This window comes from Mus musculus, chromosome 6 (assembly GCF_000001635.26).
Source record: "Mus musculus strain C57BL/6J chromosome 6, GRCm38.p6 C57BL/6J".
Classification (NCBI taxonomy): domain Eukaryota; kingdom Metazoa; phylum Chordata; class Mammalia; order Rodentia; family Muridae; genus Mus; species Mus musculus.
Genome location: NC_000072.6, coordinates 47,530,042 through 47,673,336, shown reverse-complemented (window position 1 = coordinate 47,673,336; position 143,295 = coordinate 47,530,042). Strand labels below are relative to the sequence as shown.

Genomic DNA, 143,295 nt, shown 5'->3' with positions numbered 1-143,295 from the left:
GGTCCAAGTGGAGGGCCTGGCTCCTGGCCCCGGAGACTTGGCTGTGGTCAGGGTGGTCTCGTGGCCCAAGGCCCAGGCCTTCCAGAAAGGGAAGAAAGAAAAGCAGAGCTGTGGGTGTTGGAGGAGCACCAGGTTGGAGCACGGGGTGCTCCCGCTGAGCCTCCGGGCTCGCTTGAGGAGTGGAGAACTGTCAGCGAGGCCTCGAGGTCCGGGAGGGCGGAGCGCGGGTGTAGACGAAGGGCCAGCAGGCGTTCGGAGTTTGCGGTTTTGGTCTTGCTCGCTCGCTCGCCAGCGAGGAAAGGCCAAGGTGGCCGAGCAAGGCGTCTTTCTGCCTTGCGGTGCGGGGTGGTGCGGATGCTTCTTGTGAGCGTTTGCCGAGAGAGTTGTGTGGAAGGTGGGGGCCTGGAGGGCGACACGACTGGAGCAGGAGGAGGAGGAGGAGGAGGAGGAGGAGGAGGAGGAGGAGGAGGAGGAGGAGGAGGAGGAGGAGGAGGAGGAGGAGGAGGAGGAGGAGGAGGAGGAGGACCAGCTAGGAGCCGGTGCTCGTCGCTCGTCGCTCGTCGCTGATCGCTGGTCGCTGGTGGGCGATCAGGCGGCAAGAGTCGTCGGCACGTGGGGGTTCGGGTTCCGGGTTCGGGGTCGGCGGCGAGTGTCGGTTCCCGGCGCGACCGGCAGGTGTCGCCGTGGCACGGGAGTCCGGTGTGAGGCAGCCGGGAGGGAGGGAGGGAGGAAGGGAGGGAGTGAAGAGTGTTGGGCGGGCGTATTAGGGAGCGTAGCTGTTGGTGTTGTGGTTGTGTGTGCGGGCGTGCGGTGGGTGTGAGGTGAGGCTGCGCTGGTGGTGTGTGGGCAGTGTTCAGGTAGGAGTATGGGGGCGTGTCGGGTGTTGTGTCGTCATCGTTGGTACGGTTCAAGTAGGGCGTAGCAGCGCCCATTCGCCGCCGGTAGTGGTGGCGCACGCCGGTAGGATTTGCTGAAGGAGGCAGAGGCAGGAGGATCACGAGTTCGAGGCCAGCCTGGGCTACACATTTTTTTCACCCTCCGCTCCTCACCCTTTCCTCAACACACTTCTTACACACTCACCCCTGCGCTCCTCCTCTTCTTTGCACTCTTCAAAACACCCGAGGCCCAACACCCGACCCGGCACCACCACAACTCCACACGCCCACAACACACTTGCGTGCCTCACACCCTTGCCTCACGCGCTATCAACAGCCTCTGCCCACACCACCGGGACCTTCATGCTCTTCATGCCCTTCATGCCCTTCATGCCCCTTCACTCCCTTCTCCTTCTCCTTCTCCTTCTCCTTCTCCTCCTCCTCCTCCTCCTCCTCCTCCTCCTCCACCTCCTCCTCCTTCTCCTCTTCTCCTTCTCCTTCGCCTCACCTTGCCTCTCTTTGCTCCACCAACGAACACACGGAACACACACACACACACACACACACACACACACACACACACACACACACACACACATGCACACACACAGAGCACAGTGTGCCTTCTCCTCGCAAAACATGCTCGCACTGGAATCCTTGGACAGCTCCCTTGCGCCTACTCTGGGCAAAAGGTCCACCAGGGAGGGCAGCGTCCCGACCACACCAATGCTCTCTTTGGCTCTGCCTGTCGCCCCCCTTGCCACAACACAACCACTCCTTTCGCCTCGCCTTTGCCGTTGGCCTTGGCCTTTGCTTCATTCGGGCTTCCATTTGTTCCATTCCAACACACACCTCGCCTCCTCACCTTTGTCTTTTAGCAAACTCTTTTCAGACCCTTGCCCCAGTTCTCTCCACCATATTTTTTGTTCTTACAGGAAGGAACGAAGGAACGAAGGAAGGAAGGAAGGAAGGAAGGAAGGAAGGAAGGAAGGAAGCTAACACTATCATTTGCAGGCCTACTACCAGGCAAAGGTCTTTTATCCTTACCTTGGCTGCCTTGCCTTGAACCATTGTCACATCAGCTACAGGTAGTTGGTAGAATGGCCAAGCCTGTTTACAAAAAAGCAAGACTAATAGGAGGAACAACACTATGAACTAACCAGTACCACCCCCACCCCCCAGAGCTGTGTTGCATATGTAACAGAGGATGGCCTAGTCAGCCATCAATGAGAGGAGAGGCCCTCGGTCTTGCAAAGATCATATGCCCCAGTACAGGGGAATGCCTGGGCCAGGAAGCAGGAGTGGGTGGGTTGGGGAGCAGGGCGGGGGCAGGGTATAGGGGACTTTTGGGATAGCATTTGAAATGTAAATGAAGTGAATATCTAGTAATAATAATAAAAAAGCAAGACTGGCAAAAGAGAGCCTGAGTCCTATTGAAGCATATTCCTCTATTGCCTCGCTGGGATCCTTACTCGGCGACCCCCGGTGCTTGTAGAGACTCTCCCAACCCACCATGCCCCACCCTCGCACCCCTCGACCCCAATCTCAACCCATCCAATACTCCACCACTCCACCGGAGACCCCCAGAACTCCCACCTCGGTGGGCCCAGTCAACTCTGTCCTTACAGTCTGCCAAGGCCAGCATGGACCCCACAGCCTTAACTGAGGAAGGCTGAGTGAGGAATTGGCAGGGTTGGGGGTGGGGTGGGCCTACTCGCCACTTTTCTCTAAGGGAATAAAGTTTCAGTTATTGGGGAAGGGGAGGCACTCCCTTTGACCGAGAGAGGGTTGCTGAATCCTGCAAAATGCAAAGAGTAAAGGGGAGAGGGGGAAAGCACACACAAACACACACAGACACCACACACACACACACACACACACACACACACACACACACACACACACTGAGTGTAGAAAGCAGGAAACTCAAACAGCTTCACACATACACATAAGTTCAGACATTCACACAGACAGACAGACAGACAGACAGACAGACAGACAGACAGACAGACATATCAGATGGATGGAGCAAGCTCCAATAAGCAGGCTCCAACCGTTTTACCCACACCCACATCTCCATATCCACATCTCCACATGTGCACATTTGGTGGATGGAAACGTGCTGGCGCCAAGAACATTGTTTGCTTGTTTGTTTGTTTGTTTGTTTGTTTTTTCTCTCAGCCTTTTTATACCACCCAAGACAGCACTCTCTGTGTGTAAGAAGATTACCTGGTAGCCACAGGTCACATATTCTCTAAAAGCCATCACCCCAGAAACATATTCTTCCAAAACCAGATTAAAATCATCCCACAAAAGGAAACTACACCAGGAGCCTTGATGACATAATTTTGTTTTGACATTCACGCCTAAGAAACTTTTCCCATCCTTCTTTCTCTCCACTAGATGGACTTAACTCTTGTCTTAACTGATGAACAAAGTTTAAGGCAATGGAGCCTAGGTTAGCAAGTGTTTTTTCTGTGCTTGACTGGTGACACTTTGTATTTAGCGGGAGACCGATCATCATCTGTTGTGCACCTTTCGTTTCGTTTCGTTTTGTTTCGTTTTGAAGTCGTGTTGTTCAGGTAATCTGGGCAATCGCCTACCCTCTATTCTGACACTCGTAATAGAGCGATTTGCTGTTTATTCCTAGCCGTGTGTCTCTTCGAGGTGCACACCGAGCACTTATGGCCACAGGCTTAGATCACAAGATCCAGGAAGTCAGGCCCAACGTTGAACGGATGCTCTCTGTGAGCATGAACTTGTCCCAGGCCTAATTTTCTTGCTCCTACGAGTACATTTTTTGAAGGCACGGAAGCTCATGTGCTCCTTCTCTCAACGATGCAGCTCTCTTGCTGTTCTATGAGGAAGGGGAACATTCTAGTCTTGATCCCGAAGTAGACTTTCTGTCGACTACCCTCAGTCTCCCCAAACCCCCGCCCCCCATGATTTAAATCCAACTCATTTCCCGAAAGGACTTAGACCAAACAGGAATTACAACTGATCATGAATTCATCTCAACAGCATTATCTCAAGAGGATTCCTCCTCAGGTCGATCCGCAAGCCTCTGGCCCATCAGAGCAGGGGTGGGGTGGGGTGGGGTGGGGTGGGGTGGGGTGGGGTGGGGGCATCACCCAGGAGGGCAATCACAGGAGGTTGCAGGCAGTGAGTGTCTTGCCTTGCCCAATCCCAGCACGCCAGGGCCATGAGGGATCTAGCAAAGAGAGGCAGGAGAAGGCAGACCCCTCAGGAGTAAGAAGCCATGCTGGGCCAAAGGTCCTGGGGCCCCCGTTTCTCCAGGGTACACCCAGCAGAGCGGAGCACAAGGCTGGGCCGGTGGACCGCTGGGGCGATTCCAGGAGGCTCACTTGCCCACTGCAGTTCTTCCTGCGAGGCTAACACGGGCAGTCCCAGTCCGCGTGGGCGTGGGATCCCGAGTGTGGGGAACTGTGTGGGTCCAAGTGGAGGGCCTGGCTCCTGGCCCCGGAGACTTGGCTGTGGTCAGGGTGGTCTCGTGGCCCAAGGCCCAGGCCTTCCAGAAAGGGAAGAAAGAAAAGCAGAGCTGTGGGTGTTGGAGGAGCACCAGGTTGGAGCACGGGGTGCTCCCGCTGAGCCTCCGGGCTCGCTTGAGGAGTGGAGAACTGTCAGCGAGGCCTCGAGGTCCGGGAGGGCGGAGCGCGGGTGTAGACGAAGGGCCAGCAGGCGTTCGGAGTTTGCGGTTTTGGTCTTGCTCGCTCGCTCGCCAGCGAGGAATGGCCAAGGTGGCCGAGCAAGGCGTCTTTCTGCCTTGCGGTGCGGGGTGGTGCGGGTGCTTCTTGTGAGCGTTTGCCGAGAGAGTTGTGTGGAAGGTGGGGGCCTGGAGGGCGACACGACTGGAGCAGGAGGAGGAGGAGGAAGAGGAGGAGGAGGAGGAGGAGGAGGAGGAGGAGGTGGTGGTGGAGGAGGAGGAGGAGGAGGAGGACCAGCTAGGAGCCGGTGCTCGTCGCTCGTCGCTCGTCGCTGATCGCTGGTCGCTGGTGGGCGATCAGGCGGCAAGAGTCGTCGGCACGTGGGGGTTCGGGTTCCGGGTTCGGGGTCGGCGGCGAGTGTCGGTTCCCGGCGCGACCGGCAGGTGTCGCCGTGGAACGGGAGTCCGGTGTGAGGCAGCCGGGAGGGAGGGAGGGAGGAAGGGAGGGAGTGAAGAGTGTTGGGCGGGCGTATTAGGGAGCGTAGCTGTTGGTGTTGTGGTTGTGTGTGCGGGCGTGCGGTGGGTGTGAGGTGAGGCTGCGCTGGTGGTGTGTGGGCAGTGTTCAGGTAGGAGTATGGGGGCGTGTCGGGTGTTGTGTCGTCATCGTTGGTACGGTTCAAGTAGGGCGTAGCAGCGCCCATTCGCCGCCGGTAGTGGTGGCGCACGCCGGTAGGATTTGCTGAAGGAGGCAGAGGCAGGAGGATCACGAGTTCGAGGCCAGCCTGGGCTACACATTTTTTTCACCCTCCGCTCCTCACCCTTTCCTCAACACACTTCTTACACACTCACCCCTGCGCTCCTCCTCTTCTTTGCACTCTTCAAAACACCCGAGGCCCAACACCCGACCCGGCACCACCACAACTCCACACGCCCACAACACACTTGCGTGCCTCACACCCTTGCCTCACGCGCTATCAACAGCCTCTGCCCACACCACCGGGACCTTCATGCTCTTCATGCCCTTCATGCCCTTCATGCCCCTTCACTCCCTTCTCCTTCTCCTTCTCCTTCTCCTTCTCCTCCTCCTCCTCCTCCTCCTCCTCCTCCTCCTCCTCCTCCTCCTCCTCCTCCTCCTCTTCTCCTTCTCCTTCGCCTCACCTTGCCTCTCTTTGCTCCACCAACGAACACACGGAACACACACACACACACACACACACACACACACACACACATGCACACACACAGAGCACAGTGTGCCTTCTCCTCGCAAAACATGCTCGCACTGGAATCCTTGGACAGCTCCCTTGCGCCTACTCTGGGCAAAAGGTCCACCAGGGAGGGCAGCGTCCCGACCACACCAATGCTCTCTTTGGCTCTGCCTGTCGCCCCCCTTGCCACAACACAACCACTCCTTTCGCCTCGCCTTTGCCGTTGGCCTTGGCCTTTGCTTCATTCGGGCTTCCATTTGTTCCATTCCAACACACACCTCGCCTCCTCACCTTTGTCTTTTAGCAAACTCTTTTCAGACCCTTGCCCCAGTTCTTCTCCACCATATTTTTTGTTCTTACAGGAAGGAACGAAGGAACGAAGGAACGAAGGAAGGAAGGAAGGAAGGAAGGAAGGAAGGAAGGAAGGAAGGAAGGAAGCTAACACTATCATTTGCAGGCCTACTACCAGGCAAAGGTCTTTTATCCTTACCTTGGCTGCCTTGCCTTGAACCATTGTCACATCAGCTACAGGTAGTTGGTAGAATGGCCAAGCCTGTTTACAAAAAAGCAAGACTAATAGGAGGAACAACACTATGAACTAACCAGTACCACCCCCACCCCCCAGAGCTGTGTTGCATATGTAACAGAGGATGGCCTAGTCAGCCATCAATGAGAGGAGAGGCCCTCGGTCTTGCAAAGATCATATGCCCCAGTACAGGGGAATGCCTGGGCCAGGAAGCAGGAGTGGGTGGGTTGGGGAGCAGGGCGGGGGCAGGGTATAGGGGACTTTTGGGATAGCATTTGAAATGTAAATGAAGTGAATATCTAGTAATAATAATAAAAAAGCAAGACTGGCAAAAGAGAGCCTGAGTCCTATTGAAGCATATTCCTCTATTGCCTCGCTGGGATCCTTACTCGGCGACCCCCGGTGCTTGCAGAGACTCTCCCAACCCACCATGCCCCACCCTCGCACCCCTCGACCCCAATCTCAACCCATCCAATACTCCACCACTCCACCGGAGACCCCCAGAACTCCCACCTCGGTGGGCCCAGTCAACTCTGTCCTTACAGTCTGCCAAGGCCAGCATGGACCCCACAGCCTTAACTGAGGAAGGCTGAGTGAGGAATTGGCAGGGTTGGGGGTGGTGTGGGCCTACTCGCCACTTTTCTCTAAGGGAATAAAGTTTCAGTTATTGGGGAAGGGGAGGCACTCCCTTTGACCGAGAGAGGGTTGCTGAATCCTGCAAAATGCAAAGAGTAAAGGGGAGAGGGGGAAAGCACACACAAACACACACAGACACCACACACACACACACACACACACACACACACACACACACACACACACACACTGAGTGTAGAAAGCGGGAAACTCAAACAGCTTCACACATACACATAAGTTCAGACATTCACACAGACAGACAGACAGACAGACAGACAGACAGACAGACAGACATATCAGATGGATGGAGCAAGCTCCAATAAGCAGGCTCCAACCGTTTTACCCACACCCACATCTCCATATCCACATCTCCACATGTGCACATTTGGTGGATGGAAACGTGCTGGCGCCAAGAACATTGTTTGCTTGTTTGTTTGTTTGTTTGTTTGTTTTTTCTCTCAGCCTTTTTATACCACCCAAGACAGCACTCTCTGTGTGTAAGAAGATTACCTGGTAGCCACAGGTCACATATTCTCTAAAAGCCATCACCCCAGAAACATATTCTTCCAAAACCAGATTAAAATCATCCCACAAAAGGAAACTACACCAGGAGCCTTGATGACATAATTTTGTTTTGACATTCACGCCTAAGAAACTTTTCCCATCCTTCTTTCTCTCCACTAGATGGACTTAACTCTTGTCTTAACTGATGAACAAAGTTTAAGGCAATGGAGCCTAGGTTAGCAAGTGTTTTTTCTGTGCTTGACTGGTGACACTTTGTATTTAGCGGGAGACCGATCATCATCTGTTGTGCACCTTTCGTTTCGTTTCGTTTCGTTTCGTTTTGTTTTGTTTCGTTTTGAAGTCTTGTTGTTCAGGTAATCTGGGCAATCGCCTACCCTCTATTCTGACACTCGTAATAGAGCGATTTGCTGTTTATTCCTAGCCGTGTGTCTCTTCGAGGTGCACACCGAGCACTTATGGCCACAGGCTTAGATCACAAGATCCAGGAAGTCAGGCCCAACGTTGAACGGATGCTCTCTGTGAGCATGAACTTGTCCCAGGCCTAATTTTCTTGCTCCTACGAGTACATGCTTGGAAGGCACGGAAGCTCATGTGCTCCTTCTCTCAACGATGCAGCTCTCTTGCTGTTCTATGAGGAAGGGGAACATTCTAGTCTTGATCCCGAAGTAGACTTTCTGTCGACTACCCTCAGTCTCCCCAAACCCCCGCCCCCCATGATTTAAATCCAACTCATTTCCCGAAAGGACTTAGACCAAACAGGAATTACAACTGATCATGAATTCATCTCAACAGCATTATCTCAAGAGGATTCCTCCTCAGGTCGATCCGCAAGCCTCTGGCCCATCAGAGCAGGGGTGGGGTGGGGTGGGGTGGGGTGGGGTGGGGTGGGGTGGGGGCATCACCCAGGAGGGCAATCACAGGAGGTTGCAGGCAGTGAGTGTCTTGCCTTGCCCAATCCCAGCACGCCAGGGCCATGAGGGATCTAGCAAAGAGAGGCAGGAGAAGGCAGACCCCTCAGGAGTAAGAAGCCATGCTGGGCCAAAGGTCCTGGGGCCCCCGCTTCTCCAGGGTACACCCAGCAGAGCGGAGCACAAGGCTGGGCCGGTGGACCGCTGGGGCGATTCCAGGAGGCTCACTTGCCCACTGCAGTTCTTCCTGCGAGGCTAACACGGGCAGTCCCAGTCCGCGTGGGCGTGGGATCCCGAGTGTGGGGAACTGTGTGGGTCCAAGTGGAGGGCCTGGCTCCTGGCCCCGGAGACTTGGCTGTGGTCAGGGTGGTCTCGTGGCCCAAGGCCCAGGCCTTCCAGAAAGGGAAGAAAGAAAAGCAGAGCTGTGGGTGTTGGAGGAGCACCAGGTTGGAGCACGGGGTGCTCCCGCTGAGCCTCCGGGCTCGCTTGAGGAGTGGAGAACTGTCAGCGAGGCCTCGAGGTCCGGGAGGGCGGAGCGCGGGTGTAGACGAAGGGCCAGCAGGCGTTCGGAGTTTGCGGTTTTGGTCTTGCTCGCTCGCTCGCCAGCGAGGAAAGGCCAAGGTGGCCGAGCAAGGCGTCTTTCTGCCTTGCGGTGCGGGGTGGTGCGGGTGCTTCTTGTGAGCGTTTGCCGAGAGAGTTGTGTGGAAGGTGGGGGCCTGGAGGGCGACACGACTGGAGCAGGAGGAGGAGGAGGAAGAGGAGGAGGAGGAGGAGGAGGAGGAGGAGGAGGAGGAGGAGGAGGAGGAGGAGGAGGAGGAGGAGGAGGACCAGCTAGGAGCCGGTGCTCGTCGCTCGTCGCTCGTCGCTGATCGCTGGTCGCTGGTGGGCGATCAGGCGGCAAGAGTCGTCGGCACGTGGGGGTTCGGGTTCCGGGTTCGGGGTCGGCGGCGAGTGTCGGTTCCCGGCGCGACCGGCAGGTGTCGCCGTGGCACGGGAGTCCGGTGTGAGGCAGCCGGGAGGGAGGGAGGGAGGAAGGGAGGGAGTGAAGAGTGTTGGGCGGGCGTATTAGGGAGCGTAGCTGTTGGTGTTGTGGTTGTGTGTGCGGGCGTGCGGTGGGTGTGAGGTGAGGCTGCGCTGGTGGTGTGTGGGCAGTGTTCAGGTAGGAGTATGGGGGCGTGTCGGGTGTTGTGTCGTCATCGTTGGTACGGTTCAAGTAGGGCGTAGCAGCGCCCATTCGCCGCCGGTAGTGGTGGCGCACGCCGGTAGGATTTGCTGAAGGAGGCAGAGGCAGGAGGATCACGAGTTCGAGGCCAGCCTGGGCTACACATTTTTTTCACCCTCCGCTCCTCACCCTTTCCTCAACACACTTCTTACACACTCACCCCTGCGCTCCTCCTCTTCTTTGCACTCTTCAAAACACCCGAGGCCCAACACCCGACCCGGCACCACCACAACTCCACACGCCCACAACACACTTGCGTGCCTCACACCCTTGCCTCACGCGCTATCAACAGCCTCTGCCCACACCACCGGGACCTTCATGCTCTTCATGCCCTTCATGCCCTTCATGCCCCTTCACTCCCTTCTCCTTCTCCTTCTCCTCCTCCTCCTCCTCCTCCTCCTCCTCCTCCTCCTCCTCCTCCTCCTCCTCCTCCTCCTCCTCCTCCTCCTCCTTCTCCTCTTCTCCTTCTCCTTCGCCTCACCTTGCCTCTCTTTGCTCCACCAACGAACACACGGAACACACACACACACACACACACACACACACACACACACACACACATGCACACACACAGAGCACAGTGTGCCTTCTCCTCGCAAAACATGCTCGCACTGGAATCCTTGGACAGCTCCCTTGCGCCTACTCTGGGCAAAAGGTCCACCAGGGAGGGCAGCGTCCCGACCACACCAATGCTCTCTTTGGCTCTGCCTGTCGCCCCCCTTGCCACAACACAACCACTCCTTTCGCCTCGCCTTTGCCGTTGGCCTTGGCCTTTGCTTCATTCGGGCTTCCATTTGTTCCATTCCAACACACACCTCGCCTCCTCACCTTTGTCTTTTAGCAAACTCTTTTCAGACCCTTGCCCCAGTTCTCTCCACCATATTTTTTGTTCTTACAGGAAGGAACGAAGGAACGAAGGAAGGAAGGAAGGAAGGAAGGAAGGAAGGAAGGAAGGAAGGAAGGAAGCTAACACTATCATTTGCAGGCCTACTACCAGGCAAAGGTCTTTTATCCTTACCTTGGCTGCCTTGCCTTGAACCATTGTCACATCAGCTACAGGTAGTTGGTAGAATGGCCAAGCCTGTTTACAAAAAAGCAAGACTAATAGGAGGAACAACACTATGAACTAACCAGTACCACCCCCACCCCCCAGAGCTGTGTTGCATATGTAACAGAGGATGGCCTAGTCAGCCATCAATGAGAGGAGAGGCCCTCGGTCTTGCAAAGATCATATGCCCCAGTACAGGGGAATGCCTGGGCCAGGAAGCAGGAGTGGGTGGGTTGGGGAGCAGGGCGGGGGCAGGGTATAGGGGACTTTTGGGATAGCATTTGAAATGTAAATGAAGTGAATATCTAGTAATAATAATAAAAAAGCAAGACTGGCAAAAGAGAGCCTGAGTCCTATTGAAGCATATTCCTCTATTGCCTCGCTGGGATCCTTACTCGGCGACCCCCGGTGCTTGCAGAGACTCTCCCAACCCACCATGCCCCACCCTCGCACCCCTCGACCCCAATCTCAACCCATCCAATACTCCACCACTCCACCGGAGACCCCCAGAACTCCCACCTCGGTGGGCCCAGTCAACTCTGTCCTTACAGTCTGCCAAGGCCAGCATGGACCCCACAGCCTTAACTGAGGAAGGCTGAGTGAGGAATTGGCAGGGTTGGGGGTGGGGTGGGCCTACTCGCCACTTTTCTCTAAGGGAATAAAGTTTCAGTTATTGGGGAAGGGGAGGCACTCCCTTTGACCGAGAGAGGGTTGCTGAATCCTGCAAAATGCAAAGAGTAAAGGGGAGAGGGGGAAAGCACACACAAACACACACAGACACCACACACACACACACACACACACACACACACACACACACACACACACACACACACACACTGAGTGTAGAAAGCGGGAAACTCAAACAGCTTCACACATACACATAAGTTCAGACATTCACACAGACAGACAGACAGACAGACAGACAGACAGACAGACAGACAGACAGACATATCAGATGGATGGAGCAAGCTCCAATAAGCAGGCTCCAACCGTTTTACCCACACCCACATCTCCATATCCACATCTCCACATGTGCACATTTGGTGGATGGAAACGTGCTGGCGCCAAGAACATTGTTTGCTTGTTTGTTTGTTTGTTTGTTTGTTTTTTCTCTCAGCCTTTTTATACCACCCAAGACAGCACTCTCTGTGTGTAAGAAGATTACCTGGTAGCCACAGGTCACATATTCTCTAAAAGCCATCACCCCAGAAACATATTCTTCCAAAACCAGATTAAAATCATCCCACAAAAGGAAACTACACCAGGAGCCTTGATGACATAATTTTGTTTTGACATTCACGCCTAAGAAACTTTTCCCATCCTTCTTTCTCTCCACTAGATGGACTTAACTCTTGTCTTAACTGATGAACAAAGTTTAAGGCAATGGAGCCTAGGTTAGCAAGTGTTTTTTCTGTGCTTGACTGGTGACACTTTGTATTTAGCGGGAGACCGATCATCATCTGTTGTGCACCTTTCGTTTCGTTTCGTTTCGTTTCGTTTTGTTTTGTTTCGTTTTGAAGTCTTGTTGTTCAGGTAATCTGGGCAATCGCCTACCCTCTATTCTGACACTCGTAATAGAGCGATTTGCTGTTTATTCCTAGCCGTGTGTCTCTTCGAGGTGCACACCGAGCACTTATGGCCACAGGCTTAGATCACAAGATCCAGGAAGTCAGGCCCAACGTTGAACGGATGCTCTCTGTGAGCATGAACTTGTCCCAGGCCTAATTTTCTTGCTCCTACGAGTACATGCTTGGAAGGCACGGAAGCTCATGTGCTCCTTCTCTCAACGATGCAGCTCTCTTGCTGTTCTATGAGGAAGGGGAACATTCTAGTCTTGATCCCGAAGTAGACTTTCTGTCGACTACCCTCAGTCTCCCCAAACCCCCGCCCCCCATGATTTAAATCCAACTCATTTCCCGAAAGGACTTAGACCAAACAGGAATTACAACTGATCATGAATTCATCTCAACAGCATTATCTCAAGAGGATTCCTCCTCAGGTCGATCCGCAAGCCTCTGGCCCATCAGAGCAGGGGTGGGGTGGGGTGGGGTGGGGTGGGGTGGGGTGGGGTGGGGGCATCACCCAGGAGGGCAATCACAGGAGGTTGCAGGCAGTGAGTGTCTTGCCTTGCCCAATCCCAGCACGCCAGGGCCATGAGGGATCTAGCAAAGAGAGGCAGGAGAAGGCAGACCCCTCAGGAGTAAGAAGCCATGCTGGGCCAAAGGTCCTGGGGCCCCCGCTTCTCCAGGGTACACCCAGCAGAGCGGAGCACAAGGCTGGGCCGGTGGACCGCTGGGGCGATTCCAGGAGGCTCACTTGCCCACTGCAGTTCTTCCTGCGAGGCTAACACGGGCAGTCCCAGTCCGCGTGGGCGTGGGATCCCGAGTGTGGGGAACTGTGTGGGTCCAAGTGGAGGGCCTGGCTCCTGGCCCCGGAGACTTGGCTGTGGTCAGGGTGGTCTCGTGGCCCAAGGCCCAGGCCTTCCAGAAAGGGAAGAAAGAAAAGCAGAGCTGTGGGTGTTGGAGGAGCACCAGGTTGGAGCACGGGGTGCTCCCGCTGAGCCTCCGGGCTCGCTTGAGGAGTGGAGAACTGTCAGCGAGGCCTCGAGGTCCGGGAGGGCGGAGCGCGGGTGTAGACGAAGGGCCAGCAGGCGTTCGGAGTTTGCGGTTTTGGTCTTGCTCGCTCGCTCGCCAGCGAGGAAAGGCCAAGGTGGCCGAGCAAGGCGTCTTTCTGCCTTGCGGTGCGGGGTGGTGCGGGTGCTTCTTGTGAGCGTTTGCCGAGAGAGTTGTGTGGAAGGTGGGGGCCTGGAGGGCGACACGACTGGAGCAGGAGGAGGAGGAGGAAGAGGAGGAGGAGGAGGAGGAGGAGGAGGAGGAGGAGGAGGAGGAGGAGGACCAGCTAGGAGCCGGTGCTCGTCGCTCGTCGCTCGTCGCTGATCGCTGGTCGCTGGTGGGCGATCAGGCGGCAAGAGTCGTCGGCACGTGGGGGTTCGGGTTCCGGGTTCGGGGTCGGCGGCGAGTGTCGGTTCCCGGCGCGACCGGCAGGTGTCGCCGTGGCACGGGAGTCCGGTGTGAGGCAGCCGGGAGGGAGGGAGGGAGGAAGGGAGGGAGTGAAGAGTGTTGGGCGGGCGTATTAGGGAGCGTAGCTGTTGGTGTTGTGGTTGTGTGTGCGGGCGTGCGGTGGGTGTGAGGTGAGGCTGCGCTGGTGGTGTGTGGGCAGTGTTCAGGTAGGAGTATGGGGGCGTGTCGGGTGTTGTGTCGTCATCGTTGGTACGGTTCAAGTAGGGCGTAGCAGCGCCCATTCGCCGCCGGTAGTGGTGGCGCACGCCGGTAGGATTTGCTGAAGGAGGCAGAGGCAGGAGGATCACGAGTTCGAGGCCAGCCTGGGCTACACATTTTTTTCACCCTCCGCTCCTCACCCTTTCCTCAACACACTTCTTACACACTCACCCCTGCGCTCCTCCTCTTCTTTGCACTCTTCAAAACACCCGAGGCCCAACACCCGACCCGGCACCACCACAACTCCACACGCCCACAACACACTTGCGTGCCTCACGCGCTATCAACAGCCTCTGCCCACACCACCGGGACCTTCATGCTCTTCATGCCCTTCATGCCCTTCATGCCCCTTCACTCCCTTCTCCTTCTCCTTCTCCTTCTCCTTCTCCTCCTCCTCCTCCTCCTCCTCCTCCTCCTCCTCCTCCTCCTCCTCCTCCTCTTCTCCTTCTCCTTCGCCTCACCTTGCCTCTCTTTGCTCCACCAACGAACACACGGAACACACACACACACACACACACACACACACACACACACATGCACACACACAGAGCACAGTGTGCCTTCTCCTCGCAAAACATGCTCGCACTGGAATCCTTGGACAGCTCCCTTGCGCCTACTCTGGGCAAAAGGTCCACCAGGGAGGGCAGCGTCCCGACCACACCAATGCTCTCTTTGGCTCTGCCTGTCGCCCCCCTTGCCACAACACAACCACTCCTTTCGCCTCGCCTTTGCCGTTGGCCTTGGCCTTTGCTTCATTCGGGCTTCCATTTGTTCCATTCCAACACACACCTCGCCTCCTCACCTTTGTCTTTTAGCAAACTCTTTTCAGACCCTTGCCCCAGTTCTTCTCCACCATATTTTTTGTTCTTACAGGAAGGAACGAAGGAACGAAGGAACGAAGGAAGGAAGGAAGGAAGGAAGGAAGGAAGGAAGGAAGGAAGGAAGGAAGCTAACACTATCATTTGCAGGCCTACTACCAGGCAAAGGTCTTTTATCCTTACCTTGGCTGCCTTGCCTTGAACCATTGTCACATCAGCTACAGGTAGTTGGTAGAATGGCCAAGCCTGTTTACAAAAAAGCAAGACTAATAGGAGGAACAACACTATGAACTAACCAGTACCACCCCCACCCCCCAGAGCTGTGTTGCATATGTAACAGAGGATGGCCTAGTCAGCCATCAATGAGAGGAGAGGCCCTCGGTCTTGCAAAGATCATATGCCCCAGTACAGGGGAATGCCTGGGCCAGGAAGCAGGAGTGGGTGGGTTGGGGAGCAGGGCGGGGGCAGGGTATAGGGGACTTTTGGGATAGCATTTGAAATGTAAATGAAGTGAATATCTAGTAATAATAATAAAAAAGCAAGACTGGCAAAAGAGAGCCTGAGTCCTATTGAAGCATATTCCTCTATTGCCTCGCTGGGATCCTTACTCGGCGACCCCCGGTGCTTGCAGAGACTCTCCCAACCCACCATGCCCCACCCTCGCACCCCTCGACCCCAATCTCAACCCATCCAATACTCCACCACTCCACCGGAGACCCCCAGAACTCCCACCTCGGTGGGCCCAGTCAACTCTGTCCTTACAGTCTGCCAAGGCCAGCATGGACCCCACAGCCTTAACTGAGGAAGGCTGAGTGAGGAATTGGCAGGGTTGGGGGTGGTGTGGGCCTACTCGCCACTTTTCTCTAAGGGAATAAAGTTTCAGTTATTGGGGAAGGGGAGGCACTCCCTTTGACCGAGAGAGGGTTGCTGAATCCTGCAAAATGCAAAGAGTAAAGGGGAGAGGGGGAAAGCACACACAAACACACACAGACACCACACACACACACACACACACACACACACACACACACACACACACACACACACACACTGAGTGTAGAAAGCGGGAAACTCAAACAGCTTCACACATACACATAAGTTCAGACATTCACACAGACAGACAGACAGACAGACAGACAGACAGACAGACAGACAGACATATCAGATGGATGGAGCAAGCTCCAATAAGCAGGCTCCAACCGTTTTACCCACACCCACATCTCCATATCCACATCTCCACATGTGCACATTTGGTGGATGGAAACGTGCTGGCGCCAAGAACATTGTTTGCTTGTTTGTTTGTTTGTTTGTTTGTTTTTTCTCTCAGCCTTTTTATACCACCCAAGACAGCACTCTCTGTGTGTAAGAAGATTACCTGGTAGCCACAGGTCACATATTCTCTAAAAGCCATCACCCCAGAAACATATTCTTCCAAAACCAGATTAAAATCATCCCACAAAAGGAAACTACACCAGGAGCCTTGATGACATAATTTTGTTTTGACATTCACGCCTAAGAAACTTTTCCCATCCTTCTTTCTCTCCACTAGATGGACTTAACTCTTGTCTTAACTGATGAACAAAGTTTAAGGCAATGGAGCCTAGGTTAGCAAGTGTTTTTTCTGTGCTTGACTGGTGACACTTTGTATTTAGCGGGAGACCGATCATCATCTGTTGTGCACCTTTCGTTTCGTTTCGTTTCGTTTCGTTTTGTTTTGTTTCGTTTTGAAGTCTTGTTGTTCAGGTAATCTGGGCAATCGCCTACCCTCTATTCTGACACTCGTAATAGAGCGATTTGCTGTTTATTCCTAGCCGTGTGTCTCTTCGAGGTGCACACCGAGCACTTATGGCCACAGGCTTAGATCACAAGATCCAGGAAGTCAGGCCCAACGTTGAACGGATGCTCTCTGTGAGCATGAACTTGTCCCAGGCCTAATTTTCTTGCTCCTACGAGTACATGCTTGGAAGGCACGGAAGCTCATGTGCTCCTTCTCTCAACGATGCAGCTCTCTTGCTGTTCTATGAGGAAGGGGAACATTCTAGTCTTGATCCCGAAGTAGACTTTCTGTCGACTACCCTCAGTCTCCCCAAACCCCCGCCCCCCATGATTTAAATCCAACTCATTTCCCGAAAGGACTTAGACCAAACAGGAATTACAACTGATCATGAATTCATCTCAACAGCATTATCTCAAGAGGATTCCTCCTCAGGTCGATCCGCAAGCCTCTGGCCCATCAGAGCAGGGGTGGGGTGGGGTGGGGTGGGGTGGGGTGGGGTGGGGTGGGGGCATCACCCAGGAGGGCAATCACAGGAGGTTGCAGGCAGTGAGTGTCTTGCCTTGCCCAATCCCAGCACGCCAGGGCCATGAGGGATCTAGCAAAGAGAGGCAGGAGAAGGCAGACCCCTCAGGAGTAAGAAGCCATGCTGGGCCAAAGGTCCTGGGGCCCCCGCTTCTCCAGGGTACACCCAGCAGAGCGGAGCACAAGCTTGGGCCGGTGGACCGCTGGGGCGATTCCAGGAGGCTCACTTGCCCACTGCAGTTCTTCCTGCGAGGCTAACACGGGCAGTCCCAGTCCGCGTGGGCGTGGGGTCCCGAGTGTGGGGAACTGTGTGGGTCCAAGTGGAGGGCCTGGCTCCTGGCCCCGGAGACTTGGCTGTGGTCAGGGTGGTCTCGTGGCCCAAGGCCCAGGCCTTCCAGAAAGGGAAGAAAGAAAAGCAGAGCTGTGGGTGTTGGAGGAGCACCAGGTTGGAGCACGGGGTGCTCCCGCTGAGCCTCCGGGCTCGCTTGAGGAGTGGAGAACTGTCAGCGAGGCCTCGAGGTCCGGGAGGGCGGAGCGCGGGTGTAGACGAAGGGCCAGCAGGCGTTCGGAGTTTGCGGTTTTGGTCTTGCTCGCTCGCTCGCCAGCGAGGAAAGGCCAAGGTGGCCGAGCAAGGCGTCTTTCTGCCTTGCGGTGCGGGGTGGTGCGGGTGCTTCTTGTGAGCGTTTGCCGAGAGAGTTGTGTGGAAGGTGGGGGCCTGGAGGGCGACACGACTGGAGCAGGAGGAGGAGGAGGAAGAGGAGGAGGAGGAGGAGGAGGAGGAGGAGGAGGAGGAGGAGGAGGAGGAGGAGGAGGAGGAGGACCAGCTAGGAGCCGGTGCTCGTCGCTCGTCGCTCGTCGCTGATCGCTGGTCGCTGGTGGGCGATCAGGCGGCAAGAGTCGTCGGCACGTGGGGGTTCGGGTTCCGGGTTCGGGGTCGGCGGCGAGTGTCGGTTCCCGGCGCGACCGGCAGGTGTCGCCGTGGAACGGGAGTCCGGTGTGAGGCAGCCGGGAGGGAGGGAGGGAGGAAGGGAGGGAGTGAAGAGTGTTGGGCGGGCGTATTAGGGAGCGTAGCTGTTGGTGTTGTGGTTGTGTGTGCGGGCGTGCGGTGGGTGTGAGGTGAGGCTGCGCTGGTGGTGTGTGGGCAGTGTTCAGGTAGGAGTATGGGGGCGTGTCGGGTGTTGTGTCGTCATCGTTGGTACGGTTCAAGTAGGGCGTAGCAGCGCCCATTCGCCGCCGGTAGTGGTGGCGCACGCCGGTAGGATTTGCTGAAGGAGGCAGAGGCAGGAGGATCACGAGTTCGAGGCCAGCCTGGGCTACACATTTTTTTCACCCTCCGCTCCTCACCCTTTCCTCAACACACTTCTTACACACTCACCCCTGCGCTCCTCCTCTTCTTTGCACTCTTCAAAACACCCGAGGCCCAACACCCGACCCGGCACCACCACAACTCCACACGCCCACAACACACTTGCGTGCCTCACACCCTTGCCTCACGCGCTATCAACAGCCTCTGCCCACACCACCGGGACCTTCATGCTCTTCATGCCCTTCATGCCCTTCATGCCCCTTCACTCCCTTCTCCTTCTCCTTCTCCTCCTCCTCCTCCTCCACCTCCTCCTCCTTCTCCTCTTCTCCTTCTCCTTCGCCTCACCTTGCCTCTCTTTGCTCCACCAACGAACACACGGAACACACACACACACACACACACACACACACACACACATGCACACACACAGAGCACAGTGTGCCTTCTCCTCGCAAAACATGCTCGCACTGGAATCCTTGGACAGCTCCCTTGCGCCTACTCTGGGCAAAAGGTCCACCAGGGAGGGCAGCGTCCCGACCACACCAATGCTCTCTTTGGCTCTGCCTGTCGCCCCCCTTGCCACAACACAACCACTCCTTTCGCCTCGCCTTTGCCGTTGGCCTTGGCCTTTGCTTCATTCGGGCTTCCATTTGTTCCATTCCAACACACACCTCGCCTCCTCACCTTTGTCTTTTAGCAAACTCTTTTCAGACCCTTGCCCCAGTTCTCTCCACCATATTTTTTGTTCTTACAGGAAGGAACGAAGGAACGAAGGAAGGAAGGAAGGAAGGAAGGAAGGAAGGAAGGAAGGAAGCTAACACTATCATTTGCAGGCCTACTACCAGGCAAAGGTCTTTTATCCTTACCTTGGCTGCCTTGCCTTGAACCATTGTCACATCAGCTACAGGTAGTTGGTAGAATGGCCAAGCCTGTTTACAAAAAAGCAAGACTAATAGGAGGAACAACACTATGAACTAACCAGTACCACCCCCACCCCCCAGAGCTGTGTTGCATATGTAACAGAGGATGGCCTAGTCAGCCATCAATGAGAGGAGAGGCCCTCGGTCTTGCAAAGATCATATGCCCCAGTACAGGGGAATGCCTGGGCCAGGAAGCAGGAGTGGGTGGGTTGGGGAGCAGGGCGGGGGCAGGGTATAGGGGACTTTTGGGATAGCATTTGAAATGTAAATGAAGTGAATATCTAGTAATAATAATAAAAAAGCAAGACTGGCAAAAGAGAGCCTGAGTCCTATTGAAGCATATTCCTCTATTGCCTCGCTGGGATCCTTACTCGGCGACCCCCGGTGCTTGCAGAGACTCTCCCAACCCACCATGCCCCACCCTCGCACCCCTCGACCCCAATCTCAACCCATCCAATACTCCACCACTCCACCGGAGACCCCCAGAACTCCCACCTCGGTGGGCCCAGTCAACTCTGTCCTTACAGTCTGCCAAGGCCAGCATGGACCCCACAGCCTTAACTGAGGAAGGCTGAGTGAGGAATTGGCAGGGTTGGGGGTGGTGTGGGCCTACTCGCCACTTTTCTCTAAGGGAATAAAGTTTCAGTTATTGGGGAAGGGGAGGCACTCCCTTTGACCGAGAGAGGGTTGCTGAATCCTGCAAAATGCAAAGAGTAAAGGGGAGAGGGGGAAAGCACACACAAACACACACAGACACCACACACACACACACACACACACACACACACACACTGAGTGTAGAAAGCGGGAAACTCAAACAGCTTCACACATACACATAAGTTCAGACATTCACACAGACAGACAGACAGACAGACAGACAGACAGACAGACATATCAGATGGATGGAGCAAGCTCCAATAAGCAGGCTCCAACCGTTTTACCCACACCCACATCTCCATATCCACATCTCCACATGTGCACATTTGGTGGATGGAAACGTGCTGGCGCCAAGAACATTGTTTGCTTGTTTGTTTGTTTGTTTGTTTGTTTGTTTTTTCTCTCAGCCTTTTTATACCACCCAAGACAGCACTCTCTGTGTGTAAGAAGATTACCTGGTAGCCACAGGTCACATATTCTCTAAAAGCCATCACCCCAGAAACATATTCTTCCAAAACCAGATTAAAATCATCCCACAAAAGGAAACTACACCAGGAGCCTTGATGACATAATTTTGTTTTGACATTCACGCCTAAGAAACTTTTCCCATCCTTCTTTCTCTCCACTAGATGGACTTAACTCTTGTCTTAACTGATGAACAAAGTTTAAGGCAATGGAGCCTAGGTTAGCAAGTGTTTTTTCTGTGCTTGACTGGTGACACTTTGTATTTAGCGGGAGACCGATCATCATCTGTTGTGCACCTTTCGTTTCGTTTCGTTTTGTTTCGTTTTGAAGTCGTGTTGTTCAGGTAATCTGGGCAATCGCCTACCCTCTATTCTGACACTCGTAATAGAGCGATTTGCTGTTTATTCCTAGCCGTGTGTCTCTTCGAGGTGCACACCGAGCACTTATGGCCACAGGCTTAGATCACAAGATCCAGGAAGTCAGGCCCAACGTTGAACGGATGCTCTCTGTGAGCATGAACTTGTCCCAGGCCTAATTTTCTTGCTCCTACGAGTACATTTTTTGAAGGCACGGAAGCTCATGTGCTCCTTCTCTCAACGATGCAGCTCTCTTGCTGTTCTATGAGGAAGGGGAACATTCTAGTCTTGATCCCGAAGTAGACTTTCTGTCGACTACCCTCAGTCTCCCCAAACCCCCGCCCCCCATGATTTAAATCCAACTCATTTCCCGAAAGGACTTAGACCAAACAGGAATTACAACTGATCATGAATTCATCTCAACAGCATTATCTCAAGAGGATTCCTCCTCAGGTCGATCCGCAAGCCTCTGGCCCATCAGAGCAGGGGTGGGGTGGGGTGGGGTGGGGTGGGGTGGGGTGGGGTGGGGGCATCACCCAGGAGGGCAATCACAGGAGGTTGCAGGCAGTGAGTGTCTTGCCTTGCCCAATCCCAGCACGCCAGGGCCATGAGGGATCTAGCAAAGAGAGGCAGGAGAAGGCAGACCCCTCAGGAGTAAGAAGCCATGCTGGGCCAAAGGTCCTGGGGCCCCCGCTTCTCCAGGGTACACCCAGCAGAGCAGAGCACAAGCTTGGGCCGGTGGACCGCTGGGGCGATTCCAGGAGGCTCACTTGCCCACTGCAGTTCTTCCTGCGAGGCTAACACGGGCAGTCCCAGTCCGCGTGGGCGTGGGGTCCCGAGTGTGGGGAACTGTGTGGGTCCAAGTGGAGGGCCTGGCTCCTGGCCCCGGAGACTTGGCTGTGGTCAGGGTGGTCTCGTGGCCCAAGGCCCAGGCCTTCCAGAAAGGGAAGAAAGAAAAGCAGAGCTGTGGGTGTTGGAGGAGCACCAGGTTGGAGCACGGGGTGCTCCCGCTGAGCCTCCGGCTCGCTTTAGGAGTGGAGAACTGTCAGCGAGGCCTGGAGGTCCGGGAGGGCGGAGGAGGGCCGGTGTAGACGAAGGGCCATCGAGCGAGCGTTGGGAGTTTGCGGTTTTGCTGTTGCTGTCGTGGGTCAGTCGCCCGCGTGGAAGGGCCAGGGTCGCTTGCTGCTTTTTCTGAGCGTTCCCGGAGAGAGTTATGTGCGAAGTGGGGTCTGGACGGCGACAGGACAAGAAGAGCAAGAGGAGCATCAAGCAAGCAGCAAGAGGAGTAGAGACGGTCGCTCGAGGCTGGAGGCTGGATGCACAGCGAGCGGGCTTCAGGAGTCCTGGGCGCGGTTGTAGCCCCCAGTGGGTGGTCCGGGGCGCGGAGTGTCAGTTCCCATGCCGACCACTAGGGGTCGGGCGCGCTCCGGAGTCTCGGGCGAGGGAGGCAGTTTGTTTGCAGGGGTGTGGGCGTCCTCGGGAGTGGTGTTGTTGTTGTTGCTGCTGCTGCTGCTGTTGCTGCTGCTGCTGTTGCTGCTGCTGTTGTTGTTGTTGTTGTTGTTGTTGTTGTTGTTGTTTGTGCTAAGGAGGAGGCGTTGTGAGAGTGTGCGCGTTTGTGTGTGGGCTTGCGATGTGAGTGTGGTTGGTGTGAGCGCATGATAGGCGCTGGGCGCTGGGCATTGGTAGTGTGTGAGGCTTGGAGGCTGTCCCGTCGCGTGTCGTCATGGAGTGTGCGTTTGGAGTATGTGTGTGTCGCGGGGCTCGCTCGCCGGTTGTGGTGGCGCACGCCGGTAGGATTTGCTGAAGGAGGCAGAGGCAGGAGGATCACGAGTTCGAGGCCAGCCTGGGCTACACATTTTTTTTCTCCTCGGCTCCTCTCTCTTTAGGCCCGCTTCACACAAACACACACACACAACCATGCCCGCACTGCTCTCTTTTCACCCTCACTCCTCTTCACACCCTTATGCACACACCATCACCTCTTCCTTCACTCCACAACTCACAACCTACTCTCAACACCCTCACACACACACAGCACAGCAGCCCCCTCAACACTTTCTCTCTACCCTATCATCGACTTGCCTAGCCTCCAGACGCCTTGCAACCCATCTCCTGCCCTACCCTACCCTACCCTACCCTACCCCAACCAATCCCCACACCATCCTCCATTTACAACTTGGCCTCACCTAGTAGCACACAGACCTTAGCCTCACTTTTTACCTTCCTCCTTCTTTATTGCTTTTGACAAAAAAGAAAAATCAACACTCACACACACACACACACACACACACACACACACACACACACAATCGACCTTCACTTTTCAGTTGCACGATCACTACCAGGCAGGTCCCGGAAGCCTGCCTTCTCTGCCTTACCTCAAACGCTTGACACACCAACTACACCATATTGCTAGAATGGGCCATCCTCTTCACAAAAGAACATGAGCACCCAAAGTTAGCCCCAGTCTGCAGAGGCACACAGGGATTGACCTAGTTTGGAAAACCTATAGCTTTTCCTAAGCTTTCCTTACTCAGCTCAACACTCAAGAATTTCTGCTTGCTGCCTTGCTTGTTGGCTTGTCTGCTTGTTCCCCCGCTTGTTCCCGTGCTTGCTCCCCTGGTTGCTTCCTTTCTTCTTTCCTTCCTTCCTTCCTTCCTTCCTCCCTTCCTTCCTTCCTTCCTTTCTTCCTTCATTCCACGTTTGCTTGCTTGCTTGCTTGCTTGCTTGCTTAGTTTCCTTCAAGACCCAAAGGTCTTGACCTGTCTTCTCTGGTTGCATTTTCAGTTCAGCCTGTCACCAAGAAAAAGTCACTCGTTGCCAGTGCGGACATGCTCTGATAAGGAGGAGGAAGCCAGTTGTGTGTATGTCTGCTCTTCTGCAGTAGCCTTGCCTAGAGGTGATTCCCTTGGTGGGTGTTCCTATGTGGGCTCCATGGCCTGGGGGATTCAGAGCAGTGGGCAGCTTGGCGTAGGATCTGTAGGGGTGGGCATTACCCAGCCATTCATGACACACCCCCTGGCAGAGGTCCTTTCCTGCATTTGCCCCCATGAGTTTGTGTCCTGTGGGTCCAGGCATATGCCAGCCCAAAGGGACACATGTTTCAATTTCTAAGACCCAGTGAAGTTTCTTTGGGATTCCGGGTGGGGTGGAGGAAGCCTGTTCCAGCTGCTGCTTTCTCTGCTGTCCCTGCTGCTGCTGCTGCTGCTGCTGCTGCTGCTGCTGCTGCTGCTGCTGATGGTGATGGTGATGGTGATGCTATGCTGATGCTGATGGTGATGGATGTGGGGTGTGGTGGGGATGGGTGAATAGATGAGTGGGTGGACAAATGATGTGTTGATAGAAGGAACAAAGGAGGAGGAGGAGGAGCAGAAAGAGGACGAGGAGGACGAGGAGGAGGAGGAAAAGGAGAAGGAGGAAGAGGAGGAAGATGAGGCCTGTGGAGAAGAGAGACCAGGGTCCTAAGGCCAGTCTGTAGAGGGCCCGAGGTCTTTGGGCTTCCAGGTGAGCACTTGGGAATCCTGGAACCTTAAGCACCTACACAGGGTTGTCTCTTCCTGGGCAGGGATGCGTGCCTGTCCTCTGCCCAGAAGGCTCCAGATGGATGTAGTTCCTAGCCCGGTGGGTGGCCTGTGCAATCTGAAGGGCCTCCCACACTTGAATCACACACACACACACACACACACACACACACACACACACACACACATTGACTCTCATGTTCATCTCAGGCTCTCCCTCCCAAGACCTTTATCTTGAGCACTGTTTCTCGGGCTCAAGAACCCGTCCTTCTACATGGAGATGTCACATGGACTGGCCAAATGGAACAGAACCTAGGTGACTTCTGTGCCATGTTATTTAGGTATAGGGCCGAGACATACCTGACTCCTTGGGACTTGTATGTCCATCTCAATCGTTCTCCCTAGTCCAGTGGTTCTCAACAACCTTCCTAATGCTGTGACCTTTCCATCGAGCCCCTGGTGTTGTGGTGACCACAGACCCTAAAACTATTTAGTGTCTATTTCTTTAGTGTAAGTTTGCCACTGTTCGATCGGTCATGCACATCTATATCCTGGTTTTCCATTGGCCTTTGGTGGCCCCAGTGAAAGGGTCCTTCCACCCACAGGAGGGGTCTGGACCCACAGGTGGAGGACTGCTGTCCTAGTCAATTGAGCATTGTTTCTCGGCCAAAGGAACCCATCTCTATCAAAGAGGTCGCATGTTCTTTGTAAAGAGCTTCTATGGAAACATATCTTAAGCATTGTGATATACCCGGGACTGGGTGAATGGTCAGCAGGAGGCATTTCCCCAAAGTTTTGCTGTGCTTAAATATGCCTAAAATAAATTGTCCAGCGTCAGGACCAAGAAGATTGGAACCAACCCCAGCTCCTGAGTCCTGTTGAAGCAGATTCCTCTACTGCCTCGCTGAGATCCTTACTTGGCGGCCCCTGGTGCTTGCAGAGACACCCCCCACCAAAACCACCATGCCCCACCCTCACACCCCTCAACCCCAATCTCAACCCTTCCACCACTCCAAAACTCCACCCGAGATCCCCAGGACTCCTTCCTCTCTGGACCCAGTCAACTCTGCCTTTCCAGAATGTCCAAGGCCAGCTTGGACCCCACAGGCTTAACTGAGGAAGGCTGAGTGTGGAATTGGCTGGGGACGGGAGTGGGAGTGGGGGTGCCACCTCGTCTACACTTTTCTCGGAGAAAATAAAGTTTTATTTATGAAAAGGGGACACGCCCTGTGACCGCTGGAGGGTAGATGAACCATGGACATGGGCAAATGTAAAAGGGAAAAGGGGAATCAGACACACTCCCGGGAGCACTGACACACGGGCCCATACAGACACAAACACACACACACACACACACACACACACACACACACACACACACAGAGAGAGAGAGAGAGAGAGAGAGAGAGAGAGAGAGAGAAAGAGAGAGAGAGAGAGGGAGAGAGAGAGAGAGAGAGAGAGAGAGAGAGTTTATCAGGCAAGAAAATCCAACAGTTTCATAAATAAACATAAATACATTCACACAGACAGACAGACAGTAACACCCTAAAAGACATGTGGGATTGATGGGGCAAGCTCCCATTAAGCAGGGTCCCACTGTTTTACCCATATCCACATTTCCACATGTGCACATTTGGTGGACGGAGCACAGTCCAAGAGCTGGCTCCAAGGACATTAATTTTTTTCTCTCAGCCTTTTTAAACCACCTAGGACAGCGCCCTCTCTGTGTAAGAAAACGTTTGCCTTGTAGCCACAGATCACATATTCTCTAAAAGCCATCACCACAGAAACATAATCTTCAAAAACCATTAAAGATTAAAATCATTACACCGAAGGAAATCACACCGGGATCACTGATTGCATAGTTTTATTTTGACATTCACACCTAACCAAACCTTTCCCATCGTTCTTTCTCTCCACCCCTTGGATTTAACTGCAACTCGAACATTATCTTGTCACTAATGAACAGAGCTTAAGCCAGTGGAGCCAACTAAGTTAGCAGTTTTGGGGTTTTTGTTTTGGTTTGGTTTGGTTTGGTTTGGTTTTTGTTGTTTGTTTTTTGTTTTCTAGGCTTAGCTGATGGCAATTTGTATTCAGCAGGAGACAGATCATCAGCTGCCGTGCGTCTCTTCTTTTGTGGAAGTCTCGTTGTCCGGGTCATCTGGCTAATCACCTATCCTCTATTCCGACACTCCTGGTGGAAAGATTTACTCCTTATTCCTAGCCGTGTCTCCTGGCGGTGCACACTGAGCCCTATGGCCACAGGCTTAGATGACAAGATCCAGGAAGTCAGGCCCAGCCTTGAAAGGATGCTCTCTTTGAGCATGAACTTGTCCCAGGCCTAATTTTGCTGCTACTATGATTATGTGCTTATAAGGCATGGAAGCTCACTCACTATCCTCCTTCTCTCAACAATGTAGCTCTTGCCGTTTACTGAGGAAAGGCTACATTCTATTCTCCATCCTGACTTTAGACTTTCTGTACCAAATGACAAATGAGAGAAAGTGAGAGAGACAGAGTGAGAGAGAGAGACAGAGAGAGAGGGGGAGGCAGAGAGAGAGAGAGAGGTTATGTGAAAGCTGCAGGAAGGAAAATTCTTACACACAAAGCTTAAATTTTTATACAGAAGTTTTAAAGTAGACAAAATAAAGTCATAATCATTTCACTAATGTTCTAGTATTATACAGAAATGAAATACAGCAAACTTAAGATTAAAAGTGTGGAGTGGTATGCTAGCCAAGCCTGAAAACCTAAGTTTGTTTTTTAGAGCCCACATGATTGAAGGAGAAAATTGACTCCTTCAGGTTATCCTCTGAACTCCACATTCACTTCATGGCATATGTGTATGGACACACCCAAACAAATAATATAAATAGCAAAGAATGAGGTAATGGATGCCAGAAACTGGCAGAGGTTGTAAAACTAGTTAATGTTCAATAAGAGGCATACATATTAAGTCTGTATTGACTCTAGTTAACAATCCATTTTTGCAGTTACAGGGAAAAAGAAAACACGTTTGAAAGTGATGACTGCTTTTCTCTGGTGCAATGACTCCACAATGTACTCATGGGTTGAAATTCCAAATTGTATCCCATCCTCTAACTTGTCTTGTTTTGCAAAAAATAATTTTAATAAACACAGTTTTATATTGTATCCTGTTGTTCTCTTTCCCTTTAGGTAGTGTATTTGAGGATGAAGGTGATGCTGATCTCGTGTTGTCTAGAATGGTGTGGAAGGAACTCCCAGACTTAAGAGCTCTTTTCTCTGCAGCCTCCCAGGACTTAAGCCCCATGCACCGAAGTACCTGACTACCAACATGAATTATGTGTTTAGTTGATAGCGTGGATATTTAGGAGAGAAATCATTCATTAGCTGTTTCAAAAGCACTTCACAGACTGGCAAGATGGATCAGCAGGGAAAGGCATCGTTTGGTCTGCAAGCCTCGCAAGCTGAGTTTAATCCCTAGAGCTCACAGAACTGCAGAAGAGAACCAACTTCTCACAGTTGTCCATCTGCATGCTGTGGCCCTCCTCCATAATAATAAATTTAAAAATACAATAAATGAATGAATAAATAAATAAATAAATAAATAAAAGCAATCTGTGGACTAGTGACATAGTACAGTGGCCTAGTGTGTAAAAATGCTCCGAAAGCCTGACATCTTAGATTTGATCTTGGAAAGAAGAGAACTAACTCCTGAAAGTTGTCCTCTGATTTCTACATGTGGGCCCTGAAAACACACACACACACTTTAAAAGTACAAATAGAAATAAGCAGCCCCTGTAAGGCTAATGAAATTAGTACAATTGTGTATCCATCACTGAAAATGTTATATTCTACCTGAGTACATATACAAATTAGAAAACAAAGTGTGACATGTTAACTCTACTAACAAAAGGGAAAACAGGTCTTTTTGTTTGCTTGTTTGTTTGTTTGTTTGTTTGTTTCCAGAACAGAGATGCCAACGGAAGAGAATCTAGCCCCATGGAACTCTATTTAAACTAGAACTTCTCTTTTAGTTAGGGCCAAAGAGGTACACTCAGCAAGACACCATCATAGACAAAGGAAGAGAATCAAAGGGGGAGATCACCAGAAGAGGTGCTCTCTGATGTGAATGGTACTTCTTTTGATGTCTCTAATAGCACCAGAATCAATACCTGGCATAAAGACCTCTTCCCAGAAACCAGACCTCAAATCTAGGAGGAGCTTTGGTAACATTGCCGTTGAGCACACGGTCAAACTGCTATGTGTTACTAGGGTTTTCTTTTCCTTTTCTTTTCCTTTTTTTTTTCTTTTTAATCAGGCATAAAGACAAAACTGTTCATTTGTTTCTTTAAATTTGCCCTTATTTAGATTTGGCCAAATTTAATTGTTCTGATCATTTTCCCGATCCTTATGGAAATTGCACGAGCATTGCAAGAGTTTCATGTTTTGTATGTTTTCTAAATTTGCCAATTTGACATATTATTTGAATAAAGGTGAAATTGTATCACAATGGATAGTAAGGAAGTTTTTGCTGTTGTCTTACACTTATCATATGAGACACTAGATGGACAGAATGAACAGACACAGAAGCAAGACAGCTGCGTTGGAAAGGGCAGTCTCTAAAACTTTACTGCCTTCTTGAGTCCCTGTCACCATGTCCTGGCTATATGTGCCTTGGTCAAGTCTTTATCTCAGTTTTCTCATCTATAAAATAGAGATAAAGGGCTGTAGATATGGCTGAGTCAATAATGTACTTGTTGCACAAGCATCAGGACCTGAGTTTGATTTCCAGAACACTCCCATCTATATATACATACACAAACAGGCAAGCTGGTCATAGTGGTACATGCCTTTTATACCAGCACTTGGGAGGCAGAAGCAAGAAGAGCTCTGAGTTTGAGGCCATCCTGGGCTACACAGTGAGATCCTGTCTCAAAAAGGGAATGGGAGGTAAGATTTGAAGGCTGAAGAGATATTTTAGCAGTTACGCACCTATATCATAGCTCACAGCCATCTGTAACTCCAATTTCAGGGAATCTGGTCTCCTCAGACTCTAGGCACAAATATGGTACCCATATGCAGACAAAATATTCATACACATTAAAAATATCTTTAAATTAAAATAAAAAACCCAAGAGTGGTGGGGAGGGATGCACATGTATGAACATGCATAAACACATGTAGCTAACAAGTGGCCCTGGTTTAGATGGTGAATCCACCAGGATTTGCCACTGGAGGATTTATATTTTATATGGCTTACAAGATTAGGATGCTAGTTGTTGCACCCAGCTACTGAGTAACCTGTTGATTCTGAATGAAGTCTTTGTGGTGTTTTCCTTTGCTCAGCAGCTCAACTGGGTTCCAGAGAGAAAGATAGGGCAGCACAGTGTGGGTTTACAAGAAGTGCACCCCAGAAGGCCATGAGAATTTGGAAGCATGGGGCTGGCATGACAACAACCCACCATGGGAACTTAGCAAGTTGGGTAGAGAGATTTCAGAGCTCCGGGTCAGAGAGTCTCCACGAGATGAGAACAGGCCAGTGCTATGATGACAGTAGCGTGGGTTGCTGTTTTTCATTTCCCGCTACAATACACAAATATACAAGAATCAGATAAAATAGTGAGATAACAGCAATGATATAAATATCATCAGTAGGAAATGACAGATGCTTGTTAAATGTTAAATAAACAGCACAATCTATTAATTGAATAACAAGTATATTGAATAGCCAATATGTTATACCTGTCAAAACATTTACCTTGGATGAATTATTCTTATGACCTAGCCATTAATGGGCCATGTATATTAATAAACAAGTGAAATGTTCACAGAATACTCTTTTTGGTCTTTTGGTTTGTGTTGGTGGTGGTGGTTAGCTGGTTGGTTTGGTGTTTTGTTTTGCTAGTGTAGTGTTTTGCCTGTTTGAAGATAGTCTTGCTTCTCAGACTCCACAGTCCATTGGAGCACAGACCCCTAAGGCTGATGAGGAAAGGTTGGCAAGAACATTATTGTCAAAAAAAAGGTGATTAAGGGCCATTAAGGCGCGCGCGCTCGCGTGTGTGTGTGTGTGTGTGTGTGTGATTTTTATGCTGAAGATACTTCTCAGAACAGAAGTGTTCCAGGTATACTTAAGCAAGGGCTCCATTTCTTGGTAAAAGTTTGGGTTGAGTCCAACACTCGAAACTGCTTCCAGTATCTGGAGATACGGAGTCTGGACAGGGTTAGTTGGGTTTATGATGAGGGAAGGGGGACAAGGTCTTCCCCAAGGCTACACTGAATCTGTCATCTTGAAGCTCAAGTGGGAAACACTCTGCTGTCAAGTTCATTCACATGGCTTTGGCAGACTCACGGTCTCACTGGCTGGACACAGAGTTCCTGGTTTCTCTGTAGTACTGCTTACAATATGTGTCTTTCTCCAGAGCAAGAGGGTAGGGAAAGAAAATAAAGGGGGAGAGAGGAAAGGAGGAAGAAAGGGAGGAGAATGGGGAGGGAGAGGAGGAGGAGGAGAGATCAAGAGAGAACACGCTGTCCTTTTCTTTTGTCTTATTCTGTTCCTTAGAAATGAGTCAATGTGAGTTCAAGCCACACTCAGAAAGAAGGAATTACAAAAGGGCATGAATAATGAATACTAAGAGGCAGAATTGAGACATAATTCTTTAAAATGACAAGCGTGATGACATTTGTTTTAGCAAGATCTCTCTTGGTGTCTCTTGTGTATACACATGTATGTATGTATGTATGTATGTATGTATGTATGTATGTTGGTTTTTAAACATCTAGTCATTTTTTAAAAATACTACATCTTTTTCTATGATACAGATTTTTTTGTGTGGAGGGTTTTTAAACATTGAAATGTGATCTTAATCATTGCCACTCTTTGGCTTGAGTTATGGGTTGAGGTCACTTATGCAAACCTTAGTTCTAGTCCACTTCCTTCACAATTGAGTTAATCTCTGATAGGCATTTGTCAAAGTTTTAAATTCAGTGTCTAACTTAAGGATTAATAGCTCTGCAAGGTTGAGTGAACAGGTTCTGTTTTTTAGTTAGGTCTCTGCAGCTCCAAATGCTTCCCAGGATTAAGAAAGGTCCTTATCAGCTGGGCAGTGGTGGCCCACCTCTTTAATTCCAGCACTTGAGAGGTGGAGGCAGGTGAATGTCTGAGTGAGTTCCAGGATAGCCAGGGCTACACAGAGAAACCCTGTCTCAAGAAAAAAAAAAAAAAGAAAGAAAGAAAGAAAAGAAAAAAGAGTCTGTACACACCTTTGAGCCTAGGGGTAGGTATTATCTCTGAGTGTGAGGCTAACCGAGTCTACAAAGTGAATTCAGGACAGCATGAGTTACAGAGAGAAATTCTGCCATGAAAACCCTTCCCCCCCAATCTTCTTTAAACTTTGCAGATATTGGGGGGAGGGCTTAAGGAGTTTCCTTCCAAGATTGCAAAAGCAAATTGATAATAAAGGATATATATATTTCAACCACGGTGTCAAGCGCATTTGTTAATGAGGAAAGCAAAGCTAGTTAATTGGATCTGAGTAGAACCAAACAGATGCAGGTGTTGACAACACCCAACTGAAGACTAGATGAGAAGCCAGCAAACATTGCTGTAAAGCATAATGAGACAGCAAACTCCTTTCCTATCTGGTTGCAAAAACCAATACTGATTGTCAGTTATAGGCCTGTGTGGTTCACCTGTGAAATAAACAGATAAAATGCACATGTCTAAACCTGGGCTGGTTTGAAAAATCTATATGCCCAAAACTCAGGAAGTGAAGGCAGGGACATCAGAAGTTCAAGTCCGTACATTGGCTATGTAGTAAGTTTGAAGCCAGTTTAGACTATTGGAGACTCTGTCCTCACACAAACAACTATCACAACAAAAACACTATCTTCCCATTCACAAGCACCTATACAAATACTGAAATTTAACAACATACTTTTATATGTGTGTTAGTGTCTTTCCTACATGAATATATGTTATCACTTGCATGCCTGATGTCCATGAAGGCCAGGAGTGGGTGTTCCAGGATCTCCTGGAACTGTGAGCCCTGACATTGGTGCTGGAAACTGAACCCATGTCCTCTACAAGAGTAGCCAGTACCCTTAACCTCTGAGCTATCACTAAGTCCTGTAACTCATTAACTTTTAAAATTTTATATTTATTACCTATTTAAGTGTGAAAGTTAACTGCTGAAGACACTTGCCAATAAGCCCGATGACCTGAGCTCTAGCCACATGTGGAAACAGAGAACCAACCCTTGCAAGTCTCCTCTGTGTATACTTCAGCAATGGCATGTGTACACTCACAGATACACACAAGCACACTGTCTTAGTTAGGGTTTTACTGCTGTGAACAGACACCATGACCAAGGCAAGTCTTATAAAACACAACATTTAATTGGGGCTGGCTTAAATTGGGGCTGGCTTACAGGTTCAGAGGTTCAGTCCATTATCATCAAGGTGGGAGCATGGCAGTATCCAGGCAGGCATGGCATAGGAGGAGCTGAGAGTTCTATACCTTCATCCAAAGGCTGCTAGTGGAAGACTGACTTCCAGGCAACTAGGATGAGGATCTTATACCCACACCCACAGTGACACACCCATTCCAACCAGGTCACACCTATTCCAATAAGGCCACACCTTCAGATGGTGCCACTCCCTGGTCCAAGGATATACAAACCATCACATTCCACTCCCTGGTCCCCATAGACTTGTTCAAAAACATGAGTCTGTGGGGGCCATACTTAAACATAGCATAATGCAAAATGCATTTAGTCCAACTTTGAAAGTCCTCATAGTCTATAGCAGTCGCAACAATGTTAAAAGTCCAAAGTTCAAGGTCTCTTCTGAGATTAATTCAACTTAATTAACTGTAATCCCCAAAGCAAGACAGGAAACCAGCTGGGCAAACTCCAAACTTTGCATCTCCATGGCTAATGTCAAAGCGGTCTTAAGATCTCCACTCCTTTTTCATCTTTGTTGACTGCAGCAAACTGCTTTCTCCTGGTCTGGTTCCACTCCCTGTTAGCAGCTTTCCTCAGCATGTATCCCATGGCTCTGGCATCTTTAACATCTTTGAGTCTCCAAGGCAATTTCAATGTTACAGCTTATTTCAGAGTCTGGGATTCCATTTGATCTTTTGGACTCCTCCTAAGGGCTGGCATCACTTCTCCATCTCTGTCCTCTGTAGCACTCTATGCTCAGGTTGATCCACTCCACTAAGGCTGCTGTTCTTGGTGATCATCCCATGGTACTGACATCTCCAATACACTGGGGTGTTCCACTCTAACTAGGTTTTACCAATAGCCTCTCATAGGCTCTCTTCAGGGTGCCAAGTCTCAAATCCTTTGCATGACCCCTTCAGTCCTGGGCCATCAACTACAGCTGAGGCTACACCTTCTCCAATGGCCTTCCCTGGCCTCTCACAGTGCTAAGCCTCAACTTCTCTCCATGATTCCTTCATTCCTTCACAAGCAGTAGCACCTGAGTGACTCTTACACATTACCAAGTCCAGCTGTAGCATGAGGTACAACCTTGGCTATCTCTGGAAAACAGCTTCTTTGTGCTCCCAGAAAACACTTCCCAGAAGATATCACCTCAGTGATGCTGGTCTCTTATTAATCATTGCTAATGTCTTAGCTCCAGCTAACCATCATCAACTGTCCCAGTAGTTCCTTCCATTCTTAACTCTAGAGCCAGAGCCACATGCCTGAAGCTGCCAAGTTCTGCTACTTGCAGGAATTAGAACATGACCTGCTTGTACTATTACATTGTCACTGGCTTTCTGTTTTTCAAATCCTTCACTGCCTAAGCTTGGCTATCCTGCATCTTGCTCTGTAGATTGGCCTTGAACTCAGAGATCAGCATACCTGTCTCCTGGGATTAAAGGTGTGTACCACCAAGCCTGGATTTAATTTAGCTGGGTAGGATCTTGCCCCAAGGTCCCACTCCCTTAATCTGTTATTTCCTAGAACACAGGACTTTGCTCCATTTCACTTTCTGGTATGCCTTTAATACTGGAACCATATATTTTATATTTTGCCTTTCTAAGCTTGTTATGCTTGTTCAAACTTCTCTTTGTGAGACTTAACCAGAGAACAAAGTCTCTGCTGGGCTTTTTTGAAACTTCCTTTGTCAATGCAATTAATGCAATTAATCCAAGTCTCTTCACCTTAGCCTCAGGCAGACTTTTCAGACAAGGGTAAAAAGTAGCCACATTCTTCACCAAAATACCACAAAAACAGTCTTTATGCCACATACTGAAATTCTTCTCCTTTGAAATCTCTTGGGCCAGGTCAACACAGTTCAAATCACTCCCAGCAAAAAAGTCTTCCATATTCCTACTAGGTTGACCCATTAAGCCCCATTTAAAGCATTCCACTGAGTTCCAAATCCAAAGTCCAAAAATCCACATTCTTTCAAATGAAAGCATGGCCAGGCCTATCACAGCAATACCCCACTTCTGGTACCAATTTCTGTCTTAGTTAGGGTTTTACTGCTGTGAACAGACACCATGACCAAGGCAAGTCTTATAAAACACAACATTTAATTGGGGCTGGCTTACAGGTTCAGAGGTTCAGTCCATTATCATCAAGGTGGGAGCATGGCAGTATCCAGGCAGGCATGGCATAGGAGGAGCTGAGAGTTCTATACCTTCATCCAAAGGCTGCTAGTGGAAGACTGACTTCCAGGCAACTAGGATGAGGATCTTATACCCACACCCACAGTGACACACCCATTCCAACCAGGTCACACCTATTCCAACAAGGCCACACCTTCAGATGGTGCCACTCCCTGGTCCAAGGATAAACAAACCATCACACACACTAAATAAATAAATGTAATATTTAAAATCTGAGGGCCATGGAGGTAGCTCAGTGTTGCAGCTGGGTGTGCAGAAGGCAAAGGCAAGAAGATCTCTTGGAGTTGGAAGCTTAGCTTGGTCTATATAATGAGTTCCAGGATAGCCAGAGCTACATTATGAGACCTTGTGTCAAAACAAAACAACAACAGAATAACTGCTGGGCATGGTGGCACATACCTACAATCCCAGCACTTGGAAGGCAGAGGCAAGAGGAGCTCTAAGATTGAGTTTCAGGACAGTCAGGACTGATAGAAAAGCTCTGTCTCAAAAACAAAACAAAACAAACCACCAAAGAGACAAGCAAAAAGAATACATGTTGCTTTTGCCAAAGACTAGAGTTCAGTTCCACTTTAGCCAGTCCACAGCTGCCTCTAAGTCCAGCTGGGAAGGATCAGATGCCCTCTTCTGAACTCTATAAACACCCCCTTCCATCTCACGCCCCTGCTCCCCATCACCACCACCATACTAAGAAAAGAATAGTGCATTCTTAAGTGGTCACTGGACTTGAAATCCTGAAGAGTTATGTAAACACTGTCAATAATTTCATGTATTATCTTCGAGATTTTTCCCATCCATACACAATTATACAAGTAGAAATATTTTAAAAAGGGAATAAGTGGTAAATTCTTATATAGGGAGTTTAAGATCAGCCTAGGCTGTTTAAGGCGAGTCTGTCTCAAAAATCCATACTGGATTAAATTGTATCAGGACAGTGCATCAGGCACATAAGTTCATGCTATCAATATCTGGGAAAGATGGTTTCTTCTATAAGGGCTTCCCCCTCCCTCCACAATTGCTTACAATGGAAACTTACTGCTGTTTACTCTTTAGTAAGTTCAAAGCTAACTAAGACATTTCTTAGTGTTTTAATTTAATGATTCTTCTTTGCATATTTTTTCTTTTCAGACACTTTGAAGGTTAATACATGTGTGTAACTAGAAAGTTAATCTTACCAGAATACTTAAAACAAGTAATCTCTTTTTTTAAAAAAAAAGTTTTCTACTGATATAATGGACTAAATGTAATCTTAAATTTCCCCACGTTAGTCAAGCATGGGTATGGGGGGAAACAGTGTTAAACAATTTAACAATAACCCACAACCCCAGACCAACTAAACAGTAATGCCAGTCTTTGACTATTTATAATTCCTATCTAGGATCTTTTCTAATTAAGGAGATATTTTTAGGGCCTATGCCATAACCATTAAAAATAAAACACATAAAATCAACATGCCAAACGTGATGAAAGTGAAACAAAGTTTCATAAGCAATGACTTGGAGAATTAGGTTAACCACCAAGCTTTTTTTGCATTTCAGTTTTTTACAAATGCATTGTGGGTAGAGCCTAACTAAATATGAAAGTAAACCCGGAGGGCTGAGGGCAGCTACGAGGTCTGCAAGAGATCTGCTGGGAACTCTCGCCCTGCCTCAATAGGTAAGGCAAAATAAGGAAACTGAGTCAAGAGCCTGCTCTGACAGAAACGTAGGGTGGGAGGCAGTACCTCTGAAAACTGGAAGTGTCCTGGGGTCCCAAGGCTTGTGAGTCAGGGAGCCTGGCCTGTTGGGGTGGGGCCTGGCATGTGCCCTGCAAGGGTAGTTCTAGGGTGGAAATAAAGAGTCACATCAGCAGGTGTCACCAGCTAGGATCTGAGCCTTCTGTGAGGCTCTGTGCGTGTAAAATCCCCTTTATGGGTGATTTTTCCTTTTAGCTCCCTCCCCATATTACTCATGGTTTCTTACCCACTGTGGAACTGAGACAGTGACATTTTAAAACAATTAAATATGTATTATGAGAATAAGGACAAAGAGAGAGATTACCTACACTTCGGTGTTATGCACATTAAAAACTGCCAGAATAACACGAAGTTATATCCTGTAAAAAAGGGTGTTTCCCTTGAAGATGTGGGTTGGACCTGGGTGTTTTTGTCAGGCATGAATTAAGCCCGAAACAAAAATATGAAACAGAGTTCACACATAAACCTTTCTCAGGACGTTTTTTTGTCTTGGTTGTTGTTTATCTATTTATTTTAGAATTGTGGAATTGGGAAAGTGGCTCTGAGATGGGACATTTGAAGACATATACAAGTTCCTAGTCTAAACACACACACACATCTTATTGAGAAATTTTGGTAAAGTTTTTCCACTGAGTCAAAATAAAGCAGTTCACTGAAAATATTTCTTAGGTTTTTCCTAGTAAGTAAATGTTCTCCCTGTGATTTCAAAGACAGCGAATTAGTGGGGGAAGGGGGGGGGGAGGCCCAGGTGGCTTCCTAAACCTCTACTGTAATGAACGGGGAGAGTGGAAATGGGTCATTAGGGTTGCACTGGGAATTTCAGAAACGTGAGAGAAACCCTAAATATAAGTTAACATTTAAAATTTGTCCTAGATAAAATGATAGTACCAGGGCTACAGAGATGGCTCAGCCATTGCAGTTGCTTGCTGCTCTTTCAGAGGACCAGAGTTCAGTTCCCATCAAGCAACTTGCAATGACTTGCAACATCAGCTCCCAAGGATCTGACACCCTCTTCTGGACCTCACTTGCAAATATCCACAGACACATACACATAACTGCAAATAAGAAAAGGCGGATCTCTGAGTTCGAGGCCAGCCTGGTCTACAGAGTGAGCTCCAGGACAGCCAAGGCTACACAGAGAAACCCTGTCTTGAAAAAACCAAAAATAAATAAATAAATAAATAAATAAATAAATAAATAAATAAACAAACAAACAAACAAATAAATAAATAAATAAATAAAATTAAAGTACTGGCTCTGCAGAGAACCCAGATTCTATTTCAAGCACCCATGTGGCAGCTCACGATTGTCCATAACTCCAGTTATACGAGATCCAACGCCTTCTTCTGGTCACCTCAGGTACTGCATACTTGTAGAACCCAAACATTCATACCAGCATCCATACACATAAAATAATAAAACTTTTACAAATTAAATAATGGTACCAAAAGCTTAGAGGTTTCTGAAGACTAAGTTAGCTGACACAATGATTTTAGAAGCATATAATTTAGCAAACATATTAGAAATGTTGTCAAATGCTATGTCTTATTTTCTTTTTAAAAATATTTATTTCTTTATGTGTGGATGTGTGGATGTGCATGGTTTTAGGTGTAGAGACCATAAGAGGATATCAGATCCCTCAGATCTGGAGTTAAAGGCATTTTGCGGGACATCTGGCTTATTGTGTGTCTGAGATCCAGGCTCTGGTCCTGATAGCTAGCTGTCACCACTGGGTCATCTCATCAGCTCACAGATGCTAGATGCTAGTTAGAGCCAATAAAAACTTTATAGCTCTGGGGATTTTGTCATCTAACTAAAATGAGAATTTAATACTAGTCATAGTAGTTTGTCTAATAATTTACATGTTTTTCATATTATATCTATAAATTCTAGGCCAGCCAAGTCTACATAGTGAGACGATGAAAAACCTAATGGCAACAACAACCATACCATGCCATACCACACCACACCACAGATTCAATATTATATGGCCTTGAAATCTCCACCATAGAAAATTTACTTTTTAAAAAAAGATTTTTCTTAAGGTGTATAGGTGTTTTAGCTACCTGTATTTACATGCATCACACAAGTCTGGTGATCACAGAGGCCAGAGGTGGCTTTTATCCCATGAAACTGAAGTCGCAGATGGGTGTGAGCTGCCATGTGGGTGTTGGGAATCGAATCTGGGTACTCTGAAGGAACAGTCAGTGCTCTTAACCACTGAGCCATTTCTCTGATTCCCTCCTACATTACTTTTTCAATCTAGTCTCAGACAAGTTCTTAGGAAAACAGCAGAAGGCATCCAAATTCTTTGTCACAATATTACAGGAATGACCTCTAACCCAGTTCTAATAATGTTCTCCTCTAAAATCACGTGAACTGGACCTCCATACCCTGCATTGTTCTCAGTACTACTGTCTTTTAAACTCCTACTAGGATGGCCCTTTAAACTCGGATTAATGATCTGTTAAACTGCCTTTTCTAGCTGGGCGTGGTGGCGCATGCCTTTAATCCCAGCACTCGGGCGGCAGAGGCAGGCCAATTTCTGAGTTCGAGGCCAGCCTGGTCTACAAAGTGAGTTACAGGACAGCCACGGCTACACAGAGAAACCCTGTCTTGCAAAACCAAAAAACAAAAACAAACAAAAATACCTGCCCTTTCTAGTCCAAACTTCCAAAGTCGTCTACCACATTCCTTTAAAAAGAAATGGTCAGGTTCTCTACACTAACACCCTACTCCTGGTACCACTGTTACTACTGTGATAAGAACACTTTACTAATGCAAGTTACAGAATAATTTAGATTTGTTTGTCCATAGTGATAATAGTTAATCACAATGGGAAAGCATGGCAGCAAGCAGCAGACATAGTTGCTGGAGCAGGAAGCCAAGAACCTATAAGCAAACCAACAAATAATAATAATTATGAGATGCACAACAACATACATAACAGAAAATAAATAAGGTAAACCCAATTTTTAAAAAATAGTCTTTATTTTATGTATTATGACCATTTGGCCTATATGTAGGTCTGTGTACATGTGTGTCTGGTGCTTTTGGTGGCCAGAAGAGGGTGCTAATCCCCTGAACTGAAGTTACAGATGACTGTGAACTGCCATGTGGATACTGGGAGTTGAACCCTGGTCCTCTGTAAGAACAGCCAGTGCTCTTAACTGCAGGGCCATTGTCTTAGTTAGGGTTTCTATTCCTGGACAAAACATCATGACCAAGAAGCAAGTTGGGGAGGAAAGGGTCTATTCAGCTTACATTTCCAAATTGCTGTTCATCACTAAAGGAAGTCAGGACTGGAACTCAAGCAGGTCAGGAAGCAGGAGCTGATGCAGAGGCCATGGAGGGATGTTCTTTACTGGCTTGCTTCCCCTGGCTTGCTCAGCCTGCTCTCTTATAGAACCCAAGACTACCAGCTCAGAGATGGTCTCACCCACAAGGGGACCTCCCCCCTTGATCACTAATTGAGAAAATGCCCCACAGCTGGATCTCATGGAGGCATTTCCCCAACTGAAGCTCCTTTCTCTGTGATAACCCCAGCCTGTGTCAAGTTGACACAAAACCAGCCAGTACAGCCATCTTTTCAGTTCCTAACTTCTGCCAATTTTTGTAATAAAGGACATAATCATGGATCGTGAGACTAAAAGGTTTTCCAACTTCCTCTTCAAAGGCAACTTTCTGGATTCCTTCTCATCCTGTATAAATATATAACAAGAAGCTGTAGGAGGCAGGCTGGGATTGGGGACCTGGTATAGCTGGTAAAGAAATAATTCTGAAGACTGGAGGAAGGGGTTGGGACCTTTGTATCACTTACAATCCTGGGACTTAGTGACCTACGAGAGTTTATTACATTACATATTCTAGCAGTGGCTTGCAGAGACTCTCTGAAGTGATTATAGATGACTCTGTAAGAACCTACTTTTAGAGTAACACAACACAATTTGCTTTCTAGCCCAAAGCCCTGAAAATAATTAGGCTGGAGTTCAGACAAATGCCTTAAAAGACAATTGTGTCTGGTTTATCCAAACTTCTTGAAAAAAAATAATTTTGTTCTCATCCAAAGAGAGCTTGCCTTTTAGATTCCTCCTGGTTTATTGAATAGTAAATGACCTTGAAGTGGAAATTTAAGGGTTCTTTGGAAAGTTGGTTGGATGGTATTTTGCTGGGGCAAACACATGGAGGAACATTTAGCTGAAGTGGACACAGGAGAGAGGATGTTCTGCTAAAGCAAACCTGTGAAAGGACACGTGATGAAGGAGTCTTTGCTAACAACACGCATGCATTGGTTTACCTTACATTGTGTAGTTGAGCTGCATTTCTTGGGATTCCATAGAGAGATATACATCAAAAAACTTCTGGTAATGTGCTGCAGTTTCTTGCTGCTTCCATGGACTTGGACTGATTGGGTGCATGTGTTGAGGCAAAACATGTGGAGGACACATGATGTTTGGAAGGTATAAATAGGACTCAACAGACAGTGACGGAGACAGAGCTTGACTTGATGGTACAACTAGCTGTGCAATGCTTGTGGGTCTCGAGTCTTTGCTGATCTTCTCTTCCCTGAGAGAGGCACAGCTGAGAACTTCTCCTGGCATTCCTCCTGGTTCCTCCTGCTGAATCATGCCAAGGCTGAGGCCTGGCTATCTCTGCTAGGTCGTGCCTCTGCTGCTGATTCCTGTTTGTTATCCTGACTCCACTGAACTGGACTGGTGGTGCATCCATGAAGTGTTTGTGAGTGGATTGAGCTGCCACTACTAACCTGTGAACTGAACTGCCGATTTCCAGACAACACAGACAGGAGTTACTAAAAAACAAACAAACAAACAAACAAAAACCCCCAAAACAAAAAAACAAACAAACAAAAAAAACCCTAACTTTCTAAACAGGTCCACTTCCCTGTATATTTTCCTTTCCCACTACCCCTGGTGAGTGGTAGGCTAAAGGGGAAGTTAAAGTGTTTAAGAACCATCCTTAAAAATAAGGCTTAAAAAAAATGAAAGTTACATGACCTTGTCAGCATTAAAAGTAAACATGGTACTCCGGGCGTGGTGGTGCACGCCTTTAATCTCAGAACTTGGGAGGCAGAGGCAGGCGGATTTCTGAGTTTGAGGCCAGCCTGGTCTACAAAGTGAGTTCTAGGACAGCCAGGGCTATACAGAGAAACCCTGTCTCAAACAAAACAAAACAAAAACAAAAACAAAAAAAAGTAAACGTGGCAAAAATTCAGTGCATCCTTCCAAAGTCAAGTACAACAAAATTAGGAGAATACATTCTGTAATGCTGGAGTGAGCAATGTGAGCCTGCTGTTTGGAATCGTAGTTTGGTCTGCTTTGTAGCTTTAACATATGCTGGGCTGTCTGGCTTGTCTGGGTCCTTCTCTGCTTTGGCCTCTTTTATCCCTACCCAGCTGGCCGGGCACCTTTCCTAGGATCTGAGAAGGACTTTCTCACCCAAGTATGTGTCAAGGGTCAGTTCTGTCCTTACATGGAAGGTAGAGCTTATTTAAAGAAGAGGAGAGGGGATGGAGAAGCAGAACTGGGCATGGTGGCATATGACCTTTAATCCCAGCATTTAGGAGGCAGACAGGTGGATCTCTGTGAGTTTAAAAGCAACCTAGTCTATTCCACGCCATCCAGGGCTGAGAGAGAGACAGAGAGACAGAAACAGAGAAACAGAGACACACACACACAGAGGGACTGACAAACACATACACACACAGAAAGAGAGTCAGAGAGACAGAGACAGAGACAGAGTGAAGTAGATATAGCCACACAAGTCTCACTTGGAGTCTGAGACAGGAAAGATGTGATCCACAGTCTAGCTTGGGTTCACAGAGAAAACTATATCCAAAAAATGAAAAGAAAGTACAAAGAGGAAGGTGGATACCGTCCATAATCTCATTTTTCAGAGCCATGGTGTGTGTGTGTGTGTGTGTGTGTGTGTGTGTGTGTGTGTGTGTGTGTGTTTCTTTCTTGCTATGGAATGTGATCCCAAAGATAGGAGGAGAAAGATGATTGACCCAAATCATCATGGCTGAATTAATTAAAGCAAGATTTTTCATTCATGTTCACAGGTTGCCTCTCCCTAAGAGAAGGCAGCATTGGATGTGAAGAGGACAAGGCTTTTATAGTGAATGACGGGAGTAATACATTATTCATTCACAATTTACTGAGTACCTACTATCCTCATGGAGCTTAGGGATTAGTTAGGGGACACAAACTAAAAAGTCAAATAATGAATGTTCATTGACTGTTAGGTAGCTATGTTTTTTAAGGAAAACTCAAGTGTGTGTGTGTGTGTGTGTGTGTGTGTGTGTGTGTGTGTGTGTGTGTGTGTGTTGTGCTATGGGTTGAACCCCAGACTTTGTGCCCTCTAGTCTAGAGTTCTCCCACAGAATTGCAGCCTTAAGAGGAAATCTTTTACATTTAATTTAATTTTTTTTTCTGGGCAATCACACACATGGATTTAGAGGAAAGTTTAAATAAGAAAATGGCTAGGGCTGGTGAGATGGCTCAGTGGGTAAGAGCACCTGACTGCTCTTCTGAAGGTCCAGAGTTCAAATCCCAGCAACCACATGGTGGCTCACAACCATCCGTAACAAGATCTGCCTCCCTCTTCTGGTGTGTCTGAAGACAGCTACAATGTACTTACATATAATAATAAATAAATCTTTAAAAAAAAAAAAAAAGAAAATGGCTAGTTGTAATTGCACATGCCTTAGGCAGATGGATCTCTGTAGGTATAATTGAGGTGCAGCTTGAAATAAATCTTGGTTTCTCTTTGTAGTTATTGGATAATTAGCTCATTAAGGAATAACTTGTACCATTTATTTATTATATATACAAAATATTAATTTTAATTCCTGTTACATCTTTGTGAACTCAAGGCCAGCCTGGTCTACATAAAGAGTTCCAGGACAGCCAAGACTACATAGAGAGATCCTTCTTTTAAAAAAAAAAAAGCAACAAAAGTAATAGTAGGGCTGGTGAGATGGCTCAGCAGATAAGAGCACTGGCTGCTCTTTCAGAGGTCCTGAGTTCAAATCCCAGCAACCACATGGTGGCTCACAACCACCCTTAATGAGATCTGATGCCCTCTTCTGGTGTATCTGAAGACAGCTACAGTGTACTTATGTATAATAATAAATAAATCTTTTTTAAAAAAGTAATAGTAAATAGATAAATAAATACAGGTGGTGGTAGTACACACCTTTAATCCCAGCACTCAGGAAACAGAAGCAGGCAGATGTCTGAGTTCGAGGCCAGCCTGGTCTACAGAATGAATTCCAGGATAGCCAAGGTTACACAGAGAAATCCTGTCTTGAACAACAACAAAAGTCTCATAAACAAACAAACAAATAAGAAAATGAAGAGGGCACAGGAATGAGCTGCATGGTCACTTTGTTGGTGGGATCATGCCTGTGTCCCAGGAGGAAGCCAGCAGGCACTAGCCTGCATACCAAGGTGCTGCTGTTGCTGCTGCTCTTGCTTTGCAGAGACTGAGGAGGATCAAAGTGGGAAGTGGAAAACACTGCCTCTGTGGATAGAAAAGAGTGTTAGTTTCCTGACTGCTGTAACAAATTAGCCCATAGTTGGTGGGTTAAGAGAGCACAAGTTTATCCTTTCACAGTTCTGAGGCTGTCGGTCTGAAATGAAGGTGTAGACATGGTTGTTTCTTCCTGAAGACAAATTTATTCCAGGCCTCTCTCCTGGCATCTGGTAGCAACCAACACATTTTTGTGGCCTTTTTCTTGCAGGTTAATCACTCAGGTTCTGCCTTCCTTCTCCAGCTGCCTTTCCTTTCTTTTAAGGATGCTTAATAGACTGAAAGATGATTCCAATGCAAGTGACTTCATCTCAGGAGCCTTCCTTAAGTCTGAAAAGAACCTTTCCCCAAACAAGGTTTTCCTCTCGGGGTCAACATTCATCCCACTTGAGGAGCTTGGAATGAGGATCTGATGTGTGGAGATAGGTGGTGTGCAGCCAACTGTCTGAAACTGAGTTCTCCATGGTTTCACAGGCAGGTGCCATTGCCGCCTTATTCTCTACAAGCTCACGAGATGGGTTCTGAAGCAAACTTACAAAAAACCGGGCATTATAACCTTGCACCAACATCTGAGATATTTCCTCATTAGAGAGAGCTACAGGGAATGATCTACCTTGATAAATAATCTATCATTGCTGTTGCTGTTTTTTCTAAAATAGGCTTTATTTGTGGGAATGAATGGCTAGATGGATGGTGAGTAATTTAAATCTAATTGGTGCTCAGTGCTGAAATTCAGAAGAGGTCTCACTTTTAACTTCTGGAGCTGGATATGGAGGCACTTGCCTGTCTGTAATCAGCTCTTGACTGTAGGCCTCCCTGACTGGCCTAGAACTCACATGTAGACCGTCTGGCCTCTAAGCCCTGTTTCCTGTCTTTCCTTTTAAAAATGTGTTTATATATTTGCCTGCTTGATTAGATGTGTAGCACATGAGTGCCAGTGCCCTTTGAAGCTAGAAGGAGGAGATAAATCTGCAGTTACAAGCAGGAGTGGGTTACCTGATATGGGTCCTAGAAAACAAACTCTGGTCCTCTGCAAGAGCAGTTAAGGGTTCCCAAGCAGGGAGTCATCTTTCCAGGCCCACGTGAGTGTATGCTTTGTTTGTTTGGACGTTCCCTCTGCATGTATGCACAAGGATGGGATCAGAATGTAGTAAAACAATGAGAGGCAGGTTAAGAGTATGTCTTTGGAGAGTGGGAGGCACTGGCAACAGGGTAAAGGGGAGAGGGCTTCCATCTTTTCTGATGCATATTCTGCTATTTGCTTGAATCTTTTAAACAGAAATGCATTTACAACTTTACAAAAGCCAAAGAAAGATGGAGGAAGCAAAAACATCTATGCAGGAGCAACTGACACCATCAGATCAAGCTGAAGACCCTTGGGCCATCTAGAAAACTATCAGTTTTGATAATCTTTTAAGGAGCCTGGTCAGTAGACATAATTTTTGGTTATCTTAGATGAAATTTGTTTTTGTCTCATCTGCCACTAGAAAAGGAAAATAACCGCTGCTTTCCTAAGTTGGCTGATGGGCAGTGCTGAGGCCACGCCAGGGCAAGCTGGCTGACTCTCACAGGCCGTGTTCTGCAGGGTGTGAGCCACGGTGTTTTCAGTTTGTTGCTGTTCTCAGAGTGCCTATGAACTTCTCGCTAGGGCAAACTACTCAATGATAGTTGATTATCATCCTGTTCTTCGCTTGTTTTTATACTAAGACTGAAGAGACACAATGTAGACCCAGAGTTTATGTGCACATGCATGGTTGGTGTGCATTTAAGAGGCTGTCATCTCTCTTCCTTAAAGACAGCAACAATATTGGGATCAGAGCCAATGTGATTCCTATTGGATTAAAATGACTTCATGCGAACTAACTCCATCTGCAAAGGCCCTAGTGCATCATAACTGCAGGGCTGGGCTTCAGGCTTTCAGTTGTTTTCAGCGGCACATCCATCCCACAGTAACATAACAGGTTATCTCTATTGGCCAGAAAACCAGACTTAGCAATGCTTGATTTCTTGTCTCTCTTCCATTTAAGAAAGTATGTAGGGCTGGTGAGATGGCTCAGTGGGTAAGAGCATCTGACTGATCTTCCGAAGGTCCAAAGTTCAAATCCCAGCAACCACATGGTGGCTCACAACCATCCACAACAAGATCTGACTCCCTCTTCTGGAGTGTCTGAAGACAGCTACAGTGTACTTACATATATTAATAAAATAAATCTTAAAAAAAAAAGTATGTATAGAGCTTGGTAAGTAACACTATTTGGTACACCAAGATAGTTAAGAAGGAAAGGTCTGAAGGTCTGATGGAAGGCTCTAGTAGTCTACTGGGGACACATGCTGTACTTACGTGAGATGACATCCCATTTTTCAGATAAGGTTAAACTCAGCAGATTTTTCCATCCCACAGAATTGCTGAAGCTGTGGCTAACTTCCATTTGAAATTCTATAGGATAGAGACCTCACAAACAGGGTAAATTTAAGGAACAAAGCCATATGGCTACACATTGGTAGGTTTTCTCAATTTTATACTGTGAAAATATGTATTCCTAGTTATTCTTTGCTTTACAAATAGATTCTTTTGAATTATTCTTGTTTTCTTGCTTAAATATCAGAAGCCCTTGCCTGGCATTTTGTATTTCACCTTAAGTATCTAAGGATGATAGCTGTAGGATAGAATATACAGTCAGATGCCTTTTTTTTTTTTAATCTACGCATGTGCACCCAAATCTCTGAAAGCCTGGACTTCTAAGCGGTGGTGAGCACTGGGACAGGATGAGAGTATAGAGTGGTTTTGTTTTGTTTTGCTTTGATTTGTTTTGTTTTATCACTTGTACTGTTACATACTCTGCATTCTTTGATTTTTTACAATAAGCATAGATAGCTTTTGTAATAAAAAGTATATGAATATTTGGAACTGAAGTTGATGACTTGGACAAGAAAAATAGTATTTCAAAGAGCACAAGAGCACTCTAGTGACAGAGTTACCCATCACAGATGACTCCAGCTTGTATGTGTGAAGGTGTGTGCTGCAGCACTGTTTGAGGGGAAAAAGATCTGCTACCCCTACTCACTAGCAAGATAGGTGGTTTCTGGGGGAGGTGTTTGCAAAGATGGGGAAAATCTTGTAGAAGATGTGTGATGGAGTTGGGCATGGTGAGGCATGCTCCTAGTTCACCATGGTCTACATAGCAAGTCCTGGCCAGCCAGAACTACATAATGAGACCCTGTCTCAACAACAGCAGCAGCAACAACAACAGCCACCAAAGATTTGAGATAGCCATCCGGCTGAAGACTGCTTTTTTGTTTGTTTGTTTGTTTGTTTGTTTGTTTTGAGACAGGGTTTCTCTGTGTAGCCTTGGCTGTCCTGGAACTCACTCTGTAGAACAGGCTGGCCTTGAACTCAGAGATCCGCCTGCCTCTGCCTCCCAAGTGCTGGGATTAAAGTCGTGTGCCACCACGCCCGGCGCTGAAGACTGCTTTTTAACTTTTGTGCCATGGGTCTGGTTAATGATGTTTTAGGTCTGAGAGCACAACTCAGTGGTAGATGTATACTCTGTGTGCATGAAGCCCCGGTTCAATCCCTAAGACCACGCAAAAAAAACAAGTTAGAAAGTTCCATTTTGGTCCACAAATAATGACTGCTGGGCAAGCTGAGAGCAGGGTCTACTGAGGTATGACTTATTCCTGGAAGTGGTCCTCTCTCACTTGAGTCTTTAGTGTACCCTTCTCTGAATAAGCAGGTCTTTTGAGACCATTCATAGTTAAAGGCAAATTTTTCTTTTCATTATGGACTTACACTTTAATAGAAATGAATTACTGGAAAAATGAAATGAAACAAAAAACAAAACCTCAAACTAAAAGAGTCTGGAGATAGTGGTATATGCCCAGTATTTGAGAGGCAGAGGCAGGAAGATTTCTGTAAGTTCAATGCCAGATAAGGCTATGTATTCAAGACCCTGCCTCAAAACTCTATGCCCCCAACAAAAACCTGGCCAAACAAAGCACTTTAGAGGTGAGGCAGAAGGATCATACATAGTAGTTTGAAACTGGGAAAAAAAGAGATATGCTTTTGGTTGTCCTTGCTGGAGAGAAGGATGCTACTAGATTCTAGTGCTTAGTCAGTGGTTCTCAACCTTCCTAATACTACAACCCTTTAATACAGTTCCTCATATTGTGATGACCCCACGACCATAAAATTATTTTTAAAGCCAAGGCCATGTCAGGACTATGATCTCTCTGAAGCCTCTAGGGAGTATCTTTCAGATACTGATCACTTCAAGTGTTCCTTGCCTGTGGTAGCTTATTTTAATCTGTCTTCACATGATCTCTCTCTCTCTCTCTCTCTCTCTCTCTCTCTCTCTCTCTCTCTGTGTGTGTGTGTGTGTGTGTGTGTGTGTGTTGTATGCACGCACTCGTGCATGTGTGCATGTTCAAATCTCCTCTTTATATGAGGACACCAATCAACTGGATTAGTGTCCAACCTATGATCATCAGCTTAGCCTGATTATGTCCTTTTAAAGACACTGTCTGCCTAAAGTCTCATTCACATATCCTGGAGGTTAGAACTTCACTATCCTATCTATAGAATATATTCCATCCACAAAACAAGGTAATAATGATTGGTTGCTGCTTTTGTTTGCTAAATGTTGTTTAGTTTGGGGGATTAGTTTTGTTTTGTTTTGTTTTTTGAAACAGTGTCTAACTATGTAATCTTGTATAGTCAGTTATTCACTATGTTGCTTAGAATGACCACAAACTTTCAAGAATGCTCTTGTCTCTGCCTCATGAATGCTGGGATAAGTGTAGGACACCAACCATACCCTGCTGTGAATAACTCTCTCTTCATTTTGGAAAAAGAAAAGTTCTATACAGCAATAAAAACTTAGAATTGACATTCCTTCAGTGAATATCTGGTTATGCCAGAAATGTAAGCTAAATGTATACAAAAGGATGCCAATCTGTGATTTTAAAAGTGAGAATATAGGTACTTAAAACTTGCTGCTGGGCAAGAGAAATGGCTCAGCAGATAAAGATACTTAACATCCAAGCTGATGACCTGAGTTCAGCCCTTTCTGTTTTCTACCTATATGGTAGAAAGAAAACTTGCACCCACAAGTTGTCCTCTGACATCTACATGAGCACTACCGATTGCACATGCACACTTACACTTGCAGGCACACCCACACCACCACCACCATCCACCACCACCACCATCAATATCCATGCCAAATAAATTTAAAAGTAAAATGAGATGTACTGCTTAGAAGTGTGGCTTGGTTTTAATATGAAGATCTTTTTCTTTTGTTGTTTTGCTCATTAATCTCTCACTCTCTCTCTCTCTTTTTAAAACAAATTGTTGATTCTAAACCTATTTTCTATGAATAGCAGTAGCTGAGCTATCTATGTATGTGATCTCTAGCAAACCAGACTTTCTGGGTAGAATCTTTACACATTTAACGTTTTCAGACTCCTATAGTATATTTGGGGTAGAAATTATTCATATGTCCATACACATGGGTGGTTAAGGGGTCTGCCTTGTCATAAACCAGTCTGGTTACTGGTTTGTCTATAAAATGATGCAATGCATTTAGAATATTTTTTCCTAAGGGTTCTTTCAGAGAATTAAACTGTGATTCATATGGTGTAATTTATATTTTTCCCACTCCGAATTAAAGAAAATGCTACATTTGATTAAGCTTAAAGCATTTCTGAGCCCCACAGATGTTGACTGCAAAATCATGTCACAATATTTACTTCATTTTGATGCTATGGATTATGAAGCCAGTGAATAGGAAGTTCCATTCAACCATCAAAGCTAAATTATATCTTTAGTACTTTCAGTTATATAACTTTAAAAATCCTGTTTTGACTAACACTTCTTTCTTTCTTTCTTTCTTTCTTTCTTTCTTTCTTTCTTTCTTTCTTTCTTTCTTTCTTTCTTTCAGACAGGGTTTCTCTGTATAGCCCTGGCTGTCCTGGAACTCACTCTGTAGACCAGGCTGGCCTCGAACTCAGAAATCTGCCTGCCTCTGTCTCCCGAGTGCTGGGATTAAAGGTGTGCGCCACTACGCCAGGCTTACATTTTTTTTAAATTCCCAAAATATCTAGTTGGGCAAGTCTGAGTCACAAAGCTCATTTGCAAAGAATCCAACGAGAGAGAGAGAGAGAGAGAGAGAGAGAGAGAGAGAGAGAAAGAGAGAGAGAGAGAATGAGTTTCCCCCAAAAGTAGATCCTGAACCCAAGGCCTTAAACATACTAGGCAAATAGGCAAATAAACTAAACTTCCATGGAGCGACATCCACCACTACCACCACCCTTTCTTTTTTTATTATTATTATTTTTTTATTAGGTATTTATTTCATTTACATTTCCAATGCTATCCCAAAAGTCCCCCATACCCTCCCCCCAACTCCCCCACCCACCCACTCTCACTTCTTGGCCCTGGCATTCCCCTGTACTGAGGCATATAAAGTTTGCGCGACCAATGGGCCTCTCTTTCCACTAATGGCTGACTAGGCCATCTTCTGATACATATGCAGCTAGAGACACGAGTTCCGGGGGGTACTGGTTAGTTCATATTTTTGTTCCACCTATAGGATTGCAGATCCCTTTAGCTCCTTGGCTACTTTCTCTAGCTCCTCCATTGGGGGCCCTGTGATCCATCCAATAGCTGACTGTGAGCATCCACTTCTGTGTTTGCTAGGCCCCGGCATAGTCTCACAAGAGACAGCCATATCTGGGTTCTTTCAGCAAAATCTTGCTAGTGTATGCAATCACCCTTTCTTTTATTTTGAGATAAGATCTCACTTTAGTCAGTCAGGCTGGCCTTGAATTTGTCATTCTCCTGCTTTAGCCTTCCCAGGTAGCTGGGATTACAGGCATGTGCTCCTAGCTTGTAGAAGAATTTAACAAGGGAAAGAAGTAAGACTACTATGGGGGTGAGAGGAGTGCTGGGAAGGCAAGTATTGATCATACATAATTTTCTTTGAAAATTAGAAGAAATTTCAAATGTTGTTATGGATAAGTGTTAGGGTTGTTTGACTGAAACTGGATCTGTCTGCTGGAATCTTCATCCAAATATGTGTAGTATGAATCTTTAATGATGGTAGGAACATTTATGTGAACGAATTACTTCTAGAAATGAAAAGATACAAGCTAGGTAGGGGCACAAAGCACTCACTGGTTATAAAGGTATTTTATAGTGTATTGTGAGGAAACTTAACACTCATGGTTAAAACCATACAGTCTGATACAGTAGTAACTAGATAATATGAATGAAGGCAAAGAAGACATAGCTGAGAATGTGTGTGCTACCAGATCAGGGCCTAATGACAACACTGTGGCTCTGAATGCTGAGTACCCAGCATGGAGTGTCTGGATATGGAGCTCACAGGAAACTGAAGACCTCATCTTTGTTACTAAGCAGAAGTAGCAAGTTGCAAGTTCATTTTCTGTTCTTACATCCTCAATAAAAGCTCTTTTTTTTTTTAATAGCACTTGGTCCCATCTGTGGAAATTTTTTGCTTATAGTTTATCTGGCTATCTCTGGCTGTGAGTCTGTAGGAGAGAAGGTTTTGTTCTCTTCATTTACCTGGGGGTCTGTCAATGCCTCAGGTGCAGAAGGTGACAAGTGACCAATGGCCAGCTTCTCTCCTGTTCTTCAGCTGGCAGCAGTAAAGATGGTGGAGTGATAGCATACAGGAAGGGGCGGGGGAATCATGCTGACTTCGAATAGAGTTCTCCCCTCAGGCAGCTACCAGCAGCCAAGCAGTATATCTTTCATACACCCCTTTCCCCATCCAGACCTCCCTCTAGCCTCTGTATTGCCTGGTGATGCTCTTTGGTCCTTAGCCCCTGGGCAGCTGGCTTCCTGGCACCTGCCACTTACTCAGAATGCAAGTACAAAAGGCCTCTCATGGTTTGCCTCAGAATTTCAGAATCACTCAGGATCTCCTCAGGGAGATTAAGGTCATGACTCATACATACCAGTGATGAAAGAAAGGGAACTAATCTCAAGAAAGTTTTGTGAAGTGATGGAACCCTTCTTCAGTACTGGTGTGTACACATGCCATCTGCACGCACTTGCTTCCCCCATCGGAGAGGTCTGCCCAGCTCCCCCAGTCCCTCTCCTACTCCCTTAGATTGTCATCTCTGGTTTCTGTGGAGAAGCATGGCACCTCCCCTCCCAGCTCCAGGAATCAAAATCCTCAGGAAGAGAGCAATTCTGTTAATTGTTAATCACTGAGATGTCTCTCAACCTGTTTCTGTTATTTATTTGTTTGTTTGTTTGTTTGTTTGAGACAGGGTTACTCTAGCTCTGTAGACCAGGCTGGTCTTAAACTCCTGAAGATCTGACTACATCTGCCTCCCAAGTGCTGGGATTAGTGGCATGGACCACCACCTCCTAGCTTTTTTTCTTTGTTTCTTTCTTTGTTTCTTTCTTTGTTTTTTTGTTTCTTTCTTTGTTTCTTTCTTTCTTGCTTGCTTGCTTTCTTTCTTTCTTTCTTTCTTTCTTTCTTTCTTTCTTTCTTTCTTTCTTTCCTTCCTTCCTTCCTTCCTTCCTTCCTTCCTTCCTTCCTTCTTTCTTTCTTTCTTTCTTTCTTTCTTTCTTTCTTTCTGTTTTTCAAGAAAGGGTTTTTCTGTGTAGCTCTGGCTGTCCTGGAACTCACTCTGTAGACCAGGCTGGCCTCAAACTCAGAAATGCACCTGCCTCTGCCTCCCAGGTGCTGGGAATAAAGGCATGAGCCACCACTGCTCGGCTTTTTTTTTAATTATTTTATTTTATTTTATTTTATTTTATTTTATTTTATTTTATTTTATTTTATTGGTTTTTCGAGACAGGGTTTCTCTGTGTAGCCCTGGCTGTCCTGGAACTCACTCTGTAGACCAGACTGGCCTCGAACTCAGAAATCTGCCTGCCTCTGTCTCCCAAGTGCTGAGATTAAAGGCATGTGCCACCATTACCCGGAGCTTTTTTTTTTTTTAATTCTTTTATTTTTATTTATTTATTATTATTTATTTTTGAGATAGTTTCCTGGGTTTTTGTTTGCTGTTGTTTTTGAGACAGTTTTTTTCTACTCAGCCCCAGAAAGCCTTGAAGCCCCTCCTCCCTTAGACCTCTGAAAACTGAGATGACCAGTCTGTACCACTGCCCAGCCTGCCTGATATGTTTGGTTAGTTTTGTTGTTTTCATTGTTGTTGTTGGTGGTGGTAGTGGTGGTGGGTGAGTTTTGCTAGGGTTTTTGTTATTTTGAAGCAGAGTCTAGCTACATGGCAAGTCTTGTCTAATCTGGAGCTTTCTATAGAGACCAGAGTGGCCCCCAAACTCACAGAGCTACACCTGCCTTTGTGTAGAGATTAAAAGTTTGTACCCCCATACCTGTCCTTATTTAGTGACATCTTGAAGCTCCTTTTCCCTCTGCTTCTGCTGTATTGTTTATACAGAAGCCTGGAAAAGCAAAACATTTAGAAATCGGTTTGTAGTTTTCCTGGTAACTTAATTGAGTCAGAGTTCAAGTTAGTCTATGACGGTCCGAAAATATTCCCTTCTGCCTGGGATAAACACAAACGCTGAGATACAACATTAAAAACAGTGGTTCTCAACCTTCCTAATGCTGACATCCTTTAATACAGTTTCTCATGTTGTGGTCACCCTGACCATACAATTATTTTTGTTGTGGCCAGGTGTGGTGACTCACGCCTTTAATCCCTGCCCTGGGGAGCAGAGGCCAGCAGATCTTTGTGAGTTTGAGGCCAGTATGGTCCACAAAGTTCAGGATAGCCAGAGCTGTTACACAGAAAAACCCTGTCTTGGGAAAAATTAACTTTGTTGCTACTTCATAACTGTAATTTTGCTATTGTTATGAACTGTAATGTAAATATCTATGTTTTGTGATGATCTTAAACGACCCCTGCTAAAGGGTTGTTTCACCCCCAAAGGAGTCAGGTTGAGAACAGCTTATTTAGAAACTGTCAGGGCAGGGCTTTTCCACCTTGGTACTAATGACTTTTGAGGCAAAAGTTCTTTGAGGTGAAAACCTTTTCTGGACATTGTACAATGTTTAGCATTTCTTTGCCTAAGCCAGTGGATCTCAATCGGTAGCTCATGGCCTCCTTGGAGTAGAACAGACCCTTTCACAGGGGTCACATGTCAAATACTCTGCCTGTCAGATATGTACATTATGACTCACAAGTAGCAAAGTTACTTGTAGTCACCAAAACTGTGAGAGAATACACTCTTGTTTCAATCCACACAGTTTGTGGTACTGTTTTTGCTGTTGTTAGTTTATTTGGTTTTGGTTAGTTTTTTATTTGGTTAGTTTCTTTGCCTTTTTTTTTTTTTTTTTTTTTGACAAGATCTCAAAATTATGTAGTCCTGAATGACCTGGAATATGCTTGTGTAGACCAGGCTGGTTTTGAACTTGTAGCAATCCTGCTGCCTCTGCCTCCTGAGTGCTGAGGTTATAGGCATTCACTACCATTGACCAGACTGTGGTTCTTTGTTACAGCAAAATTAACCCACTGCTCATGTTCCTGTGGTTGACTGGGCTTTGCTGAGTTATTTTCAGTTCAAATACCTAACACAATGGTTTAGTCTAAAGTCTGGACTGGATGCTGAAGACTTGCATCATGGCTGCCATTCAATGCTGTAGCGGGCTGGGATATTATCTGGGGGTGTAGACTGGTATGGCCTCTCCAAGTAGCTTGCATTTTTTTAGGCTTAAACATGCTGGAAGGTTCTGGATTTGATGGCACATACCTTTAATTTCAATACTTGAGAGCCAAAGGCAGGTGGATCTCTATGTGTTCAAGGCCAGCCTGGTCTACATAGCAACTTCTAGGACAGCCAGGGCTGTACTGTGAGATGCATGTCTCAAAAGAAAAATGGAAGAATGACTATTGACTATTATAAAGAGGCAGGAAGGAGAGCTTGCAGTGCCAGAAGGTCTTAGGCAGGAACTGGAATTACATTGTTAGCTCTGTTCTGTTCTATTCAGTCAAACAGAGTATGGGCTCTGGGAAGGACTTGGTATAGATGTAGGTTGGGATCATGTATGCAATATACAATCTAGCACAATGATTCCCTATGAATCTACTAGAAGCAGCATGGTTCAACCCAAATATTACTGACTTAGGGACACGGGGACATTCTTCCCTCTGATAACAGATTAAACTGAGGAAAATATTATTCTTTAATTAGTGATATGTTGGGAGCCAGGAAAGTTACTGAAGTCCACAAAATTTTTAATTTTTAAACACATTTATGTATATATAATTATCGGGACCTAGAGAGACAGCTCAGCAATTAAGGACCTTTGTTACTCTTCTAGTGAGCCTGGGTTCAATTCCCAGCACCCCATTGTGGCTCACAGTCTATAACTTAAGTCTCAGGGAATCCAATGTCCTCTTTTGGCCTCTATAGGCACCAGATGTTCATGTAGTACACATGTATATGTACATACAGGTAAAACACCCTTATATACAAAATAAAATCTAAAAATAATTATTTTTTTAAAATTGTATGTGTACTCAAGAGTCCCTGCATGTGCATGTGTATATCAGATTCATGCTGGTGCCCAAGGAAGATTCAAGAGGGTTTCAGATTCCTATAACTGGAGTTGCAGGCAGTTGTGAACCACTGTGTGGGTTCTTGAGTCAGAGGTTCTTCCAGGCAAGCATCTGCATGTTCTTTAATCTACTTAGTGATGGCACACCATGTCTGTGATTTAGTGCTCATTCTCACATTTTCTTTAATTTTAACCTTTTTGTCAATCTATAAATTCTGCCATTCCAAGATGAGGGGCTGTACTCAAAAGATCTAAAGAGGATACCACATGAGAGACACAATGAAGGCCTTTGTATAGAGAGTGTCAAGACTTCCAAAAATAAACATTTAAGGGGACATCATCCAGAAAGCTGCACAGTCCATCTTCCACAATTGCCCTTGTGGTTGTTTCCTAGTGCATTGTATTATATGGGATTAGCACAAGCAAAAGTTATAGATAGCCTTGTATATATGCTTGATATAACTTTGGGAGTAAGACTCTTAAGAGACTTACAGTCCAACCCCCATCAGCACCAGCAGTATCACCACTGCCACCACTATGACAAAATCACCATAGAGCTTCACTAGGAAGGTTACCAATCCCTGGGCATTATAAGAAGTGCAGCAGTTGAAATAAATGGTTTCAAACCAAGAGGAGAGGAAACATCTCCTTGAGTCTCCTGAGCTATAACTATCCACCGGTGAACACCTGCCTTATGATCTAGAAATTTTGGGGCCAGTGATATGCCTCAGTGACTAAAGGCATTTGTTATGCAAGGTGGTCTGAGTTGGACTACTAAAACATGCATAAAGGTAGAACCAACTGTGTAAACTATATGCTTACCATGGCCTATCTCCCACATCATACAGATATACAGATACAGATACAGATATACAGATACAGACACAGACACGGACAGACACACACAGTAAAATAAAATTTAACTTAAAAATTAGAAACTTTGGGGACTTCAGCAGCATTCCTTGTTCCCAACATATCACTAATTAAAGAAGAATATTTTCCTCAGTGCTGAGATCAAAGGCATGTACCACTACCACCTGGCAGCAAGTTCTTTTCTTAAAAATAAATAAAAGTTAAGTCAGTTTGGCAAAATGAATTTTATAGTATGAGTAATAGTGTTCTTTCAGTCGTGTCAATGTTCAACTCCTGATTTTGGTAGTTGTATTGCAGAAGTGTGAGGAAAAAATTTGAGAGAGTTTCATTTATCCCAATTTGGCTTTAAAGTTGCTATGTAGCACAGGTTGGTCTTGAACTCCTAATCCTCCTGCCTCTATCTTTTGAGTGTGGAGTTACAGGATCATGCCCATCTGAAAATAGTCTTTTTAAAAGGAAAACCATACTGAGTTATTTAAGGGGCAAGAGGTTTATAAAATTTAGCAAATATTTATTTTCAAATGTTTCTGGAGAAAATGTGTGTATACATGTAGTGTGTAGTTTTAAAAAGCCCATGCTAAACAACATGCTACATATACATCTATCTGTCTGTCTGTCTGTCTGTCTATCATCAGTCTATCTATTTGTCTATCCATCTATGCTGTTTATTGTAAATAGATAAAGAAACCAAGAATAATGAAGTCAGCTAGTTTCATAAAATACTGGGGAGCCCAAACAAACCAGAAGGTTTAATACATTGTATATAATACTTGGAGGAGGAGGGGTGGTGGGGTAGTGGAGTATCTGAATGAGTATGTATATATGTATATATATATATATGTGTGTGTGTGTGTGTGTGTGTGTGTGTGTGTGTGTGTGTGTATGAGTAGGGAACAATAAAAACTCAATTGCACTAATTCCAAAGAAATTTTTGATTATGCATCTGAATTCAGTAGCTGTATCAACTTCTTAGATATTGTGAGAAGCAATCTCTTTGCTAGTTACAAAGACATTTAATTAACTAAATCAGAAGAGAAAGTGAAAATATTCTGGTTTTTTTTGTAATAGCGATTGTAAAATATATGTAAATCTCAGCTCAGAAGAAATTAATTTGACTAACATAGCTGTAAAATCAAAACTAATAGTGTTGTGCCTATGTTGTGCCAGGAAGCATTCATGATCCCCAAAAGATCACCAAGGAGCCTCTTCTGATGTAATCACATTAGGGTCTCCTTATTACAAACTTGAGTTTGGGCTTACTCACCACAGACAGACAGGATTGTTTAGTGAAGCAGCCCCAAACTCTCACTGGGACATGGTTTTATAGAAAATGGAAGTAAGTGAGGGGTGTGTGTGTGGGGTCCCGCCTGGCAAGCATTTAACTGAATGTCTTTTGTAAGCTGACAGGTGAGTACTCTGAAGCAAGACCATATAAAATCACAAATGATTTGAAAGTACATCTGAAACAGACTAATCTTTGATTAACTGTGGCTAGGAAGTAGCTAGGAAGTAACTGTGGCCAAGGACAAGTTGTGGGGTTCTTCCTGGTATGTGGGTGCAGCTTGGGTTCTGCTGCAGATTAAGTTCTCAGGATTTTTTTTTTCTTTTTAAGATGGAGGCCAGTTCCAAGATGGAGTAGATTTGGTCTCTCAGTAGTAATATAATCCTCTTAAGGATCTGCATTGTTCTAATGCTCTTATGTTTGTGGGGACATAGGACATGATATTATCATTAGACACTTGGTGGTGGGGGTGGTAAGTCAGATGAAGGAAAGATATTGGCTGCCTTATGATTGTCTTATTTAGAGATTATCCATGAGGAAAGATAGCCATGCCAACTACATGGCTTGGATTGCTGATCTGGGAACCTGACCCCCAGAGCAACTTCCTCAGATGAATTTTACAAGGATTGAGACACAGATATAGACAGAGCATGTGGTCCTGATTGTATCAGAGAACTGGAGGCTTATGGATGATCCTCTGTCTCAAAGGACACAGAGAGCACCCTTAATTAGTTAACATCTTATTCAAGTCTGATGCACTGAGTGGACCTCATCAAGAAAACAGGGCAGGTTATGTAACAAATATTTATTAAATGTCTTCCATGCACAGGGTATAGTGTAGAATCATGGAACTACAATAGAGAATAAAATAAATAGGATCTATGGCATCAGGCCACTTATAGGAGTTTCCATGAATCAGTTTTTCCATCTTTGAGGGGAACTTCCTTTCCTTCTATATTAAATGTGAGATTAGAAGAACTGATAGATATGAAATAAGTAGTCAACAACTGGCACATATTAAGTATTCCTTAGTTGTTGATTTTCTGCCTCTCCGGCAGAGGCTTCTTCAGCCACCTTTGCTTACTTTAAATCTTGCCCACTCTTTTCTGTCAGATTAGTTGCACAGACCCTCAACTTTTGGCCTTTTGCTGTTGTAACAGAGGCCTTAAGAACATTTGAACTTACCCTTGTGGTACACTTTACACTGGTACTAAAGTTGCTCAGTACAGGACAAATGTTATTTGGTTAAGAAATTCACTATGTAGCTCTGGCTATACTGGAACTCACTACATAGACCAGGTTGGGATTGAGCTCAAAGAGATCCATCTGCCTTTGCTTCCCAAGTGCTGAGGCTAAAGGCTAAAGCCACCATGTACATATGAAATGATGTAAATGATCCCTGCAACAGGGATTTCAATTTGAAGATTTTTACCATGATTGTACTTTAAACAATGTTCAGGTTTATTAATTTTACATGCATTTGAGTCTTTGAAATGGTTAGCTCACTTGCATGGGGAAAATTTCATCAAACAAACTACACATTTAATATTAGAGCAAAAGAACTTCTAGATTACTAGACTGTCAGGGTTTAGTCTAAATTTGTGTAAAAATAAAAGACTCAAAGAAAGCGTACATTGAGTAAAAAGAAAATTAGAAAAATAAGGCGATAGATGCAAATTCACTATACCTTTTACAGTGTTCAAGAGGGGAAATTTCCAGTTTTCACTGGTATCCAGGCCTTTATTCATCCTGTGAAGCTCTGGAAAGGTTGGAGATACATTAGATCAGGAGTAGCTTAGGAAGCTGAACTTGAGTTGGAGGCATGATCAGGTGCCAAAAGAGTGCAATCACAGGCAGCCAATAAGCACAGGCTTAGCTGACTGGGTCAAACGGAGGAAATTGGATCTTAAGGCCTTTTTCTGAAACCTTAGCCTGACTCTCCATCCACAGAATCTAGGCTCTGCTCACCCTATCCCCTCTGATGCCATCCATTCAGATGTTTGCTGTGCAAAGGCTTTCCCTGAAATCATCTTTAGGGGATGGCCACTGCCTAACAGAAGGCTGCTTGAGGCTCTTCTGTTTTTGAGTTAATTCTTCCATCTGCCCTAGGCTGCAACTCTATGGGAGATGTTTCATAATTGCTTCAGAATGATTTGGTCTTCATGAAATCAGAACCAATATAAAGAGCAGAATCCTGCTGAAACCAAAGAAAGGAGACTGTCACATTAGAGAAGAATGTGATGATTTGAACCACACACATAGTTTTTTTAATTTGGTTATTTTATTTGTTTACATTTCAAATGATATCACCCTTCCTAGTTTCCCCTCCACAAACTCCCTATCACCTCCCCCCCCCTGCATCTATGAGGGTGCTCCCCCACCCGCCCACCCTGCCTCAGCACCCTAGCATTCCCCTACCCTGGGTAATTGAGCCTCCCCAGGACTGAGGGGTTATGCTCGATAAGGCAATCCTCTGCTACATATCCAGCTGGAGCCATAGGTGCCCCCATGTGTACTCTTTGGTTCAGTTTAGTTCCTGAGAGCTTTGGAGGGGCGTCTGGTTGGTTGATATTGTTGTTGCTCTTATGGGGTTGCAAACCCCTTCAGCTCCTTCAGGCCTTGCCCTAACTTCTCCATTGAGGTCCCCGTACTCATTCCAATGTTTGGCTGCATGGATCCGCGTCTGTATTGGTCAGGCGCCATGCCCATCCACTGCATATGGTCTCTACAGATTCTGTCTCCCCTTTGTTGGGTATTTGAGCTAATTTCCTCCCTGTTGGGTTTTGGGAACCTCTTGGGTCCCTGGCATTTGGGACTTTCTAGTGGCTACCACAGTTCCCCTCTCATTGCTACACACCTCCTTTCAAAATCCTGACCCTCAGCACTTCTCCCCCATCTTCCTCTTAACCATCCCCCCTTTTCCCTCCTCTTCCTCTCCCCCTCCCAGATCCCTCTCTCCTTCTCAAGATTATTTTCTTCCCCCTTCTGAATAGGATGGAACACCACACTTTGGTGTGGTCTTCTTTCTTCTAGGGTTTCATATGGTCTGTGAATTGTATCGTGGATATTCCAAGATTATTTTTGGCTAATATCCACTTATCAAGGAGTACATACCATGTGTGTTCTTTTGTGCCTGGGTTACCTCACTCAGGATATTTTCTTTTCTTTTTTTTTTATGGAAAAATAAAGAAATTTTACTGTGCTTAATTTGTGGTGTATTTTGGAAACAAAATTTACATTGGATGTACAGCATTGAGAAATGTGACATTTCTTTCTTTTTTAATTATTATTTTTATTAGGTATTTTCTTCATTTACATTTCCAATGCTATCCCAAAAGTCCTTCATACCCTCCCCCCAATTCCCCTACCCACCTACTCCCTCTTCTTGGCCCTGGCATTCCCCTGTACTGAGGCATATAAAGTTTGCAAGACCAATGGGCCTCTCTTTCCACTGGTGGACTCCAGAAAATCAAATAACCCCATTAAAAAATGGGGCTCAGAACTGAACAAAGAATTCTCACTTGAGGAATACCGAATGGCTGAGAAGCACCTGATAAAATGTTCAGCATCCTTAATCATCAGGGAAATGCAAATCAAAACAACCCTGAGATTCCACCTCACACCAGTCAGAATGGCTAAGATCAAAAATTCAGGTGACAGCAGATGCTGGCGAGGATGTGGAGAAAGAGGAACACTCCTCCATTGTTGGTGGGATTGCAAGCTTGTACAACCACTCTGGAAATCAGTCTGGCCGTTCCTCAGAAAATTGGACATAGTACTACAGGAGGATCCCACAATACCTCTCCTGGGCATATATCCAGAAGATGTTCCAACCGGTAAGAAGGACACATGCTCCACTATGTTCATAGCAGCCTTATTTATAATAGCCAGAAGCTGGAAAGAACCCAGATGCCCCTCAACAGAGGAATGGATACAGAAAATGTGGTACATTTACACAATGGAGTACTACTCAGCTATTAAAAAGAATGAATTTATGAAATTCCTAGGCAAATGGATGGACCTGGAGGGCATTATCCTGAGTGAGATAACCCAATCACAAAAGAACTCACAGATATGTACTCACTGATAAGTGGATATTAGCCCTGAAACTTAGAATACCCAAGATATAAGATACAATTTGCAAAACACATGAAACTCAGGATATTTTCAAGTTCTATCCATTTGCTTGTGAATTTCATGAAGTCATTGTTTTTAATAGCTGAGTAGTACTCCATTGTGTAAATGTATCACATTTTCTCTATCCATTCCTCTGTTGAGGGACATCTGGGTTGTTTCCAGCTTCTGGCTATTATAAATAAGGCTACCATGAACATAGTGGAGCATGGGTATATGCCCAGGAGTGGTATAGCTGGGTCTTCAGGTAGTACTATTTCCAATTTCCTGAGGAGCCACCAGAATGATTTCTAGAGTGGTTGTACAAGCTTGCAATCCCACCAGCAATGAGGGATTGTCCCTTTTTCTCCACATTCTTGCCAGCATCTGCTGTCACCTGAGTTTTTGATCTTAGCCAGTTTGACTGGTGTGAGGTGGAATCTCAGGGTTGTTTTGATTTGCATTTCCCTGATGACTAAGGATGTTGAACATTTCTTTAGGTGCTTCTCAGTCATTTGAGTTTCTTCAGTTGAGAATTTTCTGTTTAGCTCTGTGCCCTGTTTTTTTAAGTAGGGTTATTTGGTTCTCTGGAGTCTAACTTCTTGAGTTCTTTGTATACTTTGGATATTAGCCCTCTATCAGATGTAGGGTTGGTAACAATCTTTTCCCAATCTGTGGGTTGCCGTTTTGCCATATTGACAGTGTCCTTTGCCTTACAGAAGCTTTTCAATTTTATGAGGTCACATTTGTCAATTGCTGATCTTAGAGCATAAGCCATTGGTGTTCTGTTCAGGAACTTTTCCCCTGTGCAAATGGTTTTGAGGTTCTTTCCACTTTCTCTTCTATTAGATTCAGTATATCTGGTTTTATCTGGAGGTCCTTGATTCACTTGGACTTGAGCTTTGTACAAGGAGATAAGAATGGATCAATTTGCATTCCTCTACATGCAGTCCACCAGTTGATCCTGCACCATTTGTTGAAAATGCTGTTTTTTTTTTTCCACTAGATGTTTTTGGCTCTTTTGTCAAAGTTCAAGTGACCAAAGTGTGTGGGTTCATTTCTGTGTCTTCAGTTCTATTCTATTGATCTACCTGCCTGTCCCTATACCATGCAGTTTTTATCACGATTGCTCTGAAGTATTGCTTGAGGTCAGGGATAGTGATTCCTCCAGAAGATCTTTTATTGTTGAGAATGTTATCTTGTTTGGAATTTTTTTTGTTTTGTTTTGTTTTGTTTTTTGTTATTCCAGATACATTTCAGAATTGCTCTTTCTCTATGAAGAAACGAGTTGGAATTTTGATGGGGATTGCACTGAATCTGTAGATTGCTTTTGGTAAGATGACCATTATTAAGATGTTTATCCTTCTGATCCATGAGCATGGGAGATCTCTCCATCTTCTGATGTCTTTTTCAATTTCTTTCTTTAGAGACTTGAAGTTCTTGTCATACAGATCTTTCACTTGCTTGGTCAGAGTCACACATATCAAATAAATAAATCTAAAAAAATTAAAAGTTAAAAACCCTATAAAGCAAATTAACCCCTGTCTTAGTTAGGGTTTTACTGCTGTGAACAGACACCATGGCCAAGGCAAGTCTTATAAAAAACAACATTTAATTGGGGTTGGCTTACAGGTTCAGAGGTTCAGTCCATTATCTTTAAGGTGGGAAAATGGCAGTATCCAGGCAGGCATGGCGCAGGCAGAACTGAGAGTTCTACGTCTTCATTCAAAGGCTGCTAGTGGAAGACTGACTTCCAGGCAACTAGGGTGAGGATCTTATGCCTACACCCACATTGACACACCCATTCCAACCAGGTCACACCTATTCCAACAAGGCCACACCTCCAGATGGTGCCACTCCCTGGTCCAAGGATATACAAACCATCATACTCCCACCCCCAAAGCCCCAGCTAACTAAAAAAGGAATTTGGTTTTTAATTTTTTAAAATTTTCACATAAAAAAATAGGAAAACACTAAAAATCTCTATTTTTCACGTGATCTCATTTTAGATCCTGTTAAGGTTTGTCAGTTGTAGGTAGATAGAAGTAATCAGCAGATACACCATTATCACTAAAACCGGAAAGGCACAATAGAGCCCCAAAGCCATATGGAGCACCAGGTTGAAGGTCTGAGTTGATTTTCAACAGGCCGTTGGATATGGGTAGTTTTCAAGATCTTTGAGCTTGAAATACTGTTTGGAAATTGGTGGTGGGATAGGGCATTGTGATGGCAACTCTTTGTTGTCAACTTGGGAGGACTTAGAATCAATGGGGAGACATACTTTCTATTGTATCTCTGAGAAAGTTCCAGACTCTTGCTGCCATGGTACTCTTAAATCCTGAACCAAAATAAGGTCTATCTGATTCTATCTGGTATTTTGTCACAAGAGAAAAGTAACAAATAAAGAAGGCATTTGCTTCTTATTCAGCTGCTCAAAGTTCAGGCTGCTCCTCAAAATGATAAAAATCATTTTTTCTGTTTCCCTATTATGTAGACCAAGTATTTAAAGTAGTTAAGGGAATGTGCATAGATATTTGTCTTCCTTAGACTGACTCTTAAAGATTATCATTTTTTAAGTTAGCATACAAGGTAACAGTTTTCATTATGTTGTTTTGGATGCTCTTCTTTTTTTTTTTTTTTTCCTTTTTTCCACGACAGGATTTCTCTGTGTAGTTCTGGCTGTCCTGGAACTCACTCTGTAGACCAGGCTGGCCTCGAACTCAGAAATTTACCTGCCTCTGCCTCCCAAGTGCTGGGATTAAAGGCGTGCACCACCACACCCGGCTTTTGGATGCTCTTCTGAGCCATTATGAGTGCTGGGAATTGAACCTAGTTCCTCTAGAAAAGCTGCCAATACTAGCTAGGGGTTGGTCTGGTGCTGCTATGCATTCAAATGCTAAATACTGACCCTGAAGATCTGTTGCCCCAGATAAGCAGATTCGCACGTACATCAAATGATGTTATGTAAACTTTGCTCATCTTATTTGACTGATTAATGTGGCTGACAGACCATTATTAGGGAGAATAGAGGTAGGAGGGATTTTGGCTACTGGGCTGGGGGTTGTAGGTAGGGACCATGGAGAGAGAGGAGAAAGGAGAAGGATAAAGGAGACAGAGAGAACAAGAGGTCCCCATTAAATGTGGTGAACCAACAGCATGTGGTTAAGTGAAATGCTGCCTCCCCACCCCTCCCAGGAAAGATAGCTGGAGTAGAAATAACCAAACAGGACTATATGGCAGGATTCAAAATGCAAATACTTGAGTGCAGCTAAGGAATCAACAATCTAGTGAATAGAAAAATAGAGTAGCGATAATTCGCCTAGTACTTGTGCTAAAGCTGATTAAATAAATTGTTATGATTAAATAAATTGCGTCAATTACTGGGGTGGGGGTGGGGCTGGCCAGGTTATATTAAGAACTATAGAGTTAATAACTTTTAAAGCATCACAAAAAAGACGTGTCTTTCATTTGTTCAAAGAGCAAAGAATCTTCATTACCTGATCTGTGCACCTTGCACAGTCCATACATGTTAATGCAGAACTGTTTTTCTGTGAGAACTTTTATGTTCAAAGAAAATCAACAACAACAACAAAAAAAAAAGAACCCTGACAAGAACCACCTTCAAAGATGCTAAAACACTGAGGCATAGTTTTCTAACACTCTGCCTGATCTTACCTCAGACTACCTCTATGCTGTTTCCTCAAAAGAATTGCTCCCAGGGCAACTTCAAAATAGCTAACTCAAGTTGTCCAGCATCACAGACTGTTCCAGTCAGGACTTTATTCAACCTTGAATTTTTACAGCTCTTGGGGACTGGACAACAAATATTACAACTAGCTTTCTTAACTATTTTTCCAATCTTCTTGCCCCCCCCCCCAAAAAAAAACCCTATGGCCTCCAAATCAATAGGAAACAATTTTAAGAGAAAGGCACCTTATTCCCAAAGGCAAGGTAGATGGTTTTTTGTTGTCAGATGGATTATGAATGTTTGTTGTATCCTCTAAGGTGTCTATTTGCAAGTTGTTAAATGGTCTTGATCATAAAGAATACAAAACATAGGAATTTAGACTTAGGATTTCTCTTTTTCCATCTTTCTTAGGGAAAGGGGTTGAGAAGAAAAAGGGGGGTATAAGAATATACCCAGTAATAATAATAATAATAATACAAAAGAGGTAGGCTATTAAATCTACTTATTTAAAAAAGATTGATTTATTTATGTATATGAGTACACCATTGCTTTCTCCAGACACACCAGAAGAGGGCATCAAATCTCATTAAGATGGTTGTGAGCCACCATGTGGTTGCTGGAAATTGACCTCAGGACCTCTGGTAGAGAAGTCTGTGCTCTTAACCGCTGAGCCATCTCTCCAGCCCCAATCTACTCTTAAACCAAAGAACATTTTATAGCTAATAATGTTACATTGATATAGATCATTGTATATTGATACATATTAAGGTTATATTTTGTTACATTGATATATATCTTTTTAACAATGATGCAAATATTAAGATTATTTTTGTTACAATATACTATGTATATGTTTCAACTCTAATTTGAGGTTTGTACTCAGATGATTCTTAATAATGTAATGTGATGTTCTAGTCCTTTAAAAAGCTGCTATTATAAATTGTTCAGGATAAACAAGAAATTCAATAGACAGCTGGATGTGGTAGTGCACACCTTTAATCTCAGCACTTGGGAGGCAGAGGCGGGCGGATTTCTGAGTTCGAGGCCAGCCTGGTCTACAAAGAGTTCCAGGACAGCCAGGGCTACACAGAGAAACCCTGTCTTGAAAAAACAAACAAACAAACAAAAGAAATGCAATAGTCAGAGTGTCAAACTCATAGTCACGCTAGGTATTAGTCTAGCTACTTATACTATATGCTTCTTAGGTTAAACAGATAGTAAATAGCTAAAAATAAAGTTTGTCTACTCAGCTATAGATAGATGGTCTTCAAAAACCCCAGAGACTTAAAAAAAATATAGCATTTAAAGACGTTTTATCAATTTAAGCCTTTTTTGGGTAATGAAACAGGTCTACTCCCGGCAGCACCTCCATTCCTACTTCAAAGAAGATGAGCATCAAAAACCCTCTATATAGAATTGTTTCAAATGTTGCAAGCTGCCACTGGGCAAAATCTGCTCTTGCTTCAGCTACAGACAGAATGCTGTCCAAGAAGGAGAAACATCAACACAGGGAAGTCAGCTGCCAAGCTTTGCAAGGAGAAGGTGGGATTATAATTTCTGATCCATAAAAAGTCTGTCATATATTCTGGGCTAGAAGGCTGAAGATGGATGCGCCAACGTTTTAGAAAATTTTAGGGGACTGTCCAGGCAGCCAGCCCCTTTGTCATTTCTATAGCATTGGAAGCTGCTTGCCTATGCTTCCTGCATATCAAGTAATATTATTCCTTCTCACATCTCTGATGGAGTTGAAGACTAGATAGTTATAGTTTCAAAATTAAGCTAAAGTTTAGAACTTAACACATTTTTAGGTATAAATATGCTTTCAGGTTAGTAACACAAGCTATGATAAAAATGAATTAGGTATGAAACTCTGAACTCACCAAGATATGATAATACAATATTTTATTTACAGTTGCCAAATATTGATGAACTGGACTTTGTGATTATAAATCTTACCTAATAGTTTCATAATTATTCTTACTGTATGTTGTTTATTATTGCAAGAGAAAGACCCTTTTTATTTAGACAAAAATGGGGAAGTACTAGGGGTTGGTCTGGTGCTGCTATATATTCAAATGCTAAACACTGGCTCTCAAGACCTGATTGCCTCAGATGAGCAGATTCTCAAGTACATCAAATGATGCTATATAATCTTTGCTTGTTTTATTTTCTGACTGGTTAAATAAATGTGCTGACAGGCAATTATTGGGGTGAATAGATGTAGGGGGGTTTTAGTCACTGGGCTGGTAGGGACTACAAGGAGAGAAGGGAGGAGAGAGAAAGGACCTTGAGAGTATAGGAGGATCCTATTAGAATTGATGGACTAGGAGAATGTGGCTGGTGAAGTAACCTGCCCAATCTAGGCTTATAGTTTACAAGGAAAATACTAGGATTTTGTGTCTTTTTATACTGGCTAGTTAGAATAATTCACTTACAAATGCTCTTAACCACTGAGCAATCTCTCCTATCCCATTGTGTTGTTTTTCTTTTTTTCTTTTTAAATATTTTTATTACGTATTTTCCTCAATTACATTTCCAATGCTATCCCAAAAGTCCCCCATACCCTCTCCCCCATTCCCCTACCCACCCATTCCCACTTTTTGGCCCTGGCGTTCCCCTGTACTGGGGCATATAAAGTTTGCGTGTCCAATGGGCCTCTCTTTCCAGTGATGGCCGACTAGGCCATCTTTTGATACATATGCGGCTAGAGTCAAGAGCTCCGGGGTACTGGTTAGTTCATAATGTTGTTGCACCTACAGGGTTGCAGATCTCTTTAGCTCCTTGGATACTTTCTCTAGCTCCTCCATTGGGGACCCTGTGATCCATCCAATAGCTGACTGTGAGCATCCATTTATGTGTTTGCTAGGCCCTGGCCTAGTCTCAAGAGACAGCTATATCAGGGTCCTTTCAGCAAATGCTTGCTAGTGTATGCCATGGTATCTGTGTTGTTTTTCATACACCAGTTACATTGTTCTCTTTTTGAGACAGGGTCTCACCAGGTCTCTGGTTGGCTCAGAACTATTCAGACCACAATGCTGGTCTTGAATTCAGAGATGCACCTAAGATTAAAGGTGTACACCACCACACCTGGTTTCTTGCACTTTTGGTATAGAAGCCTGATCTTGCTCAGGAAGACAGTGTTCCTAGTCTAATTCTGACAACTTTTTTCTTTCACTGAATAAATTCCCCAGTCACCCTTTTAGCTAGCACTGTCTGTTCATGTGTGTTGCATTTCTTCTCAGTGAGATGTAGGGAAGCTTTTGAGGAACTTTCTTAACACCCAACAAAAAGCAGACTAATTCATCTTCCTCCTCTTTGTTTTGTCTTGAATTCATATATATGTCTTTAAACCACAACATCTTACAACCATGAGGTGACATGCATGGGAATAAGTCAATATACAAAATGAAAAGAGAATCAAAAATCAGCAGACATATCATATACTAAAATGGGAAAGGCAAAACAGGACCTAGAGTTTTATACACTGTGTTTAGTTTGGAAGTCTTCTAGTCCTCAGTGGTTTAAGCTGGCAACAAATCCCTATGTGGGCAACTCTTGAGTTTTCTGTTAAGTATTTCATCAGTGTAAGAGGAGCAATGAGTCAAATCAAATGCATAGATGTGTTTCAAGACTTTGCTTGTATTATAGTCACTGTGGTGCTTTGAATGAGAATGGCCCCTATAGGTTCATATGTTTGAATACTTGGTCCCAGTTGGTGGAACTATTTGGGAAGAATTATGAGGTGTGCTCTTTGAAGGAGGTTTGTTGTTGGGGTGGCTCTGAGGTTTCAAAAGTCTTTGCCATTCCCATTGTCTTTGTCTCCTACTTGTGGATCAAGATTTAAGTTATTAGTTCTTCCTGCCACTGAAACTTTAAGCCCAAATTAAACTTTTTCTTGAATAAGCTGCCTTGGTCATGGTGTCTTATTACAGCAATAGGAAAATAACTAAGACAGTCACCAACAAGCTATTGGCCATCCCAAGTTATATGGCTAAGTGGGACATCCCATAGTGTGAGGAAATTATATTGTGAGGCGAGATTTTTTTTCTTCCCCGAGACAGGGTTTCTCTGTGTAGGCTGTCCTGGAATTCACACTGTAGACCAGGCTAGCCTTGAACTCAGAAATCTGCCTGCCTCTGCCTCCCAAGTGCTGGGATTGTGGGACGAGATTTTTAAGATCACACTGCTAAGCTGACAGGAGGGAGGGAGAGGGGAGACAATGGCAGTGATGCAAAGGACAAGTCCTTGGTAACAGAGGTGCAGCCTGATATTGCTTACTGTTCTCATTACCTGACCAAGCTAAAGATGAAAGGAACCATCTTAGGTAGAAAGGGTGCTGATTTTCTCCTGCCCTGAAAAAGTGCACTGAGCACATTTCTTAGAATACCTTGGCAATGGTTTTTTAAAAAGACCATTGCTAAGCTGGGTAGTGGTGGCACATGCCTTTAATCTTAGCACTCAGGAGGAAGAGGAAGTCAGATCTCTGTGAGTTCAAGGCTTGGTTGGTCTACAGAGTGAGTTCTAGTACCACCAGGGCCATACAGAGAAAGCCTGTCTTAAAATACCAAAACAAACAAACAAACAACCCAAATAAACCATTGTTGTGTTCACTTTTTAAGAGGGGCCTCGTAGTCTCTTGCAAATGGAGGCTAGAGGTAATACTAATGTCTCCTTCCTTTTTTTTGGACAGGGATGCACTGAATTTTAAATTTTATCCATTTGACTTGACTAGATAGCCAATAAGTTTGTGGGATGTCTAACTAGCTCCTCCCATCCCAGTACTGAGGTACAGGTATCTGTACCACAATGCCTAGTATTTTATGTTGGTTCTGGGGAATCCAAACTCAGGTTTTCATGCTTGTGCTGGAGGAATTTTACCTGCAGAGCCATGTCCTCAGCATGGAGTCTATTATTTCTACGGATTAAAGACAATTTGTCATTGTTCTTACCTTTCAGTGTGCAGAAACTGTATATTTTAATAGTAGTAAAATGATTTTGGGACTAGAAACATAGTCAAGTACTGAAGGAGAGATAAAATTCTGAATTAAAATAGAGTACATAAACTTTTTGTGTTCATGTGTGTCTTAAGTTCTAGTGCTATCAGGAAACACTATGATCAAGGCAGCTTTTATAAAAGAAAGCATTAAATTGGGGGCTTGCTTAGTGTCAGAGGGTTAGTCCATGACTTTCATGGTGAGAAGCATGTGTTCCAGCACTTGGCTGGAACAGTAGCTGACACCTTTACATCCTGAACTTCAGGCAGAAGGCAGAGAGACGAGAGACTGGGCTTGGTGTAGGTATTTAAAACTTCAAAGACCACCCCCAGTGACACATTTCCTCCAACAAGGTACTCTAGCAAGGCCATACCTACTCCAATATGAGCACACCTCCTAATCCTTCTCAAAACACTTCCAGTAACTGGGGACTAAACATTCAACTATATAACCCTATGGAGGGCATTTTTTTTTTGAGACAGGTTTCTCTGTGTAGCCTTGGCTGTCCTGAAGCCAGGCTGGCCTTGAACTCAGAAATTCACCTGCCTCTGCCTCCCAAGTGCTGGGATTAAAGGCCACCACACCGGCCTTTGGGCATTCTTATTCAAACCACTATGTATATGAGTGTGTGGGTGAAAGCACATACCACATAGAGGACAACTTGCAGTAATGTGGTTTCCAAGAATCAAACTGAGGCAGTAATTTGGCAGCAGGTGCCTTTACCCACTGAGCAATCTTGCTGATCCTGCATTCTATATTATTTAGAATTCTAATAAGAAACTAAATTCCCATCCTCCATTTCATACTTTTTGACAGTTTCATTAAGTTGCCCAGGTTGGCTTTAAAACTCACTCATATAGTCCATACCATCTTGAGCTTTCTATCCTCCTGCCCCAGCCTCCTGAGTATCTCACTAGACCAGTTTCATTTTATTTTTATAACTCATAGGGCATAAACACTGACCAACTAGACTGGGTACAATCACTCAGAATGGTCAGAATGGATGGTGGTCAAAAGTAACTTACGTAGCTGCATTAACCTTGGATGATCCCGTGATACCAGCATTGGTTTTTAGCTCCATCACCTGAGCTTTGGCTCGAACTTCTGTTAGGTGTCTTTTTTTTTTTTTTTTCGTTTTTTTCCGAGACAGGGTTTCTCTCTGTGTATAGCCCTGGCTGTCCTGGAACTCACTCTGTAGACCAGGCTGTCCTGGAACTCAGAAATCTGCCTGCCTCTGCCTCCCAAGTGCTGGGATTAAAGGTATGTGCCACCACAGCCTGGTGACTGTCTTCTTAATAAAATGTTCGGTTAGGTAACAAATGTTTGACTTAGTTGGAGAACCTTAAGCCTCGAGAGAAAAAGAAGTTATTGTTTGATTAGCCTAATAGGTAGAGAAGTTTCACATTGTAAAAGAAAGTAAATTAGATTTAGAAGGAGCAATCAGATATCCCAGTTTGACAAGCAGTGGGGAGGAGGTAGCTTGTGCTGTTTGCTTCACAGTACAGTTCATATGAAGTCCCTAGGAATAGCAAGTTGCCCACACCATGTTCTATATGTCCTAACATATCTGTTTGCTTCTTGGAATTTCCATGTTTTTTTTTTTTTTTTTTTTACATCTTGCATTTTCAGATTAGTAGTTCTCTCAAAATGAAGCTAAGTAACAAGAACGTGGGAAAGTGGGTTTGTTCTGGGGGTAGGGGTGGGGTCTTTGAGAGTGACAGGGTAATTCCACCAGAAGAGAGGTGGCTTTGGTGATTTTCCTGTACTCTATGTTTTAGGATGAATATCTTTTACAAACTAAAGAGTAGTATTTTAAAATTTTAAAATGAGGATTCAGCATCATCTTCAGCTACACAATTTGAAGTCAATCTTGGCTGCAAGACCCATGTTTATGGTTTCTACTGCTGTGCTGAAAAACTGTGACCAAAAGTAACTTGGGACAGAAAGGGTTTATTTCATTTTCTTCTATATAACATTTCATCATTGAAAACTAGGGCAGGAGCTGATACAGAGACCATTAAGGAGTGCTGCTTACTGGCTTGACCCTCCTAGCTTGCTCAGTCTGCTTTCTTACAGCACCCATCTGCCGGCCTTCTAATAATGATCACTAATTAAGAAAAGACCCTACAGGTTTGCTTACAGCTTGATATTATTAGAGAAGCATTTTCTCAATTGAAGTTCCTTCTTCAGAGATGACTCTAATTGTGTGAACAAAATCCAGCCAGAGCAACAATCTCAAAGAAACTAACAACAAAAGACTGATAAGCTGGTGAGATAAATCAGCAGCTAGAAGTACTTACATGCAAACCTGATGACCAGAGTTCAATCTTTGGAACCCCCTCCCCCAAACACCAACAAATGAAAAAAAATAGCATTTAAAATATTAAAATATTACAGTCTGTAACAATTTTTCCCCCCCAGATCAAGACAGGGTTTCTCTATGCAGCCCTGGGTGTCCTGGAACTCAATCTGTAGATCAGGATGTCCTGGAACTCAGAGAGATCCACCTTGTCTCTGTTTCCCAAGTGCTGGGACTAAAAATATGTGCCACCACCGCCCCACAAATACAGCTTCATTTTAACGAGGCTAGGGTAAGCCAGAAGGCACAAAGCAGAACCAGAGGCTTTCTCTCATTGTCCCTTCCCTTTCTTTCTCCATAAGGGACATTGTTTTTCATGCATACACTTTACTTTTCTTATTCTAAAGTGGGACTCCTTGCTTCCCAAATGCTAAAGACTGACTGACCTTAGGATGTTATACATGCTAGGCAAATGCTTTAACAGTGTTATGCTCCCAGTTCCTTCACATAGTTTCATAACTTACCTTTTCCAGTTCACAGCACATCTTGGAAACCTTCACCAGTACAGATAAGTTTACTTAAGGTTTAATTAAAAAACTTAAAAAATTTAACCCCATTCAGTTGGTATCATCCATTTTAATAATGGCATTAACACTTAGCAACAGCATAAAATATATGAATGTTTACTATTTCATTAATGACAACCTGAATGATGAACCATTTTGTACGTACTATAAACAATCAGTTGCAAATTAATGACTATCCTCATATTTATATGCATGTATAAGAACTTTTGTGAAAGGTTTCTAGAAATGGAGGCTCTTAGCTAGAGTATAAACATAATGCTGGCAAATGCTGTTTTCCTAAAACACTTCGTTACTTTAAATTTCATACATGGTTGAGTCCTGTTTCTTTAGAAACTGTGGGAATTTTTTTTTATAATTAAAAAAAATTAAAACAAGAATGTTAACTAGGGACAAAATGAATAAATCTTATTGAAAAATTTCTGCTAGCTCACTAATACACCAGTTCTTTTGACTGTGAAGACAGAGTCTTAGGTAACCAGGCTGGCCTTAAATTTGCTAAACTTAAACTCTGGATTTTCTTTCCTCCATCCTCCAAGTGTAGGGATTATGGATGTGTTACTATAACCTAGATTAATTGTTTTATATTTGTTTGGTATGCATGTGTGTAGGTGTATGTTACAGGGCACATGTAGCCAGAGGGGAATTAGCAAGAATTTGTTTCAACCTTCTATCATGTGGGTTCTGGGGAACTCATGATTTCAAGCTTGCCTGCATGTACTTTTGTCTCATGAACTTTCTTGCTGGCCCTAATTTATGTCTTTTAAAGACAGGGTCTCACTATGTAGTCTTGGCTGGACTAGATCTCTGGAATTATGTGGAACAGACTGGCCTCCACCTCACAGGAATCCATTGTTTCTGTCTCCTGTGTGCTGACATTAATGATGTATACCACCACATTCAGCCAATCTATACCTTCAATAAATAGTTTAGTTCTTTTTTGTTTGTGAGACAGGGTGTTTTTCCTGGAAATCCCTATGTGGACTAGGCTGGCCTTGACCTGAAAGGCACAGAGATCTGCCTGCCTCTGGTTCCTAAGTGCTGGGGTTAAAGACACCCACCATGCCTGGGCTCTTGTGGATGAATTTTACTCAGGTTGTTAGGTCAGCAGCCAGGATCTAGCCAGCCTGATAATTCTTTTAAGATCATCCCAGGCTAATCTTTGTATGAGAATTTTCCAAAGTACAACTTCCAGTGTAACATTCAAATTTCAGTAAGTAGCTGAAAGGGAGCCATTGTTGGATGATAGTGCAAGCATGAGAAAAGATCAAAAGACTTTAAAGCAGGAAATGGTGGTGTCAGTACGTTGGATGCTGAGGTGTAGACATATCAAGTTCAAGAGCTGCCTGGTAGATAGATGTAATGTACCAAGTTAATGTTTTAACATTCTTTTTAGAAATCTCTACATAAAAATATTCTCTCTGTAGGCAATTTTCATAGCAAATTTGTTATTGGTGTCAAAATTCTTGGCTGGTAACACTTTACCAGATTTGGTGGTTGGGGCTCTTTTCCTTCCTCATGCCCCTTTACTTTTTCCTATCGATTTTGCATTGCATCCACCTAGAACACAAAACATTCTTTAATTTCTCCCACCTCCCTGCTGACATCACCTGCTGTCTGTTATTAAGGAGGCAGGAGGACTGGATGGGTCCAAGAATTGAAGGCTTGTCAGGATAATCTAGTAAAAATCTCATTGACAAATAATAGGGTTGGGGATCAAGAGCCATCTTTTCAATGAGTTCTTTTTCTGGCCAAGCTGTTTCTTGGCTTCTATATTTTATTTTTTCCATCTGAAGGCATTAAGAAACAAATCCCACTCTTGGGTTGAAAGGAAGTTCTGTTCTACTAAAAGCCTTAACTTTGCATTTTACCTTCTTCCAACCTCCAGCAAACATTGGGGGCATTAACAGGTGTCAGTGGAGAAGTAGCTTCAGAGCTCAAATCTCCTGTTTTTGGTTTTAACCCTTAAATTTGATTGTGAATCTTAGTCTCTTAAAAAGCCAGGATGACTTCCACCAGTGTCTTAAAAAATCTTGGTGACTCGCATCCTTTCATCTATTTTACATGGTTTTCTAATTCATCTAGGTCCCCTTAGAAGCTAGTATTCATACACATACATGGCTGGTGTTCTGTACATACATTAAAAAAGCAAAACACCATCCTCTCACTGAAGTGATTGCAAAAGTTTGTAGGACATGCCTGTATAGTATTTTCTTTAGAAATCTTCAGATGTTTTTTCTTTCCAGCAAAGCCTAAATATTTTTTTTTCTCATTTTCCTGGCCTTCATAAACACTGTTGCAAAATATCAAATCCTCTCTACATAATCAACTTATTTGCAAAGTCAGGTTATTCCATTTTTTTCTGCCCATCACTATACCCTAACTATCTTTTGTAGTTGGTTAATGTCATCACAGAATTAAGGCAATGCTGATTCACTGGTACTCATTCAGCTTTACTATTCCAACCTAGACTTTATATTTAAAAAAGTACATACTTAATGTAGAAGCACTTAGTTCTGCTCACTCTTTTAAATAAGAATTCTCAGCTCCAATTATGTTTTCTATGTAGATTGTACATGTCTATTTGGAGTACTTTTGTTGCCCCATCCATTCTAGGTCTTGTGCTTTTTCTGAAGCTGGCTAAAATGTTCTTTTCTTAAACCAGTTTTGTTTAAATATTTAACATTTCTTGCTTCTAAACACCTAACAATTTTCATTACAACTCTTGGATTTCTTTAGAAGCTCCATATATATACTAATGTAAATTCCTTGATTTTTCTATAAAAATGTTATCAATACTTAATATTAAAGGACATTTAAAATAGTAACACAAAGTTCAAGATAAGCAGTTACCTCAAGTCTAAATTGTTTACTGAAAAAAAAGAAAAAAAAAAAAGCACGTATAAGTTGTTGATGTAGTTGGATAGCTTTTTTACCAGGACAAGTTAGTATATTGTTGACTGCTAGTTTGTCACATTATAGAGCACTCTTGAGTAACTCATATTTTTCTTTTATATATATTTTTATTTGAACATGAGTGTATTTTTCTCTGGCTATTCTTGGTTGTCAAGTTGACTACATAGGGTATTAACTAAAACCCAAGAATTAACTAAAAACTAAGGGTACACCCACGATGGCTTTTTTCTTAACTAAATCATTTGACTTTTAATCCAGATCTTTTAAGGTGGGAAGCTGCACCTGCTTGTCCTCACTCTACTTGGCAAGCCCATTCCTTTATTGGCATTTGTGCCAATGTATAATGTATACCGAATTTCAGGTGTATAATGAAGTTCAGCTGAAGGCATCCCAGCTTATGAACTGAACTAGTGGATTCTTGAATTTTCCGCTTACATACACACACACTAGTTTATTAGAGTGGCTTACAGGCTGTAGGTCCAGCTAGTCCAACAATTACTGTTTACCAACGGAAAACCCAAGAATCCGCTAGTTCTTGAGTCTACAAGCCTGGGTGTCTTTGGCTGAAGGAAGCCAGAAGATGTGTGCTCTAATGCCAGTGAAGGATTATGTATATATTCCTTCTTTCTATATATTCTGAAAATCTATATACATATTCATTCTCAGTTCTCTATCCATTCTATCAGTGAAGGAATGAATACATTCATTTATTCATTCATTCATTCAACCTGTTCCTCTAGAGAACCACGACCAATACAGATACATAACTTCCAGAGTGTTACAAATTCTCAGTCTGAACTCTTCACTATTGAACCTGTTTTCACAGGTCTGTGGGATTTTGCCATTCAGATGCATCTTATTAAAAGTAAATTTGAAATACCATTATTCACCTCATTGCCAGATAACTGAACAGGGAGTGGGGGTTGGGCTGCGTACTGTATAAGCAGCTCATTTCTATTCCTCGGGGAGAAAGGTTGACTCCCAAGATGCCATTGACAAATGTTGCAAACTCCTTACACTTTGCTGAGAAAACATGGGGTGAGCTATTTGCTCTCAAAAGTTGTTAATAAACAACTTGAAACCTTGATAAGTGCTAAGAACCATAAACGCAGCTTGGAAGGCCTTTCAGAGAAATCTGGTCGCCTTTTCTTCCGTCGTCAGGGGATTAGGCACCAGTTTTGCTAGCCAAAGCCTCCAAGGTGCCGAAAGGAACCGCACTAACTTTATCTGCCTACTGGTGCTCTCCGTGAGGAGCGAGGGCCGCCCCGCATTGAATCCCCTGTGGGGCCGGTCACACGCCTTCCTTTCAGTGGCGCCAACAAAAGTGTTGGACCCCGGGCCCAGTATGGCACGCCGGAGAAGAGGGCGGTTAAGACCGTTACCAACCCGAGTTTTGAACTATTTCAAACTTGGCTCAGGCGCCCGCCCGTCTCCTCCCCTCCCCCTCCCGAGAACCACTCAGCGCCCATTCCCGCCAAGAGCTGGCCCGCCCCCCGGCCGGTTCCCGCCATCCCGACCTCCCCGCCTCCTGCCCATAGCGGGCTTCGGGTCCCGCCAAGTGCCCGGCCTCCGCCTGCCTGTCCATGGCTTTCCTGAGAGGTACCGCACGTTGGCAAAAGAACAAAGACAGCGACTGTGGTGCTTCCACCCAGCAAGCCGCGTTCCTCAGAGCGAGCCCTGTCACTCGCGCACGCGCTGGTGAGCCTCGCGCTCCCAGGGCTGGAGCTCGCTCCGAAGGCTCCCAGCCCGTTCGGCCCTCTGATTGGACGGGCGCCCTCTCGCATCCTCCAATCGGAGAGGCGCTTGATAGTGCTGGGGGGGCCAAATAAAAGCGATGGCGATTGGGTTGCTGCGTTTGGCGCTCGGTCCGGTCGCGTCCGACACCCAGTGGGACATCGAAGGCAGTGGAGTCCCGGCGGCGGCGGTGGCGGTGGCGGCGGGTTGGGGGCGACGCGCGGGAGAGGCGCGGGCTGGCGCGCGGGACGAAGGTAGTCCGCGCCGTCGGCCGCCGGTGGTCGGCAGTCAGGGATCTGGAACGCGCCCCGGGGCGGCGGCGGCGGCGGCGGCGATCGCGGGACCTCCGCGCGGGTGCCTGGCCAGTCTTCGGCATCGCCCAAGCGGGTCTCACTCGAGCGCCGCTTTTGTAGGCGCGGAGGGAGGGCTAGGGGACAGCTTTCTGAGCGGTCGTGAGGTGTGTGGCGGTCCCCGCGGTCCCACGAGTGAACTGTGGATTCCGGCAGACGCGGGCGGGCGGGGGCCGGGAGTGGGGGCTTCTGTCCCGGAGCCTGGTCCCGCCTGGCCGGGGCTGGGGGCGTTCCTGTGGCCGATCGGGGCCGGCAGCGCTGAGCCTCAAGTCTTCTTTGTGTGGCTGGGAGGCGGGAGCGCCCGGGTAGGACGGGACTTACACACAAGTTGGTGGGACCGAGTCGAGAGTCTGCACTCAGACAAAGGACAGACTGTGTCTCGGAAGGGGAGGGGAGGACGCGACACTCGGGGCTCCCGCCGCGCGGGTGGGGGCGTGGGGAGGCGCGACGCGAGCGCGAGTGGGCAGGGCTCGTCCTTGCCTGGCCCTGCTGGGGGCGACCGGCTAACGCCGGGCCTTGCTAAGGCGGGACTGCGTGCACAATGTGGGAACTCCCTTAGCCCTGCGGCTGACATTTCCCCGAGAGCCGGGAGTCTCCCACTGCCTCGGGCTGCTAGTGTCCTCGACTGGCTTTGTGCTAAGTTCGATGGAAGAGTCCAGCTGTGTTTCCTTCTCTCACTTCATTATACAGCCCCCCTTGCACGCACCAGATCGTATGCTTCAGGGCTACTTTTTGAAAATGGGAGAAATTGAGAAAGCACGGGCTTTCGGAAAACTTGGTGAATGTCTTGTGAGTTCTACTTTCTAAAGGACCAAAACCTGAAAGAAAAACAAAATCTGTTTTGGCCAACTTGTGTGCTTTTGAGAATGGTGACAGGTGCTAACGAAATCAACTGTCATTTACTCAGTGATTATTCCCCAAATCTCCAGGGGTAGGTTGTTAAAGACTAGATGATCGAAATAAAATACCCACGAGAAATGTGGGTTTACGCTGTAGAATTGACAGTTTCTTTTTAGTGGGTCACGTTTCCCGTGAACAATAGCTTTGGTGAGTCAGAAAAGGCATTTGTTGCCTAAGAAATTCGAGTGTATTCTTGTCACAATTCAAAGAAACTTACTTTGCTTATTAACAGGATCTGTAGAATCTAAATTCATCTGAAGTAAAAATTTGTCTTTGATATTTAAAATACCGTACAACAACGCTACAACGCCTTTTCAGTTTCAGGAAAGTCGTTATCAGTTTAATTCTATGGGTTTTTAATGGCACATAAAACATTTGAAAAATACTAATGCTGTCACAGTTGAATGTAGTTTATATTTTTGGCGATTTAAAAATGTATTTTCAATTACTTTTTATTAATGAATATTAGCAGTGAATTCATATTCAGGAATAAAAGTCAATTTTACTTAGAAGAATGTGGAAATATTTAGGTTATATTTAATTTCCTGTTCTTGTATTCTCAAGTTGGAAACGGATTGGATTCTGGTCTTAAACGAAAAGAATCCTGCCTTTTCTCTTTGGAGAGGTGTACTAGAGAATGAAAATTGCATTAGGAAAACTTAGGAAAATTGCATCCTATATTCTAATTTTGATGGGTTTTGAATATATTTCTTAAAAAAAAAAACAAAAAAAAACCAAAAGAACAGACTCTTGTTGCACTGTTTCATCTAATGAAGACCTAAAGTACATCTGCTAATTTACGGTTTCATATGAATGGAGACAAAGAAATGCAGTGTCAAATTTCTGTTGTTTCTGATTTGCAGGAGCATCGTAGAATAGACATTCCAGGTGCAGCTCTAAATGTTGAGATTGTAGCATAAGGTTTATGTTTACATTAAAATCCTATTGATAATCTCATTCATTATGAGGTGAGCTAGTTGTATAGAATTTTGGTAGAAAATTAGTTTAGAATTTAACAATTCAGTTTTGCCTGAATATGTGATTTTTTCCTGTAGTTGACATTTGCTGTTTTGTACTTGCCACATATATTTCCTTAACTCTCTGAAGAATTGGTTGAAAATATTGCCTTATGTTTCGGTAGAAATGAGAAATGTTTAAGAAGTCTAAATAGGGATAGAAAAAGCCACTTGTTGACATGTGTAGCTAGAAGTGTTCTTTTTGGTACTGATATTCTTTTGCATGGATACATGTGATTATTTTTGTGTTGGCTATGTAAAGGTTTTAGTCAGATTTTCCAAATCACACCAAAATTCATTTGCTTTAGGTTGTCCTTTATCCTTTGAAGTCATATGCTCAAGAAGTTTAGATTTATTTTATTACTAGCCTTTAAATAATAATGAAGAAAGTTGATTTGCCTTAAAAAAACGAACAAAGGAAAATTTCTCTGCTGATAAAATGATTTATGGGCTATAGAAATGGTTTATAGATTAGCTTTGAAGTCTTTATGTCAGTGTAGATGGTGAATTTTTCAGTACATTCCATAGTAGTTATAGGTTGGTAGAATCTTTACGGTGGAACATGGGTAGAAAGGAACAATTCATTAAATTCAGAGAAAGGTCCATCAGAGTATGTGCTTTATTTTAGAGATGTTGTCCCAGAAGTCTCAGACACTCACAGAGTTTTGTTCATACTTATATTATTGCATGTATCAAATTGTTCACTTGTTTATGCTTCACACTGTCTAAGTGTTGTGGGACAAAGTTTCTGTCCTATTTTTGATTGGTTGCCTAACACTTAGGTTGGTAGTTTCCAGAGAATAGTTAATAACCAAGTGATTTAAGGAAATTGGAAAGATACAGTGAAATAAATTGACAGAGAAATTTGGAAAACAGTGAGATATAAATAAAACTGCTTACTATGAAACCCAAGTTTGATTCCTGGAACCTGGTACAGGGGAAGAGAGAACCGACTCCCCAAAAAAGCTATCTTATGTGTTCATGCATGGGTTCACATATTCTTCCTCAATAATAAAGAAAATTGGCAAAGCAGACAGGCTAGGTCTTCCTCCCTCACTTGCTATGTAACTCAGATTAGTCTTGAATTTACTATGTAGCCCAGACAGGCCTTAAATTTGAGGCAGTCCTATCCTACCTCACTTGGCTTTTGAGTGCTAGGATAGGCCACTATACCTGCCTGCCTTCTTTCCTTCCTTCCTTCCTTCCTTCCTTCCTTCCTTCCTTCCTTCCTTCCTTCCTTTCTTTCTTTCTTTCTTTCTTTCTTTCTTTCTTTCTTTCTTTTCAATTTTTTATTAGATATTTTCTTCATTTACATTTCAAATGCTAGCCCAAACTTACTTTCTTTTTTTGAGACTAGGTCTTTATTTGTAGCTGTGGCTGACCTGGATTTGAGGTCCTCCTGTTTAGTCTTTTGAGTGCTAGTTTTATAAATGTGTACCACCAGGTTCTGCTTTTCTTTTTTTCTTTTTTGAAGTAGATCTTGCTGTGTTGTTCATAACTGTCTCAAACTATTAGTTTTTCATGATATTCCTATCTTAGCCTCCTGAGTAGCTAAGATGATAGGCATGTGCCACTATATTTGGCTTGAAGGTGGCAAGACTTTTAACTGAAGGATACCTTGTTGTAATTTCAGGTAGGTTTTGAAGCTAAAATTGAAGGAAGCAATGACTAATTATAAGTCACTTATTGGGTTGTTCTTCATCATTCTTCTATGGTCCTGTACACTGCTGTGCAGTTCTGTAACCTGATCTTCATTCTTTTTTTTGTTTTTTTTTTGTTGTTGTTGTTGTTGTTTTTTTCTGAGACAGGGTTTCTCTGTATAGCCCTGGCTGTCCTGGAACTCACTTTGTAGACTAGGCTGGTCTTAAACTCAGAAATCTGCCTGTTTGGGATTAAAGGCGTGCGCCACCATGCAGGGCTCTTCATTCTTTCTTAATGTCAAAAGTAGAGACAAATCTAATAGTATCTCAAAAGTTATAGAAGTTAGACCTGATACATTTTTTTCTATTACAATTTTTTTTTTTTTTTAAAATTAGGCTGTCAAGATAGCTCAGTGGGCAAAAAAAAGTACTTGCCACCAAGTCTGATGACCTAAGTTTGATTCACCCTGAACCTTCAAGGTAGAGAGAACTGTTTGACTCTAGTAAGTTGTCCTTTGATTTCTAGACCACCTCCCCCAGCTACTCCCCCACCTACTCCTTCACCCCACCCCCACATAGTAAAAACTTAAAAAAATATTTATTTGCTTGCATGTGTGAGTACATGTGCATGCGTGTGTACAGGAAGCCAGAATTGGGTTTCCAATCCCTTTGAGCTGGAATTACTGTGATTTCCAAGATACCTGGCTGCTATCTGGGCATTGATCAGAATACAGGTTCTCATGATTGAATACCAAGCACTCATAACTGATGAGCCATCTCTTCAGCCCATGAAGCTGATAGAGTTCTAAAATGGTCACATAGTTATATACCTTGTGAATATACCTCTGTGACACAAAAGTATAGCAGAAATGAAGTGAGATAAGGAATTTCTGCACAGTGAACTCAGGCACTGTATAATGAAGTACTATAAGATTATTGCTTAAATGACATTGTTGCTATCTCAGTTTGTATAAGTACACTCCAGGTGTAATGTAATCCTGTCATTAAGCAGTTTCTGACTGTGATATTAAAGCATCTACTGTTTGACATATATTTTTTAAAAATGTGATATATTACTTCACTTTTTACTTCATTTATCAGCAGATGAAAACAAAATGCAGTGAAAGCATATGTATAGTAAGATATTGTGATATAAAAGGAGTGAAATTCTGATACATGCTATACAACTTGCATGGACTTGGAGGACCTTGTGCTAAGTGACATAAGCCAGAAACAACTTTGTATTTATTTTTAAGATGCATTTATTTTTATTTTATATGTTTGGGTCTTTGCTTGTATGTATGTCTATGTACAATGTTTCTGTCTGGAACTGGTGGAAGCCAGAAGACCTTCCTCAGATCCCTTGGAACTGGAGTTTACAGCTGTGCTGTTTTTGTGAGCTGCCATGAAGGTACTGAGAATGCAGCTCAGATCCTCTGGAAGAGCAGCAAGCTCTCTTAATTGCTAAGCCATATTTCCAGCTCATATCTTTTATTATTTTTTTTTCTTAATTTTTAAGCATAGAAATATAATCACATTTTTCCTTCCCTCTCCCTAGTTTCTCCCATTTACTCCTCCATGTTTCCGGTCACTTCCTTTGTTATTGTTGTGTATGTATTTACCGAAATATATAAATACAGCCCATTCGGTCCATTTAGTGTTACTTGTATGTACATGATTTCAGGGCTGATCACTTGTTAGTGGATACCCAGTTAGGGTACTCGTCCCTTGGGAAGACTTTTTCTCCCACTCTCAGCAATCTATAATTGCCTGTAGTTCTTTGTTTAGGGGTGGGCCCCATAAGGTTTTCTTCTTCAATGTTAGTATGTTTATTGGTATTGCACTTCTTTGGGTCTTGTTTAGGCAGCTGTATTGTTGAGTTCATCATGGGTGAAGAAGCTTCCTTGTCACTTCTAGGAGACAGAATTTCATAGCAGATTTCTTCATTTTCTGGCTCTTAAATTTTTTTTCTGCCCCCTCTTCTGATATATTCCCTGAACCTTAGGCACAGAAGTTGTATTGTAGATGTATCGATTGGGGCTGAGCACCACATGATCTCTTACTTGTTCTCTGCATTTTGACCTGGTGTGGCCTTCTAAAATGTTCTCCATCTGTTACAAAGAATAATTTCCTTAATGACTGTGAAAGCTACACTTATCCCGCTTGGCCCTGTTGCAATATGTTATAGGACCTAGGTGGGCTGCAAGGTTGAATGCATGTCTGGATGCATTTTATTTATTTTTTTGAGATAGATTTCATACTATAAACCTTGCCGGCTCAAAATTTGCTATATCAAGCAGGCTGGTCTCATAATGTTTCTGCCTCCTTTTATTGCTTATTGAGCTTGATTAGAGTTGATCACATGGGCATGGATGTGGGATTTACTGAGCATGGAAAACTTAACCAGTATCTACGCAACTGAAGAAAACTGACTTCTTTCTCTAGCAACCATTAGTTGCCAATTGCTCCTCAGCTAGTGATGGAATCTCATGACTTCTGTGTTTTTCTTTTCTCTTTTCTTTCTTTCTTTCTTTCTTTCTTTCTTTCTTTCTTTCTTTCTTTCTTTCTTTCTTTCTTTCTTTCTTTCTTTCTTTTTCTTTCTTTTTTTGAAACAGGGTATCTTTGTATGGCCCTGGCTATCCTATAGCTAACTCTTTGACCAGGCTGACCTTGAACACAGAGTTCTATCTGCCTGTTTCTGCTTCTGCTTTCAGAGTGCTGGGGTTAGAGACATGTACTACCATGTCTGGCCTGTTTTCATTTTTTTGAAACAGGGCCTCATGTAGCTCAGGCTAGCTAGCTAGCCTTGAACTCCTGGTTCTTTTGCCTCTTCTCCCAAGTGCTGAGATTATTAGAGTTATATCCCAACATGCCCAGCTACTTTTTTTTATTTTTTAATGTGGAAAAAAAAATGACAAGGGCTGGAGAGAGGAGCTGGTAGAGAAAGGAGAATTTGGGCATTTGGATGTTGGGTTTTGGTTTTAAAGTTCTGATTTCTTCCCACTTCTTGTTTGTTTAGGGTAACATAGGGAATCCAATCTGATACTTTCGGTTTGCTACCACAGTGCCCACAGTGCTACACCCCCAGCCTACAGGTTGTTTTATTTAGGGTCTACAAATTAAGAATATTAATATATTTTTTAAGAGAGTAGTAAAAGACTGCTACTTCTTCAAGAAAAAAAATTATGTATCCTCTGCCAGCCATAAAAGACTTACCATGTAGCTTTTTTCAGGAAAACTTGTTGCTCTTGCCAGCACTTGCTGCCTTTGTAAAGAGGAATGGACAGTATTCCAGCTTATAAATGTGGCTCATTAATCTTGCCCTCTGTTTCTCTGATGGTCTCCAGATGAAGTGATCATCCTTGTATCTCCTTTGTTTTTAATTTTTTAAAAAAACCCTCTCTCCCTCTTCCCTCTTCCCTTCTCCCCCTTTCTGCCTCTCTCCCTCTCTCCCTGTGTGTGTGTTTCATGGTGTGTATGTGGAGGTCAAAGAACAACATATAGAGTCAGTACTTTCCATCCACCTTTCTGTGGGTTTTGGTGATTGGACTCAGGCTGCCAGGCATGTGCAGCAGGAGCCTTGCTGGCTGAGCCATCTTGGCACCCTGCTTCCCAGGTGTATTTTGATCATTTGCAGGATAGCTTTCTATAAGGAGAGTTTCCTTTTCAAAGTGATGCATATTCCCAAGCCTTTAGTATTGATACATTGCTTCCTAGAAAAGCATTCAGTTTTCAGTTAACAGTTCCACTTTGGGGGCTGGTGAGATGGCTCAGTGGGTAAGAGCACCCGACTGCTCTTCCGAAGGTCCAGAGTTCAAATCCCAGCAACCACATGGTGGCTCACAACCATCTTTATCAAGATCTGACTCCCTCTTCTGGAGTGTCTGAAGACAGCTACAGTGTACTTACATATAATAAATAAATAAATCTTTAAAAAAAAAAAAAAAAAAAAAAAAAAAAAACAGTTCCACTTTACCGATCTGTGGTTTATGTACAATGTGCGGGTTTGAAAGGTACAGCTTGAGAAGTTTGGCAAATGTATACACCTGCAGTAACCACCTCATTCACAATGTAATACTGCCATCATCTATCTCATCATCATCCCTCAACTACTGATCAGATTTCTCCTGCTCAGGAATTTACATGGACAGAAGAGAAAAGAAGTGTTCTTTTGTGACTGGCTTCTTTCATCCAACATGTTTTTGATGTATATCTATGTTGTAACTTACACTAGTTATTTCAAAGTAGCATTCTGTTATATGAATATTCTATGGTTTTTTTCCCCTTTATTTGTGTCAATGGATAAATGGAACTGTTTTTAGTTTTTGGTTATTAAAGCAGTTACTGTTTGTCTACGTAGATCTTTTATACCTACATTTTAGTTTTTCTTGAATAGCTGCCTCCAAGTTGAATTGCTCTGTCATGTGATAAATATTCATTTCACTTTATAAGAGATTGTCAAGCTTTCTCAAGAGTGGTTGTGCCATTTATGTTGACAGTTTCAGTTCCAGTGGAAGCTGCACAGGAGCTATAGTCTTCCCAATCTACACTGACGTTGGTATTGGTAGTCTTTATCTTAGGGCTGAGTTAGAGAGATGCCTCAGCAGTTAAGAACACTCGCTGCTCTTCTAGAGGACCTGTGTTCAATTCCCAGCACCTATATCCAGCTAAGAACTAAGCTGTAAGTCCAGTCCCAGCAGAGCCAACGCCCTCGTTCGTCTCTGCAGGCATTTCACACACATAGCACATATAAATACATGCAGTTTTTCTAAGGTAACGTCTTACTCTAAAGTATTGTCTGGCCTAGAAATACTATGTAGCCCAGGTGACCTTAAATTTCATCCTTTTTAAGTATTTGATTTTGGTATACTATTTTCACTCTATAAAATACCAGTCTGTTCTTTTGCAACACCTAATTTTGTTCCACAAGACTTTTTAGTTTTTTTTTTTTTTTTAAGATGTATTGCCTTTCCCTCTTGTGTAATGGAGCTACTACATCAGTAGGTGGTTATACTATTGTTGAGCTTAATTTTGCCATGACTACAATTTACGAAATTTGTAAAGCTCGATTTGGTGTAATGTACAAAATAACCATTGTTTATCTCCATCAGTCAGTCAGTCACGCAGTCACCCAGTCTGTCTTATTACTTGTTTACAGGAAATATAGCTTCTATGAGATACCTAAGGAATAAAAAGATTGCCATGAGATAATGATAGCTCTCTTTCTGGAATATCTAACCATTTTAACATGTCAAGAGTCTGTTTAGCCTGTGGTCCAAAACCTCTTTCCCTATTCCAATTGAATTAGAAGGCTCTTCAGTTTAGAGACATTGCTCAGTTGTTTTTCTCAATTCCAGTTCCTTCACTTTACCCTCTTCAAAAAAGTTTATCTTTTTGCTAGAGCTTGGAAAGAGGCTTTGTATATGGGAGGACAGGTTCGTATTGACCTGAAATCATTTTATTTTATTTTCATTTTTAAAATTATTTAATCTATGACCAACAGTTTTAAACAATTGAGACACATGGTACTTTACTGAAAATATCTAGTCCCCTTGGCCCATGATGCATCCACAGCTGGCTAGAAGTCTCTCAATCTAGGCCTGTGCTTTCTTGTGGGTCACTGGCCTCTGTTTAAAACTCAGAGCAATGATGACTAGGTGATACACATCCAGGATGTCCAAAGGCTCCTGAACTCCCATATTCTCCAGAATAACTATCCCCCACCATTGCACTGGTGAGACTAGGGACAATAAGAAGTTAATCCGCCTTTATTGAGGGCCTGCCTATACTGGGTTTGTTGGGCTAGCCATGTTCATCTGCCCTGGCAGAGGCTCAATCATCGCCTGCTGCCAGGCATACTGTCAACCAGTTTGGCCTGCTCAGTGGAGGGTATGGTGGTGTCTTCTGGCTTTTGCTGCTGGCTGGCAAAGTTGTTAGGGCCCAGGAATCAGCCTTACTTCTTGGCATAGTCTGTCATCTTTTTGGGTGTGTTGAAGAAGAGGATCTAGGTAGCCTCAGCAAAAAGGATCAAATCAGTAAATAGTGCCCTTCCTCCTGAAGCTATTTTCTATCACAAAGTGAGTTGTGCTAACTTATTTTATTGGTTATTACAAGAATTTCCTTGAAGAACTTGACTGTTGATTAAAGCCAGAAAGTTTTAGAAATCCTACTGATTGAAAAAAAATGGGGAGCATGGGTAAGGAAACAAACTGATGATGCTGTAAATTTACCTAGTGACCAAGTAGAAACCAAACATTCATACATACATAGAAACCAAACTGTATCAAGTTATCCTCAGCGGTCACTGTATATGTTAGGTGGACTCAAACAGACTGATTTTCCTGCCTCTCTGCCTTCAGAGTGCTGGAATAATAGACATGTTTTTTGTCGTCGTTATTTTTGTTTTTGTTTTTTGGATAGGGTTTCTCTCTCTGTGTAACAGCCCTGGAACTAACTTTGTAGATCAGACTGGTCTAGAACTCATAGAGATCCACCTGCCTCTGCCTCCTGAGTGCTGGGATTAAAGACATGTCCCACCACATCCTGCTATGTTTACCATTTAAAAAAAAAAGATTGGTTTTAATTAAGTATATGTACATGTCTGTGTGGGGAATATATACATGCTTGATTGTGTCTGCAGGGACCAGAAACATCACATTCCCCAGGAGTTTGTATTCCAGGCAGTTATGAGCCACCTGATATGTTGGTAACTGAACTTGGGTCCTTTGCAGGAGCAGTAATTACTCTTAACAGTTGAGCCATCTGTCCAGCCTATGTATTTACTATTTTAAAGTGTATTGTTCAGTAATGTTAAGTGTATTCTCATTGATGAATATAATAGATCACTAGAACTTTTATCTGTTGTCCACAAGCTTTGGGAAGTACTTTTTTTTTTTTTTAAAGATTTATTTATTATATGTAAGTACACTGTAGCTGTCTTCAGACACTCCAGAAGAGGGAGTCAGATCATGTTACAGATGGTTGTGAGCCACCATGTGGTTGCTGGGATTTAAACTTCGGACCTTCGGAAGAGCAGTCGGGTGCTCTTACCCACTGAGCCATTTCACCAGCCCCCTGGGAAGTACTTTTTTACTTTTTATTTCTGTGATGGTTTTGACTTTTGATGTGAAAAGAATTGTGTTTTGGGCTGAATTTTAAATCATTATAACTAGGTTCAAACACATTTATTAATCAAAGTTAAGAACCATTAAATCAACACTTTTTCCCCAGCACATACATTTTTTTCTCTTTTTCTTCTCTCTCTCTCTCTCTCTCTCTCTCTCTCTCCCGCTCTCGCTCTCTTTCTTTCTTTTTCTTTTTCTTTTTTGAGATAGTTCTAGCTATGTAAGACCAGGGTGGCCTGAAACTCAGAGATCTCTCTGCCTCTGCCTCCTGAGTGCTGAGATTAAAGGTATGCACCACCATGCTTGGAATACAGATAAGTTTCATTCTTTCTGTTGTACATAAAACAAACAAACACTGTGCTCCATTGTGTGGATTATAATGCATTAGCGATTAGCTCTGAGTTGCCAATAATTCATCAGTGTCCCTCATTAAGGAAAGAAATAAAAGCACTTCCTCTTGGAGTTGTTTAACCAAGAGGGTAGTTATTCTACTTCATACTTCCTGTGTCTTCCGGGCATCCTCTATTTCTCGAGTCTGAATCTGTACCTGCCTGAAGGGCTATCTTGTGGACTCTGTCCCAGTGTTTGTCTCTTGCATGACTGTGTGTGGTTTTCTTTCCTCTGTGTGTTTTTTTCTTCTTCTGTGTGGTTGTGTGAGCTGTGTGTGTCTGTTGTATCATTTGCATATGTCCTTAACAAAGAGCTCTGCTCTGTATTTATTGAAATGTACCGGAAGCATCACATGAGGGAGGAAGGAATGGGAAATTTTTAAGAAATCTTTGACAGAGTTTTACAGGGGATTAAGTCACTGACTCCAACAGATCCCGACTCATCTAGATAACAAACACCATTGTTTATCACCAAGTTGCTTGCAACCTTTTTGTAGATTTTAGGAAGCTGTTTTTAACTTTGGTATTTGCTGCTCTCAGGAAGTGATAGACATGCATTACTCTGGGTCAGGGGCATGGAAGAAGAGTACATAACTATTCCAGCTGTACCTTAGCTTAGGTTGTAAAAGCTGATTACATGGGAAATCCAAGACAAGTAAGGTTGGTTGTTACATTGTTCTCTTAAAGGCAGGTAAACAATTTGTGTACACAGTAGGTTAGCAGTCTTAAGTCTTGAGTGACTTCAAGATGTATTATTAACTCTGGGTGTGAGTAAAAGTTTGCCTCTTAGATAGAAGAGCAATTTTCAGAATGTTGCATTGCTACACTCCATGATTTGACAAACATTTGGAAAGTATTTTCTGTATCCTGCTGGCTGTGGAAGTTTGTTTTCTGCAAGAAGTTGTTGAGATACTTGAAGAAGTGATAGTTGGTGAATGAAAGATCAGGTGAATATGGTGGATCATATAAAACTTTGTAGCCCAATTTGTTGAACTTTTGAAGTATTGGTTGTGCGATGTGCAGTCAGGTGCTACTGCGAAGAAAAAAATGGCCCCTTTCTGTTGGCCATGCTGGCTGCAAGTGTTGTATTTTTTGATGCATATCATTGATTTGTTGAGCCCACATCTCGGTTGTAAGGATTTTTTTCCAGGATTCAGAAAGCTGTAATGGACCATAACCTCTTGGCTTTGGGCATTACTTTGGAGCTTTTTTGTTCAACCATGAAGCTGGTCATCATGGTTGTTGTACATAGTCCCATTTGCATTTCACAGTCAGGTGGAGAAATGGAACAGTGTTGTATAGACTAAGAGAGGAGAGTAGTTCAAAATAATGGTCTTTGGACTTTTCATCAGCACATTAATGAATGTTTCCAACTTGTCTCAGATGCAGGATGACTTGGATGCTCCAGGTCTACATTGAGTCCCTATGGCAGCTTCTCAGGTAGTTGTAAGAGGTGCTTAGATAATTGTTCTCATTTGGCTTTCCCAGCATCCCATGGCCAGTTATTTCATTCCTTCCAGATTCCATCTCCTTTGCAAAACTTGTTGAACCTCCACTTCCTGGTTCACTCTTAAGCAGTTACTAGGTTAAATGTGTGTTGAGGTTTCCAGCTGTCTTTGTTACTTTATGACCCATTTTGAACTTGAATAAGAAAATCTCTTGAATATGCATTTTGCCTAACATCGTTTCATGTAGTACAGAATAAATCCAAAACAGCAAGGAGTAGTAAGTCATAGGAAAAGACTTAAAGCAAGAAATACACATTAAATTGATGCATAACAGAACCACATTTATTTAACAATGTGTTCCAGGAATAAGGGACAAATTTCAACAATGTAAAAACTGAAATTACCTTTGTATCAACCTAATACTTGTGATACTTTGTATGACTAGAGATAGACTGTATCTGTTCTGTGATTGACTTGTTTTGCTTAGTATAATGTCCTTGAGGTTCATCTGTTGCCTCCATGTTCTCTTAAAGGCAGGTAAGCAGTTTGGGTACATAATAGGTCTTAAATGGTCTCCCCCCACCACCCTCCCAAAACCTTCACCCCTACTTCCCACAGTGTGCTGAACTCTCACTTAAAGCATTAATCAAGAAAATGCCTCACAGATTTGCCTACAGCAATCTGATGGAGGCAATAGTTTAATTAAGGTTCATTCATTGTCAGGTCATTAGCAAACACTGTTACCCCCTGAGCCATCTTGCTGGTACTTGAACTAGTGTTTTAAACAATTCAAAATTAGTAGTGTAGTTCAATAGTAATGTACTTAGTGTACATGAAGCCTCTTGCTTTAATCTTTAGCACCATTAAAAAAGAAAATAGTTGATATAGCTATGTCTTATGGTTCATACCTGTAATCCAGCATTTTTGAGGCTGTGGCAAGACTGTGGCAAGGCTGTGGCAAGTTTGAGGTTTACCTGGGCTACATAGTGAGATCCTATCTCAAGAAACAAAACCTTAAATGAGTACACAAATTTAAAAGAATAAATTGGCTAGTTTGAGCTTAGTGGTATTCAGTACTTGGGTAATTTATCAGCTAAAGAAGTAAAAATTGCATTATAGATATTCTAGAAAAGAAAATTTCAAATTATTTATTGGGTGCCTGTACTGGCTGGCTTTGTGTGTCATTTTGACATAGGCTAGCATTATCACAGAGAAAGGAGCTTCAGTTGGGGAAGTGTCTCCATGAGTTCCAGCTGTGGGGCATTTTCTCAATTAGTGATTAAGTGGGGAGGGCCCCTAGTGAGTGGTACCATCTCTGAGCTGGTAGTAAGAAAGCAAGATGAGCAAGCCAGGAAAGAAGCCAGTGAGTAACATCCCTCCATGGCCTCTGCATCAGCTCCTGCTTCAGTTCCAGTCCTGACTTCCTTTGGTGATGAACAGCAGTGTGGAAGTGTAAGCTGAATAAACCCTTTCCACCCTGACTAAGACAGTGCCCTACCCAGCTTTATCCATTAGGACAAATTGAAGGATGAAATGCTTTAGAAAGAGACATTCTATATGGTAACACAATAACCTTTAAGTTCAGAGAACTTAAAGTGTCTTGTCTTTTCTACCACCTATGATTCTTAGAAAAGCTAATCTAAACTAGTATGGTGTGTGTTGGAGGCTGGGGGTGGGGTGGGCCAGAGTTTCTATGTCTTTTTTTTGCTCATATGATGGAGTAGTTACTGAAACTGATTTTATTTGCTTGATGGTAGGGCCCAAGTGTTCTGACTAAGACAGCTCAACCAGGATCCCAAGTCCCTGAGATTCATACTCGGTTGGTTTCTTAGGAGTTTGCATACTTCTTTCTTTGGTTTTTCCCTTCTCTTCCCCCTTTCCTTCCTCCTTCCTTCCCCCTTTCCCTTTTTCACTTTTCCTTTTCTTTCTGGATTCTGCGTAGAGATAGTCCAGGATGGCCTCTTTTTCTTACCTTCCTAAAAGGAAGAGCTAAACTTTACAAATGATGTGTTAATGAGATACAGGTTTTGCGTTCTCTCTCTCTCTCTGTCCCTCTCTCTCCCTCTCCCTCCCTCTCTCTCTCAGTTTAAATTACTAATAAGCTTTCATTGCTTTTAAGTCCATTATTTACACAGAGGCAGGCTCTGGGATTTTAAAAATGTAAAACCTGTTCTTGATAGTGAAGAATTTACAGTGGGGGTGGAGTACAGTGAAAATTGTGATTTTTAAGTTTTACTATGACAGTAGTGGGATTTGGGAATTGTGAAGGAGTCAGGTGTTCACCTTCTGGTAGACAGGAAGCTGAGAGAACAGTTGAGCTCCTGAAAAGAAAGCATTACATTGAAAGGCATGTCTCTAGTGACTTCCTCCAGCCTATCCCACCTAAGTTTCTGGGATCTAAGTGACCACTTTTCTCTCTGGTCTCCAGTGTGGTCTAAAGCTAGTATCATCTCCTTTAGAGACTGCTCTGTAGTGCCATCTAACCCGGACACACCGTTACTCTTTCAATTCTCCTATCTCCTCTCCTGTTTCTATCTGGCTGCCAGCTTCGTCTTTTCAGAATATAAATCACCTCACCTTCCCTTTGACTCAACACTCTGGTTTCCTATTGCTCCTGAGATAATGAAAATTCATAACATTTAGTATAGCTAGACAGAAATGTCCTTGTAATCTCTTGAAGAGACAATATGACCCTAATACTTGTATAAGAAAAGAACACTGATTTAGACTTAAGGTGCAGGCTCTAGTTTGTGTTGTATGTCTGGTGAACGATAGCCAGTTCCCATATTTATTTGCTTATAATTGGCTCATGGAGTCTGCAACTAAAGGCAGAAGGCATTTGCTTTGTATTTGCTGCATTTCTCTTTCCTCTTGCTACAAAACCCCACATGTGACAAAAAGTGGCACAAGAAGTAAAGACCCCATCACAGTATTTGAAGTGAGAAATGTGATTAGGTGTGCCTTTGTGTGTGTGTGTGTGTGTGTGTGTGTGTGTGTGTGTGTATAGAGTGGTTTATCCTTTGTTTTGTTTTTCAAAGCAGGGTTTCTCTGTGTAGTCTTGGCTGTCTTGGAACTTAATCTGTAGACCAGGCTGGCCTTAAACTCTTGGATCAGTCTGTTCCTGTCTCCAAGTGCTAGAATCAAAGGTGTGTTCCACAACTGCCGGTCCCTGATTTATCCTTACTATCCTACTGTACACTTTCTACTCTTAATGTGTAAACGGAACCTTTTCACTTGTACCTTTTACAACTAGAGGGGTCCCTTGCTATTTAGAGGGAGTGGTTGGAGTAGCCCCTTGGATACCAAAAATCCATGGATTCCTTATATAAAATGGCAAGGTAATTGACATAACCTGTGAACATCTTTATGCTCCAACTATCTGTATTATACTTAGATTAATTAATACAATGGAGATGCTATGTAAATAGTTGCTGCACTGTTTGTTGTATAATACTGTTTAGGAAAAATGACAATAAACTTGTACATATTCACCGTAGAGGTGCCTGTTATAGTCCTGTTACGGTGTGAGAAGGAGGTGTGGGGTAGACAGTGCTCCAAGTGTTGGGAATTGGCTGGGGATATGTGGAATGGCTGGGACTACAGCAGTGTGTGCTTACCCTTCATTTATTGTATTGAGTGAGCATAGTACTAGGACTGAAACAAACTCAGGTTTTGCTGTTGGTTTTTTTCTAGTTTTAGTTTTTTCCCACTTAATATTTTTGTTAAGAGGTTTGAACCCATACATGTGAAGTCTGTGGACATGGGGATAAGGTGTATTATCATTCAGTTGTACATTGCTTCTATAACAGTGTTTTAAAAAATGTATTCTATGTATTTTATTTGATTTTGTATATATGGGTGTTTTGCCTACATATTATGTCTGCACCACTTGGGCGCCTGATGCCTATGGAGGCCAGATGGTGGTGTCCAATCCCCTAGAGTTAAAAGAGTTTAATCCCCTTGAGTTAAAGGAGGATTTGAACTGCCATGTGGGTGCTGGAAGTTGGCCCTGGGTCATCTGGAAGAGCAGCCAATGCTCTTAATCACCGAGCCATCTCTCCAGCCCCTATTATAGCTTTTTAATAATTAAAAACTTAAAAGTTTTTACTTCAAATAACTTTTAAATAATCAAAAACTTAGTTTTTACTCTAAAAATGTGAGCCCTTATTGCAGTAAAAACTAGCTTGTGGTATAGTATACATAATTCCCATAATGAGATCACATATATGTAAACCTTCTACTATTTAAGATTTACAGATAAAAGTATGTGTTTATAAATAAAAATATGTTTTAAAAGCTGGGCACAGTGGCACTTGGGAGGCAGAGGCAGGTGGATCTTTGAGTTTGAGGCCAGCCTGTTATGGAGTGAGTTCCAGGACAGCCAGGGCTACACTGAGAAACTCTGTCTTGAAAAACAAAAAAACCAACCAAACAAAAATTAAATAAAATCACTCAGTGACACATTTCCAGGATTTAACTATACAGAGTACATGGGCTTTTCTCTACAAATATCAACAGTAAAAATGTTTTGTTGATATCAGTTTGCTTGGGATTAAAAGATCATATTCAAGCTGGTTAGATAAGTGATTATAATATGAAATCATTGCTTTTAGAATAATCATGGGCCAGACTGGGAAGAAATCTGAGAAGGGACCGGTTTGTTGGCGGAAGCGTGTAAAATCAGAGTACATGAGACTGAGACAGCTCAAGAGGTTCAGAAGAGCTGATGAAGTAAAGGTAATTTCATAAAAATGCATATATAATTGAAACGAATTCCTTCTACCCCCAAGTTAAATAGATTTACTTCGAAATGGTACATTTTCAGTCAAGGTCATGTTTACAGTAAAGTCGACTGAGACCTGAAAGCGATGGTTCTTGATTTGTCTTAGTTAAAATTACATCATGACTGTTTGGTGCTGTGCTGGGTGCCTCTAATGCCAGCACTTGGGGAGGTAGAAGCAGAAGGACCCGAAGTTCAAGACTGGACTGATGAGAGGCTCATCAGGTAAAAGCACTTGCTGTTAAATCTGATGACCTGATTTTGATCCGTGGGACCTTCATGGTGGAAGGAGAGAACCAGGCCCCACAAGTCCTCTGACAGATAGCTATAGAAGCGCTGTAGTATGTAATGCACAGGCACATGAATCAACAATGTAATAAAAAATAAGCTCAAGATCATCCTGGGATACATGGATTCTTTCTCAAAAAATGAAAAAAAATCATGCTCATTAATGGTAACATTTAAATTAAGGATTACTCAGCCTGCTGGGAAATCAGTCTTTTCAGTATACCTTTGCAGTGCTTGTATAAACTCAGGACTGAAACACAAAGGCATTTGTTTTATGGCTTTGTGTTTCTAAAGTCATTGTGATTTCTGAAATACAAAGTTAAACAAAGAGAGGATGGAAATAATTTCTTGTTTCCCTTTATTTACAAGCAAGTAGGAGTAATGTTTTTGTATTTATTATTAGAGTGTGGAGAATTGTAGTATCTTGTGTGAATCTGTGTACATTTGAGGACATGGTCATGGTACTTCTGGTGAGTCACTAGATTTTAACCGGCTTTAAAGATGCTACATATTGTAACAATGAACAATTTCTCCTTTGTTTTTAAAAGACTATGTTTAGTTCCAATCGTCAGAAAATTTTGGAAAGAACTGAAACCTTAAACCAAGAGTGGAAGCAGCGGAGGATACAGCCTGTGCACATCATGACTTCTGTGAGCTCATTGCGCGGGACTAGGGAGGTTGGTTAACACAGTGTTGCAACAATTCTCAACACATTTGCTTTCTACTTATTGTAATGTTTATTGCTTATTGAGAAGAATTCACAGACTTCAGGATGTCTCTCTTTCATTGCTACTTGTTTCAGTGTGTATCAGTGGCAGCCTTACCACACTACAATAATTCCTTTAACAGCTTGGTGTGTTTCAGGGTATATTTTGGCTATTTAGGCATACTAGACTTAAAACAAACTTTGAGATCAAATCTCTAAAATGCTCAGATTAGTATTATTTAGAGCCAGGCTTTCTAATTCACAGTTGCTTTCCTCCCTGTCTCCTAAATAAAAATTAGCCATGTTTAAGAAATATTTCTTTTTATATTTATGATCTAAGAAAGTTTTTTATTATCCATTTTGTTTAAAGACTGAGAATTTTAAAAAATTCAGTGTTCCAAGATTGGTGTTTTCTACAGTTACATTTTCTGTGTGAGGGAGATCTTAGTCACCATCAGATAATTTATTTTCAAAGAAAGGTGAAAAATAAAATAAAATCCTCTAGTAAGGGAAGGGAGAAATGTAATTATCATCTCAAACAAAAGTCTTATGGTAGAGTTTATTATTAAGTATCGCATCAAAACATACTGCCAGCAAGATGGTAGAGAATGGCAGAGATCTAAATAGAAGAGAGCTACTTATTAGGATTCTGGTTTGAACATTTCTGTTTAGGTGCCTTTTTTTATATAGAAAGATATGATAAAGGGTGTTGAGTGTAAATTCAAGGAAAAGCAAGTGATTTGGAATTAAGATTATACTATCATAGATTATTCATGAATGCATAAACATGGAGATAACCTTTTTATTCTAAAGTAATTATTTCAACGAGCATTTTAATATATAACAGTATTATAATAAACAAGCCATAATTTGCTGTCACCTGAGGCTTGTGGAGGTTGTGTGACACACAGGCTTCAAAGGCTTCTGTGATGATTCAGTGGCATTTTCACAGATAATACTATATACATGGTGACTTTGGTGATGTTCATGGTGATATGGTCTTGGTAAGAATACATGATTTGGAAAAGTTCCTAGTTCTTTATAGTTTTTAGGTGACAAGTCTTTAAAGTCTGACTTATAATTTTACAAATATTTGTAATTTCAAATTCATGGTTATAATAGTGAAACCCCCGATCTTTTAAAAATCCTTATTTTATGTATATGAGTATTTGTCTACATGTATGTGAATGGACTATGTGCATGCCTTGTATCTAAAGAGATGAGAAGAAGATATTAGATTTCCCATAACTGGAGTTATGCATAGTTATAAGCTACCTTGTAGGTGCTAGGAGCTGAACTCGGTCCTCTATTAGAGCAGCAAGTACTTTTAAAGTTTAGTCTGCTGTCTTTTTAAACATTTTGAGTATTTCATTCAGGAGTACTGTCTTTACATGGTTTCCATTCCTCCTCCCCATTCCCTCTTAAATTCAGGAGTTCTTTAATTATTCCCCCATCCACACACACACACACCCTGCTGAGTCCATTTAAGTTGCTTGTAGATGTATACGTTTTGAATATTTTATCTTAGTAATTTTGATAAAGACTAAAGAGTTCAGATTTTGTCCTTGTGGAGCTTTTTAAGCATACTTCCTTGTTATTGAGGTTCAGAAATAATCTTAGCAATCTTGGCCACAGAATTTTAATTCAGAATATATTTCCTTCTTTTTAAAAGGTTTTTATTTTCAATTCTCTGTGTGTGTGTGTGTGTGTGTGTGTGTGTGTGTGTGACTGTGCATGTAAGTACAGTGCCTGGGGAGGCAACAAGAGGTCATCAGATAGATCCCTTGAAGTTGAAGTTACAGGCTGTTATGAGCCACCTGACATGGATCCTGGGAGCTGAGTTTAGGTCTTCTGTAAGAACCATAAAGGCTTTTAATATGCTTGAGCCATCTCTTTAATTCCTTTCTCTGTTTAAAAAAATATTTCTGACTTGAAGACAGTGATATATTATGCATTCATTTTCTTTGGTCTTCAGTTAATCTTTTAAAGAATTACCCAACATCAATATGTCATTAAGCAACACTAAAGAATACATACCGTATTGCTATCATGTGGCTGTTTATCAGAATATAGTTTCCAAGTGACTTGCTTTGTCTTAACAACTAGAAAAACTTGAGAACCTTCATTTTTTTTTAGCCGTTTTTTTCTAGGTTTAGTGAAGAAATTGGTATTACCCTTGATGTTCTTAGTGTATTTCTTGTACATCTGTCAATCCCCCCCCCCCACACACACACACACTAAAAACTATAAGGTGTTTTTTCTTTCCTTCAGTAATTTGTTGTTGCTTGTTTTGAGATAGGATCTCACCATGTAGCTCTAGCTGGCCTGGAACTCACTATTGTTGACCAGACTGGCTTCAGAGATCCATCTGCTTCTGAGGTTTGAGTGCTGGAATTAAAAGTGCATGGTACCATGCTTGCCCTGAATTATTTTTATGTTAAAAAAAATTTTTTTTTAATACCGTGAATGCCTTGCTCAGGTAATGCCTAAATGACATGATAACAACATGCCAGGTATACTTCTTGTATAATAAGATGTATTTGTAAGCATCTGTGTCTTATGAAAAGAGAATTTTGGTAAGTATTGAAGTGTAGAGTTGTTTGCAATAGAAATAGCATTAGATGTATATAATGATTTTTATATTCATGAAGAGTTTTTAAACTTTTAATATGTGTAGGCTTGCTCTTCCTAGTAATATTTGAGGTGATTAAAATTATTTGCTTATTGATATTTACAAGTGATTAAAAAAATAAAGTTCTATTAAAATAATAGAATATAACCATTTTTGCTAAAGAAAAACCTAGGTCTATTTTACATGTAAATAAGTACGTGATTGCATGGCTTATTGCCTTGTAATGCACATTACTTAGGTGAGTGTCAAGAGAAAGTTCTGGTTACAATTTGTAAAGAAAAAAAATCCTAGTGTAGCTAAGGTGTCAGTATACTCTATTCCCCAAACATTGTCATTTAGCAACATTTCAGTCCTCTGAAACATCCGTAAGTTCAATATAGTAGCAGATTTCTTGTAATTTTTGAGAACTCAAAGTTTTAAAACTAGTGTGGTAGTGTATGCCCTTAGTCCCAACAGTCCCTACAGCTCAGCCACGTGACTGAGGCAGTCCCTGCCCCTGCTGCTTCACTGCTCTGGTCTCATACTTTCTCTATGTTTCCAGTGAAGCTTGAACCACTGGGCAAGGAAAGACCATTTGAGAGAAGCTTTCATTGGGCTTAATGTTGCAATAACAGGGAAGAAGGCGCAGGAGAGTATCTTCTAGCCCACTCACTGAGCTTTAATAGCCTGCTGGCATAGCTGAAGAAAGGCTGTTTGGATCAGTCTCATGCATTTATTTTGGACCAATCAGCCTTGCCTCTTAACTATGACTGGTGTTAATGGAGGTTTGTATAGGGTACCAGTAGTATCTAGCCTTGTATTTAGTCACAGTCAGAGTAGTCCCTTTGGCTAGATGACTTGGGAAAGTGATCCCTGTCTGGCCTAGGTGAAGCTGGTTGCAGTGTCATCTGGACTTCATCCAGGCTTGTGATGGCAAAAAGTTTGATACTATCTCAAAACAGCCCTGGCTGCCTTCAGAAGCGAGGGCTGTCAGCTATGATCATGCTGCAGTCATTTTAAGATGTCCAAGGTGTGACGTAGACACCTGGTGCTAGCATTAAGGGGTAAATCATTATAGTCAAGGCAGCCAAGAATTGTCCAACAGCTGAGAATTAGGAAGTCAAATTTTCTTATTTCTAGCTGTCTGCTTCTTACAGGAAATAAACAACTTAATGTCATTTTTTGAAAGAATGCACCTTAGATTTTTTTTACATTTTATTTATGTATTTATTTATTCATTTATTTTTGTGTGTGTATGTGGGCGTTAGCTCTTTCCACCATGCATACTAAGGCATGGTAGCAGGTTTGATTTTTACCCTCAGAACAATCCTACAGGCCCACTAATAGTGATTTTAAACATATGTGTAATCAGTGCTTACCAACTGCTGACTGTCCCAGGGGAAACGGGCCCTCTCATCTGTCTCCCTCCCACTAGCTCTTTATGGAAATGCCTTTTTACACAGGATATTGTTAGAGTGATAGATACAAGTTGTGTTGCAGTTTGCCTTAACTCAGTGAGCTTGAGTGTTTTGTCTGCATGTGTGTTTGCATATGTGTGCCTCGTACCTGAGAAATCAAGAAGAGGATGGAATTGGAGTTACAGAGACTTGTAAGATACCATGTGGGTGATGAAAGCTGAAACAAGGTCTTCTGCAAGAACAGTCAGTGATCTTAACCATCTAGAGATCACTTTAGGCTCCATTATAAACTTCCTAATTTCCTTCCTTCCTTCCTTCCTTCCTTCCTTCCTTCCTTCCTTCCTTCCTTCCTTCCTTCCTCCCTCCCTCCCTCCCTCCCTCCCTCCCTCCCTCCCTCCCTCCCTCCCGTGTGTGTGTGTGTGTGTGTGTGTGTGTGTGTGTGTGTGTGTGTGTGTGTATGCATACTATTGGGTGTTTTAAAATTTTTATTTTATGTTTATGGGTATTTTGCTTGCATATATGTCTGTTCATCACTTGTGTGCCTGGTGTCCATGGAGGTCAGAAGAGGGTGTTGGATACCCTGGTCTGGAGTTTGGATAGTTGTAGACCACCATGCAGGTTCTGGGAATTAAACCTGGAATTAATCCTTAAAGAGTAGCCAGTGCTCTTAACCACTGAGCCATCTTTCCACCTTCTTTTTGTTTTGAACTTATTTTGGCATTTGGCCCAAGTTAGATTGGGGTTTAGTTTTTTTTATTCTTCACATTTTCATGTTATCTCTGATATATTTGGTTATACTTTAAATTTTTTATTTTTATGTTCCTCAAGGGCTTAGAAAGTCTTCTGGATTATAAAATACACATCTTTTAGTTTTCTGTTTTTGGTTTTGTAGTCTATGAACTAGTTAACCCATAGGAATTTTCATGGCATAAACTGTGTGGAGGTAGGGTGAACTTTTTTTGTTTAGCTGTCTAGTTGCTTCAATACTATGTTGACTAGTCAGTCAACAGTAAAGAGCACTTAACTATCTGTTGGCAAAATTAGCAGAAGCTGCTGACACTACAGGATCTCCTGTGCCAGAATCTAAATGTAGCTCACTCTATGGTTATGACAGCCTTGTCTGTGTTTAGTCTCTGTTGCTCTGTTTCATTCAGTTTTTGAAATAGATTTGCTGCCGTAACTTGCAGATAGTGTGAACTCACATAATATTGTGTTCGTCATTTAGTCTTTCCTTTTAGTTGTAGTAACGGTTTAGTTTTCTTTCCATGACACTATTATTGATGTAGATACGTAAGACTGCACATACATATGCCTTGGTGTCCCATTGTCTATCCTCTGCCCCCTTCCTGCTTTCTTCTCTTCTGAGTGTTTTAATTTAACACTCTCCACTCCCACCCCCCACTCCCCACCTCCCACCCCCATGATTTAGATTTATGTTTTGAGATAGGGTTTCATAGTCTGGGCTCACCTTGAACCCTTGAAGTCCTTATTCCCCTGTCTATCAAGTGATAGGACTATAGGCACCTGCCATCACACCTAGCTTTTTGAGTATTTTGTAGTTTATGTCTTAGTACTGGCTTTGTGATCTCCAGTGTTTTAACAAAACTGGTTTTTAGCAGAATAGCATGTAATTTTGGGTATATTTTACCCTTATGGCCTAGTCAGATTGTCTTGGGTTTTATCATAGGATTAGGATCATTGTTTATGATCCCCATCATTTAGGGTCAAGCTTCTGAAGAGGATGCAAAGAAGAGTGTTAAGGAGCCTAATTATATTGGTTAGGGTTCTCTAGAGGAACAGAACTTGAAGAATGAATCAGTCTGTTTGTCTATGTAAAGGTACAGAGTGATTATAATGACTTACAGGCTATGGTCCAGCTAGTACAGCAATGACTATCCACCAACAGAAGGCCCAAGAATCTAGTAGTTGTTCAGTCCAGGAGGCTGTCTTATCTGGTCTTTAGTATATGCTGGAGTGCTAAAGAAGTAGGCTCTCATGCCAGTGAAAGAATGGACTTGCCAGTGAGAGCAAGAATAATCAAGCAGAGAACAAGCTTCCTTCTTCCATGTATAGGAAGCCAGCAGACGGTATGGCCTAGATCAAAGATGAATCTTTCTACCCCAAAGATCCAGATTAGAAGCAGGTCTCCCACTTCAGATAATTTACTTATGAAAAAAAATTTCTCATGGGTAGGCCTAGCCATTTGGGTTTTAGTTAATTTCAAGTGTAGTCAACTTGACAGCCTAGACTAATAATCATAAGTCCATCTCTTATCAACCTGGCACACAATCATATCTTTTGATATCATGCTTAATTTCCAAATGAAAACAATAACCAGGTCATATTTACACTTAACATGATATAACTATCTTCTATACAAACACATTATAAACTTAGAATAGGTGGCAATGTTCCTTGAGGGACATTCTTTTAGGATCTCACACTTAAAAATAATGTCCACTGGTAGTCTCTTAATTGATGCTACATTTCATGATAAATTGAGGAAAGAAAACACAAATATCTTTATAGTCTAAACAAAAATATATCAGAAACACTTACGTAAATTATAATTATTATTATTTTTTAAAATTTATTTATTTATATGTAAGTACACTGTAGCTATCTTCAGACACTCCAGAAGAGGAGTCAGATCTCATTATGGATGGTTGTGAGCCACCATGTGGTTGCTGGGATTTGAACTCCAGACCTTCGGAAGAGCAGTCGGGTGCTCTTACCCACTGAGCCATCTCACCAGCCCGTAAATTATAATTCTTATCTCTGTAACTGGTTATGTGGCCTTAGCTGACATTTATTTATTCATTTGTTTATATTTTTAATTGATCCTTTGTAAATTTCAAGTCATGTACCCCAACCCCACCCATCTTCCTATCCCTTTATACCTGTCCTCCATCTTTGTAACGTCCTCACCAAAAGGAAAAAAATAGGGAAACTGTAGTGTATCAAAGTGTGTCCCACAGTACACCCTTTTGCCTACCCATCTTTACTTGCAAATGTTCATTGCAATGAGTCATTGGTCTGGTTCAAGGTGTCTGGCTTCTGCTATATTGTGAATACTGGATTCTTACTAGGACCTCTCTCAGATATCCTGGTTTTGTCCTGTGTCATGGAGATCCTGGAGCTTTGGATCTATAGGATCAGGCTTTTATTTTTTAAATATAAAAATTTATAGCCCAACTGACCAAAGGTAGAGGAGGAAAATGGCTAATAGGACAAGGGGGACATGGACCTGTTTGGAACAGTTTCTTGGGACTATTCCAATCTTCGTTGTCTACAGACAAGTTCACTAGAGAAACATCAAATGCACATCAACCAGTGGCTCAGTCCAGAAGAAACCACCAGGCTCTGCCAATTGGCATGAGTCTGCCGAAGCTACAAGAAGCAGCCAGAACACCACCAGAAGTTCTTTGGTGCACTTGTCTCTATGAAGCACAACAAGCGAAGATCATGGAAGAAAGCAAGGCGCACCAAGGCAATAGCATCATCAGCAAAGACCAGTGTCTGGGAAGCCCAGTGAAGACCAGCAAGGAGAACCAATGCCAGAGTGTCGTCCACTGTCTGTTGGGTTATATTTATACTCTTTCTAAAACATGTGTCCTCTCAAGTGCCCACTCCAGCAAAACATCACATGCCCTTTTACCAGATAGCTTCCAGAAAAATACCACGTGTCTGCTTCAGCAAAACATCCTCTCACATGTCTGCTTCAGCAAAACATCCTCATAAGACAGCTTTTAGAAAAACATCACTGGACACACTTGAGTCTCCAACAAAGGCAGAAATTACCACTTCACCAGTCCCTTCATTCTCTCTGGCAGTTCAGAGATGGCGTAGATGTTGGGCTTGGTTAACACAAAGCCCTGGATCTGGGCATATAGTTGGTGGCTGAACTGGTCAGGCTGCCACTTAGCTGGTATTTATAATTACCTTTCTCTGTTACCCATTCTGTGTTTCCTCCATATTCAGCAAGCACCTTAGTGGGTTTTTCCATGGACCTTAACCACAGTCAGTGTTAACACCAAGAGAGTGTAGTAGCTCCAAGAGATGCCCTGAAGGATCTCTCCTGCTCTCCAGACATACTCTTCCTTACCTCTGTCATGGAGAAGCAATCCAATTTCTTTTTTTTAGTCTGAATCAGTGACCCCTCCTGACACTGTTACTCCTTTCTTAACCTGTTGGTTTAAGGGCATCAGAAGCTCAAAGAGGCCTAGGGGACGTCTGAGCTTCCAGATCAATGGGATGTTTGTTGTGGCTCTTGGCAAGAATGTTCCCCTCTCTGAAACCAGAATTCCTAGACCAGCAGAATTTAAGGTCATGGGAACAAGAAGCAAACATTTTCCTAGTGGGTCACTAGGCATGATAGTGAGTGGAACTATTCCCTTTTCCACTCCTTGGTTTCTAGACACAGGGATCCTTGCTCTGGGAGAAGATGTACCATATGTTGGATGCTGATTCAAAGCATATAGCATCTTCTAGAGAACACCTGCCCCAGCCTTCCAAGGGTGCTGACAACTAATTAGTGTTGTAACTGTGTTTTCATAAGACCATTCCATCTTTCTTTTGAGCCAACTGCTTCAGGATAGTAGGGAACATGGTAAGACTAGTGGATTCTATGATCTTAGGCTCACTGTTATACTTCGCAGGTATGACATGAGTCCCTTGGCCAGATTCAATACTGTATGAAATACCAAGATGGTGGCTATGGCATTCTGTAAGTCCACAGATGATAGTTTTGGAAGAAGCATTACACACAGGAAAGCCAAATTCACAACCAGTATAAGTATCTATTCCACTAGGGACAAAGTGTTATTATTTCTATGGAAGATGTGGTTCAATGTAGTCAGTCTGCTACCAGGTTGTTAACTGGTATCTCAGGGAACAGTGCCATATCTGGGCCTCAGTATTGGTTGCAGATCTGGCACTTAGCAGCAGCTATAGCCAGTTCACGATTGGTGAATGGCAGTCTGTGTTTTCAAGCTCACGTATCATCCCCATCTCTGCCACCATGGCCTCTTTGTTTATGTGCCCATTGGGTAGTGACAGAGATGGCTAGGAAAAGAGGCTTTATCCACTTGATTATTGAGCTCCTCCAGCTGAAGTCAACTTTTGATGAGTATTTACATGGGACACCAAGTATCTTCACATTCTTCACCCATTTGGAGAAATCTCTCTACATACTTAGTCCCCAGATGTTTTTCTTAAAATCTTTTAATCATGGTTTTTCCAAGTCCCTGACTGTTCAATCAATTCAATGTCTACAAACATGAATCAGTGAATAATCACACATTCTCCTATTCAAAACGCCATGTGTACTGCCTGAAGTTCTGCCCTTAGTGAAGATTTCCTTTCACTGGTGACTTTCAGGGTTGTTCCAGAAAGAAGTTGTCATGCTGCAACTGTCCACTTCTGGTTGGTGCTTGCATAATATGCAGAACATCAGTAAAGCAGGCCCTAGTCTTTTCTTCTCTTAGTTAGTCATATGAGGTTATATATACACATGTATGTTTGGGAGCAGGTAGCATTGTAACAGGAATAGAAACCTTAGGCATTTGAACAACTTCTTGGGTAACTTGTTTGTGCTTTCAGGACCTGCTCAGGCCTGATCATATGTATACTGTTTCTATTGGATAATGGATTGCTACTGTGCATGTTCTATTTCATGGTATGGTCAGTAAGATAATACCTAGCTCGTGATGGGCAGCTTGGGTTGTCTTGTAACTTGGTGTCACATTGTCAAATGTTCGGTTTCCACCAAAGTCCAAGCAGTCCGAGAGCTGTCTCTCAAAGGGAGGATACTTGTCTCTCAGATGATGGTAGACCCTTGCTCCAAAGTGTCTTCTGTGATTCACCTATAGAGGCCCCAATTTTCCAAACAGCATCCCTATTTGCCACTGACACCTCAAAGTATCATCAGCTCTGCTACATCATATGGTCCAAATGGTAGTGTAGTCTGCACACAACAGCCTGGACCTGTTAAAGAGCCTTTTCCTGTTCCAGGCCCCACTCAAAGCTAGCAGTTTTCTGAGTCACTTGGTATATAGGCTGGACTAACACACCCAAGTGTCTCCAGAATCCATATAGGCTCACTAAACATTGTGCTTCTTTCTTGGTGGTGGAAGGGGCCAGATACAATAACTTATTCTTTATCTTAGAAAGAATATCTCTTTATGTCCCATAAGAGTGGGCGTCTAAGTATTTTACTGAGGTAGAAGGCCTTTGAATTTTGGCTGAATTTATTTCCCATTCTTTGATTCACATGTGTTACCAACAAGTTGAAAGTGGTTGCTACTTCCTGCTCATTTGGTCCAGTCAGCATAATGTTGCCAATTTAGTGAACCATATGATACTCTGCAAAAGAGACAGATGATCAAGATCCCTTAGAAGTAAGTTATGACTCAGGGTTGGAGAGGTGATAGATTCCCTCAAGGAAAACTGTAAAGGTATACTGCTGGTCTTGCCAACTGAAAGCCTATTGCTTCTGCTGGGGCTTAGGAACAGACAGGTACTGAAAAAGTTAATTGTTGGATCAATAGCTGTATGCCGTATACCAGGAAATGTGTTAATCTGCTCAGATAAGGACATTGGTACAGCAGCACAATCAGAGTTACTACCAGTGTAGTTTTAGATAGTCAACTGTCATTCTTCATGTCTGTCTGTCTTCTGCACTGGCCAGATAGGGGAGTTGGAGGGAATTGTGGTGGGAACCACTACTTCTGTTTCTTTTCAAGTCCTTGATGGTGGTACTAATTTCTGCAGTCTTCCAGGGATACTGTTTTTGATTAGCTGTTCTCTCTGGCAGAGGCAACTCTAATAAAAGACTTCCATTTACCCTTTCTAACCACAATAGCCCTCACTACATAGGTCAGGGAACCAGTGGGCATCCTGCCAGCTTCTAAGAATATCTATTTCAATTATATATCTGGGACTGGGGAAATAACCAAAGGATGAGTTCAGGGGATGTACTGTACCTACTGTGAGTTGGACTTCAGCCAAAACTCCATTAACCACCTGACCTTCATAGGGCCCTACTTAATTGGAAGGCTACAATGCTTCTTGGGGTCTCTTGGAACCAGTGACAATTCATAACCAGTATCCAGTAGATCCTGGGAAGTCTGATTGTTTCCTTTCCTCCAGTGTACAGTTAACCCTGTCAAAGGCTGTAGGGCCCTCTGGGAAAGGACTTGAGAACGGTTAACAGTGAAACTTTTGGGTATTTTATCAAGGTCTTTCTTCAGGGGAACCTGGCAGTCCCCTCATTCAAGGCGTTTTGGTTTGGCAAACTGGCTCAAGTCTAGAAATTGGCTTATGGGCTGATTTCTTTTCCCATGATCCAATTATAGGCTTTCTTAGTTTGAGAATTTTTCTGCTTATATGGATCAAACAAAAATGCAATAGGTTTCCTAGAATGTTTCATGCCTGGAATAATATGATTAGACAGTACCAAAGGTCCATATGAGTCATACCACCGTAAAAATCAGATTTTCTGTGTTACCTATTAAAGGTTAGGTCATTATGGACATAGTTTTATCTGTGCTGCCCAAACCATAACTACAGTCACATTGTCTTTGTTGATTCAGTGCTGCTACTTAGCCCCATGCGACCTCAGGGTCCAATTAGACCCACTGAATTAAGTTCATTCAACTGAACAGCAGTGCTTCAGACCCTAGGTCTGACACAAGGAAAAGGGCTACAACAACAAAGCTCTTCAAATGGGCTGGTACCCCTCACCATTTTTGGTCTTACAGGACTGGTGAAGGTCATGTCTTCTGGGACTTCCCAGGAGGATTAGGTCTTACACAGCATACTCTTGAGAATCTGAGGGTTCAATGTTCTCAGCTTCAATAGGGTCCTCCTACATATCTGCATATCAAGTATAGGATCCTATTCTTTACCAGTAATGCCCTTAATTTTAACACCCTCTGAGGCTGGGACCTGAATTTTATTTGTAATTTATTCAGTCTTATTTATAATGGGGGCTTTGGTTTGATTTTCTGTAACTTGAGCTCTATGGCTGCTAGAGAGAAGATCTCTTCCAGGGCATACTTAGAAACCTTTGTTGTCAGTGGTTCTCAATCTTCTTAAAACTGCGGCTCTTAATATACTTCCTCATGTTGTGCTAAACCATAACTATAAAATTATTGCATTGCTACTTCATAAGTGTAATTGTGCTGCTGTTATGAATTGTAATGTAAATATCTGATATGTATCTGATATGTGATTCCCCAAAGGAGTTACGACCCACAGGTTGAAAGCCACTGCTTTAGACTAAACCTACAGTTGGTCAGTTTTATTTTTATTGCTGAGTTCATTGGTGAGTTCACTAAATTCTGAGATGATAGAAGTTGATTAATTTTATCGTGAAGCTCATTCTTTCCCATTGTCAGTTTATCTAGTGATGCTAAGGTCAACTGACCAGTGTCATCCTTTTCCTTATTTTTCCACAAATTGTCCAAAGTTTTATATACAGAGTCACCAAATCCATTGCCTCTCACATTTGGTGAATCAGGATAATCAAATGTATTTGTCTCCTTAATTTGTAAAATAGTACACATAATGGGCTTTCATCATTCAGGACTCTCTGAGCTTACATGAAAGGCTTCAGTAACTAGTATTGACAAAGTGAGATGCCTATTTTAGAAAGATACTTAGTTTCATCCTTATATTTTTGTTGCTCTAGAACCACTTCTAGTACCAAAATCTGTCAGAGTTCTCTAGAACTCGATGGATGGATGGATGGATGGATGGATGGATGGATGGATGGATGGTTCCATCCATCCAGGAGATTTATTAGAATGTTTTACAGGCTGTGGTCCAGCTATTCCAACAATGGCTATTTACAAATGGAAGGTACAAGAATCTAGAAGTTGTTAAGTCATTGAAGCCTGATGTTTTAGCTGGTCATTAGTGTATGCCTGAATCCCGAAGAAGTATGCTCTAATGCCAGTGAAGGACTCAAGATCCAGGGCAAGCAGGCAGAGAACAAGTTCCCTTCTTCCATGTCCTTTATATAGGCTTCCAGCAGAAGATGTTTATTTAGATTAAAGGTAGATCTTCCTTCTCAAAAGATTTGGGTAAAGATGTATCTGTCTTCACACCCTGAAGGTCAGGGTGAGAAGTGGGTCTTCTCACTTGAAATGATTTAATAAAGAAAAAAATCTCTCACAGGCATACCTAGCCCTTTGGGTTTTAGTTAATTCTACATGTAGTGAAGTTTACAACTAAGATTAGATTAGGCATCACACTAGTCCTCCTGAAAAGCTACATATAATCTCATTACTCAGGAAGCCAAGGCAGTAGGATTGTTGTAAGATTGAAGCCAGTCTGGTCTCAATAGAAAATTCCCTGCCAGCCAGGGCTACACAGAGAGACTCTACCTCAAAGCAAAATAACAACAAAAATACTCCCCTCCCTCAGCATGCATACACAGACACAGACACAGACACAGACACAGACACAGACACACACACACACACACACACACACACACACACACACACACACACACAGAAATGCTTGTACATTTCTGCTAGGAAGAAGTGTGAAAGTGATATTAGATGAAAGTGAAATCCAAGATAATAGCCTTTTGTTACAAGGGAGACTCCAGTATGTAATGGTTTTTTGACATAAATGTGTAATATCAAAAATGGAAGCAGTTTACAATCTGGAATAGATTTATTCCTAGTTTATTCCCTAGGTTTCATTAAATACTTGCGTGAAGATGTTAGGCCCATTCTTGTTTTTATTTCTGACCCTCTTGTGAGAGACACTTTTTCTCAAGAGTGTCCCCTTCAGTCTTCTTCCTCTGCCCTTCAAACTGGTTATGAAACCATGTTTGCTGTTGAGCTTCCTCAATACATGCTGCTTAACTCATTCCTTTTTTTTTCCTTCTTGCTTCACCAAAAAGCGGTCTTGAATTTAAGTATGTATATTGCCCTTACCATAAGGCCTAGCTAATTAAAAACTTGGATTTTGTTCCCTTTCTTTCCTTAAGTCCTGAGGAAAAAGTAAGGTAGTCTCGGAAGTAGTCTTCAGCTTCCCTTTGAGGTTGATGACAGCTGATGTCTCCTCCTCACTCTCCCCTGGGCTGATGCTTCCCTGAGTTGACAGTAGCTGATGCCTTTCACTCACAGTCTCTTCCCGGGCTATGGCTTTCTGTTTCTTCTTTGTTCTCATATGGAGAAATAGGAAATAGGAGTATGTTTGAAAATAATGACAGTTCATGGTGTCTCAGTGTGAACTAACTGAATGAGCCAGTGAGTATTCAAGAATGTATGATCACACCACCCAGGAGCTGGTGTGATATAACTCCCGTGGACTTTTTTGAAGCTGGGTTTAACTGCCTTCATGCTAAGGATCATTCAGAGGTGGGGTGGCTGTTACTATTGTCCTTTGGGATGTCCTGCCTAAAATGGGGAATATTTACCTCATAAGGTAGTAGAGAATTTTAAAGTCAACTTTGGTAAAGTCTCTAACATGGTGCTTGGCACATAGTAGGGTGTGTTAATTTTTCTCCCTTCCCTGCAGGCCACTCACCTGCTCTCCCTGTACGATTTTCCATAGCACAGTTTTTACTTGGAACCAGTCTTCTGCCAAGAGTCTCAGTTTGGTTGTGTACTCCTACAACTACTACTTTTGACTTGGCTTCCTCTCCAGCCACACAGTCGCCTGTTGTACCAGCTGGGTGGTGTGAGTCCCCAGCCTCAGAGGAAGCTTGTTACTTTCCAGTCAGCTGTGTTTCTCTGACAGTGTGCCGTCCTTGGTAACTTGGTTTTCTTTACCACTGTTAAATTATCTGTGATCCTGAAATTGGAATTAGAATTAGAAATTTAAGTTGCTAAAGTAGGCCACCTAGAGGTATAACTGAGCGGGCAAAAATGCTCTGGTGAGGTCAACAACAGCTTTTGCACTGTTTTGAGCAATATGAGTATTTAAAGAGTTGAGAGCGAAACACGTTCAAAGGAAGTAAAGTTGCTAAGTAACTGGGAGTTTTGTATAATTTTCTGTAAGTCAACACATAGCATTCCCAACTTGTTTTACCTGCATTGGCTGTGGCATTTCAGTATCATTTCACAAGTGAGGACGGTATGGTTGTAGCATGGCTAGAGACTGTGTGGGGTAGGATCCAGAGGTGCTGCAGAGAGCTCAGCTTCATTCTCCACATAGGTGTCCTCAGCTCGGAAGGAACTGAACTTTCTGCCACAAACATAGTCTGTTGACACCATAAACATATGTTTTAAGACACTGCTGAATATTGTTTTGAGGTAGAAAGGTAAAAATCCTACCTTTCACCTCAGATGCTCTTCCCCTTACAGAGCTTGCGTTTCATCCCTTGTTGACTTGTGGATGACTCAGAACTTTGAAGTGGTGGATATCAGAAATGGGGTGGAGATATTAGACTGGGGGTGTCATTTGTGCTATAGCCCGTGACTTCCTGTTTTCTGTGCTTCTGTGAGTTTCCAGCTTTCATTTAGTATATATTGATTCTGCAAATCAGTCATCCCCTTAGCTAGTGGTTGAAAAGAATATTTTCTGTCTGACTTACACATGACCTTGGATTCATATACTAACACAGGTAAGTCAGGGCTGGAGAACCAGTCTGTCCCTCTAAGCTATAAAGACAGCTTCTATGTAGAATTAATTTATTCCCACCAAATATAAAACAAAAGTTAATAACTTTTTTAAGAAATGAAAATTGTTTTATATTTAAGATTATTGGATAATATGTGATGCTTTATTGAGTAATTAAAATCATTTCATACTTAAATTTACCTAGTCAGGTTGAAGGAAAGGAAAATGTGCTAGGGATAGAGTAAGAGGAGAGTTGTTGGTGATAACCCTGTGACCTTACTGGGTGTGGTCACATTCCACATAGCAGATACTATAAGGCTCTATAGTGACTCTTCCCTGTGAGCTTCTGAGAGCAAGAACTAAAGCACAGTAAACTGAGGAAGTTCTTGGATGTTACAATTAGACTTAGTTTTTAGTCCTGCCTTCTAAGTTAACTATCTTCCTAGGAAGATTTAATTTCTGGCCTCCAGTCCCATTTGTGGATTGTGATGTTAAAGTTATGTCATAAGGTGATAACAAGAACTACTTATGATTATGAATATAAGCAGTTACTTAGCATGGTGATTGAAACACAGCATGTAATCAATAAATGTTGGTTCCTGTAGTTATTGGACTAGCAAATGGAGGGATGAGGATCTGTGAGTGAAGCCAGTTAGTAGGAAAGAGAACATTAATAAGCCATTCACACCTTATTTACTTGACTTTGAGCTTTTGGTATTGTTATTTTTCCTTTGCCTTGTTGGAAAACACCTAAGTAGACATCACTATCTTTGTTCTTTGGAACAACTTTGTCTGTCACTTTCACTTCTGTTAGGAAGGAGTCATCTTTGTGTGCAGTGTGCACTGTGATGGTCAGAGTACCCGAGCAGCTATGTAGAACTGAAGGCTTATAGTATCTGCTATGTGGAATGTGACCACACATGAGGGACACATGAGTACACATGTAGGCTTATGTGGCCTGTGTGCGAGTAATCTCACCTCATCCAGTCCCAGTCTTGCTGACTTGGAAACACCCTACATAAATCTCAGACACTGACTCTGTATATCGTGTGTACATATGTGACTGCCATGAGTTCAATTTATTTTGTTCTATTTTTATTAAAGATCATCAGTACATATCTGAGGTATTTTTGAGACAGCCATGGAGGCTTGACATTTGAGAATAGAACTCTTAAGAAAAGCTGGATTCCTCATCAGGATAGAAAGCAATGTGGTTATCAGGGCACGAATTTTTACCACATTAGAATCAAAGTTGCAAAAATGTTAACAATTTTTAACCAACATTTTTTTGTTTAAGTCACTGTGGTAAGAAGGCATTATGTCACAGTGTAATTAGCAGTTTTTTCCTCTGTGATACAGGAAGAATAGTGTGCCCTGAAGTCTGATAGAGTGCCTCAGTTGTGAGACAGAATTCCTGTGAGATTACAGTTGGGTAGTCTGTCTTGCCTTGGGCTAACAGTTTCAGGAAGGAGAGATTACAGGAGTGACCAAGGCTACAGCAATTTCCTCACTCAAGCCTCATAGCCCACAGCTACCTTTGCCCCCTGGCAGAGCCTGCAGTTTCTTCCTCTAGAGAGAAGCTGTTCCTCGATATATGCATTAATTAACACAGTTCTGTCTGTTGGTGGAGGTCAAATTCTGTCTCTTTTTGAGGCCCCAGAAATTTAGCATTAAATCATTATTATGATAAATAATACAAAATGAATTTTAAGGGAAAGAAGGTGTGTTATAGAGATGAAGTATCATGGCACTGGGTCAGAGCAGTGAGCAGAATCAGGCTTGCTGTGTATATTCCATGTATGATCTTGAGCAAACTCCTTGTCCTTTCTTTACTGTAGTTTTTTCATTGCAAAGTGGGGTAAGTGCCTTCAACTAGAGTCATAATAACTATGATAAAACATTTACTGTGCTTAATATAGTGCCTTACATGTGAACAGTTAGATGCTATAAAGCTGATTAAAATGTTTTTGCAATTGAAACTCATCTGTTACTCTTAATCCATTATTTGATAATATATAAAATATGACATTTTTAAAAAGCAAGAGAAAAGATAAGGTTTAGATATACCATAGTGATATCTGCCTGTAATCTTAGCATTCACAGCATCTTTTAGGCTGAGGCAGGAGAATTGTGAATTTGAGGACATCCTGGTCTACAGATTAAATTCAATAACAGGACCCCATCTCAACAAACAAAGAAATAAGATCAATGTAATTCATAATCTTAGGACACATTTGGTATATATAATATATTCTAATCTATGTGCTTGAGTGATCAGAATTAAAAATAAACTCAAGTGTTTAGAGAAAACGTGCTACAGATCAGGCTTCTGAGGCTAATATGAATATAGTTTTTGATTTTTAACTGTTACTGGTAAGTATGAGAAAGGCTGGAGGGGATTAAAAGCTTGCAAAAGATGGAGAATGTCTAAGGAGACACCTTAGAGAAAAGAGGATTCTTTTTGGATTTTATGAACCTTTGCATCATAAAAATTATATCCAGAGTTACAGCATCTGTTCACAGTATGATGACCAACCATAGCTTAAGGTTGATCTTTTGATTTGTAAGAGGAAGTTTTTATTATTTGTGTTCTGTTTTAGTGTTCAGTCACCAGTGACTTGGATTTTCCAGCACAAGTCATCCCGTTAAAGACCCTGAATGCAGTCGCCTCGGTGCCTATAATGTACTCTTGGTCGCCCTTACAACAGAATTTTATGGTATGTAAGTAATGTAGCTTTTGCTTGTTCTGCTCTCAAATGTCAGCCTCCATGGCTGTCTCAAAAACACCTCAGACATGTGTTAGATCTTTAACTAATAAAAATAGAACAAAATAAATTGAACCCATAGCAGTCACATATGTATACTCTGAACCTGAACAATATATATGTTAAACTCTACATTTTCCTTTTATTACTCACACTTTGCTTTTGTCTCAATACTTGTTTCTTTCTTTATTTAAATTTTTGATAACAAACTCAAAATTTGCTGACTAGTGATGATTTGAAATAATTTAATCTTCCTATTTCTTAGTTGCCTGATGGCCACCTATGTGTTTCATGGCTTTTTCTAGTGTGTCCTTTCCTGTTGATTGTTATCATAGTCTGATCCAAGGCTTGTAATACTTGAAATGTTGTCTTTGTCCTCCAGTGAGTCTTTGTCATTATGTTCTGTTTTTCATAGTTAATGTTCTAAAACGTTTCTAAAACATTTAACCAATGCCTTGTTCAAGGGCTTTTTCGATTAAGCCTGCCCTAACTTAGGTTTTTGGACACATGCTTCAGGACCATCTAGTCTTTTGTATTGTTACTGTCATGTACTTGGTTGTATAGTTTTCTTCCTTAGATGATTGGTTTTTGTCCTTTGTGTTCTCAGATATTCTAGTCTCTCTACATTTTCTTTGATTGGCTTTTCCCAGTTGGTTGTCACGCTTTGATGTAGATTTGCCTGTCTTGTTCACTAGCATAATCAGCTTTGATGTATGACTTGTTCACCAAATTACTGAAATAGTTTCTGTTGCTGTAGAGTATTTTGATTTTACAAGTATAAATCCTTTTGGCATAGAATGATAAGACCATTGATAGTCTTTTATATTAGTATCAGTTTTTTTTCCCCTTGTTGTGATAAATCACCAAGACCAAGGCAACTTATAGAAGGAAGAGTTTATTTGGGCTTATGGTTCCAGGGGGATAAGAATTACCATGGCAGCCAGAGGCGTGGTGGCTGGAGGAGCATGAAGCTAAGAATCCCATTGTAACTGAATCACTAAACAGAGTGGGGAGTTGGGGATGCTGACTTGAGTGAGCCATGGAATCTTCAAATGTTATCCAGTGACATACTTCCCCAAGCAAGGTTGTACTTGCTAAACCTTCTAAACGGTGCTACCAACTAGGAACCAACTGTTCAAATACATAAGCCTATAGAGGGTGTTTCTCATTCAGATCTCCAGAGTATCACTAGATTCTTATTGTATCAAATATTTTAATTGTTAGATCACCAAATAAAGTTTTTTACAAACTCTTTGTTGATGAGTATTTGTAGTTTATTTGGATAAGCCACATATCATCGGTTCTATTACAGGTACCTTCCATTTTAGTATCTGCAATCGGAATGTCTTACACTTGAGGTCTCATGTAACCTGCAGCAGTTTCCTTTCTTAGATTAAGTGTAGTTACAGTTTTCTCTACAGATCTGGATAAAGACAAGTACTCATGGAAAATACTGGTTTTAGTTATCTCATTAACTTTTTTTGTGTGGTACCAGGAATTAAACTCAGTGTTTAGAATGCTGGGCAAGTGTATCACATTTAAGTCTCACACCGAGGGCTTAAGTTTTAAGTTTTATGTGTATGTGTCCTATGTAACTCTACACACACACACACACACACACACACACACACACACACACACACACACACACACACACGTATGTATGTATGTGTTTGTGTTTATCATGACAAATTATAGGGGTCAGAGGACAGCATGTGGGGAGTTAGTTCTCTGCCTACCACATGGGTCCCAGGGATTGAGTTCTGGTTGTCAAGCATGGTCTTTACCTGCTGAGCCATCTCTCGGGCCTTCAAGTTTTAAATAAATGCTTAAAGTCTAGTTTAAAAATTAGAATACATCTGGTTTTAACTTTTCTTTCTTTCTTCCTTTCTTTTTCTCTTTTTCCTTCTTTCTCTCTCTCTCTCTCTCTCTCCCTCTCTCTCTCGCCCTCTCTCTCTCTCTCTCTCTCTCTCTCTCAGGTGGAAGACGAAACTGTTTTACATAACATTCCTTATATGGGGGATGAAGTTCTGGATCAGGATGGCACTTTCATTGAAGAACTAATAAAAAATTATGATGGAAAAGTGCATGGTGACAGAGGTGAGCTATGTGTATATTCTCTTTAGTTGAGGGTCTGAGGGTTTTCTTGTTGCCATGACAGTGGCAGCTCTTAAAAAGGAAAGCATTTGATTGGGGCTTGCTAACTGTTGAGATGTTTATTTAGTCCAGCCGGGCGGTGTTGGCGCACGCCTTTAATCCCAGCACTCAGGAGGCAGAGGCAGGCGGATTTCTGAATTCAAGGCCAGCCTGGTCTACAAAGTGAGTTCCAGGACAGCCAGGGCTATACAGAGAAACCCTGTCTTGAAAAAACAAAAACAAAACAAAACAAAAAAAACCAAAAAAACCCCCCCCAAAAAAGTTTAGTCCATTATCATCGTGGCAGTAAGCGTGGTGGCCCGCAGGCAAGTATGGTGCTGGAGAAGGAGCCTAGAGTTCTATATCTGGATGGCAGACAGCAGGAAGAGAGAGTTACACTTAATCAATAAAAATTTTCTGGGGTGTCGCTGTGCCCCCCTTTAATCCTTAATATCTATTGGAGGTTTCTGCCTCATTTTTGTTCATGTAATTCCCAAGTAATTGACACAGAAACAGTTCATATTTATTTACAGGCTGTAATCCTATATTTGGCAGATTCTGAGCTCTTCTATATACAAACGACAGGCCCCGTGTACTTTAGTTTGCATTTTACTCAACTTGCTCTGTACCATGTGTGTCCTCAGGACCAGCTTCTCTCTCATCTTTTCCTTCTTCCTCCGGGTCTCTCTAGAAATCTTTCTTGGTTATAAGTCCTACCTTTTCTATGCCCAGTCATAAACCCAGCCATTTATTGATCAATCAGTTATTATTGGGGAGTATTCTTTGCAGTACCTGTGTTACTGCAATGCCCCAAGATCAGGTTGTAGTCTGGACCAGGGCATAGAACTCAGGTTCTGAATCCACAGGTCACAAGGCTAACCCCAACAGCCACTGGGTCTGGCTTAAGCACCTAAGACCTCAAAGCCTGCCTCCACTGACACACTTCCTTTAGCAAGGCTACACCTACCCCAACGCTACCACACTTCCTAATCATGCCACTCCCTGTGGGCCCATAACATCATTTTCATTCAGACTGTCATAGAAGGGTTTCTTAATAGAGTTCATAAAAAATCTTAAGAGCTAGTCTGGGCTTAAAGGCATACATTTTTAGTATTTCTTTAGTTTTTCCATTTGAGGATCTTATTTGCCACTTGGTAATCATCAGTAACTGGTTATAAACTACAGCAGAAACAACACATAGATTTTATAGGAATAGAGTGTGTGTTTTTTGGTAAGCTTTCAATAGTAAAACTAAGTTTAAAGATCTGTTTATGGGGCATGTGCTTCAGAAAGGCTTTCTACTCAACAATGCCTTCCTCAGGGCAGCCAGAGCCCGTGAAATTAAGTTAACAGAATCCTGGATTCAGGTTTCTGAACAGGAGGCTCTCTTGATATCTGAGCAAACGGAGATGTGGTCATATCATAATGCAAAACAGGTTTGAAGTGGTCAGTCAGTGACACAGATTGGGAGGAAGCTAAAACTACAGGTCCTTATGGATTAAGGGAGTAATATACCCTGGATCAGCTGGAGAGGGTTGATTCCTGAGAAAGCAACAGATGTTGAAGGTAAATGCTGTTTTCTTTGCTGGCTGTGAAATTGATCTTGACTATCCTTACCTGCCCCTTAGGTTACAGTGCTGATAGGCCTTCACTATTCTTCCAGATTAGAAAACATATACATAATCTTGTCATTATCTTTTTCCCTCTGTTTCTGACATTTGGCTTTTAGAATGTGGATTTATAAATGATGAAATTTTTGTGGAGTTGGTAAATGCTCTTGGTCAATATAATGATGATGATGATGACGATGATGGAGATGATCCAGATGAAAGAGAAGAAAAACAGAAAGATCTAGAGGATAATCGAGATGGTATGTTTAATACTAGTTTTTTGTTTCAGCTTTATATAATTCTTTTAAAAAAAACCTATCAGGCTGGTAAGATGACTCGGTGGGTAAAGGTGCTTACCACCAAGCTTGATAAATCGAGTTTGATCCCTGGAGCCCACTCTATAGAAGAAAAGAACTGACTCTGCTGAGTTGCCCCTGATCTTCACATCAGTACACGGTGGCATACATACACCATCTAATTAATACATGTAAATAATGTAAAAGCCACCCATGTATGGGTATAATTAAACTACCCCCTTTTTGTTAAGTGTATGATCAAATATATTTTCTGCAGCATTTCATTCTCCACTAGAGCTTCTTTGTTTCCTTTGCCTAGGAAAAGGACATAATCCTTTTTTGCACTTTGCTGATCAATTATCATAATTATCTTTATAATAATATCATGTATCTTATATAAGTTGTATACTAATATACTTATATACCAGCTTATCCTTCCACAGCTTTACAATGTATATATTATTATCAGCTCCATTATATATTGGAAATGGGTTTAGGGAGGTTAAAGGCTAAGAAACTTAAGATAGCTATATTGGGAAAAAGTAGAATCTGAGCCCCAAGTTGATGACCTAGGTCTGACCTGAGAGCTGTGCTATTGTCTCTACACTTGTTAGTTGTTGCTAGAAAGCAGTCTACCCCAAATAGTAGAGAGTCCATAATGCTGTCTTGTATTTAGCAAGCTTACTGTTAAGACAGCATAGCAGAGTTTGGGGGGGGGGGTGGGAGGAATTGCATCAAAAGACATGTATTCTTTATAACAGAAACACACCTTAGGAGTCAATAAGTGATTGCTAAGTTCTTCCATGTGATGGACAGATCTGAAAGTGGATTAATGGTCAGCTCTGACACAAAGCTATTAGTTTCAAATAATCCAAATTTGGGGGATCTGTCTTCCTGTACTCTTAACATCTCATACTTGAATTTTATATTTGTCTTTCTAGTATTTGACAGGCTTTTCCATTAGAAGTAAGTAATACAGGGTTTGGTGACACCTGTAATCTCAGTGCTTGAAAGTGAAAGCTGGAGAGTCAGAAGTTCAAGGTCATCCTTAGCTACATAACGAGTTTTATGCCATCTTGGGCTAAACTAGGCAAACCTCCCCCCAAGCCAGTGTTAGTGCGTCATCCTGGTCATACTAGCACTTGGGAGTCAGAGACAATAAGACAGAAAAGTTGGCTACCGAGATGGATCAGTGGATAAGAGTGCTTGCTGAGCAAGTCTTGACCTGATTTCAATTTCTTAGTTCCAAAGAGGAAGGAGAGCACTGACTCGCAAAAGTTCTTTCCTGACCCTCACACGTGCACACTGGTGTGCACACCATGTGTCTTCACTCAGGTGCACATGAGCACACATACATGTACATACAAAAATAATAATAAAGTAATCATCAGAGGCTGGAAGTCAAGCTGGTCTACTTAGTTGCAGGCCAATTAAGACTACGCAGTCTCAAAGATTACTCCCTTCCCAACAGCCCCCCAAAAGTGAACCAAAGGGGACAAGTTCTTAGAAAATCAGCTTTGTTGAGATGCTGTGATACAGAGAAAATGAAATTGAAACTTGTTTCTTCCATCTCTTCCCTTATCACAATTCACTGTTTAGATAAAGAAACTTGCCCACCTCGGAAATTTCCTGCTGATAAAATATTTGAAGCCATTTCCTCAATGTTTCCAGATAAGGGCACCGCAGAAGAACTGAAAGAAAAGTAAGATTTTTTTCTTTTTAATTTGGTACAGTCGTGAATCTTATCATCTTGGCTTATTATTTTAAGTATTCTCTCTCTCTCTCACACACACACACACATATACACACTTGTACTGTATATTAGGAAATTTTTAGTTCATATTGAGTATATATATGAGAATTCATGCATGTTATTTGTCTGTGTACAGTTTATACTAGTATATTCTGGACGCTGGAAGAGATTTTTATAGTTTATCCAAACTAATGTTAATAGCCTCTTCTGCAGTGTACCTCAGTTGTATTAATGAGCTTGATTCTTGTTTCCTATGCATAATACATGATTGATTCTTAGTGTCAGCAAAGATTATTGTAGGTTGGATATTTTTCATTGAGTTTTAGATAAGATAAACTTTTAAGAAAAATCAAACCCTTGGAAACCTTTTAGAAACTTTCAAGAAAGTGATTTTTCTTTGTGTTTTACTTATATTGTTTGTTTGTTTGTCTGATGTCAGATATAAAGAACTCACGGAGCAGCAGCTCCCAGGTGCTCTGCCTCCTGAATGTACTCCAAACATCGATGGACCAAATGCCAAATCTGTTCAGAGGGAGCAAAGCTTGCATTCATTTCATACGCTCTTCTGTCGACGATGTTTTAAGTATGACTGCTTCCTACATCGTAAGTGCAGTTATTGTACGTTTTCATTTTCTATCTTTGTTGTTGAAATCTGTAGTAAAGCAACTTGCTGTCAGTTACCACAACCAAAATGTACCGGCCAATCTTAGAGTGAGGATTGAGAAATATGTCACGTCCCTGTACTGAGACTTTTACATTCTGAGGATTCCTCTGACATCTTTTGTACACATTTTATTCCATTCGCTGCTTCCCATTAACTTGAAGCTCAGTGACTCTTTACAAGGCTGTTTTATGATGAAGTTATTACAGTGAAGGAGCGCAGAGCAGTATTACAGATATTTATGAACAAATTTTGTTAAGTTAATGAATTGGTGAAAAGGCATTTACACAAACAATTACTTGCCTAGTGTTAAAATATTTTTGTTTCATTTTGATCCTTCAAATAATTGTTTTATAAGTACTTCATATTTCAAAACAAGCAAACATAAAATATCCTTAATGTCAGTATGAAAACTAATTTTTTTCCTTTGGCATTTCTAGAAAATGAGGTTTCTTGGTAAAATTTCCAGGTAACTGGAATTTGTTTTGTGTTTTTTGAAATAGTGTCTCATACTCCGTATGTAGCTGAGGCTAGCCTTGAACTGTTGATTTTCATGATCCTTTTGATTCTCCTGCCTCAACTTCTTGAGCTCTAAAATTACAGGAGCATACCACCATATCCCACTAAAGTTGGAATTCTCTACAGGCTGGTGTGTGGGTTTGTTTGTTTTCTGTAGTGTTAGAGATTGAACCCAGGGCCTTGCCTCTGCTGGGCACACACTAGACTATATAGCCACAGCCCCATCCCTGCACACTCTCCCATTAAGACACACCCCCATCCCTGAACACTCTAAAATACATCCCATATACTCCCAGTAAGCCACATCCCCATTCCTAAAATTTGCAGTGAATAAATAGTATCAGTCATTCCACCCCCCAACCCTCCAACCCCCATCCCCCCACTCCGGTTTCTTTGTCTATAACCTTGGCTTTCCTGGAACAAGCTCTGTAGACCAATGGCCTCAAACTCTGCCTCTGCCTCCAGAGTGCTGGGATTAAATGCATGTGCCGCAAACACCCAGCAGCACGTGATATAGATTTCCCATTAGGCCTAGACATTCTTCAGTCTCCTATTCTCTGCACGTTGACCAGTTGTGGGTCTTTATATTAATCACCATGTACTGCAAATAGAAGCTTCTCTTGTAACGATTAAGAAATGCATTAACTTGTGGGTATAATGGTGTTATTAGCAATTGATTTAATACTATGTCTATTTAGCGGAATAATACTATTAGGCTCTCTCCATCCCTAGGGTCCATCCATGCCTTGTCTAGCTACAGATTCTTGGCTCAACAATGATGCCAGATATAGGTATCATCTTGTAGAGTGGGACTTAAATCCAATCAGAAAGTGGTTGTCTACTCTCATGATGTTCATGGTACTACTGCAGCAGTGCAGATCTTGCCAGGCCAGTTTTTTTTTTTACTTCATCTTGCATCATTCACAGCTAGGAAGGTAGGAAGGCTAGTTAGTGATTTCTTTTCTCCCTCATTAGTGTGCATAGCACCTTTCAGCACTAGGAATGCTAGCTGATAGGGATGAAGTATTCAGTTCAGTGCCAGCCTGATACCTTCATGTTCTATGACCCAAGTATGTGATGTCTTCAGTAAGAGGTCTTATCAATAGCATTGGCAAAAGCTTATAATGTTTGGGGGCCTATGGGATCTCACTGGTCAACAACTCCAAAAGAGGTAACGTATTCCCAGCACTTGGCTTTTGATTTGTAAACCTGTGGGTTTTCTAGAGGCATTGTTGCCACATTATAGAGTAACTCTAGATTAATTCTGTGTGAGGTGTTTTTTGGGTGTGTGGTGGGGGCTTTTATGGTAATAGGTAGGCTTCCATATGACATTTGAAAGGTTCTGTTTGTCATTTATCCTTCTCTGCCTTATTTGTTGAGCTAAGATCTTACAGTGAACTGGGAGCTCAGCTTTTTGCGTAGGTTGATGGGACAGTGAGCTTCTGGGAACCTCCCCATCTCTGCTTCCCTTCTGCTCTTGGATGCCTCCTACCACACTCTGTTTTACAGAGGTGTGAGGATCAGAGGTCAGGTCCTCCTGCCTATGTGAACACTTTCCTTACTGAAGTAATTCCCCACCCCGAGATAAGTTCCCTTGAAATGAATTATTTAAAGTTTGTTCAATAAAACGTCCTTAAGTATAGTTTAATTTTTTAAAAAGAAATCACATGGCTTCCACCACCTTTAAGACTATAAAGCTCCCCTCCCCACATACACTTTCTAAGCTTTTCTTTAATTTATTTGTTTTGGAGGTTGAAGGATATGCTTGCTGTGGTGCTCTTGTGGAGGTCAGGACAAGTTTCCACAGTCTAGGTATTAAACTCAGGTGGAGAAACTTGATGGCTAGCGCCTTTCCTGGTATCCTGGGAGCCTCCCCATCACACCTACTTCTCGGTTTTAAAAAACACATATACTTGTGTATCTTCCTGTTTAGAACTTATTATGGTATGAACATGGATCTAACTTTTCCTCATTCACAAAGTTATCTAAATGTCTTAGTATCATTTATGGAGTTCAAATCATTCCCTGCTTTGAGATATCGTACTTCTTTCATTGCTTATTATCAATGTATTTATTTATTCACGGAGCCAGCATCCCAGCTCCTAGGTCTGTTTCTTAGTTTTAGGTATCTTTTCTCTGTCTTTGGGCCTTTATTAATGACATTGGTTGAGTGATTGACTTTGTCTGTGGGCATACATGTAGGCATATGTGTGCCATGGTGTGAATGTAGAAGTCAACTTGTTGAAGTTGGATATGTGGTGTTACTATATATACATAATTTTACATTATTTCTGCAGAGGCAAGATGATTGCCAGTCTAGGCTTATGTAGCAAAACTTTGTATGTATGCAAAAACTGTTGGATATGGTGGCTCACACCTTTAATCCCAGCATTTGGGAGGCAGAGGCAGGTGTATCTCTGAGTTGAAGGCCAGCTAGTGTATAGAGTGACTTTCAGGATAGCCAGGCCATACAACACAGAGAATTCCTGTCTCAACAAACAAACAAACAAACAAACAAACAAAACAACAACAACAAAACCTTAAACCAAAACAACAAACCCCACAACCGTTGTTTAAAAAAGGTATGATTGTTAAAATGTTTTTTTTGTGAGGAGACAGCTTGGGATTTTAGCTCAGTGCTTGAGCCTTTGCTGAGCTAGGCCCAGGATTGGATCTCTTGTACTTAAATGGAGAAGATAAAGAGTGGAGCCTTTATGAAAAAGGCCTTTTTAAAACCACCAAAACCCTACATAGTTCTGTGAATATCACCTATTTTTTAGCCAAATTAAGGTCATTTTCCCATTGTATAATTTTGAATAGTTAGGTTTTTTTGTTGTTGTTGTTTGGTTTTTTTGGGGAGAGGGGGTTTGAGACAGGGTTTCTCTGTGTATCCCTGGCTGTCCTGGAACTCACTCTGTAGACCAGGCTGGCCTCGAACTCGGAAATCCGCCTGCCTCTGCCTCTCGTGCTGGGATTAAAGGCGTGCACCACCACGCCCGACTTGAATAGTTAGTTTTAAGCATTGACTTTTTCCATTGTGTGAGAAAACAACTGGTTAACACACCCTAGAATTGAGTTCCAGATATTGAAGCTTCTTTGTTCTAGAAATTTTATAAGCAGAACCATTTTCTAGTTCATGTTTAGTAAGTTGATCCTTCAGCTAGAAATCAAGTAATTATGTCAGAGCTGGATGTGGTGATACACATCTATAATTGTAGTTCTCAGGGGGCAAGGCTAGAGTATTGCTATGAGTTTAAAGCCAGCCTGGGAAAGATACCACCCTTCTATCTCACCCCTCCTCCCCACCCCCACCCCCAAAGTTCAAAAACCAAAAACATAAAAAGCCTCCCTAGACAGGGAAATTGTAGATGCCAGAATATTTTTGTAAAATTAGAAAGTCTGTTGTGTTTTTTTTTTTTCCAATATTTTTCACTTGTTGGAGATACTAAAGACTCAAGTAAATGTCTATAGTCATACTTTATTCCCATAGATCATACTTGCATAGGGAAAATAAGAATTATGAATCATTCCAGAGTTTACCATGTCGTCACCTTTCTTGGAGGTTGGAGGCAGAGTGGAGGGTACCCTGTGAGAGATGGGGGAAGCTGTAGAAAGTAAACTACATATGTGGGAGATACTGGATTTTCCAATGGCTCTGGGGAAATGAAAAAGTAAACTTTTTATAGCCATATTCAGGTACTTTGTGCTTATTTTACAGCCTTCCATGCAACACCCAACACATATAAGAGGAAGAACACAGAAACAGCTTTGGACAACAAGCCTTGTGGACCACAGTGTTACCAGCATCTGGTGAGATTCAGTGCTTTGTTACTCTGGAGGGCTCTTAAGAATTTTGGTGGAGGTGGTAAAGCCAGCAGTAATGCTGTCTGGATTCATATTTACATTGGCCATATGACAGGCAGTGTTCTTATCCTTGTTTCTTTCAGAGCTGTGTCCTGCACAGTGTAGTCTATTAATCTTGTATTACTCTCTGTTTATCTGTGTTATTTCTTCAGCAACGTTTCACGGTTCTTAGGATCAAAGACTCTCCACAAAGTTTAAGAGAGTATGAGGTACAGATAGCCCACTTAAACACCAGAAACTTGTAGTCTTATGCAGACGTTCTTAAGTCTTATCATGGACGTATCCCTTCTGTGAATGCTTTAGGCCACTTATAGTTTAAGGTGTACCATAGGTCCTAAACAGGTTTTCTTTTTTTAAGTGATGGTGATTAGGAGTAAGGGATTAGGAAAATATGAGGCAGGAAAGTTGTTTTTTTACGGGTACTATCTTATTTTTTACCATTTCCCCTCTTTGAACCAAGCCACTCCTACCTAGGAACTAAGTGGGTATATATTGCCTGTTGGATTTTGGACAGAAGATTCAATGAATGGCACCTACAGAAGGTATCCTATTTTTAAGCAATTTGGTTTTTGTAGAGTGAAGTATAAAACTGTTGGCTCCTTTCAAACTTTGCTCTTTGCTCCACTAAAAAAATAAAAATAAAAATAAAAATAAAGGAATTCCTGAGCACTGTTTTATATTCTTTATAAGGCAGAACTTTATTGGCTCATCTAAAATGTTTCTGTGGTCTCTTATAAACCATGCTCTAACCATTGTTTTATACTTTCTGAGATTGGATTGTGGTACTTCCGAATGCAAAATGTAACCCTAATCTTGTACCTCAAAGTTCTTTCATATCTTCCTGTGGCTTTGCATCCTTCACAGGAAAAAATAATTGGATGTTTTAATAGTAAGATCAGAAGTGACTAAGTCATGCATGTATATGTTTTGTGTTCTTGTTTTCTTTAAATAGTACCTTTAAAGAGGTATGTATTATTTTAAGCCTTGAAATAGGAAGTCTGACTTAATACACTTCAATATGTCTTTTGATATTCTCTTTTAAACGTACTGTATGTATATGTAGAGAAAAATACCTTTATTTTTTGAAATATATTTTCATTTACTATATTTTAATTTAATTTTACAAACTCACCATGTAGAACTGTCTTGCCTGATTTTGCATCATTGGAACAAAATATTGAATCTATTTTTATATTTTTGGAATCTTGAAAGTATCAAAAGCAGATGGAAAATAGATAGGTGTGTTGCTATCTAATGACTGATAATGGACACTGTGTAGAGTCTTGAGCAACTTGTGTTATGCAATGTCGTCTTACTCTATTCCACCAAAATATTTAGAACTTTACTCTGATGCCTCTATTTTTCATTTTACAGGAGGGAGCTAAGGAGTTTGCTGCTGCTCTTACTGCTGAGCGTATAAAGACACCACCTAAACGCCCAGGGGGCCGCAGAAGAGGAAGACTTCCGAATAACAGTAGCAGACCCAGCACCCCCACCATCAGTGTGCTGGAGTCAAAGGATACAGACAGTGACAGAGAAGCAGGGACTGAAACTGGGGGAGAGAACAATGATAAAGAAGAAGAAGAGAAAAAAGATGAGACGTCCAGCTCCTCTGGTAAGACATATCTTACAGCTGGGTTGTTGGGTTATTATTGCTTTGTAAGTTTACCTTTCTAAGGGTTAAGACTATCTAATGTGTGTAGGTACAGAAAGCTGGGGTTAGAGGCAGGTGTGAGCTGCCAGGCACGAGTGCTGGGAACCAATCTCAGGTTCTCTGTATGAGCAGGGTGCTCCGAGTGTTCTCTCCAGGACCCTTGCCTTTCTCCCCTTTTGTGGCTAAGATTGGAGAGTTCTCTCAGTAAGGCATAGCTGAATTGTTTGTGCTGTCTCCCAAGTGCACCTTCTGTTATTCTCATCTGTCTGGGTTGCTGGAAGCTCTGATCCAATTGTTCTTGCTGTTTGTACCCTCTTCCCCTGTTCCATCTTTCTTTGATGGAGGATGATGGAACTAAGAAAGTTCTGTTTTAATCTTAAAGACCAATGAATAGTTTCAGTTAGAAAGAAAACAAGTACTACTGCTGAGTTTATATTTTATTGGTTGAATTTTAGTTCTTTCAACTCTAAACAATACCATAAAAGATAATATTTGTGTGTATTTGATAAGTCTGATAAAGGGAGCAGAACTTCTGGGTTCTTTGGCAAGTGTGATAGGATCTTTGTGATGTTGATTCTAACCTTACTAATTCTAAAATACAATTAAGTGCCTTCTGCTTTTCCTTAGCCTACCTTGAATTTTACTTGTTCGTATTGATCAGTCGTCTTTGCATATGTGTCAGTATACACACATATGCCATTGGTGTACATATGAATGTCAAAGAATAACATCCTGAGTATGGGTCCTTACCTGTCCATCTTGTTTGAGACAAGACCTTTTGGTTATTTCTCCATTACATATACTAGACTAGTTGGCCTGTGATCTTCTGGAGAGTCTCCTGTCTCTGTCTCTGATTTCCTTGTAGGAGCACTGGGATAACATGCTTATACTATGTGTCTGATTTTTATGTGGTTGAGAAAACCTGCCCTCTGGTCCTCATGCTTGCATGATAAGAGCTTTGACCCAGTGAACCATCTCCCCAGTCCCTTTGTCATTTCTTGACTAGTGTTAACATTTGGTTTTCTAGAAGCAAATTCTCGGTGTCAAACACCAATAAAGATGAAGCCAAATATTGAACCTCCTGAGAATGTGGAGTGGAGTGGTGCTGAAGCCTCCATGTTTAGAGTCCTCATTGGTACTTACTACGATAACTTTTGTGCCATTGCTAGGCTAATTGGGACCAAAACATGTAGACAGGTAAGCATATGTTTTCAGAGGTTTAAACACAGGAATAACATGTGCTCATTATCCAGACATAGAGAATCTTGATTTCATTCTGTTCATCTTCTGAAAAGAATTAATTTCCCCTCCTCTTAAGAAAATTAAATCAGTATTATTCTTTAGCCGTGTTTCAGAAATTCTTTAGTTTAGAATTCAATTTGGGTGTGATACATGTACATAGAGTGAACTTTGGCCAGACTTTAAATATAGCTACATTCCCAATGTGATGGAACAATAGTGATTTCTACTGTGTACCTTGCCCTACTCCATATACTGGCAGTGTGATGGGAGAGACAAAAACATTTCTCCAGTTTGCAAAAGCATGGAATGTTTCCATTAAACCACAGTGTCCTTATTACTCTGCCTCTCATGTAGGTGTATGAGTTTAGAGTCAAGGAGTCCAGTATCATAGCACCTGTTCCCACTGAGGATGTAGACACTCCTCCAAGAAAGAAGAAAAGGAAACATCGGTGAGTCTGCTGGGGAGCCCTTAGAGAAGCAGTGAGGCAGGATCTGCAGGCAGGGCTTTCCTAAGAACATCAGTCAGTTTTCACTTGAATAATGATATAAAAGGTTCTAAACAGCTGTTATAGATGTATAGAAATCTCATTTCTCCCTTATGGCTGCTGTTAGTTTTTATATACAGCCACTTCAGTATAGTTGACATATCAAGTCATAGAAATTTTGTTTTACCAACCACATTGGATTTGGATTGAGAAAAACATACTGCAGTAAAGCTACAGAAATGTTTCTTTTTGGTGTGGATATAAGATGTGCTTCTGCTGTGCTCCCTGGGCCAGTGTTTAGCTGTGGCTTTTAGTCTAGGAGTCTGGATTTTCTAAGCATGTGCCATTACATTCTGATATTTGAAGTGAGCCTCCTTCAAGTCTGGATATTACCTCTCACAAAGACTTATAGTGAATAACTGTACAGGACCCTCCTACCTCAACCCACTGTGTTTTAAAATGAGAAGTGTAGTTAAGTGGGTAAGGATGCAGTTAGATTATGCTCCAAAAATTTTGTATAGGCACATTGAATGTGCTGAAGTACTTTTTTTTTTGTATTAGATATTTTCTTTATATACATTTCAAATGCTATCCCGAAAGTTCCCTATACCCTCTCCCCACCCTGCTCCCCTACCCACCCACTCCCACTTCTTGGCCCTGGTGTTCCCCTGTACTGGGGCATATAAGGTTTGTAATACCAAGGGGCCTCTCTTCCCAGTGATGGCCGACTAGGCCATCTTTTGATACATATGCAGCTAGAGACACGAGCTCCGGGGTACTGGTTAGTTCATATCGTTGTTCCACCTATAGGGTGGCAGACCCCTTCAGCTCCTTGGGTACTTTCTCTAGCTTCTTGATTTTCTTGTGTTTTGCAAATTGTATCTTGGGTATTCTATGTTTTTGGGCTAATATCTATCCACTTATCAGTGAGTGTGTATCTAATAACTTCTTTTGTGATTGGGTTACCTAACTAAGGATGATATACTCCAGTTACCTCCATTTGTCCCAGAATTTCATAAATTCATTGTTTTTAATAGCTGAGTAGTACTCCATTGTATAAATGTACCACATTTTCTGTATCCATTCCTCTGTTGAGGGGCATAGAAACTTAGGCTTTACTATATGCTTCTGAGTTTTTGGTTGAACAGTTTCTTACCATGCAATTCAACTGAGTAGTTAGTGATGCTGAAAATTGTAGAAAGTATTGGTATCCATATAATTCAGACGGGACTAAATCAGTAGGTATGCACAAGGCTTTATAGTCTTAACCAGGCAATATGGACAAGAATTTCCTTGCCAGGCTTCCGGGCATGACACAGTATCCTGAGTGAGTAGGTTCTTGAGTCAGTCTGAACTGGCAAGCCCATAGAGACTAGGGAGTATAAAGCCAGCCTTGGCTTTTCAGCACTGGTGCATGAATTGCACAGCCAGGCTCATTTAAACAGGACTCAGAGTTGTAGCCAGTTGTTGTATCTCACACAGAACTTTTTCTATCTTTTACAGGTTGTGGGCTGCACACTGCAGAAAGATACAACTGAAAAAGGGTCAGCATCCTCCCATCTAACCTCATTATCAGCCCCCAAACGTCTGTTGTCCTCATTTGTTTTAGAATAGAAACTGGATGAAGTTTTGGTTCTTCTGATTTGATTTTTACTTAGCAAATCAGTTTAAATGAACTGTGTCTGTTGATCTGCAGTGAAGTGAACTGGACGGAGCGAGTCAGAGAGAAGCAGAAGTGGGGCTGAAATGTGGCACCAAGTGTTTAAGCTCTTGGGGGTGGGAGGTGATTTTTTTTTTCTCCACAGGAGTGTTGTATACTTCAGTAAAGGCAGCCAGTCAAGGATGTTCCAGAGGTAGTGGGGAAGAATGTCTTGTTAATTGTGATGATCATTTCCCATCTCCCTGGATTCATTGGCTGCGTGCTGTTATCTTTACTCAGACGGCTCCTCTAACCATGTTTACAACTATCAACCCTGTGACCATCCACGGCAGCCTTGTGACAGTTCGTGCCCTTGTGTGATAGCACAAAATTTTTGTGAAAAGTTTTGTCAATGTAGTTCAGAGTGTAAGTATTTGTTGCTTTGGTGCAATTGCATGAGAACTGAATAGGCTTTTGGTCAGCAGCTGAAAATGGTGGTTTAAATCAAGACATAAGGACTGGGAGTGCTCTTATTGCTTGCTTTAGGAAAGCTGCTTATTTTACAAGTATTTCTTGAGCCCTGTACTGTGCTAATGTCTAGTCAGCCTCTTGGGCAATGTGACTGTGTATGCTCATGCACAAGTTAGGCAGTTGTAGTAATGGATTGGATTTTTCTGTTTTTCCTCTTTGGTCATTTGAAGTACAGTAAAGAGGCATAGACTGTAAGGCGAATCTAGAAGTAGCTACCCACTCCTTTTGTGGGTGTCAGAAATAGTGAGAGTTAAGTGGGTTTTGGTTTTCAGAATGAAGGGAAGTAGGTAAGGGCGCAGTAGGTTTTCATAATCACTTAAGAAAGCTGTACAGAGTGTGGATACCAAAGAATGGATTAGAAATATGCTTTATTATAGTGGTTCTCAACCTTCCTAATGCTGTGACCCTTTAATACAGTTCATATTGTGGTGACCCCCATCTGTAAAATGATTTTTGTTAAATGATTTCATAATTTTGCTACAGTTATGAATCATAATGTATATGCATTTGGAGGGATGTTTTGCCAACGGGGTTAAGACCCACAGGTTGAGAACCGCAGGTTTACTGGCATGATTTAGGGTCATGGATACCATTCAGTCCAAGACTTCCCTTTACCTGATTAATTAACCGTAGGGCTTTAAATCCATGTGCTATTTAACAAATATGAAATGGACAGCAAAACCAGCAGTGATCTTTCTCAGTCCTATCAGCTTCATGTTTGTGGTTTCCTGCTTCCTTGTTACGATGGAATAGTAAGGAAAGGTGGTAAGGGTTTAAGTGAGTGACTCGTGTGCTCAGCAAGACCTTGACTGCCTTCCTGGAAAGGATGTGGATGATGAGGGTGATTCTTGGGTATGGTGGTGATGATACATTTATCCCTAAAGGTCAAAACCGCTTTCCTGGATGTCGGTGCAAAGCACAATGCAACACCAAACAGTGTCCATGCTACCTGGCTGTCCGAGAGTGTGACCCTGACCTCTGTCTCACGTGTGGAGCTGCTGACCATTGGGACAGTAAAAATGTATCCTGTAAGAACTGTAGCATTCAGCGGGGCTCTAAAAAGGTAAATAACAGTTATATCTGGAAACTTTGTTGGTTTTATGTCACTGTCTTGTGTTAAGTTCTGCTGTCTTCAGACTTACTCTGTAGCTGAAAACGAACTTGAATTTCTGACCCTCCTGCCTCTACCTCTACCTCCGGAGTGCTGGAGTACAGGTAGGTACATGCCTGATTTTATATGGTGCTGTGGAGTAAACCCAGGGCTTGGTGCATGCTAGGTAAGCACACTACCAGCAACTAGACTTCATCCTCATCCTCCAGAAGATGGATGTTTACTGATAGTCTCAGAGATTCTCTCTGGGAACAAATAAAAGTGACTCTTAAATGTGCGTGATGAAAGCAAAGTAGTCAATCAAGTATTGTCTGGATATTGCAGGAGTGTGTCTCTCAGATTTAAGTTCTGATCATTTATTATCCTTTTTTTTTTTGAATTAATTTTTTTATTAGGTATTTTCCTCATTTACATTTCCAATGCTATCCAAAAAGTCCCCAATACACACCCCCCCCACTCCCCTACCCACCCACTCCCACTTTTTGGCCCTGGCGTTCCCCTGTACTGGGGCATATAAAGTTTGCAAGTCCAATGGGCCTCTCTTTCCAGTGATGGCCGACTAGGCCATCTTTTGATACATATGCAGCTAGAGTCAAGAGCTCCGGGGTACTGGTTAGTTCATAATGTTGTTCCACCTATAGGGTTGCAGATCCCTTTAGCTCCTTGGGTACATTCTCTAGATCCTCCATTGGGGGCCCTGTGATCCATCCAATAGCTGACTGTGAGCATCCACTTCTGTGTTTGCTAGGCCCTGGCATAGTCTCACAAGAGACAGCTATATCTGGGTCCTTTCAGCAAAATCTTGCTAGTGTATGCAATGGTGTCAGCATTTGGAAGCTGATTATGTGATGGATCCCTGGATATGGCAGTCTTTAGATGGTCCATCCTTTCGTCACAGCTCCAAACTTTATCTCTTTAACTCTTTCCATGGGTGTTTTGTTCCCAATTCTAAGAAGAGACACAGTGTCCACACTTTGGTCTTCGTTCTTCTTGAGGTTCATGTGTTTAACAAATTGTATCTTATATCTTGGGTATCCTAAGTTTTTGGGCTAATATCCACTTATCAGTGAGTACATATTGTGTGAGTTCCTTTGTGATTGGGTTACCTCACTCAGGATGATGCCCTCCAGGTCCATCCATTTGCCTAGAAATTTCATAAATTCATTCCTTTTAATAGCTGAGTAGTACTCCATTGTGTAAATGTACCACATTTTCTGTATCCATTCCTCTGTTGAGGGGCATCTGGGTTCTTTCCAGCTTCTGGCTATTATAAATAAGGCTGCTATGAACATAGTGGAGCATGTGTCCTTCTTACCGGTTGGGACATCTTCTGGATATATGCCCAGGAGAGGTATTGCTGGATCTTCCGGTAGTATTATGTCCAATTTTCTGAGGAACCGCCAAACTGATTTCCAGAGTGGTTGTACAAGCTTGCATCCCACCAACAATGAAGGAGTGTTCCTCTTTCTCCACATCCTCGCCAGCATCTGCTGTCACCTGAATTTTTGATCTTAGCCATTCTGACTGGTGTGAGATAGAATCTCAGGGTTGTTTTGAGTTGCATTTCCCTGATGATTAAGGATGTTGAACATTTTTTCAGGTGCTTCTCTGCCATTCAGTATTCCTCAGGTCAGAATTCTTTGTTCAGTTCTGAGCCCCATTTTTTAATGAGGTTATTTGATTTTTCTGGGGTCCACCCTCTTGAGTTCTTTATATATATTGGATATTAGTCCCCTATCTGATTTAGGATAGGTAAAGATCCTTTCCCAATCTGTTGGTGGTCTTTTTGTCTTGTTGACGGTGTCTTTTGCCTTGCAGAAGCTTTGCAACTTTATGAGGTCCCATTTATCGATTCTCAATCTTACAGCACAAGCCATTGCTGTTCTATTCAGGAATTTTTCCCCTGTACCCATATCTTCGAGGCTTTTCCCTACTTTCTCCTCTGTAAGTTTCAGTGTCTCTGGTTTTATGTGAAGTTCCTTGATCCACTTAGATTTGACCTTAGTACAAGGAGATAGGAATGGATCAATTCGCATTCTTCTACATGATAACCGCCAGTTGTGCCAGCACCATTTGTTGAAAATGCTGTCTTTCTTCCACTGGATGGTTTTAGCTCCCTTGTCAAAGATCAAGTGACCATAGGTGTGTGGGTTCATCTCAGGGTCTTCAATTCTGTTCCATTGGTCTACTTGTCTGTCGCTATACCAGTACCATGCAGTTTTTATCACAATTGCTCTGTAGTAAAGCTTTAGGTCAGGCATGGTGTCATTTATTATTCTTAAAGACTTATTTTTGGCTGGCCTCAGACTTCTAAGTAAAAGCTCGCAGTGAAGATAGTCTACCTCTTTTGGCGTTCTGTTCCTGCCGTTTCTCTTTGGCTTCCTTCATTCTCTTGGCCAAATGTTCAGCATGTTCTTCAGACTTCCCTTTGTTTTTCTTTTCTTTTTAATTTTTTTTTATTACGTATTTTCCTCAATTACATTTCCAATGCTATCCCAAAAGTCCCCCATACCCACCCCCAACTCTCCTACCCACCCATTCCCACTTTTTGGCCCTGGCGTTCCCCTGTACTGGAGCATATACAGTTTGCGTGTCCAATGGGCCTCTCTTTCCAGTGATGGCCGACTAGGCCATCTTTTGATTCATATGCAGCTAGAGTCAAGAGCTCCGGGGTACTGGTTAGTTCATAATGTTGTTGCACCTACAGGGTTGCAGATCCCTTTAGCTCCTTGGGTACTTTCTCTAGCTCCTCCATTGGGAGCCCTGTGATCCATCCAATAGCTGACTGTGAGCATCCACTTCTGTGTTTGCTAGGCCCTGGCATAGTCTCACAAGAGACAGCTACATCTGGGTCCTTTCAACAAAATCTTGCTAGTGTATGCAATGGTGTCAGCGTTTGGAGGCTGATTATGGGATGGCTCCCTGGATATGGCGGTCTCTAGATGGTCCATCCTTTTGTCTGAGCTCCAAACTTTGTCTCTGTAACTCCTTCCATGGGTGATTGTTTCCAATTCTAAGAAGGCACAAAGTGTCCACTTCTTCAGTTTCATGTGTTTTACAAATTGTCTGTTATATCTCGGGTATACTAAGTTTCTGGGCTAATATCTACTTATCAGTGAGTACATATCATTTGAGTTCTTTTGTGATTGTGTTATCTCACTCAGGATGATGCCCTCCAGGTCCAACCATTTGCCTAGGAATTTCATAAATTCATTCCTTTTAATAGCTGAGTAGTACTCCATTGTGTAAATGTACCACATTTTCTGTATCCATTCCTCTGTTGAGGGGCATCTGGGTTCTTTCCAGCTTCTGGCTATTATACATAAGGCTGCTATGAACATAGTGGAGCATGTGTCTTTCTTACCGGTTGGGACATCTTCTGGATATATGCCCAGGATCTCTTTGTTTTTCTTAGTGTGCTATTTCGTCAGAGCTGTATAGTGGTGTTGGAATTGTACAACAACACATGGAGTGACAGTATCTCCACCACTGATTCAGGCTACATAATCCTGCTGTACACTCAGAGCACCAACAGTACTTCTGTGGTTATGAACTTCTGGGATGTATAAAGTTAGCATTCATCATCTCCTTCCGTGACTTTCTGACAGCTGGTGGCTAGAGAGCAGATATTCAGCTTTGTCTTAACACACTGACACACCTAGGAGGTGCCACAAAAAGACCTAATGCAATCTTAAATTTTCTATAAAATAAGTGCCGTAATTACTGGGTAGTAAGATAAACCCAGGGTTCTGAGAAGTAGCCATTAATGTTATCAGACTTGAAATAGGAATTATTTTAAAAGTTGGCTCAATTTTTTGTTTTTGTTTTGTTCCACAACGAGGTTGTGTCTCCTCAATAGAAAAAAAAGATGCTGATTTGTATTCTGATACGCTGATACAAATGTACTTTCTCATGGTGGTTTTTAAAGGATGCTTTCTATGTACAGTACAAGATGCAATTTCCTCCAGCAACGTTCTATAGGCTTTGTTCTTGTTCTTTAGCGACCTTTAAAACAGGCCAGGTGTGTGGTACATGCCTGTGTTACCAGAACTCTAGAGACTTAGTGAGGTCGGAGCATATATGTGAACTGTATCACAAGACAGTTCCCTACCAACCTCAAAGCCTTAAAATGAACCACCTAGCAGTTATGTATTTGAAGCCTGCGAATTGCACATAGGTGATTTTAAATGTAGCAGCCAGGGAGTAATCACTAAGCAAAAGACACCAGATGATTCAGTATCTTTAACTAATCCTTTTAGTAACAATAGTTATATTATTAACTGTCTAATGTAGAAACACGGTTTGAATGCTTACTGCATATTACAAGTAAGGAAACCCAGATTCACATGACACACTATCTGATGAGATGGCTCACATGGTACAAGTAGACAACTAACTCCTTAAGGTGCCTTCCATACCTGTATCATAGCATGCCATGAATTGTTTTTAAAAAGAAATTGCAAGTAATGGAGCAAGAAACACAATCTGGGGTCTTGCTGTCCCTGCCCTCCCCATACTACCACTTCTGCCCTGTGGGCAGTGTAGGCACATCTCATGAGCTATCACATAGTTGATAGCACCCTATTATTTTTATTTTTAAAGGTATATTTATATGTGTATGAGTGTTTTACCTGTATGTATGTGCACTTAATACATGTCTGATACCCACAGTTTAGAAGAGGGTATTAAATTCCCTGGAACTAGATTTACAGATGGTTGTTAGCACTGTATGAGAACTAAACCCAGGTCCTTTTCGGGAGTGGCTAGTGCCTTTAATCATCTCTCCAGCCTCATCACTCTACTGTAGACCCTCTTTGAAATTCTGCCTTAGGTGGAACTTTCAGCTTCTCGTGGCTTTCTTTTTTCTTCCCTGTCTCTTTGAACCACCACTGTTCATGGAAAATCTGATCTAGATTAGCTGAGCTCTCGAATCATTTTACTTTAGGTGGCTGCATATTCATTTAGGTCATCAGACCCCTGCTTCAGTTTCCTTTGGCATATTTGCTGAGACCTACATCTCGTCTGTATCCTGAAGCCATATTTGCCACTGTAGGATCTATGTTCCCTTCCTTCCGCTTGTTCACAGAGTGGGCAGGAATGCTCATGCTGACGTGCCTTCTCTGTGGCATATTTTAGCTCTCAGAAATAGAACACTGTGCATATAGTTCTTAGCACTTGCTTGTTCCCATTGTTTAGCTAATTTTGTTTCCGATCAGGAGGGTGATTGGGAAGTTTACTTGACAAGAGTGGCTCAGAAAAGCTTGGATGACCTTTAAAGATCACAAGAATGGTCTTGAGTGAAGCATGATAAAGATCCATGATGAAGAGTTACTATGTTGCCAAGTAGTGGCGGCACACACCTTTAATCCTAGTACTCAGGAGTCAGAGCCAATTTCTGTGAATTTGAGACCAGCCAGTGAATTCCAGGACAGCCAGAACTACACAGAGACACTCTATCACGAAAGACACACAGACAAAACAAAACAAAAATCTAAGTAAAAAAGAAAAGTTATCATATTTGGTCCTTGTCATCTTGGCCTTCTGTAGGATTGATGAATCATCATATCCTTCATAATAAGGATGTTTTTTGTGTTATCATGAGAAGTTTCTAGAGGAAAGCTGTGGAGGAAATGGCAGGGTCTTTAGAGGAATAAATACCAGTAAAGAACTAGAATGTGCTAAGGGCTCTAACAAATAAAAGAATGTACTTTGGGAAACAGAAACGTCGAGGGGAGAGTGGTTGGTATGCTCACCTTCAGTTGGTTTCAGTATGTTGGGATGCCCATGTTTAAGGGCATAGTGACATGGGCCTCATAGTGACAGGTCTTAAAACTAAGAGTAAAGAAAGATCTTGCTGTGCAAGCCTGACATTCATATGATCAGCAGCCCCATTAGAAACCAAGTGTGGTCATGTACTAATAACCTCAGTGTTGGAGGTCTGGCTGTGGGACAGACTGCTAGGCCTGGGACTTCACTGCCAGCCAGTCTAACTGAAACGAAACAGCTCCAGATTCAGGGAAGGAGACCCTGTCTCCAAAGAAGTAGAGTGGCGAGCATAGATCTGGTACCTGAAGTTGCTGACTGACCTGCACATGTGCTCACACATGTATACACTATACATACACATACAAAAATGAAATGTTGAGAAAAACTGTAAAGAAGATAAGATTTTGGCTGTTGGTTTCAGCACATGGTCACTTGCTTCTCTTGCTCCTGGCCTGGCCTGTGCATAGTGAGGCAGAGAGCATGTGGTGGGCAATAGTAGCTCAATCCACAGCACACAGGAGGCAGAGGGAACCCAGGAAGGCTCAAGAACAAGAGATACATTGTCAGGAACGACTTCGTCCCACTCCCACTCACTGAGTGCATCACCTCCCAGTAATGCCAACAAATTGAGTCTGTCATGAGACCGCTCTTCAGTTGTTCATAGCCTCACAATTCAGTTGCCTCTTGGGGGTCAGTCCACAAGCTGGGGCACCTGAGCCTTTTGGAGGGTGATGACTGAAAGTGAGTTCCAGGACAAGATGGAACAGAAGTGAGAGAAGCTGATCCACACGTCTCCCTTGCTGCAGTACCATGACCTCAGATGGAGAGGCTTGCTTGTCTTTCCTGTAAGAGGATCTTTATCTTGAATTTTCCTTAGAAATATTACTTTAATAGTTTTCCAGACACTCAGCAACTTTTTTTATATCTGTCAGATACACTTGGGGGTCTAGTGATTCCCCTCAGGTGGTCTGAGGTTTAACTCTGCTAACTTGCGATCAGTTCTAATGTGACTGCTTACTCTCTAGCACTTACTGCTGGCACCGTCTGATGTGGCAGGCTGGGGCATCTTTATCAAAGATCCTGTACAGAAAAATGAATTCATCTCAGAATACTGTGGGGAGGTAAGACATACTCGTGCATTCCAGTTGACTTGTTTATAGTAGCAGCTTGCATTGTTTTGGATAGATTTCACTGGACAAGGCCAAGTTTAGAATAGATTAATAATAAATGACCTTTAGCCTGAACTTATTTGTATTAGAAGTTTTGGTTTACATAGTAACTAGCAAGATTACTTTTAGTTCTAGTCATGTTTGGCTTTTATTACCTGGAGAACAAGGGGTTCGGGATCAAGAGTTTTGCTGTGTATATTTGCTCCTACTTACTTGGCCAGTGAGCTGATGGGGACCCTGAGACAATATTTTTATTAGTTTGGCTGTTTTAGTTGTAGGGCTAGGAAAAAACAAAGCTTTAGAAAGTCACAGTTTACATTTTTTACTCAGCAGAAAGACAATATTATTGTCACTTTCTCTAGACATGTTGCTTAGGACATAGAAATCTCTCTGATTTGGAGTTCTTAAAAGTGTTATTTGGACTGGTGTGACAGTTCAGTGGGTGAAGGCACCTGCTGCAGAGTTGATGACCTGAGTTTAATCTCAGGACACACATGGTGGAAAGAGAGTAATACCTCCCACAAGGTGTCCTTGCGTGCACAAGCACTTTCCCCCATAACTTCTTTACTGTATATCTGCTAAATAGAGAAGACAATTTAGCTACTCTTTGATAGCCTTGAGGGACCAAAATTCTCTTAATTGGCTTTTTTGTGTTCTAACAGTCTTGACCACTTACTCCAGTACAATCTCCTCCTGTGTCTTCCTTATAGATTATTTCTCAGGATGAAGCAGACAGAAGAGGAAAAGTGTATGACAAATACATGTGCAGCTTTCTGTTCAACTTGAACAATGGTATGTTCTGAGCTGTAAGGCAAGGTTTTCAAATTAGAGGTCAGCAAGATTCCAGAACCAAGGGCACGTGTCTGCAAGAACAGCTCCTGGTATTTACCAGCAGGCCTAGCTTCAGGGGTGTGTTGCTCACTTGTAAGGAGAGGGGAAGTCCCAGTGAGCAGAAAGGCTGTGTACAGGAAACAATCTAGAGTCCCAACCACTTGCAGATGGGCCTGCCTCATGCTCTGGCTATGAGTGGACATTGTCTCCCACTGCTGTGGCTTGCCTCATGTCCCCTGGAACTTGTGGGCTGAGTAGTTTCTGTCCACCTCTTCAGTGTCTGACCTGAGAGGTTGAGCATTTTGAAAGCATCTTGTGGCCTGATGATGTTGCCATATATTGTGAGAAAAGCAGCAGCTGCTGCAGCCTGTGTCTGTGGAGGGCCCTGTGTAAGTGGGTGTGCTCACACACATCCAGACAAACTTTCAGCTGGACCAAAAAAAAACCTTTTTTTTTTCTTTTTTGAAAATGTTCCATAGAAATATTATAATATCAAATGTCAACATGCCCACCTCTTGATGCCCAGAGAAATTTGGCTAGATTACATCTTTTAAGCCATGTTTTGCTCAGCAGTATATAACTGAAAAATCATGGCGTTTAAGAGCTATATTTAACAACCAAGGATTCACTTTAATCTAGAAGAGCATTTTCTTCCAAATGACATTTTTTTATATTGGATGAAGTTGAATGCTTTATTTCCTTAAGTCGAATCCTGAGGAAGTATATTTCTAAAGCCATAATAACCTTGGTCTATGACTGAAAATAAGTCACTGGATTATCTATGTTTTTCACTTTAGATTTTGTGGTGGATGCAACCCGAAAGGGCAACAAAATTCGTTTTGCTAATCATTCAGTAAATCCAAACTGCTATGCAAAAGGTAAGCTTTTAAGTTGGAATTGACAGTTTGATGCAACAGTTCCATTTTTCCAGCCAAGTGACAGCAAACTTCAGTACCTCTGGAGTACTTACGTGAAACAGTTAGTTAACCTCTATGGCCTGTCTTCCTGCTCACTGCTGCCAATGTTTCTCTTTGCAGTTATGATGGTTAATGGTGACCACAGGATAGGCATCTTTGCTAAGAGGGCTATCCAGACTGGTGAAGAGTTGTTTTTTGATTACAGGTTGGTAAAATACACAAAGGTTTTCCCTTCTGAAACTATGGGGCTTGGGTCAAAGGCTGTTTGTAAGTTTTTTGACAGGTCTGCCATCATTGGAGGGTGCATTCTTTTAACTGACCAGTCACTATTTGCTGTGGGCACTAGTAGAGAGTTATATGTTTCCTCAGTGAAGTTCTCATGTATTAATTATACAATGTTGATTTGAAAAAAATTAACAAAACCTATGCAGAAAGCTGCATCTAGCACCCTGCTATTGATATAACTGACAGAGACCCCTGGGGCTTAATCTATGCGTACACATCTGTATTCTACAGCACCTTCTCATTGGTGCAGCATATATATCTTTATTGGTAGAACATTTACATCTTCATTGTTTTAATTGTTAACATCACCCTGTGGTCACTGGGTTCTTTCTAAGGAAGCTACTCACAACCATTGACTGTGTTCAACTCCATTGGAAGGATCAGGCTGGCAGTGTGGATTTATTCATAGAGCCACCTGGCTCTGTGGAACCAAACAGTCATTTAAATGTGATCCAGTAAAGAGTATTAGTTAAAGAATCCTTATAGTTTAATATCCATTCTACCCAGAAACTTAAGTTGTTGAAATGGGGCGGGGGGAACCTCGCTATGTGTAACCAGTTTTAGCTGCATAGCTAGAGAGAACCAACTGAAACCTGTGGAACTGGAATAGGATCCTGTGGCTTTATCCCATGCTTGTTCTAAATGGCCAGGGTTAGAAGCAAACCTGTCCAGCTTCTCTAGTAGTGGGACCCTCAAGAGCCTGTCTTGGTATCTTTCTGAGTCAGCACTCTCAATGGGGGGTTATTCTTTGGCATTAGCATTCTTTACAAGTCATGGTTTTGCTTTTGTAGCATTAGACCCAGACATGACAGTGTGGAGTTGCCATTCAGAGCAGCGTGCTGCAGGGGCACAGGGAGGGTGTGGGGAATGCTTCTAGCACAGGCTATTATAACTAGCAGGTAGGTTACCAGTGACAGATGCATGCCTCCCCTTCATGTATGCAGCTGTCTATGTAAAGCCAGTCGGGTGTGTGTATGTTAGAGACATAATTCACTCTATCAGCAGGCTTGGTTTTCCTGATGTTGGATAGGTTGTCACTTCTTGTTCATATTGTTTCAGATACAGCCAGGCTGATGCCCTGAAGTATGTGGGCATCGAACGAGAAATGGAAATCCCTTGACATCTACTACCTCTTCCCCTTCTCTCTGAAACAGCTGCCTTAGCTTCAGGAACCTTGAGTACTGTGGGCAATTTAGAAAACGGAAATGCAGTTTGAAATTCTGAATTTGCAAAGTACTGTAACAGTAATTTATAGTAATGTTTTAAAATCAACTTTTTATTGCCTTCTCACCAGCTGCAAAGTGTTTTGTACCAGTGAGTTTTTGCAATAATGCAGTATGGTACATTTTTCAAATTTGAATAAAGAATACTTGAACTTGTTGTTGAATCACTTGTCCTAGAACATCACCGACTGATTCTAGAAAGACTATATCTAGTGGGAAAACACAACTTTGCTTTGTTTTTCCAGCTTGCTATGAATATTTAATAACCAATAAACATACTGGCATAGTGTTTGCCTAAATCCAGTGTTAGTATTGCATGTTAGCCTAGACATGAGTGAATCTAGGCATTCAGCAAGGAAAAAGTCAGTAAATATGAGACAGTGGGACACATTCCAG

General features: G+C 42.9%; 4 protein-coding genes, 2 long non-coding RNA genes and 1 other non-coding gene across 34 annotated transcripts in view; 3 read left to right on the top strand and 4 right to left on the bottom strand.

The window, feature by feature from the left end:
* Gm40365 (predicted gene, 40365) overlaps positions 1-3,970 on the bottom strand; it is a 5,704-nt gene extending 1,734 nt beyond the window's left edge. Inside the window, exons 1-4 of one of the 7 annotated variants that reach the window (XM_017321851.2) lie at positions 3,105-3,970; positions 1,923-1,985; positions 526-970; positions 1-456 (exon numbers count right to left, since the gene is read on the bottom strand). The exon at positions 1-456 is cut by the window's left edge and continues 1,130 nt beyond it. In XM_017321851.2, the coding sequence (XP_017177340.1) occupies positions 48-456; positions 526-932 (816 nt within the window). In that variant the 5' untranslated portion in view covers positions 933-970; positions 1,923-1,985; positions 3,105-3,970 and the 3' untranslated portion in view covers positions 1-47. Of the gene's footprint in view, positions 457-525; positions 971-1,922; positions 1,986-2,590; positions 2,674-3,104 lie in introns of those variants that run through there. The other 6 variants (XM_017321852.2, XM_017321853.2, XM_017321854.2 and 3 more) reach the window with 6 other exon arrangements.
* Positions 3,971-7,524: 3,554 nt separating this feature from the next.
* Positions 7,525-10,745, bottom strand: Gm40367 (predicted gene, 40367). Its single transcript, XM_030255697.1, has 3 exons — positions 10,583-10,745; positions 9,170-9,614; positions 7,525-9,097 (listed from the first exon to the last, which is right to left on the bottom strand). Exons 2-3 carry the CDS (start codon positions 9,574-9,576, stop codon positions 8,704-8,706), a joined length of 801 nt encoding a protein of 266 aa, XP_030111557.1. The 5' UTR covers positions 9,577-9,614; positions 10,583-10,745; the 3' UTR covers positions 7,525-8,703.
* Positions 10,746-16,188: 5,443 nt separating this feature from the next.
* On the bottom strand, positions 16,189-20,436 carry Gm40369 (predicted gene, 40369). 2 transcript variants are annotated; one of them, XM_030255696.1, is made up of 3 exons: positions 19,183-19,345; positions 17,831-18,275; positions 16,189-17,764 (listed from the first exon to the last, which is right to left on the bottom strand). In XM_030255696.1, exons 2-3 carry the CDS (start codon positions 18,235-18,237, stop codon positions 17,371-17,373), a joined length of 801 nt encoding a protein of 266 aa, XP_030111556.1. In that variant the 5' UTR covers positions 18,238-18,275; positions 19,183-19,345; the 3' UTR covers positions 16,189-17,370. The 2 variants fall into 2 exon arrangements, 1 of the variants encoding a protein (XP_030111556.1); XR_003956292.1 differs by lacking the exon at positions 16,189-17,764 and adding an exon at positions 20,349-20,436 and having other exon boundaries at positions 17,863-18,275; positions 19,183-19,245.
* Positions 18,243-18,416, top strand: Rn4.5s (4.5S RNA). Its single transcript, NR_002841.2, has one exon. It is a non-coding gene; the product is annotated as a 4.5S RNA (ribosomal RNA).
* Positions 20,437-22,016: 1,580 nt separating the features above from the next.
* Positions 22,017-28,730, top strand: Gm40371. 6 transcript variants are annotated; one of them, XR_003956297.1, is made up of 3 exons: positions 22,017-22,079; positions 23,502-24,218; positions 27,413-28,730. It is a non-coding gene; the product is annotated as a predicted gene, 40371 (long non-coding RNA). The 6 variants fall into 6 exon arrangements; XR_003956296.1 differs by having other exon boundaries at positions 22,033-22,102; XR_003956298.1 differs by lacking the exon at positions 22,017-22,079 and having other exon boundaries at positions 23,016-23,625; positions 24,058-24,218.
* A 47,068-nt stretch (positions 28,731-75,798) lies between these two features.
* F830010H11Rik (RIKEN cDNA F830010H11 gene) lies at positions 75,799-78,128 on the bottom strand. The gene has a single exon (NR_168258.1). It is a non-coding gene; the product is annotated as an RIKEN cDNA F830010H11 gene (long non-coding RNA).
* Positions 78,067-143,063, top strand: Ezh2 (enhancer of zeste 2 polycomb repressive complex 2 subunit). 16 transcript variants are annotated; one of them, XM_006505529.2, is made up of 21 exons: positions 78,352-78,443; positions 95,670-95,793; positions 96,673-96,801; positions 115,043-115,159; positions 117,187-117,307; positions 119,073-119,213; positions 120,849-120,951; positions 121,442-121,605; positions 125,901-125,992; positions 126,507-126,588; positions 127,421-127,661; positions 128,728-128,897; positions 129,297-129,391; positions 130,931-130,971; positions 131,367-131,492; positions 132,482-132,660; positions 139,500-139,595; positions 140,354-140,435; positions 141,272-141,352; positions 141,512-141,596; positions 142,736-143,063. In XM_006505529.2, exons 8-21 carry the CDS (start codon positions 121,507-121,509, stop codon positions 142,794-142,796), a joined length of 1,530 nt encoding a protein of 509 aa, XP_006505592.1. In that variant the 5' UTR covers positions 78,352-78,443; positions 95,670-95,793; positions 96,673-96,801; positions 115,043-115,159; positions 117,187-117,307; positions 119,073-119,213; positions 120,849-120,951; positions 121,442-121,506; the 3' UTR covers positions 142,797-143,063. The 16 variants fall into 16 exon arrangements, with proteins under 16 accessions (XP_006505584.1, XP_030111012.1, XP_006505589.1 ...); XM_006505527.2 differs by having other exon boundaries at positions 121,442-121,620; XM_006505521.3 differs by lacking the exons at positions 78,352-78,443; positions 126,507-126,588 and adding an exon at positions 78,067-78,153 and having other exon boundaries at positions 121,442-121,620.
* The last annotated feature ends 232 nt before the right edge of the window (positions 143,064-143,295 follow it).

Coding starts and splice junctions, on each gene's coding strand:
- Gm40367 (XM_030255697.1), bottom strand. CDS start 9,576: ATGGGCGCTGCTACGCCCTACTTGAACCGTACCAACGATGACGACACA. Junction 9,098..9,169: donor GAGCACCGGCTCCTAGCTGG/TCCTCCTCCTCC, acceptor TCCTCCTCCTCT/TCCTCCTCCTCCTCCTGCTC.
- Ezh2 (XM_006505521.3), top strand. CDS start 95,677: ATGGGCCAGACTGGGAAGAAATCTGAGAAGGGACCGGTTTGTTGGCGG. Junction 119,214..120,848: donor TCTAGAGGATAATCGAGATG/GTATGTTTAATA, acceptor TTCACTGTTTAG/ATAAAGAAACTTGCCCACCT. Junction 120,952..121,441: donor GCAGAAGAACTGAAAGAAAA/GTAAGATTTTTT, acceptor GTCTGATGTCAG/ATATAAAGAACTCACGGAGC.
- Gm40369 (XM_030255696.1), bottom strand. CDS start 18,237: ATGGGCGCTGCTACGCCCTACTTGAACCGTACCAACGATGACGACACA. Junction 17,765..17,830: donor GAGCACCGGCTCCTAGCTGG/TCCTCCTCCTCC, acceptor TCCTCCTCCTCT/TCCTCCTCCTCCTCCTGCTC.